The sequence below is a fragment of the Cherax quadricarinatus genome, chromosome 17, assembly GCF_038502225.1.
Source record: "Cherax quadricarinatus isolate ZL_2023a chromosome 17, ASM3850222v1, whole genome shotgun sequence".
NCBI classification, from domain to species: Eukaryota; Metazoa; Arthropoda; class Malacostraca; order Decapoda; family Parastacidae; genus Cherax; species Cherax quadricarinatus.
Window position 1 is genome coordinate 47,460,034 of NC_091308.1, and position 144,179 is coordinate 47,604,212.

Below are 144,179 nucleotides of genomic sequence, written 5' to 3' on the forward strand. Positions count from 1 at the left end.
CACACAGCATCTCTGCTCCCTTTCTAAGGACCCATGGAGAGATGTCTGGTCCCACCGCCTTTGAGGTATCAGGTTCACGTAGCAGCTTCTTCTCCTCCTTGGTTGTGTATTTCATTCCTTGTTGGTGTACCTCCCTATTCTGACTTCCTGGAGTCCTTCTTGTCTCCACTTTGAATACTTCTTTAAATCTCACGTTGAGCTCCTCACTTCTTGGTCGTTTATTGTGAGCTCCCCTCCTTCCTTCCTCAGCCTGATTACCTATTCCTTGGCTGTTGTTTTCCTCCTGATGTGGCTATATAACAGCTTCGGGTCAGACTTGACTTTCGATGCTATGTCGTTTTCGTACATGATTTTTTGTGTTCTGTACATTTTTCATTCCCTAGCACACTTAGTTTTTGCCTCCCTACTCTTGTGAGTGAACCAAGGGCTCGTTCTGATTTTCCCATTATTTCTGTTGCCCTTGGGAACAAACCTCTCTTCTGCTTCCTTGCATTTTGTTGTCACGTAGTTCATCATTTCGTTTACTGATTTTCTTACCAATTCTTTTTCCCACTGAACCTCTTGCAGGAAGTTCCTCATGCCTATATAGAGTCTCCTTCTGTAGTTTGGCTTCTCCCATCCTATTAAGAACATAAAAAAAACACTGCAGCAGGCCTACTGGCCCATGTGAGGCATTACTGTTACCCTTTCCTCTTCTAACTCAACTATGTATTCAAAGTTCAGAACCACGAGATAACTAGCTCTGAGAGGCCTTTCGTTTGTGATGTCCTCCGTGTCTGAGCTACTCAAGGTGAATTCTAGGTTCAGTCTTGCTGGTTCAGCCTCACCTCTCTCTCTCTCTCTCTCTCTCTCTCTCTTTGGTAGTGTCCCTAACATGTTGATGCATGAAGTTTTCCAGTACCACATCCATCATCTTGGCTTTTAATGTTTTGGGACCTACATGTGGCTCCAGGGTTTTCCCAGTCAATCTCCCTGTGACTGAAATCACCCATAACTAGTAACTTTGCTCTACCCGTGTGAGCTCTTCTGGCCACCTCACTGTTGCTCTGTATTCTTCTCTTGGCCTTCTGCAGTTCTGTGGCAGGTTGTACATCACTGCAATTACCACTTTAGGGGCCCCTGACTGAACTGTTCCTACTTTGTAGTCCCTTTTGCCAATTCCATCCATTCCTTCGATTTTTTCAAATATCCACCGGTTTTTAATGAGCAGTGCAACTCCTCCTTCCCCTCTACTTTCTGTCTTTCCTCAGGATCTGATATCCAGGTGGAAATATTGCATCTGTTACCATCCTGGTGTCACTTCTGTGTGTGCTATGATGTCTGGGGATGTCTCCTTGTTTTTTTCATCAACTTCTTTTCTAAAACTGTGATCTGGGGCATACGTTGGGGTTGGGGAAGTAGGAGACCTGATGAGGAATTATGGGTAGGGGGTTTCTGTGAAAGTAGAGTTAGTGATGAGGGGGAAGGGGCGGTGGGTACAGCATGTTGGTTTTGGGTTAGACTGTTTGGTTGCATTGGGGTTCTTGGGGTTGAGGACTTTCTGTAGGTGGCTGTGAGGGAGGTTGTATATGCTCTTCCTACAGATTCTGGGTTCTCCTGCCCATCTCTGTCTTTGCCTGTCTTTCCTCCTTTCGTCTTTGTACCCTCTCTGTTTCTGCCTTCTTGTGTTCTGTCACAGTCGAGGTACACCATCTGGTATGCCAATATGTCCCTTAGTCATGCCTTGAAAATCACATTGACTGGCCGGTTTCTTCCTCTTGCAACCCCCTTCCCTATTCTCAGAAAATTTGCCACCTACTTTCACTTTTTTCTTCCCATCTTCTTGCTTCGTAAGTTTCCATTTCAACTTCCTGGAGCCCATAAATAAAGAATGACCTCTCCCTTTCATTCTCTCACAGCATTTTCCTTTGTATCCCCCAATTCAATTTCGTTGCCTCCATTGCAGCTTTCCCTTTTTCAATCTCTTCCCAAACTGTTGCCCTTGTGCCCAGTGGTCTGTCATTTTTCCCGTCTCAGCTTTTCCTGGGCGTTACTGTGGTCTGTTAGGGCCTCTGCATATTGTTTAGATCTTTCATTTTGTACAGTCCTTTCCATTGTTCCTGGCGTGCTCCTCTTTTTTTTCCAGCCTCCACAGTGGTTTGATAGGGCCTTTGTGTACAGTTTAACTCCTTTGCTCCCTACAGTCCCCTCGTTTATGACTGTTAGATCAGTTTGTGATATGCCCATACTGATCTTTGGTTCTTTAGGCTGTTTCAGATATTTCAGTTCCTCTTATAAGCTTTGTATTTTAGCCTCTGCTGCTGTGACTTGTAGCTCCTATTTCCTGCTCTCTGCAGCTATTCTCTCATCCATTTCCCTGCTAAGCTCTTCTAGCTTCCTTCCCCACTCATGCTCCATTTTCATGAGCTCGGCTACCCAATCTTACTTCCTAGCCTCATCCTTCAGTTCCCTGGTTTTCCTTCCAGTCTTCTGGCAACCCATTTTTTTTTTAGTTAGCACAGAATGAAAAAGTTTAGTATTTCTTTGTGGTTGTGTGGGGGTCGGGGGGACAGAGGAAGGGCGAGAGTGGAAGGGAGGTGGAGAGGGAAGGAGAGAGAATGAGGGGGAGATAGGGAGGGGAAAAGAGGGGGAATAAGGGAAGAGAGAGAGGGAAATAAGGGGAGAGAGGGGGGAGAGAGAGGTAAAAGGGTAGAGAGAATGGGAGAGGGAGAAATAAGGGGAGAGAAAGAGGGAGGGGGAGGGGTGGAGGAGGAGGGAGAGAAGGGGGGAAGCAGGGGAGGGAGAGTATAGGTAGGAGAGGAGAGAGAGTTAGGGGGAGGGTGTTGGGGAGTATGTGTTAGGGTGTATGTGTGTGTATGTGCAGTTTGCGTGCTACACGTAGTCTGCTGTGCTCCTCTGACCTGACCTGACCTAACCTGACCTGACCTGACCACACCCCCCTCCCTACTAGCGTGGGCCTTCTGTGCATTTTCTTCTTCCTAGAGGCTCTATCTAATAGACACCTGTTTGCCAGCCCTAGTTCTGTTTTAAATTACCAACTATTTGTTATTGAGTACTTGTTAGCCTATTCTTGTCCATACTAGGAGACTGGAAACATTCACAAACAGCTTGATTAGGGCAACCGAAAATTTGTGTTTGCAATAATTTCGCATAAATCATTCCGGACCTAACTAAAAAGCAGTTTCATTGTGTCTGTTTATTACCAAATTATTGCAAGCTTGTCTAAAATATATATAGTTGGATTAGGCTAAATTAAATTGCGCTTGTTATAAAAAGGTCAGGTAAGTTTTCTAAGGTTCTTTTGGAACAAAATTATTGATTTTTACATTAACATAAATTAAAAGAAATATATCTTTCGACGTATAAGAGAAAATTTTAGAAAGGACTTAATTTTAAATGAGTTCTTGCTAATTGACCAATTTTACCTATTCGGCACGAGATATATATATTTGTATGTATGGATGGATGCATGTGTGTGTCTAGTTTATATAAAAGCATCACAACCCTTTATACACTATTCAGTCATAGGAAAATGTTTAATTTTATTTGTACCATTTTATTTGTACCTTTTTTGTGGAAGAAACGGGAAAAAAAAATTCCTGCTTTAGTTTTTTGAGCGCCTCATCCGATTGGTTTCGCATTTGCAATGTTGATAACCTCTGAGCGGCTTCAATCTTAAACTAATGGGGTATTTTAGGATGCTGGTCTCCCTGGTGTAACAAGATAGTACCTCTTCAGTTTACCTTCCTTGTTCATGTTTCTCAGTGGGAAGTTTGACTTAAATTTTGATATTGGTTTCCATGTGATAACTAGTGAATACCTCTCATCATTCACTTAAGATCTTTACGTTTTTTCCCGTAGCTCGGTTGGTAGCGCACTCAGCTAAGGTCCGAGGTTCGATCCCCGCTTCGGGTGGAAGCATTTGGGCATGCTTCCTTAAGACACCTGCTGTCCATGTGTACCTAGCAGTAAAATAGGTACATGGGTGTTAACCGACTGGTGTGGGTCGCATCCTGGGAACAAAATTAACCTAATTTGTATAACAAGGAGATTTCAATACAGTTTGTCATTGATATTAGTTATATCTGTATAAGTTGTATCATATACTTGTAGAAATAAAGATTATTATTATTATTATTATTATTATTATTATTATTATTATCGCTAATATTTAACTTCATTACAACTTGTACCGTACTCAGCACTGATGTTACACTGAGACACAGTGGGGTGGTGTACACTGAGACACAGTGGGATGGTGTACACTGAGACACAGTGGGCTGGTGTACACTGAGACACAGTGGGCTGGTGTACACTGAGACACAGTGGGCTGGTGTACACTGAGACACAGTGGGCTGGTGTACACTGAGACACAGTGGGCTGGTGTACACTGAGACACAGTGGGCTGGTGTACACTGAGACACAGTGGGCTGGTGTACACTGAGACACAGTGGGCTGGTGTACACTGAGACACAGTGGGCTGGTGTACACTGAGACACAGTGGGCTGGTGTACACTGAGACACAGTGGGCTGGTGTACACTGAGACACAGTGGGCTGGTGTACACTGAGACACAGTGGGCTGGTGTACACTGAGACACAGTGGGCTGGTGTACACTGAGACACAGTGGGCTGGTGTACACTGAGACACAGTGGGCTGGTGTACACTGAGACACAGTGGGCTGGTGTACACTGAGACAGAGTGGGCTGGTGTACACTGAGACAGAGTGGGCTGGTGTACACTGAGACAGAGTGGGCTGGTGTACACTGAGACAGAGTGGGCTGGTGTACACTGAGACAGAGTGGGCTGGTGTACACTGAGACAGAGTGGGCTGGTGTACACTGAGACAGAGTGGGCTGGTGTACACTGAGACAGAGTGGGCTGGTGTACACTGAGACACAGTGGGCTGGTGTACACTGAGACACAGTGGGCTGGTGCACACTGAGACACAGTGGGCTGGTGCACACTGAGACACAGTGGGCTGGTGCACACTGAGACACAGTGGGCTGGTGCACACTGAGACACAGTGGGCTGGTGTACACTGAGACACAGTGGGCTGGTGCACACTGAGACACAGTGGGCTGGTGTACACTGAGACACAGTGGGCTGGTGTACACTGAGACACAGTGGGCTGGTGCACACTGAGACAGAGTGGGCTGGTGTACACTGAGACACAGTGGGCTGGTGCACACTGAGACACAGCGGGCTGGTGCACACTGAGACACAGCGGGCTGGTGCACACTGAGACACAGCGTGCTGGTGCACACTGAGACACAGCATGCTGGTGCACACTGAGACACAGCATGCTGGTGCACACTGAGACACAGCGGGCTGGTGCACACTGAGACACAGCATGCTGGTGCACACTGAGACACAGCGTGCTGGTGCACACTGAGACACAGCATGCTGGTGCACACTGAGACACAGCGGGCTGGTGCACACTGAGACACAGCGTGCTGGTGCACACTGAGACACAGCATGCTGGTGCACACTGAGACACAGCATGCTGGTGCACACTGAGACACAGCGGGCTGGTGCACACTGAGACACAGCATGCTGGTGCACACTGAGACACAGCGTGCTGGTGCACACTGAGACACAGCATGCTGGTGCACACTGAGACACAGCATGCTGGTGCACACTGAGACACAGCGGGCTGGTGCACACTGAGACACAGCATGCTGGTGCACACTGAGACACAGCGTGCTGGTGCACACTGAGACACAGCGGGCTGGTGCACACTGAGACACAGCGTGCTGGTGCACACTGAGACACAGCATGCTGGTGCACACTGAGACACAGCATGCTGGTGCACACTGAGACACAGCGGGCTGGTGCACACTGAGACACAGCATGCTGGTGCACACTGAGACACAGCGTGCTGGTGCACACTGAGACACAGCATGCTGGTGCACACTGAGACACAGCATGCTGGTGCACACTGAGACACAGCGGGCTGGTGCACACTGAGACACAGCGTGCTGGTGCACACTGAGACACAGCATGCTGGTGCACACTGAGACACAGCTTGCTGGTGCACACTGAGACACAGTGGGCTGGTGTACACTGAGACACAGCGTGCTGGTGCACACTGAGACACAGCATGCTGGTGCACACTGAGACACAGCATGCTGGTGCACACTGAGACACAGCGGGCTGGTGCACACTGAGACACAGCATGCTGGTGCACACTGAGACACAGCGTGCTGGTGCACACTGAGACACAGCATGCTGGTGCACACTGAGACACAGCATGCTGGTGCACACTGAGACACAGCGGGCTGGTGCACACTGAGACACAGCATGCTGGTGCACACTGAGACACAGCGTGCTGGTGCACACTGAGACACAGCATGCTGGTGCACACTGAGACACAGCATGCTGGTGCACACTGAGACACAGCGGGCTGGTGCACACTGAGACACAGCGTGCTGGTGCACACTGAGACACAGCATGCTGGTGCACACTGAGACACAGCATGCTGGTGCACACTGAGACACAGCATGCTGGTGCACACTGAGACACAGCGTGCTGGTGCACACTGAGACACAGCGTGCTGGTGCACACTGAGACACAGCATGCTGGTGCACACTGAGACACAGCATGCTGGTGCACACTGAGACACAGCATGCTGGTGCACACTGAGACACAGCATGCTGGTGCACACTGAGACACAGCGGGCTGGTGCACACTGAGACACAGCGTGCTGGTGCACACTGAGACACAGCATGCTGGTGCACACTGAGACACAGCATGCTGGTGCACACTGAGACACAGCATGCTGGTGCACACTGAGACACAGCGTGCTGGTGCACACTGAGACACAGCGGGCTGGTGCACACTGAGACACAGCGTGCTGGTGCACACTGAGACACAGCATGCTGGTGCACACTGAGACACAGCGGGCTGGTGCACACTGAGACAGAGTGGGCTGGTGTACACTGAGACACAGTGGGCTGGTGCACACTGAGACAGAGTGGGCTGGTGTACACTGAGACACAGTGGGCTGGTGCACACTGAGACACAGCGGGCTGGTGCACACTGAGACACAGCATGCTGGTGCACACTGAGACACAGCGTGCTGGTGCACACTGAGACACAGCATGCTGGTGCACACTGAGACACAGCATGCTGGTGCACACTGAGACACAGCGGGCTGGTGCACACTGAGACACAGTCGGCTGGGGTTTACAAAACGATTATATAATGCCTATAACCTTATGGAATATTATCATTTATTTTTTGTCTAGTCTGGTATATCTTGTTTATGAATCAAATTTTCTGTGTGATGTTACTCTCAACTTGAGAATTAATTTGATATTCAGAGATACACAGGTAAAGTGATCTGCGTTATATTCGGATTTCCCAAATCTGTAAATGTTGTGGCGTGTTGAGCATCTCTCACCATGTTCAAGCATTGTGTGTGGTTTGTTAAAACGCGGTTTTTTTGTGATTTTTTCAAATATCATGGAAACGGGCATGTGGGTTTCTAAATTAGACGGACGACTATGTTCTCTTTAATGTATAGTATATGGAATATTATGAGAGTCGTCCACTCCACCATCAATTCTCCCGAACCCCAGCCTAACTCACCTTGGTAAAAATATTGGATAAATCAGAAAACTATTTATTAATATAGTATAAACATTTAGAAATCGTAATTTTTAGAGATAAACTAGAGTTGATTTAGAGATAATTTTAGAGAACATGAAGACGCCTCTATTTCAGTAAACAAAGTAACTATACCTGGAGTTTACCTGGAGAGAGTTTCGGGGGTCAACGCCCCCGCGGCCCGGTCTGTGACCAGGCCTCCTGGTGGATCAGCCCCTGATCAACCAGGCTGTTGCTGCTGGCTGCACGCAAACCAATGTACGAGCCACAGCCCGGCTGATCAGGAACTGACTTTAGGTGCTTGTCCAGTGCCAGCTTGAAGACTGCCAGGGGTCTGTTGGTAATCCCCCTTATGTGTGCTGGGAGGCAGTTGAACAGTCTCGGGCCCCTGACACTTATTGTATGGTCTCTATGTTGAATTTATTGACGTGCTAAGCAAATTTAATGGAAAAATTAATTTTTTTTTGACTAAGCTTCAACTTTCAGCCGATTTTCTAATTTAATACTAAACGACCTCATAGATTCTGTGTCATGTGTTGTGGTTTATATATTAGAAAAGCTCTAACAAGCAAAATGACAGTAATGCTGCATGAACCCACTGACTTTAATAATTGTCGTTTGTGTTTCGTTATATATTGAAAAACAGTACATGAATGGCTCTCAGGATCTGAAGACATCTCATGTGGCATGCAATAAGCATGTTACAATTTATTCGGCGTATGTCACACTTCCATATAGGCTGCCTCCCACCAGCAAACCAGGTGCTAAGGGTTTAACGATCGATGGGGGTACCCGTCGTTAAATCAGTACCTTGGTTCACTGACCAATCACAGGCAAGCCCGCCATAGCTTGTTGTACCCACAACGGCAAAGAAAAATAAGTGAATGCTGAGTATTTTTCATGATCTCGAATGGAATTTCATCCATTTTCAGCACTACGAAACTAGCACGAGCTCTTAATCAAGAAATGACAAGAATAAACGTCCACAAATATCAGTCACCTGATGGAATAAGACTTGTAGACTTGTTGAAGCGATGTTTGAGTGTAAAGAATCTCTTATTGTTGAGTTCTGATAAAATGAGGATTCCTGGATCTGAGTGGGATCAAGAGTCGTATAACTGTTCAGGTACATTTTTATCATTAATAACTAAATTAAATTTTCCCTTCACTTAAATCATATTTTACACATTGTGCCCCATTGTCAGATTCAGTATTAGATACACTGTAAGAATTCATGTCGCTGGATTGTGCAAAAGATAGTGAGCAATCTTCGTCCAACTTTAATAATAATAATAATAATAATAGTAATAATAATAATGATACCTTTATTTGCTACCAGTACATGTACAAGGTATACAGACCATAACTGTCATCAGTAACATACTACTATATAGAAAGCCGCTTGTTATGGTGAGCATTTCCCGCAAATTAGGTTCAGTTTTGTCCCAGGATGCGACCCACACCAGTCCCAGTCGACTAACACCCAGGTACCCATTTTACTGATGGGTGAACATAGACAACCGGTGTAAAGAAACACGCCCAATGTTTCTACCCGCGATGGGAATCGAACCCGGAACCTCGTCGTGTGAAGCGAGAGCATTACTCACCAGAATAATTTGAGAACATTTTGGGAACAAAGAAAGTGTAATTATATGAAAACGAACAGATTTAAGCGAAAAACAAAAAATCCTGATGTGAAAATTTCCTCCTCGGGACAAAAATACAGATATAAATGACACAGTATTTTCTAACGTAATACAAAATTTATATTTTTGGATTCATTAAAATTCAAAGGTTTTTTACAGTCTCCATTATTCTTTGTGCTTAAAAAATTTCCAGATCATGTTTTAAAGTTAATGAAATTTAATTATAAGATTCTCTTTTATTTTTTTTATATATAAAATACCAACAGGAGATTAACACTTCAAGAGAAATTTTTTGTTTTACGAAGCTGAAAGATTTAGTAAAGCTTATTTGAGTTAATTTTAAAGCTTGAAGCAGCGACTGTATCTCCAGAGCAGCAGCAACAGCTTCCTCGCTCTGACGTGAATTAAAACTCCAGAAATTCCTAAGGTAAAGATTTCAAAACTTCGACTTATGCAATGAAAAAAGAATTATTGCTAAATCTTCAGAAGTGACACAGTGTTTTGTAGCGATGTAATATATTGAGAGCTAAAAAGATCTCCTTGGAAGTGTATTTAAGTGGTTCTTACAATGTTATATTGTTTCTATCAAAAAAATCAATTAAATATTTTTAATAGTCATAACTCAGTTTTCTCTGAAGGCTTAATAGTATTATTTGCTTACTGTAGTATTTTTATCAAGAGATGCCACTGGTAGACATTGTAACCCAAATATCACGTTGTGATATGGACGTTTGAGTCAAGGTTAAAGTTCTTCCAGTCTGTGTTCTCGTGACTATATGGGTGTGACTATGTGCTAGTGACTGTGGGCGTGACTATGTGCTAGTGACTGTGGGCGTGACTGTGCTAGTGACTGTGGGCGTGACTATGTGCTCGTAACTATGTGAGTGTGCATGTTAAGTCAGGTAGCGAGGCTGACTGCTCGTTAGCAGGTAGGGTGGATAATGATGGAAACGAATTGTTTGATGGGGAGGGTGAGCTCGACGTCTGTAGAAGCTAAACTTTTTGCCAGAGTGAAAAGTTGAAAAAATTGAGGCAGGAAGTAATGAACGGCAACAGCTCCTTCACGTCCAAAGGTTTTCTAATTAGATTTCCCCGTCAACACTGAGCTAATGGGTAAGTTCAAGCAGTTAGCTGAAGCTACAGTGGTAACCCCGAGAAGGCTATCATGGTCGGCAATGATGAGGAAAACTGCCTGTTTCTCAATATCACTACTGAATATGGTAACATTTAAGTTGTAAAGTAAAAGGACACAAGTGCAACTAATGTGACATTTATTGTGGCCACAATAAATGTCACATTAGTTGCACTTGTGTCCATTTACTTTACATATTGTCGGTAATTCTACCAACTTTATTACAACATTTAAGTTCATACTGCCCCGCCCAGGGCACTTTCTATGGCTCATATTGTCCTCTGTAATGTCAATAAGTGTTGGAACATTGTATTCCGATCTCTGCTCATATCAGCTGTCGTCAGCTCCCCACCAAATTGATAGCTGATTGGACTAGTCAGGGGCCTCTTCCTCCCTTCAATCACTACGTGGTAATGAATGTATCAACTACTTCCCTGCAGATGCTACCAATGTCAGCGCTTCGATCACATTGTTAGGAAATGCTCTATCTAGGCGCACTGGGGCCAAGTGTGTTTAAAGTCTCACCCAATCCAGCAGTGTTTTGAGATGATTAAAAGACACCAAAGGCCGTCTCTGTGAAGTGTGTCAATTATCACACATCGTGAGTTGAAGTATTGCATGTAGAGTGCAACAAGAAGCTCAGTCACGATACTGCAACCCACTCTTGGTCCCTCCGTCAGCCTCACACCTCCAGGATGGAAGTGTCCATCCTCGAGTTGTTGGGACTGCTATTTTTATCAAAATTGGAAGCATCAGCTATTACCCTGGGTGTTGAAATCTGTCTGGTTAAGCTGAGAGACTCAGACACACAATGAGAATATCAAGAATTTCAGCAAAGGTTCATCAGCTACGGCAGCTTCAAAGGAGTTGCTATGACTTGGAATTTTCATCTCTCAGGACAACCTATCTCACACACGAAAGAAAATAAATTTTTATGAAGATCTCCATCCCAGAGCGAGAGCAAAAAAATTATACAGGTGGAGGAAAAAAAATATAGTTGTCGTGTGTGTGTATGTATATATATATATATATATATATATATATATATATATATACATATATATATATATATACATATATATATATAATTGATAATGTGAGTAGTCACGAAAGCGCTTGGAATTTCTCTATTCTTTCAGAGTGGTTGTTTTGCATATTTTGAAATCACCTGTTTACTGTGATCTTATTGCATATATATATATATATATATATATATATATATATATATATATATATATATATATATATATATATATATATATATATATATATATATATATATAATGTCTATATGTCGTGCCGAATATGTAAAACTGGTCAATTAGCAAGAACTTATTTAAAATTAAATCCTTTCTAAAATTTTCTCTTATACGTTTAAAGATATATTTTTTTCATTAATGTTGATGTAAAAATTTATAATTTTGCACCAAAAGGAACTTAGAAAACTTACCTAACCTTATTATAACAAGCGTAATTTATTTTAGCCTAACCCAACTAAATATATTTTAGATTTGCTTACAGTAATTTAATACTAAACAAACACAGTGAAATATATTTTTTTTGTTAGGTTGAGAATGATTCTGGCAAAATTATTGCATACACAAATTTTCACTTGTCCTATATGGCAAGATGAACGTTGCTATTTAAGCCAAGATCGCAAGTTCTGCCTATTCGGCACGACATATATATATATATATATATATATATATATATATATATATATATATATATATATATATATATATAATATATATATATATATATATATATGAGAGCAAATGAGAGAGTGGGTGAGATGTTATCAACAAATTTTGTTGAAAATAAGAAAAAGTTTTGGAGTGAGATTAACAAGTTAAGGAAGCCTAGAGAACAAATGGATTTGTCAGTTAAAAATAGGAGAGGAGAGTTATTAAATGGAGAGTTAGAGGTATTGGGAAGATGGAGGGAATATTTTGAGGAATTGTTAAATGTTGATGAAGATAGGGAAGCTGTGATTTCGTGTATAGGGCAAGGAGGAATAACATCTTGTAGGGGTGAAGAAGAGCCAGTTGTGAATGTGGGGGAAGTTCGTGAGGCAGTAGGTAAAATGAAAGGGGGTAAGGCAGCCGGGATTGATGGGATAAAGATAGAAATGTTAAAAGCATGTTGGGATATAGTTTTGGAGTGGTTGGTGGTATTATTTAATAAATGTATGGAAGAGGGTAAGGTACCTAGGGATTGGCAGAGAGCATGCATAGTTCCTTTGTATAAAGGCAAAGGGGACAAAAGAGAGTGCAAAAATTATAGGGGGATAAGTCTATTGAGTATACCTGGTAAAGTGTATGGTAGAGTTATTATTGAAAGAATTAAGAGTAAGACGGAGAATAGGATAGCAGATGAACAAGGAGGCTTTAGGAAAGGTAGGTGTGTGGACCAGGTGTTTACAGTGAAACATATAAGTGAACAGTATTTAGATAAGGCTAAAGAGGTTTTTGTGGCATGTATGGATTTGGAAAAGGCGTATGACAGGGTGGATAGGGGGGCAATGTGGCAGATGTTGAGGCTCAAGTTAGAGTATGTAGGAAAGAGGGAGATTATTTCCCAGTAAAAGTAGGCCTTAGACAAGGATGTGTGATATCACCGTGGTTGTTCAATATATTTATAGATGGGGTTGTAAGAGAAATAAATGCGAGTCTTGGCAAGAGGTGTGGAGTTAAAAGATAAAGAATCGCACATAAAGTGGGAGTTGTCACAGTTGCTCTTTGCTGATGACACTGTGCTCTTTGGTGATTCTGAAGAGAAGTTGCAGAGGTTGGTGGATGAATTTGGTAGGGCATGTAAAAGAAGAAAATTGAAAGTGAATACAGGAAAGAGTAAGGTTATGAGGATAAAAAGATTAGGTGATGAAAGATTGGATATCAGATTGGAGGGAGAGAGTATGGAGGAGGTGAATGTATTCAGATATTTGGGAGTGGACGTGTCAGCGGATGGGTCTATGAAAGATGAGGTGAATCATAGAATTGATGAGGGGAAAAGGGTGAGCGGTGCACTTAGGAGTCTGTGGAGACAAAGAACTGTGTCCTTGGAAGCAAAGAGGGGAATGTATGAGAGTATAGTTTTACCAACGCTCCTGTATGGGTGTGAAGCATGGGTGATGAATGTTGCAGCGAGGAGAAGACTGGAGGCAGTGGAGATGTCATGTCTGAGGGCAATGTGTGGTGTGAATGTAATGCAGAGAATTCGTAGTTTGGAAGTTAGGAGGTGCGGGATTGCCAAGACTGTTGTCCAGAGGGCCGAGGAAGGGTTGTTGAGGTGGTTCAGACATATAGAGAGAATGGAGCGAAACAGAATGACTTCAAGAGTGTATCAGTCTGTAGTGGAAGGAAGGCGGGGTAGGGGTCGGCCTAGGAAAGGTTGGAGGGAGGGGGTAAAGGAGGTTTTGTGTGCGAGGGGCTTGGACTTCCAGCGGGCATGCGTGAGCGTGTTTGATAGGAGTGAATGGAGACAAATGGTTTTTAATACTTGACGTGCTGTTGGAGTGTGAGCAAAGTAACATTTATGAAGGGATTCAGGGAAACCGGCAGGCCGGACTCGAGTCCTGGAGATGGGAAGTACAGTGCCTGCACTCTGAAGGAGGAGTGTTAATGTTGCAGTTTAAAATCTGTAGTGTAAAGCACCCTTCTGGCAAGACAGTGATGGAGTGAATGATGGTGAAAGTTTTTCTTTTTCAGGCCACCCTGCCTTGGTGGGAATCGGCCAGTGTGTTATTAATTAAAAAAAATAATATATATAATATGGATGTACCACCTCTGGAACTGTCCTGGGAACCCTCATCCTCAGAGAAAAGAATAAACTTGCTTCAGGGCAAACTCGACGTTCTCCCTGAAGCTGTTTGAGTATGGGAAGTAGGTGTCTGCCAATGTGGCGGCACAGGTGTAATTCCAGCAATCTGCTTTCCATCTTTCCAGGGTAGCATAGTGGCTCCATCTGGACGCTTTTCACTTCAGTCAGACCTCCGTACTTGGGGTGCAGAGTTAAGAGTCCACCAAATACAGCTGAGAGTCCACCGCATATAGCTGGCAGCTCTCCATAAACAGTTGACAATTTTACACAGTTAACAATCCTCACAGCTGACAGATCTCGATAAATGTAACGACGGATAGTCTTTCCTCCATGTAGTTGACTTTATTCCAAAATAAAGACGGTTCCTCACACAGCTGACAGCCTTTCCTTCACACAGCAGTCTTCCAAACTGCTGACATCCCTCCACACAGCTGACAACCCTTCCTTCACAGAGCGGACAGCTCCTTGTACAGGAGCTATGACTCAGGGCCAGGAGCTATGACTCGACCCCTGCAACCACAACCAGGTGAGTACAGCTGACAGTCATTCCTCTATAGCTGAAAACGTTCTCTGCACAGCAATCATTCGTCAAAACTGACAGCTCTTCACACGGCTGACAGCTCTTCGCTCAACTGACAGTTCTCTACGAAGCTGACAGCCCTTCCTTTTCACAACGGATAGCCCTTAATTTTAACAGCTTGATTCTTTCTTTTCAGCTGATAGCTCTTCCTCTTAGCCTTTCCTCTTTGCATCTGAGCTTCTATCTTCAAACCTGACAGCGCTTTATCTTCACAAATGACAGCCCTTCCTCTTCATTGTTGACAGCCCTTCATCTTCACAGATGACAGATCTTCCTGAGAACATTTCTCAGCTGGCAGACCTTCCTTTCACAAGTCAGCTCTTCCACGTCACAGCTGACAGCTCTTCCTCGTCACAGCTGACAGCTCTTCCTCGTCACAACTGACAGCTCTTCCTCGTCACAACTGACAGCTCTTCCTCGTCACAGCTGACAGCTCTTCCTCGTCACAACTGACAGCTCTTCCTCGTCACAGCTGACAGCTCTTCCTCCTAATAAGTAGTAATCCTTTTTCCTAGCAGCTAACAAGCTTTCATCCCCCCTGACAACACTCGATTCATCTGACAGTTCTTCAAACAGCTGACGGCTTCCTCACATCTGAGAGCCACCACACAGCTGATAGGGCCTCCGGGTGGACTGTAAATAAATGAAGCAACAGCTGTTGAATTTGGCGCGCAGTAACAGCTGCTAAATTTGGCGCGCAGTATCAGTATCAGTATCCAGCATTTTTTTTTTTTATTTATGCGACAATGAAGGCAATAATTTTCTGGCCAGTTTATAGAATTACGTGACAGTGGCTTCTTACAGGTGGTGTCCAGCCATGGTAAATAGCATAATTTTTACATTAGATTGTTATATAAGATGTCTCCCTAATTGGGGGCGATGATGTTCTCAGTATACATAGAAGGGTTCTGGTGGTACCCAATCTTCTTCATCAGGGAGGTTGCTCAATATCATTGGTCGATGGTAATCATCTTTATGTATAAAACGACGGACCCTCTGTGGGAGAGTCATTCTTTGAGTCCTGTGAGGAGGAGTATTGATGATATAATCCGTGGTGTTTACCACTTGTATAGGATGTTCTCTATCTGGCATGTATAGTTCTTGCATTGTATAGAGTTGTTTTTTAGGGTGTCAAGGCGTACATTTATGGCAGTAATATCTTGTTGTATGTGTAAATCTGCCATTTTAACTCTGTCTCTCCTCCTGGTATCGGTAATGAAGCGAAGAGCTCTATTCTGGACCCTTTGTAACCGTAGAATATTTGTCTTTGTTGTTAATGACATTGGGACACAAGGGTATTCGAGTATAGGTCTTATTAACATTTTATACAGATTTTTTTGACATGTTGAGGGGCTTGATTGAATCGAAAGAGACTGCTAAGACCGGCTTTGGCTATGTTGATCTTTTTAGTTACATGAGATGTTGAGTGGAGCAGCCTGTCTATTTCGTATCCCAAAATCTTGTTAGGGTTTCTAATGGCTACAGGTGTACCTCTGATGAAGATACCTCCTTTATCTTCAATTGTTGATGCAAAACATCCTATCGTGCTAACAAGGACCTTGTCAGGATTAGTCGTAATTCTCCACTTCTTTTCCCAATTAGATGTTCGACGAAGTTCAATATTCATTTTTTCTATGACTCTCTCATACTTGTATTTTCCTGTTACCGGAGTTGATGAGACGACATGAATAACATCATCTGCAAACTGTGTCACAATTGTATCACTAAACTCTGGTTGAGGAAGGTCATTCACATAAATGTTTAACAGAAGTGGACTGAGACAAAAACCTTGTGGGACACCAGCTGTCGGTATAAAAGGCTCTGTCGACCTGCCATGAAAGGTGGGAATGATTTTTCTTTGAGTTAAATTATATATTACTCTGAGGAAAGTCCAGTTATGGTCTGGTAGGTCAATGAGTTTGTATATAAGGCCATCATGCCATAAGCTATCAAAAGCTTTATGAACATCTCTTGTGGCAATTAAGGCAAGATTGCCCTGATGTTTTAGACTTGCTACAGTATCGAAAATAACATTTATTGCATGATTGGTACCTCTATGTGTTCTAAAGCCAAATTGTTTTTCAGTAAAAAAGTGATTAAACTCCATATAGTAGTTCAATCTGTTGGAAATGATCTTCTCAAGAACTTTTCCAGTGACTTCAAGTAAAGATATAGGTCTATAGTTCCCAGGTTGGTGGATGTCTTTATTGGGCTTACCAAGAAAGATCATCCTAGCAGTCTTAAAAACCACTGGAAAATGTCCTGAGGCCAAGATGGCATTAAAGATATTTACTAAAGACTGTTTACAATTTCTGGGGAGGAACTTCATTTGTTTCATTGTTATTCCAGAGAGGCCAGGGCATTCTTCCAATAACCTGACTCATCTCTAGTAATGTAATAGGTCTAGTAAGCGGGTGGGTATCTTCAAGAGTTGAAGTATCGATGGAAGGTAGTGGTTGTAGATCATCCAAGTTCTCATCTCTCCATTCATTTACCAACTGATAATGATTATTGTTAAATTGACGACTGTTATTGTGGGAGAGAATTTTCTCCCATACATCACCCATCAAATTAGCCTGGTCCTGTGGATCGTCAAGTTTAATTTCAACATCTTCATCATCCTCATCAGTGAAGGTATGAACTAGGTAGTTAGGAGCCTTGTGCTTTGCCCCTAAAAGTTGTCGGATCTTACTCCAAAATTTTGCTGGTTCACGTTTATACTGATTAGCTTGAAGAACTAGCAATTTCCATAAGTCCCGTTTGTGATGACTAATCATGTTAATTAATTCTTGTCTTAATCGGTGCAGTGTAGCTGCTGGTGGTTGTCGCGTTTGAAGATGCCTTCGACATTCTGCTTGATAATTTCTTAAATTGTGTCTAATTTCCCTAGTAGGTTTATATTGTTGGTAAATCTTTGTGGAAGCTAATTGACAAGTTGCATTAGTAGCTTCAATAATTCGATTATGCAGGGACCTGACTGCATCATCAATTGCAGTGGAAGGTAGATTTTCCAATGACACAATTTCATCGTCACCCAGAAATGCCCTGAAGGGGTCAAATCCTACGGTGTTAAGATTGGGTTTAGGAGGTACAGGTATTCTAAATGGAGAAGTTTGTAGTTGTATTATAACAGGGATATGGTCAGATCCTACATTTCCACCAGGAGATATAAGACAGTGAAAGATGTCACAGTCTCTGTTTGTCAGTACTATATCTGGTGTCCCTGGATGAGGTCCAATGTACGATTTAAAGAATGGGCCTTGAAATGACAAGTTTCTAGCTGTCATGATATTAAAGAGTTGTTTTCCTTTTTAAGTCACCCAGTGGAATACCAGCTCCACAGTTGAAGAGGGCAGGGTGATGAGCATTAAAATCTCCCGCTAGAATTGTTGGAATATTTCTGCTTAATATCCTATGTAGAGGAATTGACTCATATATTGTTGTCTCGGGGGAAAATATCCAGTTCCTATCACTAGTTGGCCATGAGACGTTGTCATTTCTATTGCAAGAATGTTATCTTCATCAACATGAATATTTTTAAATGTGTAGCCTAATTTAACTAAGATGGCTACACCACTAAAGGGTCCTCTCGATTTCTCCACAGTACAGTAACCACGTAATTTAATATGTTGATCAACTCTTGCAGCTGTCTCGTTCAAAAGTATAACATCGGGATTGTAATTATGTAGTTCAACCTCAAGAAGGTAACGGTTATTAAAGAAATGTTGAACATTAAGTTGGAAAATTGTAATCCCCATTATTTCTTGCACTTCGCTCGTGTACTGCGGTCTGAACGCCTGCAAGTAGTGTCATGTGTGGTATCCACACTATTCCTGCTGGACTCGTCAAGGGGAGGAGGGAACTTCTGCGTAGGTGCTTGTGTATTAAAAATGCCATCATCTTCACTAGAGGTAGTAATATTAACAGATTCATTAGAATCGTTAGTCATCATCAGAAAACGGAGGTATGATATTCCCAGTTACAGGAAGCAGAGGCTCGTGAGAGTTAATGGGAGACTGTGGAGGCTCCAAGGGAAAATTAGGCAGGCAAGGTGAGTTACCCTGGGAAAGTTCCTGTTCGACAGGATCAGCTTCAATAGCGGGAGAGTAGGCACCAATTTCTGGGGCACTGTTATGTTCAGGTGTTGACTTATCGGGTTGAGGGGAGTTGACAACCTGGGTATGCGAGGTGAGCGATCCCTGGGCCAGGGATGACTTAGGCTTATTTTTAGATGTAGAGTAGGGTACATCTTGTTATGAGAAGGCTGGGTCATAATAGCCTTCACATTTTCTGGGATAGTGATGGGAGTGATCCCATTAGCCATTAACAGATCATTTAAAACCTGAGAGCAGAGTTGAATGTCACCACCTGCTATGTCTTTGGTCATCATATACATTAGTTGTGCTCTCGTCATATCCCCGGCTGTGGATACCTGAGACATAGATGAGACTGAACCTTGTTGTTGCGTTTGTGTATGTTGTAGGTGAGGGTTAGATTGGGGCGCTCCAAGAGGGGCAGAATTTCAAACATTGGAACCATTGGTAGAGATCTGAGGAGTCCCACTTGATCCAGGCAAAGCTGGGAAGGAAGTCTGGGACATCGTTGGCGGTGCCTGGGGAGTGGTCTTCTTTGAAGTGGACAGTTTCTTGGCTTCTATAATTTTCTGCATTTCCTTTTTCCTTTCAGGACAAATAGCAGAAACAGCAGGATGTTTTCCGTTGCAGAGGACACATTTGGGTGTATTTTTATTATTACAATCTCGATAAGAATGTTGGCCAGAGCAAATGCTACAAATTTGCCCTTGAGTACTGCATTTGTTGGTGTTATGACCAAAGGCATAACATTTAAAACATTGTGTCACACTGACAAATCGTTCAAGAGAGATTTGGTCAGGTGTACATCTGGTGCCAAAACATTTGAAGCCATTTTGACACACAAGTTTGGCCTCCTCAGGTGTCTCAAGTATTAATTTTAAGGTTACCTTGTTGTTGTTAGGATTAGAGAATTTATGTGCTTCTACAGCCCTAAATTCAGAATTCTCTGTATTAATGTCCTCAACAATTTCATTCACAGTGCTATGTTTCATAAAACTGTTGATTCTGGCCACAAACACAGTCCTCTGAGCTTGATAGCTCTCAGGTGCAACTGGGGTAACACCAGAAGTCTTCAGTTTGTCAAGGACATCATGCTTCAGCAGTTGAAGTAACTCTTCTTCCGAAGAGAGGAGAAGTACTGCTCCAGCGTGGGTTTGAAAAACATCCACTGGAGCAACAGTTGAGTTCGAGCAAATACATGTTAGAATTTCCTTCATCGACATTTGATTTCCATCAATACGTAATCTTACACATATCCTCGCCATGATGTCTAGGAAGGAACATCTGGCAGAGGAGTTCTTAACAAAAAAGGATCTTTCCTTAATATTAATCTGACATCCTATTTCAGCTGACTTATACAGGTCAGCCCCTAAGATAGCCTACCCTCGAGTAGTGAGGGGAAAGGGCCCAAGGCAAAGATCGGCCGGATTTTAAAAAACCACACGGGCTACCGGATGGTCAAAATGCCTTGTGTTAACTCGCCAAAGCGAAGTTGCCGAAAAAGAAGATAGGAAAGTCAGAAGGATAGCAATGTATGTAGTATGTTAAGTGTGTGGACCAGTGTTGATGTTTGGGTGAGGGGAGGATGGGGATGAGCAAGCAAGTCACCGCCTTACCCTCTTGATGGGATGGTGCTCGAAGTGACTGCAAGCAAGTTTCCTCTCAGCTCTGGTGAACTACTCAGGATAACCCAAGAAAAATCTCGAGCAACAGTGTTCAGAGTTGCTCAGCTGAAGAGCAGGAACGACGACGTCTTCTCTCCACGGTGGCTGGGCTCCTTCTCCGTATTTGTTCTTCTTATATTGTCGGGGCGCAGTAACAGCTGTTGAATTTGGCGCGCAGTAACAGCTGCTAAATTTGGCGCGCAGTAACGGCTATTTAAGTTTGATTTCGTGCACACATCAGATATTTATTTTGACGTCAACATTTGTCGCCCCGAAAAAGTGACTTAGACTGTACTAATGTACGGAGCTGCAATTCTTTTCTCATCTTTCTTGTGTTGACTGAATTTTCTGAATTGATTGATTTTAGGTGTTTTGTAGGTTTTAATATATACGGAAGTAAATTAGAGCCTAATAGGTAAAATTGGTCAATTTAAAATTAAATACTTTCTAAAATTTTCTCTTAAATGAAAAAAAAAATATATCTTTAAATATATATGTTAATGTAAAAATTAATAATTTTGTACCAAAAGAACCTTAGAAAACTTACCTGACTTTATTATAACAAGCGCAATTTAATTTAACCTAATCCAAATTTACAGTAATTTAATAATAAACAGAGTGAAATATATTTTTCTTGTTAGGTTCGGAATGATTTTTCCGAAATTATTGCATACACAAATTTTCGCCTGCCTTATTCGGCAAGAAGAGCGTTTCTATTTAAGCCCAAATCGCAAGCTTTACATATTCGGCACATTATATATATATATATATATATATATATATATATATATATATATATATATATATATATATATATATATAATCATGTTTTAGAAAATATAAAATTTGAAAGTTTTAATTCCCTCTTATATTAGTTGTGGTTCAGAGTTTTTAGGAATCACGAAAGTTTTTCGAAATTTCTGTAAATATTTGTGTGGAAAATAGGTTTTTTATGATTTTTTTTAAAGAAATCTTAATCACGGCTGCGTTGTAACATTGACAAATAAAATTGTTTACCACAGTGTACAATTCGAGTATTCAAATTTAAATTAAATATGAAACGAAAAAAAATGGAAGCAATATAGAGTGTGGATTATTGAGAGAGAGAGAGAGAGAGAGAGAGAGAGAGAGAGCGGGAAGTTGGCACCGGGCGAGCGGTCGCTGCCATACTGTGTGGTTGTTAACTGTGTGGTTGTTAACTGTGTGGCTGTTAAGTGTGTGGCTGTTAACTGTGTGGCTGTTAACTGTGTGGCTGTTAACTGTGTGACTGTTAACTGTGTGGTTGTTAACTGTGTGGCTGTTAAGTGTGTGGCTGTTAACTGTGTGGCTGTTAACTGTGGTTGTTAACTGTGTGGTTGTTAACTGTGTGGTTGTTAACTGTGTGGCTGTTAACTGTGTGGCTGTTAACTGTGTGGTTAAGTGTGTGGTTGTTAACTGTGTGGCTGTTAACTGTGTGGCTGTTAACTGTGTGGTTGTTAACTGTGTGGCTGTTAACTGTGTGACTGTTAAGTGTGTGGTTGTTAAGTGTGTGGCTGTTAAGTGTGTGGCTGTTAAGTGTGTGGTTGTTAACTGTGTGGTTGTTAACTGTGTGGTTGTTAACTGTGTGGCTGTTAACTGTGTGGCTGTTAACTGTGTGGCTGTTAACTGTGTGACTGTTAACTGTGTGGTTGTTAACTGTGTGGCTGTTAAGTGTGTGGCTGTTAACTGTGTGGCTGTTAACTGTGGTTGTTAACTGTGTGGTTGTTAACTGTGTGGTTGTTAACTGTGTGGCTGTTAACTGTGTGGCTGTTAACTGTGTGGTTAAGTGTGTGGTTGTTAACTGTGTGGCTGTTAACTGTGTGGCTGTTAACTGTGTGGTTGTTAACTGTGTGGCTGTTAACTGTGTGACTGTTAAGTGTGTGGTTGTTAAGTGTGTGGCTGTTAAGTGTGTGGCTGTTAAGTGTGTGGTTGTTAACTGTGTGGTTGTTAACTGTGTGGTTGTTAACTGTGTGGCTGTTAACTGTGTGGTTGTTAACTGTGTGGTTGTTAACTGTGTGGCTGTTAAGTGTGCGGCTGTTAAGTGTGTGGCTGTTAAGTGTGTGGCTGTTAAGTGTGTGGCTGTTAACTGTGTGGTTATTAACTGTGTGGTTGTTAACTGTGTGGTTGTTAACTGTGTGGCTGTTAACTGTGTGGCTGTTAACTGTGTGGTTAACTGTGTGGCTGTTAACTGTGTGGTTAACTGTGTTGCTGTTAACTGTGTGGTTAACTGTGTGGTTGTTAACTGTGTGGCTGTTAACTGTGTGGTTAACTGTGTGGTTGTTAACTGTGTGGCTGTTAACTGTGTGGTTGTTAACTGTGTGGTTAACTGTGTGGTTAACTGTGTGGCTGTTAAGTGTGTGGTTAACTGTGTGGCTGTTAACTGTGTGGCTGTTAACTGTGTGGCTGTTAACTGTGTGGTTGTTAACTGTGTGGTTGTTAACTGTGTGGTTGTTAACTGTGTGGCTGTTAAGTGTGTGGTTGTTAACTGTGTGGCTGTTAACTGTGTGGCTGTTAACTGTGTGGCTGTTAACTGTGTGGTTGTTAACTGTGTGGTTGTTAACTGTGTGGCTGTTAAGTGTGTGGTTGTTAACTGTGTGGTTGTTAACTGTGTGGTTGTTAACTGTGTGGCTGTTAACTGTGTGGTTAACTGTGTGGTTGTTAAGTGTGTGGTTGTTAACTGTGTGTCTGTTAACTGTGTGGCTGTTAAGTGTGTGGTTGTTAACTGTGTGGCTGTTAACTGTGTGGTTGTTAACTGTGTGGTTGTTAACTGTGTGGTTGTTAACTGTGTGGATGTTAAGTGTGTGGTTGTTAACTGTGTGGCTGTTAACTGTGTGGCTGTTAACTGTGTGGTTAACTGTGTGGCTGTTAACTGTGTGGTTAACTGTGTGGTTGTTAGCTGTGTGGTTGTTAGCTGTGTGGTTGTTAACTGTGTGGTTGTTAACTGTGTGGCTGTTAAGTGTGTGGTTGTTAACTGTGTGGTTAACTGTGTGGCTGTTAACTGTGTGGCTGTTAACTGTGTGGTTGTTAACTGTGTGGTTAACTGTGTGGTTAGCTGTGTGGCTGTTAAGTGTGTGGTTAACTGTGTGGCTGTTAACTGTGTGGCTGTTAACTGTGTGGTTGTTAACTGTGTGGCTGTTAAGTGTGTGGTTGTTAACTGTGTGGTTGTTAACTGTGTGGCTGTTACCTGTGTGGCTGTTAACTGTGTGGTTGTTAACTGTGTGGTTGTTAACTGTGTGGTTGTTAACTGTGTGGTTAACTGTGTGGCTGTTAAGTGTGTGGTTAACTGTGTGGCTGTTAACTGTGTGGTTGTTAACTGTGTGTTTGTTAACTGTGTGGTTGTTAACTGTGTGGCTGTTAAGTATGTGGTTGTTAACTGTGTGGTTGTTAACTGTTTGGTTGTTAACTGTGTGGCTGTTAAGTGTGTGGTTGTTAACTGTGTGGCTGTTAACTGTGTGGCTGTTAATTGTGTGGCTGTTAACTGTGTGGCTGTTAACTGTGTGGTTGTTAACTGTGTGGTTAACTGTGTGGTTGTTAACTGTGTGGCTGTTAAGTGTGTGGTTGTTAACTGTGTGGCTGTTAACTGTGTGGTTAACTGTGTGGTTGTTAAGTGTGTGGTTGTTAACTGTGTGGTTAACTGTGTGGCTGTTAACTGTGTGGCTGTTAAGTGTGTGGTTGTTAACTGTTTGGTTGTTAACTGTGTGGTTGTTAACTGTGTGGTTGTTAACTGTGTGGCTGTTAAGTGTGTGGTTGTTAACTGTGTGGCTGTTAACTGTGTGGCTGTTAACTGTGTGGTTGTTAACTGTGTGGCTGTTAACTGTGTGGTTAACTGTGTGGTTGTTAGCTGTGTGGTTGTTAGCTGTGTGGTTGTTAACTGTGTGGCTGTTAAGTGTGTGGTTGTTAACTGTGTGGTTAACTGTGTGGCTGTTAACTGTGTGGTTGTTAACTGTGTGGTTGTTAACTGTGTGGCTGTTAACTGTGTGGCTGTTAACTGTGTGGCTGTTAACTATGTGGTTGTTAACTGTGTGGCTGTTAACTATGTGGTTGTTAACTGTGTGGCTGTTACCTGGAGTTTACCTGGAGAGAGTTTCGGGGGTCAACGCCCCCGCGGCCCGGTCTGTGACCAGGCCTCCTAAGTGTTAAGTGTGTGGTTGTTAACTGTGTGGCTGTTAACTGTGTGGTTGTTAACTGTGTGGTTGTTAACTGTGTGGTTAACTGTGTGGTTGTTAACTGTGTGGCTGTTAACTGTGTGGTGGTTAACTGTGTGGCTGTTAACTGTGTGGTTGTTAGCTGTGTGGTTAACTGTGTGGCTGTTAACTGTGTGGTTAACTGTGTGGTTGTTAGCCATACACTGTGTGGTTGTTAGCCATACACTGTGTGGTTGTTAACCATACACTGTGTGGTGGTTAACCATACACTGTGTGGTTAACCATACACTGTGGGGTTAACCATACACTGTGGTTAACCATACACTGTGTGGTTGTCAACCATACACTGTGTGGTTGTCAACCATACACTGTGTGGTTGTCAACCATACACTGTGTGGTTGTCAACCATACACTGTGTGGTTGTCAACCATACACTGTGTGGTTGTCAACCATACACTGTGTGGTTGTCAACCATACACTGTGTGGTTGTCAACCATACACTGTGTGGTTGTCAACCATACACTGTGTGGTTGTCAACCATACACTGTGTGGTTGTCAACCATACACTGTGGTTGTCAACCATACACTGTGTGGTTGTCAACCATACACTGTGTGGTTGTCAACCATACACTGTGTGGTTGTCAACCATACACTGTGTGGTTGTCAACCATACACTGTGGTTGTCAACTATACACTGTGTGGTTGTCAACCATACACTGTGTGGTTGTCAACCATACACTGTGTGGTTGTCAACCATACACTGTGTGGTTGTCAACCATACACTGTGTGGTTGTCAACCATACACTGTGTGGTTGTCAACCATACACTGTGTGGTTGTCAACCATACACTGTGTGGTTGTCAACCATACACTGTGTGGTTGTCAACCATACACTGTGTGGTTGTCAACCATACACTGTGTGGTTGTCAACCATACAGACACAGGATAAAGCATTACGGAAAATAAACACAAAATTCCTCATACATTGATTTTTTCAAATTTTCGATTAAATTACTTCGAAAAAATACGATTGTGTGTCTATTGTAAAAGACAAAGGACGCAAATGGCACGATAAACGAGAGATGGAAATATAAGTTGAAATAACGACTGTGTCTAATATTGGTTTTGTACTTTCAACTGATATTTTTGATCTGGTTATTACATATGATCAGTACCTCCTACACTTCCTTCTACACTTTACGCTCTACATAACGTACGTTTGTAACTGTCACGTACATCGTACGTTCATTTGTATATTCTTGTATGAATGTATATTTTACGTTTAGTAATTGAATAATATTGCAAACTTTGTTATCCGCAGCTGAGGAAGACAGTCTTGCAACAAGTATGTTGAGATCACAGTTCGGATGCAACTAGAAACTGCAATATCCCCCCCCCCCCATCGTTCAGAGTGCAGGTACTGTACTACTCGCCTCCAGGACTTAAATCCGGCTAACCAGTTTCCCTGAATACCTTCATGAATGTTACTTTGCTCACACTCCAACAGTACTTCAAATCATAAAATCCACTTGCCTCCACTCCTTTCTAACGCGCTCACACAAGCACTAAAATCCTCACTTAGGCCTTTCCAAAACCTCCTTCCCTCCACCCCAGATTTATATGCTCTTCTTGACATAAACGATCTTTGGTCATCTGCGAGCCTGCTCTGTCTTGCCCATAATTCTTTCAATACTAACTCTACACTTTGCCCAGTATACTCTTTTATCTCTCTTGCCTTCATACAAAGGAACTATACATGTTCTCTGACAATCCCTAAGTATGTACCGTATTTCGCGGCTCAGACGCATTTTTTCCATAAAATGTCTCCAAAACCCAGCCTGCGTCCTATAAACTGAAGGTCAGTGACGGGAGATATAAATTTGGGGTGTGGGGTGGGCTATAGGTCTCCCAGTTATGTCCAATTCCGAGCCATTGAAACTTAAACAAGTCTTATAAGCCGCGAAAAACGGTATATACACATTCCAGTATGTACGTGTAATCTTGAACACTTTCGTAACCAATCTCACTCAACCTGTTAGTAGCCGCATCATTAGTGTGGCTCCTTCAACGATTGACAGAAGTTAGAGAATAAGACTATAGCGAAATGTCGAGGTTTGACGATACACAGCATAACAAGTTCCTCGATGGTATTAATTCTCGATAATATGATCCGATTATAAGTGATAATGAGATATTCAGTGTACAGTGAAGTACTCGGTCGACAAACACTGAAGTACTTGGTCGACAAACACTGCGAGTATAGGATTTCAACTTGATGCACCGCGCTTAGTGGCAGGAGTTTCTATATCCTTCAGGACTTGCATGTTCAGTAAAAATCTATCAGTCACGAATGCTAGGTTAGCTAAAATTATTTTAAATATCAGAAATTTATAATGAATTTTAGTGACTATTAAGGACTCGGGTATGTTGATGGAGAACAGGAGCTAGATGTTGGGTAGTACCGCTGGTACCTCAACGTCACACAAATCATCAAATACATTCAATAGATGAATAAACTAAATTCAAGAGATTCCTGATGTTTGTTCAGTGATTGTATCAGACCTTTCAGCTGACAACGAGGCAGCCGCGTCAGCAACAGTAATACTGGATGGTTGTGATAGTCATAACAGAACAGGTGGTGACCAGAAGTAGAATAACCTGTACACATAAACGCCTCTGTGAGTGCCAGTGGAGTAACATTAGTAGTTTGTTATAAACGGCACTAATTTAGAAGTAGCGTTTGTTTCACGAGGCCTGGTCTCAGACCGAGAGGGTTTCGGGGTTACCCCCGAAACCCTCTCCAGGTTTCAAGGGAAGGTTTCAAGAACTTATACTTGAGGAGGCTCCATCAGAGGGTCTAACTTAGTAAATAAATTATAAGCTTTCACTACAAAACAGTGGAAACCCCAGAAAGAGGATGTAATTAAAAACATACGAAAATGTAATTTAAGTACAATGAACATTAATTACCACTGGCTTTACCTCACAAATATTGAAAGGTTATAGTGGAAAAAGAAGGGCATCTTTGTTTCCACACAAGGAACACTGGCAGAACAGCCATTGTCTGCCGTCATGTTGAGGAAAAGTCTTTCCATAAAAAGTTAGCCGTGTCAATAAAGATACGAGCAAGCTCCAGGGATTGAACTTTTTAGAGATTTATTGAAAAGTTGAGTCTAGCAGGTTTATAGAGTGAAAAGTGGTTTTTGTAGTTTGTGGTAGCGGGATTCACGTTCTAAAAGACGTGTTTTGGCTGGAAGATCTTCCTGGAAGATATACGCAACTTCTTCCTGGAAGATATACGCAACTTCTGGAAGATATACGCAACATCTTCCTGGAAGATATACGCAACATCTTCCTGGAAGATACACGCAACATCTTCCTGGAAGATACACGCAACATCTTCCTGGAAGATACATGCAACATCTTCCTGGAAGATACACGCAACATCTTCCTGGAAGATACACGCAACATCTTCCTGGAAGATACACGCAACATCTTCCTGGAAGATACACGCAACATCTTCCTGGAAGATACACGCAACATCTTCCTGGAAGATGTACGCAACATCTTCCTGGAAGATATACGTAACTAAAATATACATTTCGAAGAATTTTGTAGGTGTAAATGCTTATTAACCAATACTGTAGTTACTGACAGGTTTCTCTTAAATTTGGTGCTAATTACAAAAAACAAGTTCAAGAATGTTTAAGATTACAAAACGTCTTTTTTGGGATGGACTGTTGTGGTTACAATGATTTTCGGAAAAATGAGTAGAAGTTGTGTAATTCCTAGATGATTCTTGTGCCTGGAGTAATTTTTCAGCATTATATGTGATAACCGGAAGACATTTTTCAAAATATGTTGATACAGAAGTATTTTGTAAGCAGAAAGTCCCTCTGAATGTACCTGTAACAGGTACCTACAAAATTTTATTAAACTTTAAATTTCGTTGAAAGATCTGTATCTAAGAATTTCTGAAAATGTTTGATCTGGAGATGGTGGTGGTGCTGCTGGAAGGTTATTTTAGTACGAGTTGTTAAGACTGGAAGGTTGTTGTAATACGTGTAGAGGCTGTGAGGCTGCTTCGTGGGTGCAGTGATAGTAGTACCTCTGAACTATACATCTGTAATTAATTTAGCAAGGTAAGATTGTATTATGAGTGTAGTGACTGGAAGGTTTTGTGTCATGAGTGTAGTGACTGGAAGGTTTTGTGTCATGAGTGTAGTGACTGGAAGGTTTTGTGTCATGAGTGTAGTGACTGGAAGGTTTTGTGTCATGAGTATAGTGACTGGAAGGTTTTGTGTCATGAGTGTAGTGACTGGAAGGTTTTGTGTCATGAGTGTAGTGACTGGAAGGTTTTGTGTCATGAGTGTAGTGACTGGAAGGTTTTGTGTCATGAGTGTAGTGACTGGAAGGTTTTGTGTCATGAGTGTAGTGACTGGAAGGTTTTGTGTCATGAGTGTAGTGACTGGAAGGTTTTGTGTCATGAGTGTAGTGACTGGAGTTTTGTCATGAGTGTAACGGCTGGAATTTTTTTTAATCGGTTACAGAGCCTGGAAGAATTCTAACGTCCTAAGAATTCCTGTGAGTTATGTTTTGGTAGAGAGAAATAGTTGTGTTTATACGCTGGTGAGTACACTCGTGTGATTATGATTAACTTCACTCAGTGTCGTGTCAACATGCGAGGGGATTACACATATAGGATTAATGAGGCTGATGTGAGTACATGAGTTATGATCCTTTCTCTCAGCTTCTCGCAAGTGAGTCTGGAAAGCTCTTTGGACTTAATCATACCCTTCAGGACCGTAACATCTGGGAGAGCAAGGAATGGCTGGCATCTCTAGAATTTTGAAAAGATAAAAGCATTTTGTGTAAGTAAATTTTTAGAAAATGTTGACATGTTATTTTAATAAATTAAATCCAGTCTACGGCATCGTTGAATAGTGACAATTAGCTAATTATTATTATTATAATCAAAGGGGAAGCGTTAAACCCGGAGGATTATACAGCGCCTGGGGGAGGGGGATGTGGAAGGCATTCAGGCTTAATTTAGGGAACTGGAGCACAGATCCAATTCCCTAAATCAAGAGCCCTTCACCAACATCAAGGAACCTTCCTTGAGGGGAACAATTAGCTAAATATTTAATATAAATTAAGTCTTAATTATTAAGTCGTAAACTGGTAACTACTAGTCTTAGGACATGTTTCCGTAAGACACCTGTTGTCCCTGTTTGTCCATCAGTAAAAAATGGGTACCTGGGTGTTAGTGGACTTGCGTGGGTCGCATCCTGGGACAAAACTGACCTAATTTGCCAGAATGTTTTGCATAACAAGCGGCGTTCTATATAGTGGTATGTCATTGATGTCAGCTATGGTCTGTATACCTTGCACATGTACTTGTAGAATTAAAGATTTTATTATCATGTTAGTGACATCCTTGCCTCTGAGGATTTGCTCTAGCTAATACCTGCTTCCTCTCCCTCTCCTTCCGTCCATCACTTTCCAGCAGGCTACGTAAATGCATATGCTTGGCGTGGTGGTGTGCGTGGAATGTTTTTGTGTAACACAGGTGTTCAGTCCCTGGAACTGCCAGGCTGAAGTGGCCACCTTCAGGGCCGGGGGATCCTCAGACTTATGATAAAACGTAAAGATATGTATACTTGAGATTACTTTTGAATAGATTTCAGTAAATCAAAGTTAAAACAAATTATTCAGTATTTTATTATGTGAAAATGCATATTGAACAACAAATATTGTTCGTTAATAAGATAAAAAAAAAAATACAGAGAGAGAGACGAAAATTCATTGTTACTCTCAAGTTTCATTTTCTGAGTTGGTTCAGTAGTCCTCAGCTGATGTAATACTCTGAGCCAAAACAACATTTGTTATTGTCTTGATCACAACCAGGCAAGAAAATTCTGCCTCAGTAAGGAGTTGGAAACAGATACTGAGCTTCTCTGGTTTACCTGCAGGTGTGTCCAGAAATGACAAAGAAACCTCCCCAGTGAGTAGCCAAGTTTGACTTTCCTCGAGGCGAAGTTATTCCAGGAATTCATCAACAACCTTCCCAGTTTTGTGGATGTCTAAATCAAAAGCTTTCCTGCTCATATGTGTTTGTGAAGATTAAATTGTTTTGATAACTAACGATTCTTCTTGATAAATTAGACACATGTGCAACATTTGGATATCTTTAAGATACCCAAATGTTGCACGTGTCTAATTTATCAACTTGTCGGTTCTGAACCATTCATCTTCGATTCCTCTTACTTTTCATATGTATTAAGAGTTTCTGGAAAATTTCTGTCAGGTCCTGGTTTAATAACTGTGAACGATTTCCAGAAATTCACTCAGCTTACAGGATGATGTAGTTACTCCCTTGAACTTACCCTCCAGATGAAGAAATCTCTTCATTAGTATCACTTATGGTCTGAGTTCTCTGCTCATCAGTGTTTAACTGGCTTAAATTTATGCTAGGAAATGTCTGCCCGGCATGTCAGCCAGGCATGTCAGCCAGGCTTGCCAGCCAGGCTTGTCAGCCAGGCTTGTCAGCCAGGCTTGTCAGCCAGGCTTGTCAGCCAGGCTTGTCAGCCAGGCTTGCCAGCCAGGCTTGTCAGCCAGGGATCATCCTTGCTAAACCTCCTAATGCTAACGTTCTTGCGGATTTTGTTTATTACTCGAGATTAAATCGATTTTCTCTCCCGCTATATTAGGTTACGTTAACACTCATTATCACCAATTATAAAATACAAACAATAATGAATGAAGGTGAGAATATATATTTTAAGCAGTAACAGAAACCTGCAAAACATCAAGGTTTCTGGACTAGGCCACCATTTAAACCCCATAAACCAACCTTCACACTTGAAACCCACAAACCAACCTTAAAATTTCAGTGTCTGTCGTTTATAAAGGAGTCTGGGTTGACCTCTGAAGTGGTCAGTCACAGAATTATTTATCCTTTCAGTGGAAAATATAGTTTCATTCTCGGTAACATAACTCGTGAAAATATTTCGTCCCCGAGAGAGCCATTGGACTTGTGAATGGTAGAGTAAATACTGTTGATATTTTCGTTCCGTTTCCTGGCAGGTGACTTGGAACGACTGAGAATTCGGTGTCTTCCACTAGATGGAGTTCAGTGTGAGCTCCATCTAGTGGAGTGAGTCAGTGTGAGGCTGAATTTCTGCTGTCGCCAAGTTCTTTCGATTGAAGTAGAGGTGGATGATGGCAGTATCAGTAACGACCTCTAGCGTGGAACTCCGCTCCTCCTTTCATAAAACCATCCAGCACCGTAAGCCATCCAGTCATGGTTTTGCTGCTGGAAATAAGAAAAACTGACCATTTTGAAAATGACGCTTGCAAAAAAAGTTCTGTCATGAAGTCATCATCTGCTATATCGAGCAAACATCTCTGGAGGTTCACCATCGATTTCCAGATTCATTTTTTAAATGAATCGAAAATTTTCTTGACTGACCCACGATTGCAAACCATACCATGGTGGGGTTAGAACCCGCGATCTGAGTCATAAAACTCCAGACCGACGCGCTAGCCACTGGACCAGTGGGTAGCGCATAGGTCTGGAGTTTTTTTATCTGATTGCGGGTTCTAACCCCACCGGTGGTATGGTTTATTTTCTTGATTGTTTCAACCTATGAAAAACTTACTTGAAAGCTTCTCCTGACATGCTGTCTATTAGTCTTTTTTATGGTGTTGTCAGAAGGCTGGACTAATTCACGCTTTTCAATCTTATATGCACAAAGTCCCGACCGTAGCCAGGGTCGCTGTTCAACAACTCCTTTACGACTCGTATGAGGTTTCTCACAACCTGCAGTTATTCACAAGACTTCGAGAAATGTTTTAGTAATACTTTCATTAGAAACAGCCAATAAAGTTGTCGCCCTTTAACTCAACCAAACACTTGGCACTTTATCTCTGAGACTTGAGTGAACAGACGATGCTTGAGCTGGTTTTCTGTCACTGATTCATTCACCAACACTTTCTAATATTTATAAACAGTGTGGGTGACAGGCTAGAACGATCGCTCATCTTAGTAAACCCAGTCTTAAAAATTCCGACTTGTGCAGAATACAGAAGACCCTAACTGAAGATATAAAAATCCAGATGTATTCCTGTAAACCCATTTGGGACCTAGTTCCTAGACCATTTGCGTATCCATATGCTCTTGAGCTACCGTCTACGGGATGGATATAGGGTGTACAATACACTAGCCACTTCGTCGGCAGAATCTAATCTACATCAGAAGACCTTACACAGCAGTCCTCAACAGCCTGAGGAAGGACAGGATCAGGGTAGTCTCGTATTATCGAACACACATACTTCTCAAAACAAATCATTCAAAGCAAACTGTACCTCTAACTTAGCCTAGTTAAACTAAATTACATCCTGGTAAACTTTGCGGTAGACTGGACTAGCAGAGGCTGTTGTGAATGAAGATTATTAACCTGTAACATGCTCACGTGTGAGTTAATGTGTCTCCTTGAGAATACCAAGTTAAGTCTAGGTTATTGCTTCTTGACGGTAGCAGCAGCAGCAGCACGAACGGCGTTCAGGTCTGGGGCTGGGTCTCCCCTGGGTCCTGGGGGTCCGGGAAGGCCCCTATGTCCCGGGATCTGTGAACCGGGCTCGCCCTTCTTGCCTCTCGTGCCCTTGTTGCCCTTGATACAGTCGCCGGTTTCGCCTATGGGTCCTTGAGGGCCCGGGGGTCCTGGGTGCCCTGGGGGCCCCGGTACACCCTGGCGGGTCCTGCTGGTAATGCTGCCCTTGTGGCCAATCTCGCCAGGAAGTCCTGCAGGACCTGGAGATCCTGGAGGGCCGTCAGGGCCCTGAGGGCCCCTCACACCTGCAAATACATTACTGATTACCTGTCAAACCCGCAGTTATCAGTCGCTACAAACTTGATTTTGCATTTCTAGTAATTTATTTTCTTACCTAATTATTATAGTTTATTTTTTTATATATATTTTTTTAATTATTTTATTATTATAATGATTATGTCCGTGGGGAAGCCTTGAGAATCAGAGATAAACAAGTATTCTTCAAGGAAGGTAAGAGCACCACGACTTCCTTAACTCCAGAGACCTTCATCAGGATCAACACACCTCCCTTTTCCCCTCGATGGATCGTCTTGCCCTTTAGTGTGTGTGTGTGTGTGTGTGAAGAGCTTTGTCAAGTAATAAGCTGACAACGCTCTCTCTATACTCACACTAAAAAAAAAAAAAATTTGTCTTATATTTACAAATGTTGACAGCCTGCCATATGTATCCCGTGTTGACATTGCGGGTTACGACAGAGACTAAACTTTCCACTGCTTCAACATAATTTGACCTTATGACGTCTGAAGTTGCAAATTCCACTTCTGGTGATTCTCTCTGTTTTATAATATAGCTGAAGTGTTTCTTGTTATACTTATGGCACACTTGTCCTCCTGTTGTGTATCGTATCTACCCTGTACAGCATAATTTGTCTACCCTGTCCAGCATAACCTGTCTATCCTGTCCAGCATAATCTGTCTACCCTCTCCAGCATAATCTGTCTACCCTGTCCAGCATAATCTGTCTACCCTGTCCAGCATAATCTGTCTATAGACCCTGTCCAATATAATCTACCTTCCTGGAGTTTACCTGGAGAGGGTTTCGAGGGGTCAACGCCCCCGCGGCCCGGTCTGAGACCAGGCCTCATGGTGGATTAGGGTCTAATCAATCAGGCTGTTATTGCTGACCGCACGCAAGCTGACGTACGAACCACAGCCCGGTTGGTCAGATACTGACTTTAGGTGCCTGTCCAGTGCCTTCTTGAAGACAGCAAGGGGTCTATTGGTAATCCCCCTTATGTATGCTGGGAGGCAATTGAACAGTCTTGGGCCCCGGACACTTATTGTGTTGTCTGTGTACTCGTGGCCCCCCTGCTTTTCATCGGGGGGAATGTTGCATCTCCTGCCGAGTCTTTTGCTTTCATACGGAGTAATTTTCGTGTGCAGGTTTGGTACCAATCCCTCCACGACCTTCCAAGTGTATATTATCATGTATCTCTCTCGCTTGCGTTCGAGGGAATACAGATCAAGGACCTTCAACTGTTCCCAGTAATTTAGGTGCCATTTCGTACTTACGTGTGCAGTGAAAGTTCTTTGTACACTCTCCAGGTCTGCAATGTCGCCAGCCTTGAAGGGGGCCGTTAGTGTACAGCAGTATTCCAGCCTAGAGAGCAGAAGCGATTTGAAGAGAATCATCAAGGGCTTGGCGTCCCTAGTTTTGAAGGTTCTCATTATCCATCCTATCATTTTTCTAGCAGATGAGGTAGATACATTGTTGTGATCTTTGAAGGTGAGATCCTCTGACATTATCACTCCCAGGTCCTTCACATCACTTTTCCGCTCTATTGTATGGTTAGAATTTGTCGTATACCCTGATACATTTTTAAATTTCCTCAAGTTTCCCATATCTGAGTAGTTGAAAGTTCTCCTCGTTGAACTTCATATTGTTTTGAGTGGCCCATTCGAAGATTTGGTTGATGTCCGCTTGGAGTCTCGCGGTGCCTTCGATGGAAGTCACTGCCATGGTGATTCGGGTGTCATCCGCAAAGGAAGACACGGAGCTATGGCTTACATCTTTGTCTATGTCAGAAATGAGGATGAGGAATAGAATGGGAGCGAGTACTGTGCCTTGTGGAGCAGAGCTTTTTACCGTGGCTGCCTGGGACTTTTCCTATTATTCCTTTATCACGCATTTTGTGTGCTATTACACCATGATCACACATGTCGAAATCTTTTACAAAGTCTGTGTATTCTACATCTGTATTTTGTTTATCCTCTACAGCATCCAGGACCTTGTCATAGTAGTCCAGTAGCTGGGACAGGCAGGAGCGACCTGCTCTAAACCCGTGTTGCCCTGGGTTGTGTAACTGATGGGTATCTAGGTGGTTGGCGATCTTGCTTCTTAGAACCCTCTCAAAGATTTTTATAATATGGGATGTTAGTGCTATCGGTCTGTAGTTCTTTGCAACTGCTTTACTGCCACCTTTGTGGAGTGGGGCTATGTCTGTTGTTTTTAGTGTGTGTGTGTGTGTGTGTGTGTGTGTGTGTGATGACCCCTGTGTCCATGCTCCCTCTACATAAAACGCTGAAGGCACGCGATAGGGGCTTCTTGCAATTCTTGATGAACACGGAGTTCCATGAGTCTGGGCCTGGGGCAGAGTGAATGGGCATGTCATTTATTGCCTTTTCAAAGTCTTGCGGAGTTAGGATAATATCCGAGATTTTTGAGGTGACCAAATTATGGATTTCGTTCATAAAGAATTCATTTGGATTGTCGACCCTTAGTCTGGGCAGTGGCTCACTGAACACTGAGTCATATTGGGACTTTAATATCTCACTCATTTCTTGGCTGTCATCTGTGTATGTCCCATCCTGCCTAAGCAGGGGCCCAATACTGGATGTTGTTTTACCCTTAGATTTGGCATAAGAGAAGAAGTATTTTGTTTTTATTTTCAATTTCCTTTTTGTATGTTATTGAAATTGAATTTCGTGAAGAGACCATGACTGCTCACATTTTGCTGGTCCGGAGCCCTGTGCATACATGTCTGTACCTCTGTTATGTTGTGATCTGAGTGTATTGTCTTTGATACAGTTATATTACGTATCAGATCGTCATTGTTAGTGAAGATGTCCAGGGTGTTTTCTAGTCTTGTTAGCTCTACTATTTGCTGACTTAAGGTGAATTTGGTGCAGAGATTTATTAGTTCGTGTGTGTGTGAATTTTCGTCTGAGCTGCCTCCTGGGGTGATCTCTTCTGATACATTGTTTGCTATACTCCTCCATTTTAGGTGTCTCAAGTTGAATCTTCTAGTAGTGGGATGTTTGGGGCAGGAGTTGGCAGATTTTCCAGACACTGGTCAATTTTCTCAAGCTGCTGCTGGAACTGCCGGGAAGTTGCATCTGGAGGCTTGTATACTACCACAATGACAAGGTTTTGGTTTTCAGTCTTTACCGCCAAAACTCCAACTACATCATTTGAGGTGTTTAGTTCTATGCAAATGAGCGACTCGGTGACATACAGGCCAACCCCACCCTTGTTGCCATTGTTGCCTTGTTGCCATAAACACAACGTCTTCCTCAAGTCAATCTTTATTGTAGTTCCATTCTCGTCTACTGAAGACCTCCACCGCTGAAGACCTCCACCGCTGAAGACCTCCACCTACTGAAGATTTCCACCACTGAAGACTTCCACCAATGAAGACTTCCACCAATGAAGACTTCTACCACTGCTTAAGACCACCACTGCTTAAGACCACCACTGCTTAAGACCACCACTGCTGAAGATCGCCGCTGAGCACCACCGCTGAAGACCTCCACCGCTGAAGACCTCCACCACTGAAAACTTCCACTGCTGAAGACCTCCACCGCTTCCACCACTGAAGACCTCTACCACAGAAGACTTCCACCACTGAAGATCACAGAAGATCTCCACCGCTGAAGATTTCCACTGCTGAAGACCTCCACTGCTGAAGACTTCCACTGCTGAAGATCCCCACCGTTGAAGATCTCTACCGCTGAAGACCACCACTGAAGATCTACCACCGAAGATCTCCAACGCTGAAAATCACCATTGAATACCACCACCACCACTGAAGATCACCACTGAAAATCACTGAAGGCCTCCACCACTGAAGATCTGTGGAGAAAAATTTTCTCTAACACCCAGCGGGATGGACGCCCCTTGGGGATAGTGACGCCCACTGGGGCAGTGACCCCCCCATACTGTGAGGATGAAACGGGTCATGACCTGCATCCTCTGGACTAGCAGAGCTCAAAAAGGTCTTATGCGCTACTACACAACCTCAATTAGTACATTCCAGAATGTCTCTTAATCTTAACATGTGTCTCTGATCCAGCATAATCAGATACCCTCTAATGGGATTAGTTTCATAGCTGATAAAATGTGACACACGAGACGCACATGTACCGCAGAATTTACCCTCTGTAGGAGTGTTCATAGGATTTGTCTGCAAGTTTTATGAACAGAAGTTTGAGAAAATGGCGATTTCTCAAGACCGGGGAGAAATCCGACAATATATGCATGGGAACTGACACCTGGGGGAATTATTTTCATAAATCCGCATCTCAGTCTGAAGGAATCAGCCTATTTTGAATGTGTTAAGTTGAGAGAGCTGGCAGTAATGTCTATCGACACTGTCAGCAACAGTGAAAATGTGACGAGGTGGCCGGGTGCTGCCCTACCCCGGCCACCGGACGTAGAAAACATTCGTGGCCAATTTCGTGTCCGTGTTTCCCGTGCCGTTGATTGACGATCTCCAGGAAAATGTCATTCGTCCTGCCGTAAATAGATACGGACATTTCAACGAGTGTAGCAAGTACCTCACGGGAGCACTATTTCCGTGTAGCTCATTAGCGTTAGCCGTCAGGCGACGTGTGCCAAGCAGACTACGAAGTGGAGGCGTCCAGCGTCATCTCTTCAATCAAATCGACGATTTCGGTCTAAGTGACATCAAGACATCACAGACTCCCGTTATAATGAGCCAGGCAAGTCTCTATTGTACTTGCATGCACCTATTTAGTTTAGATGTTGAGTGAATTGAACTAACCATTACGAGGTTGTGAGGCGCTATACCAGCCCAAAACTGCAGGCAAGGGCCGCCCACGATTACCAAGTGCTATACTTGCAATATCTAAACAATATATATCATGATGAGCATTATCCCTGTTATTTAATCTTCCAGACAACCCTGGTGGGCAGGTAAGACACATGTGCAACAGAAACGTTTCGCTGTAGCAGGTTTCTTCAGTCGAGTAAGTTGGCAGAAGCAGTAGAGATGTGAAGACGATGTAATCAGTCCATCACCCTTAAGTGGGCGAAACGTTTTGAAATAGATACATGTACTTAACTGTTCCTCATGTGTCTTACCAACTTGTCAGTATTGTATGCAATTTTAATTAGCCCTAGTGAATCTGTAGGCAGCGAATTACAGTGTGGAAACACTTGAGGGAGACTGTAAGTGGTGAAACACTTGAGGGAGAGTGCAAGTGGTGAAACATTTGAGGGAGACTGAAGACCACCACCACCACTGAAGATCTCCACCACAGAAGACCACCACAGAAGACCACCACAGAAGATTACTAAAGACCCCTGAAGATTACTAAAGACCACTGAAGATTACTAAAGACCCATGAAGATTACTAAAGACCCCTGAAGATTACTAAAGACTCCTGAAGATTACTAAAGACCCCTGAAGATTACTAAAGACCCCTGAAGATTACTAAAGACCCCTGAAGATTACTAAAGACCCCTGAAGATTACTAAAGACCCCTGAAGATTACTAAAGACCCCTGAAGATTACTAAAGACCCCTGAAGATTACTAAAGACCCCTGAAGATTACTAAAGACCCCTGAAGATCACTAAAGACCCCTGAAGATTACTAAAGACCCCTGAAGATTAATAAAGACCCCTGAAGATTACTAAAGACCCCTGAAGATTACTAAAGACCCCTGAAGATTACTAAAGACCACTGAAGATTACTAAAGACCACTGAAGATCACTAAAGACCACTGAAGATCACTAAAGACCCCTGAAGATTACTAAAGACCACTGAAGATTACTAAAGACCACTGAAGATTACTAAAGACCACTGAAGATTACTAAAGACCACTGAAGATTACTAAAGACCACTGAAGATCACTAAAGACCCCTGAAGATTACTAAAGACCACTGAAGATTACTAAAGACCCCTGAAGATTACTAAAGACCCCTGAAGATTACTAAAGACCCCTGAAGATTACTAAAGACCCCTGAAGATTACTAAAGACCCCTGAAGATTACTAAAGACCACTGAAGATTACTAAAGACCCCTGAAGATTACTAAAGACCCCTGAAGATTACTAAAGACCCCTGAAGATTACTAAACACCACTGAAGATCACTAACCACCACTGAAGATTACTAAAGACCCCTGAAGATTACTAAAGACCCCTGAAGATTACTAAAGACCCCTGAAGATTACTAAAGACCACTGAAGATTACTAAAGACCCCTGAAGATTACTAAAGACCCCTGAAGATTACTAAAGACCACTGAAGATTACTAAAGACCCCTGAAGATTACTAAAGACCCCTGAAGATTACTAAAGACCCCTGAAGATTACTAAAGACCCCTGAAGATTACTAAAGACCCCTGAAGATTACTAAAGACCCCTGAAGATTACTAAAGACCCCTGAAGATTACTAAAGACCCCTGAAGATTACTAAAGACCCCTGAAGATTACTAAAGACCCCTGAAGATTACTAAAGACCCCTGAAGATTACTAAAGACCCCTGAAGATTACTAAAGACCACTGAAGATTACTAAAGACCACTGAAGATTTCTAAAGACCACTGAAGATTACTAAAGACCCATGAAGATTACTAAAGACCCCTGAAGATTAGTAATCTTCAGGGGTCTTTAGTAATCTTCAGGGGTCTTTAGTAATCTTCAGGGGTCTTTAGTAATCTTCAGTGGTCTTTAGAAATCTTCAGGGGTCTTTAGTAATCTTCAGGGGTCTTTAGTAATCTTCAGGGGTCTTTAGTAATCTTCAGGGGTCTTTAGTAATCTTCAGGGGTCTTTAGTAATCTTCAGGGGTCTTTAGTAATCTTCAGGGGTCTTTAGTAATCTTCAGGGGTCTTTAGTAATCTTCAGGGGTCTTTAGTAATCTTCAGGGGTCTTTAGTAATCTTCAGTGGTCTTTAGTAATCTTCAGGGGTCTTTAGTAATCTTCAGGGGTCTTTAGTAATCTTCAGTGGTCTTTAGTAATCTTCAGGGGTCTTTAGTAATCTTCAGGGGTCTTTAGTAATCTTCAGTGGTCTTTAGTAATCTTCAGGGGTCTTTAGTAATCTTCAGGGGTCTTTAGTAATCTTCAGGGGTCTTTAGTAATCTTCAGTGGTGGTTAGTGATCTTCAGTGGTGTTTAGTAATCTTCAGGGGTCTTTAGTAATCTTCAGGGGTCTTTAGTAATCTTCAGTGGTCTTTAGTAATCTTCAGGGGTCTTTAGTAATCTTCAGGGGTCTTTAGTAATCTTCAGGGGTCTTTAGTAATCTTCAGGGGTCTTTAGTAATCTTCAGTGGTGTTTAGTGATCTTCAGTGGTGGTATTCAGTGGTCTTTAGTAATCTTCAGTGGTCTTTAGTAATCTTCAGTGGTCTTTAGTAATCTTCAGTGGTCTTTAGTAATCTTCAGTGGTCTTTAGTAATCTTCAGTGGTCTTTAGTAATCTTCAGTGGTCTTTAGTAATCTTCAGTGGTGGTCTTCAGTGGTCTTTAGTAATCTTCAGGGGTCTTTAGTGATCTTCAGTGGTCTTTAGTAATCTTCAGTGGTCTTTAGTAATCTTCAGTGGTCTTTAGTAATCTTCAGGAGTCTTTAGTAATCTTCAGGGGTCTTTATTAATCTTCAGGGGTCTTTAGTAATCTTCAGTGGTCTTTAGTGATCTTCAGGGGTCTTTAGTGATCTTCAGGGGTCTTTAGTAATCTTCAGGGGTCTTTAGTAATCTTCAGGGGTCTTTAGTAATCTTCAGGGGTCTTTAGTAATCTTCAGGGGTCTTTAGTAATCTTCAGTGGTCTTTAGTAATCTTCAGGGGTCTTTAGTAGTCTTCAGGGGTCTTTAGTAATCTTCAGGGGTCTTTAGTAATCTTCAGGGGTCTTTAGTAATCTTCAGGGGTCTTTAGTAATCTTCAGGGGTCTTTAGTAATCTTCAGGGGTCTTTAGTAATCTTCAGTGGTGTTTAGTGATCTTCAGTGGTCTTTAGTGATCTTCAGGGGTCTTTAGTAATCTTCAGGGGTCTTTAGTAATCTTCCGGGGTCTTTAGTAATCGTCAGGTCTTTAGTAATCTTCAGGGGTCTTTAGTACTCGTCAGGGGTCTTTAGTAATCTTCCGGGGTCTTTAGTAATCTTCAGGGGTCTTTAATCTTCAGGGGTCTTTAATCTTCAGGGGTCTTTAGTAATCTTCAGGGGTCTTTAGTAAAGACCCCTGAAGATTAAAGACCCCTGAAGATTAAAGACCCCTGAAGATTACTAAAGACCCCTGAAGATTACTAAAGACCACTGAAGATTACTAAAGACCCCTGAAGATTACTAAAGACCCCTGAAGATTACTAAAGACCCCTGAAGATTACTAAAGACCCCTGAAGATTACTAAAGACCCCTGAAGATTACTAAAGACCCCTGAAGATTACTAAAGACCCCTGAAGATTACTAAAGACCCCTGAAGATTACTAAAGACCCCTGAAGATTACTAAAGACCCCTGAAGATTACTAAAGACCCCTGAAGATTACTAAAGACCCCTGAAGATTACTAAAGACCCCTGAAGATTACTAAAGACCCCTGAAGATTACTAAAGACCCCTGAAGATTACTAAAGACCACTGAAGATTACTAAAGACCACTGAAGATTTCTAAAGACCACTGAAGATTACTAAAGACCCCTGAAGATTACTAAAGACCCCTGAAGATTACTAAAGACCCCTGAAGATTAAAGACCCCTGAAGATTAAAGACCCCTGAAGATTAAAGACCCCTGAAGATTACTAAAGACCCCTGAAGATTACTAAAGACCCCTGAAGATTACTAAAGACCCCTGAAGATTACTAAAGACCCCTGAAGATTACTAAAGACCCCTGAAGATCACTAAAGACCACTGAAGATCACTAAACACCACTGAAGATTACTAAAGACCCCTGAAGATTACTAAAGACCCCTGAAGATTACTAAAGACCCCTGAAGATTACTAAAGACCCCTGAAGATTACTAAAGACCACTGAAGATTACTAAAGACCCCTGAAGATTACTAAAGACCACTGAAGATTACTAAAGACCACTGAAGATCACTAAAGACCACTGAAGATCACTAAAGACCACTGAAGATTACTAAAGACCACTGAAGATCACTAAAGACCACTGAAGATCACTATAGACCACTGAAGATCACTATAGACCACTGAAGATCACTAAAGACCACTGAAGATCACTATAGACCGCTGAAGATCACTAAAGACCACTGAAGATTACTAAAGACCACTGAAGATTACTAAACACCACTGAAGACCACCACTGAAGATCACTAAACACCACTGAAGACCACCACTGAAGATCACTAAACACCACTGAAGACCACCACTGAAGATCACTAAACACCACTGAAGACCACCACTGAAGATCACTAAACACCACTGAAGACCACCACTGAAGATCACTAAACACCACTGAAGATCACTAAACACCACTGAAGACCACCACTGAAGATCACTAAACACCACTGAAGACCACCACTGAAGATCACTAAACACCACTGAAGACCACCACTGAAGATCACTAAACACCACTGAAGACCACCACTGAAGATCACTAAACACCACTGAAGACCACCACTGAAGATCACTAAGCACCACTGAAGACCACCACTGAAGATCACTAAACACCACTGAAGATCACTAAACACCACTGAAGACCACCACTGAAGATCACTAAACACCACTGAAGACCACCACTGAAGATCACTAAACACCACTGAAGACCACCACTGAAGATCACTAAACACCACTGAAGACCACCACTGAAGATCACTAAACACCACTGAAGACCACCACTGAAGATCACTAAACACCACTGCACCACTGAAGATCACTAAACACCACTGAAGATCACTAAACACCACTGAAGACCACCACTGAAGATCACTAAACACCACTGAAGACCACCACTGAAGATCACTAAACACCACTGAAGACCACCACTGAAGATCACTAAACACCACTGAAGACCACCACTGAAGATCACTAAACACCACTGAAGATCACTAAACACCACTGAAGACCACCACTGAAGATCACTAAACACCACTGAAGACCACCACTGAAGATCACTAAGCACCACTGAAGACCACCACTGAAGATCACTAAGCACCACTGAAGATCACCACTGAAGATCACTAAGCATCACTGAAGACCACCACTGAAGATCACTAAACACCACTGAAGACCACCACTGAAGATCACTAAGCACCACTGAAGACCACCACTGAAGATCACTAAACACCACTGAAGATCACTAAACACCACTGAAGACCACCACTGAAGATCACTAAGCACCACTGAAGACCACCACTGAAGATCACTAAACACCACTGAAGATCACTAAGCACCACTGAAGACCACCACTGAAGATCACTAAGCACCACTGAAGACCACCACTGAAGATCACTAAACACCACTGAAGACCACTGAAGATCACTAAACACCACTGAAGACCACCACTGAAGATCACTAAACACCACTGAAGACCACCACTGAAGATCACTAAACACCACTGAAGACCACCACTGAAGATCACTAAACACCACTGAAGACCACCACTGAAGATCACTAAACACCACTGAAGACCACCACTGAAGATCACTAAACACCACTGAAGACCACCACTGAAGATCACTAAACACCACTGAAGATCACTAAACACCACTACTAAACACCACCACTGAAGATCACTAAACACCACTGAAGATCACTAAACACCACTACTAAACACCACCACTGAAGATCACTAAACACCACTACTAAACACCACCACTGCATCATAAACTTTACTAAAGTGTCTTCCAGGATGTTTTAAAGTTTTCACAACTTTAGCACCGTTAATGTCAGTGTTCTTCCATCACTTGTTGGCGCTTGGCACTTGTTGGTGCTTGTTGGGCACTTCTTGGCACTTGTTGGTGCTTGTTGGGCACTTCTTGGCACTTGTTGGTGCTTGTTGGGCACTTCTTGGCACTTGTTGGTGCTTGTTGGGCACTTCTTGGCACTTGTTGGTGCTTGTTGGGCACTTCTTGGCACTTGTTGGTGCTTGTTGGGCACTTCTTGGCACTTGTTGGTGCTTGTTGGGCACTTCTTGGCACTTGTTGGTGCTTGTTGGGCACTTCTTGGCACTTGTTGGTGCTTGTTGGGCACTTCTTGGCACTTGCTGGTGCTTGTTGGGCACTTCTTATGCACTTCTTGGCACTTGTTGGGCACTTCTTGGCACTTGTTGGAACTTCTTGGCACTTGCTGGTGCTTGTTGGGACTTGACGTTTTTTGGGACTTGGCGCTTATTGACCCTTCGTGGCGCTTGTTGGCACTCGGCGCTTTTTGGCACTTGGTTCTTGTTAGCACGTTTAGGCACTTGTTGGCGCTTTTTGGCACTTACCGCTGGTTAGCCCTTCTTGGAAATTGGCGCTTGTTGGCACTTGTTTCCGTCTGTAGTGCTTGTTGGCACCTTTTGGCACTTGCTAGGGAAAATATTCGCAAAAAAATATATCCAGTTTTGGACATAAAACTAACAAACTCTAGAGACGTCAAGAAAATTCTGAAAGTGTCGCTAAGTCACTAAACTAGTTGTCAGATATTAGCAAAGATTAGCAAAGAGTGAACTAGAAAATCTAGATTCTAAGTTCTGTTAGATTTCAACAGATTCATAGAAGACTTTGTAATGGCTAAAAATCTGAGCAAAGTGGACAATGTTTTCCTAACTTGACGAATATTGATAAACTTGACGCCCGTTGAGAACTTGGCGCGACTCTGGAGCATAGGAAGAGAAGTGAGGGAGACAGGAGGGTAGAGAAGTGGGGGAGACAGGAGGGAAGAGAAGTGGGGGAGACAGGAGGGTCGAGAAGTGGGGGAGACAGGAGGGTCGAGAAGTGGGGGAGACAGGAGGGTCGAGAAGTGGGGGAGACAGGAGGGTCGAGAAGTCGGGGAGACAGGAGGGTCGAGAAGTGGGGGAGACAGGAGGGAAGAGAAGTGAAGGAGACAGGAGGGTCAAGAAGTCGGGGAGACAGGAGGGTCGAGAAGTGAAGGAGACAGGAGGGTCGAGAAGTGGGGGAGACAGGAGGGTCGAGAAGTGGGGGAGACAGGAGGGTCGAGAAGTGGGGGAGACAGGAGGGTAGAGAAGTGGGGGAGACAGGAGGGTCGAGAACTGAGGGAGACAGGAGGGTCGAGAAGTGAGGGAGACAGGAGGGTAGAGAAGTGGGGGAGACAGGAGAGAAGAGAAGTGGGGGAGACAGGAAGGTAGAGAAGTGAAGGAGACAGGAGGGAAGAGAAGTGGGGGAGACAGGAGGGTAGAGAAGTGGGGGAGACAGGAGGGTAGAGAAGTGGGGGAGACAGGAGGGTAGAGAAGTGGGGGAGACAGGAGGGTCGAGAAGTGAGGGAGACAGGAGGGTAGAGACGTGGGGGAGACAGGAGGGTCGAGAAGTGGGGGAGACAGGAGGGTCGAGAAGTGAGGGAGACAGGAGGGTCGAGAAGTGAAGGAGGCAGGAGGGTCGAGAAGTGAGGGAGACAGGAGGGAAGAGAAGTGGGGGAGACAGGAGGGAAGAGAAGTGGGGGGACAGGAGGGAAGAGAAGTGAGTGAGACAGGAGGGAAGAGAAGTGAGGGAGACAGGAGGGAAGAGAAGTGAAGGAGACAGGAGGGAAGAGAAGTGAAGGACACAGGAGGGAAGAGAAGTAGGGGAGACAGGAGGGAAGAGAATTGGGGAGACAGGAAGGTAGAGAAGTGAAGGAGACAGGAGGGTAGAGAAGTGAAGGAGACAGGAGGGAAGAGAAGTGAAGGAGACAGGAGGGAAGAGAAGTGAAGGAGACAGGAGGGAAGAGAAGTGGGGGGACAGGAGGGTAGAGAAGTGAAGGAGACAGGGGGGAAGAGAAGTGAAGGAGACAGGAGGGAAGAGAAGTGGGGGGACAGGAGGGTAGAGAAGTGGAGACAGGAGGGAAGAGAAGTGGGGGAGACAGGAAGGAAGAGAAGTGGGGGAGACAGGAGGGTCGAGAAGTGAGGGAGACAGGAGGGTAGAGAAGTGGGGGAGACAGGAGGGTCGAGAAGTGGGGGAGACAGGAGGGTCGAGAAGTGGGGGAGACAGGAGGGTCGAGAAGTGAGAGAGACAGGAGGGTAGAGAAGTGGGGGAGACAGGAGGGTCGAGAAGTGGGGGAGACAGGAGGGTCGAGAAGTGGGGGAGACAGGAGGGTAGAGAAGTGGGGGAGACAGGAGGGTAGAGAAGTGGGGGAGACAGGAGGGTCGAGAAGTGAAGGAGACAGGAGGGAAGAGAAGTGAGGGAGACAGGAGGGAAGAGAAGTGAAGGAGACAGGAGGGTCGAGAAGTGGGGGAGACAGGAGGGTCGAGAAGTGAGAGAGACAGGAGGGTAGAGAAGTGGGGGAGACAGGAGGGTCGAGAAGTGGGGGAGACAGGAGGGTCGAGAAGTGGGGGAGACAGGAGGGTCGAGAAGTGGGGGAGACAGGAGGGTCGAGAAGTGGGGGAGACAGGAGGGTCGAGAATTGGGGGAGACAGGAGGGTCGAGAAGTGGGGGAGACAGGAGGGTAGAGAAGTGAGGGAGACAGGAGGGAAGAGAAGTGAAGGAGACAGGAGGGTAGAGAAGTGGGGGAGACAGGAGGGTCGAGAAGTGGGGGAGACAGGAGGGTCGAGAAGTCGGGGAGACAGGAGGGTCGAGAAGTGGGGGAGACAGGAGGGAAGAGAAGTGAAGGAGACAGGAGGGTCAAGAAGTCGGGGAGACAGGAGGGTCGAGAAATGGGGGAGACAGGAGGGTCGAGAAGTGGGGAAGACAGAAGGGTAGGGTGGGGGAGACGAGAAGTGGGGGAGACAGAAGGGTAGAGAAGTGGGGGAGACAGGAGGGTCGAGAAGTGGGGGAGACAGGAGGGTCGAGAAGTGGGGGAGACATGAGGGCCGAGAAGTGGGGGAGACAGGAGGGTAGAGAAGTGGGGGAGACAGGAGGGTCGAGAAGTGAGGGAGACAGGAGGGTAGAGAAGTGGGGGAGACTGGAGGGTAGAGAAGTGGGAGAGGCAGGAGGGTAGAGAAGTGGGGGAGACAGGAGGGTAGAGAAGTGAGGGAGACATGAGGGTAGAGAAGTGGGAGAGGCAGTAGGGTAGAGAAGTGGGGAAGGCAGTAGGGTAGAGAAGTGGGGGAGACAGGAGGGTAGAGAAGTGGGGGAGACAGGAGGGTAGAGAAGTGGGGGAGACAGGAGGGTAGAGAAGTGAGGGATAGAAGGGAAGGAGAAAAAAGCTAGGGAGCAAGAGAGGGAAGGAAGAAAAAAAAGCAGGGGAATAAAGACGGGAAGGAAGGGAAGAACGAAGGATGAAAACCCACGAAGAAGGTAGGAGGGGAAGGTAGGAGGGATGGCAGGAGGGGAAGGTAGGAGGGATGGTAGGAGGGAAGGCAGAGCAGGAAGGCCGGGTAGGCAGGCAGATAGGATGGAAGGCAGGGTAGGAAGGCAGATAGGATGGAAGGCAGGGTAGGGATGTAGATAGGATTGAAGGCAGGGTAGGAAGGCAGATAGGATGGAAGGCAGGGTAGGCAGGCAGATAGGATGGAAGGCAGGTTAGGAAGGCAGGGTAGGCAGGCAGATAGGATGGAAGGCAGGGTAGGAAGGCAGATAGGATGGAAGGCAGGGTAGGGATGCAGATAGGATGGAAGGCCGGATAGGAAGGCAGATAGGGTGGAAGGCAGGGTAGGAAGACAGGATGGAAGGCAGGGAAGGAAGGCAGATAGGATGGAAGGCAGGGTAGGAAGGCAGATAGGATGGAAGGCAGGGTAGGAAGGCAGATAGGATGGAAGGCAGAGTAGGAATGCAGATAGGATGGAAGGCAGGATAGGCAGGCAGATAGGATGGAAGGCATGGTAGGAAGGCAGATAGGATGGAAGGCAGGGTAGGAAGGCAGATAGGATGGAAGGCAGGGTAGAAAGGAAGACAGATAGGAAGGAAGGCAGATAGGATGGAAGGCAGATAGGATGGAAGGCAGATAGGATGGAAGGCAGGGTAGGAAGGCAGGGTAGGAAGGCAGATAGGAGGAAAGGCAGATAGGATGGAAGGCAAGGCAGATAGGATTCAGTTCAATTCAATTCAAAGTTTATTCTCTATAAGGATTACAATGTTGAATTTACAGAATTTGGTTATTGTGTGGTTTACATGTAGTTAAATAATTACCGTGTGTACCACTAGAATGCCTAGCATGGCTAGGCATTTCGGGCAGACTTAGTTTAATTCTTTATTTTAAAATATTACAAATTATGAGGTAAGTTGGTATTATGGCTAAGTGACTAAATACTTGTTTGTGAGTTTAGCAATGTGAATGCTTTTGTTTTGGCACAATACATAGTTTCAGTATTGGAGTATCATAGGATTCATTATTTTAAGATTGAGATTAATATTTCTGTTTATGGTCAAATGGGTGAGTGAGTGTAAGTGTGAACCACCAGGTGGTATTCGTATAATTAGTTGACAGGGTGTATCAGGGAGATAAGATGTTTTCTAATGGTAGTTTTGAAGGTGATGAATGTGTCTGCAGTTCTAGAGTTCTCAGGTAGGGTGTTCCAGATTTTAGGGCCTTTGACATACATTGAATTTTTGTAAAGGTTTAGTCGGACACGCGGAATGTCGTAGAGATGTTTGTGTCTGGTGTTATGCCTGTGGGTTCTGTCAAAACTATCAAGAAAGCATTTTAGGTCAAGGTTGATATTGGAGTTTAAGGTCCTGTAGATGTAGATTGCACAGTAGTAAGTGTGGATGTACTGAACAGGGAGTAAGTTTAGATCTATGAAGAGTGGGGGGGGGGGTTGCCAGGGATGGGATTTAGTGATTATTCTTACTGCAGCTTTTTGTTGGGTTGTTATTGGTTTTAGGTGTGTTGCTGCAGTTGATCCCCAAGCACAAATAGCATAGGTGAGGTATGGATAAATAAGTGAGTGGTATAGTGTGAGAAGGGCATTTTGCGGCACGTAATATCGTATCTTGGAGAGGATCCCAACCGTTTTGGATACTTTTTTGGTTATGTGTTGGATATGGGTGCTGAAATTCAGGTTGTTGTCAAGGTATAGGCCTAGGAATTTGCCCTCATTATGTCTGGTAATTAGAGTGTTGTCGATCTTAATGTTAATTTGTGCATCTCCTGCTCTGCTACCAAACATAATATAGTAGGTTTTGTCAGTGTTAAGCGTAAGTTTATTGGCTGTCATCCAAGTCGATATTTTGATCAGCTCCTCGTTAACAATGGTGTTGAGGGTGGCAAGATTAGGGTGAGAGATGACATATGTCGTGTCGTCAGCAAAGAGAATGGGTTTCAGGTGTTGGGATACGTTTGGAAGATCATTGATGTGTATGAGGAAGAGCAGGGGACCAAGGACACTTCCCTGCGGAACTCCAGTATCAAGTGGCCGTGTTGTTGATGCTGTGTCGTTAATGGTGACATACTGATACCTATTAGTAAGGTAAGATTTGAAATAAGCAAGCGCATGGCCTCTTATACCGTAATGGTCAAGTTTGTGGAGTAGGATGTCGTGGTCTACTGTGTCAAAAGCTTTTCTTAGGTCAATAAAAATTCCTAGTGGATATTCCTTATTTTCCAATGCTGTGTAAAGCAGATCTAGCATTTTTATGATTGCATCATTAGTGCTTTTATTTTTCCTGAATCCAAATTGGCAGGGGTTGAGTATGTTTTGTGCTGTTATAAATGAATATAGTCTCCTGTGCACGAGTTTCTCAAAGATTTTGGATAGCAATGGTAAGTTTGATATTGGCCTATAGTTGTTTAAGTCTGTAGGGTCACCACCTCTATGTATTGGTGTAACCCTTGCCATCTTGAGTAGTTTCGGGAAGGTGCTAGTTTCTAGTGACTTGTTAAAAAGTAATGAAATAGCATGAGAAAGGATATGGGCCGCTCGCTTGTACAGTAATGGTGGGACATGAGACAGATTCCCTGAGTTATTTTTAAATGACTTTATAATCTCGGTGACTTCTGAGGGCTCAGTTGGTGCAAGATAGAAGGAATTTGGGAAATTCCCATCTAGGTAGTTACCGGCATGGGCATTGGTATGTGGGATTTTATTGGCGAGATTAGATCCTATGGTTGAGAAGTCGTCGTTTATCTTGTTAGCTGTGTCAGTGGGATGTAGTGGTGTTTCATTAGGTTTAGTTAGGACAATATTCTTGTTTTTTTTCAGTTTGTGGGTCCCTAGAATCTGAGAGAGTGTTTTCCAGGTCTTTTTTATATCTCCTCTAGTGTCTGTGAATCTACTGGAGTAGTATAGCTGTTTGGCTTTCTTTATTACTTTGGTGAGAACTGATGAATAGTGTTTAAGAATATCTTTGTGTATTAAGCCCTGTCTATATTGCTTTTCATATTGGTGTTTCTTGTCAATGGATTTCAGAATGCTGCTGGTTAGCCATGGGCAACCAAGCCGTTTGTTTGTGATCTGTTTCGTTTTTATAGGACAATGTTTGTTGTATAGTCTAAGTAATTTGTTAAGAAAAATGTCTGTCCAGTCATCAATACCATTGGCCTTGGAGAATTCTGTAGGCCAGTCAAGTCTCTAGGTCAGTTGTGAACTTCCTTATTGAGGCCTCGTCATGGAGTCTAAATGAGACTGTTGTATTCAAGTGGTGGTTTACTAATGTTTGTCAGGAGGAAGGTAGGGTAGTGGTCTGTAGTGCTATCTGTGATTATCCCTGATTTAAGGGGGGCTAGTATATTGGTCCATATGTGGTCTATTATGGTTGCACTTGTCTCAGTGAGCCTGGTTGGTTTAGTTATTGTTGGTATGGGAAGTGTGTTGTTCATATTGTTGATGAAATCAGTTACAGGCTGATCATCTAGTAAGGCAAGGTTGATGTTGAAGTCTCCAGCTAAGAGAAGGTGGTGCTTATTCATTTGTCTGTTTGTTATTAGTGACTTTAATTTCCCACTGAAATTTGGGATGTTTGTGTGAGGTATCTGGTAAATGGCACCGATTGTTATAGGTGTCTTAAGGTTTTTTACAGTAAAATTAGCAAAAATGTATTCCCCATATTCATCACTAAAGCAAGTGGTGCTAATACAAGATAATTGGTTAGAGTAATAGATTGCAATACCACCCCCAACTTGGTTTGGTCTGCAGTTGTGAATTGCTGTGTATCCTGGTAGAGGGTAGATATCTATTGTGTCCTGCTTAAGCCAGGTCTCAGTAAGAATAATGCAGGAGAAGGGTGTCTTTAGTGATTCAAGGAGTGCCAGGAGGTCATCATAGTGTTTGCTTAAGGACCTGATGTTGTAGTTAAGTACTGATAGACTTTTAGCATTGTTTAGGATAGTGCTGGCTTGTGATGCTGTGTAATAAAGGCAGTTACTTTCCAATAGGTTTTGATTGGGTGTCAGATTATGGAGGTTTAGATCAGGGTCAACGTGATCAATCATCTTCTAGGTTTAAATTATGGTTATTTATATCCTGAGTTGTGTGATGAGTTCTAGTACTGATATCTGTAGTGGTGGGAAGTTTGGACAAGTATATAGCTAGAGTATTTTGGTCATATAGAGTACAGTCACTACTACACATAATGAAGTTGATGTTGTCTATGTGTTGTGCTGGAATGAACTAAAGTACAACTAGGTATAAACTAGTAATATAAAAATACAAATTAAAAATAGAACAAGACTCTCACTTGTAATTGCACTAAGGTATAATAATGACTTTTGTGGAGTCTATGTTTTGACCTAGAAAGAGCTATAGTACAATAGGTTTAATCTAATAATATAAAAATACAAATTAAAAATAGCACCAGTCTCTCACTAGTAATTGCACTATGGTCTAATATAGTGAATTTGGTGTTGACTATAGTACAACTGTGTTTAATCCAATAATATAAAAAAGGCACAAGACTCTCAATTGTAATTGCACTAAGGTGTTATATAAGTTGTTTACAAGAATTAGAGTATAACTAGATTTAAATTGACAAGATAAAATATACAAGTTAAGGTAGCAAAAGAATAATAATAAAAAAAATATGATAAAAATAAAAATGGCAATGACTTGGTTATAATATGCTAGTAAGATGGTAGACAGGATAATATAAAAGTTGTAGTTGAAAATACTAGTTTAAAAAAGTATAGAATAAAAATGGTCAATAAAAGAAGTTTACAATAAGTTTGATCAATATAGTTTAAAGTAAAATTGGGCAGGGATGGAAGGCAGGGTAGGAAGGAAGGTAGATAGGATGGAAGGCAGATAGGATGGAAGGCAGGGTAGGAAGGCAGATAGGATGGAAGGCAGATAGGATGGAAGGCAGATAGGATGGAAGGCAGATAGGATGGAAGGCAGATAGGATGGAAGGCAGATAGGATGGAAGGCAGATAGGATGGAAGGCAGATAGAATGGAAGGCAGATAGGATGGAAGGCAGATAGAATGGAAGGCAGATAGAATGGAAGGCAGATAGAATGGAAGGCAGATAGGATGGAAGGCAGATAGGATGGAAGGCAGATAGAATGGAAGGCAGATAGAATGGAAGGCAGATAGGATGGAAGGCAGATAGGATGGAAGGCAGATAGAATGGAAGGCAGATAGGATGGAAGGCAGATAGGATGGAAGGCACGGTAGGAAGGCAGATAGGATGGAAGGCAGGGTAGGAAGGCAGATAGGATGGAAGGCAGGGTAGGCAGGCAGATAGGATGGAAGGCAGGGTAGGAAGGCAGATAGGATGGAAGGCAGGGTAGGAAGGCAGATAGGATGGAAGGCAGGGTAGGAAGGAAGGTAGATAGGATGGAAGGCAGATAGGATGGAAGGCAGGGTAGGAAGGCAGATAGGATGGAAGGCAGGGTAGGAAGGCAGATAGGATGGAAGGCAGGGTAGGAAGGCAGATAGGATGGAAGGCAGGGTAGGGATGTAGATAGGATGGAAGACAGGGTAGGAAGGCAGATAGGATGGAAGGCAGGGTAGGCAGGCAGATAGGATGGAAGGCAGGGTAGGAAGGCAGATAGGATGGAAGGCAGGGTAGGCAGGCAGATAGGATGGAAGGCAGGGTAGGCATGCAGATAGGATGGAAGGCAGGGTAGGCAGGCAGATAGGATGGAAGGCAGGGTAGGCATGCAGATAGGATGGAAGGCAGGGTAGGCATGCAGATAGGATGGAAGGCAGGGTATGCAGGCAGATAGGATGGAAGGCAGGGTAGGCAGGCAGATAGGATGGAAGGCAGGGTAGGAAGGCAGATAGGATGGATGGCAGGGTAGGCAGGCAGATAGGATGGAAGGCAGGGTAGGAAGGCAGATAGGATGGAAGGCAGGGTAGGAAGGCAGATAGGATGGAAGGCAGGGTAGGAAGGCAGGCTAACCTGAGTCCACCCAGATGCCGAGTTGCTTGATGGCCGTAGCGATAAGTGTAAGTTTGTTCTCCATCTCAACGATGGTTTTCACATCATCCTCGAAGATAGTGATCTGAGCAGCCAGGGCGGCCAGGTCCGCACACGAGCACCCGCTGTAACCCACCTGAACCAAGCCACAACACAACGTCAGGGACACGCACACGGCGGCCCAGGAACCAGAGGTCGACATGCAGGTAAGCCAGGCGTACACACAGCCAGATGTCGACACGTAGGTAAGCCAGGTGTACACAGAGCCAGAGGTCGCCACGTAGGTAAGCCAGGTGTAAACACAGCCAGAGGTCGACACGTAGGTAAGCCAGGGAGATAAAATATACATTTTTGGTCGTCATAAGTATTGAATAATTCTAATTTCTAAGTGTTGCATTTCTACATAATCATTCTGAATATGAAGTCTTTGAAGTTTACTGAACAAAAGTACACCAGATCTTTGTACATGCCTATAATGTACATCCCATCCCATCCTCCTAATCAGCTTTCGGTACATTACTTTTGCTAAGAACATCAAGTACATGGCAGACAGTGGCATGCAAACGTGACTGTTTTAAATGTGCTCAGTGGTTCTTCTGTTTCAAAAACCTATTAAGTACCACGTAATTATGGACATTGTTCTGTGTTATCCTTGGTGAACTTTTGATAAGAAACGACAGTCTAACTTAACCAAACCTAAACAAAGTGGAGAAATTTGCTTAAAATCTGGAAAATGTACGTTTCTTGTAGGCTGTGATTGCCACTACACACCAGCGGCCAAATTACACTCAGATTAATATTATTAGTAATGAGCCAGATAAACTGAAAGAAAATGTGATACACAGCGACCTGGATATTTTTGATTAGAGGAAACAAAAGTAAGTCTATTTAAAAAGTCTTAAATTATTAAGACATATTTTGCATAGGTTTTGCAGATTAAATATATCACTGAAAATTTCAATATTAATTGATTAGTATTTGCTTGCCCTCTATGTATATATTCTGTGAAGTATACATACTTTTATGTGTATACATTGAGAGGTAGCAGCAGCGTGTATACACTTGATGTATATATATCTCTTCTTTATACACTTAAGAGTTCACCTTAGGTTTACGATTTGGAAATCCAGTATCTTGACTACCCGTGTACAGGAGACATGTAGCCATCATGACTCTTGTGGTATATTAATTACCTGTATGAGCCTCAGTAAATACATACCAGTAATTTGTAATAAAGATAATTATTTCTTGCCAATTGCTACCGAGGCATGTAGGAATTTTGAGACACCTTAGGACGCCTAGAGAATGTCTCCCTTCGATGCCCACTAACCTCGTACACCCCATAAGTTACTCTGGACCTCTATTAACTTCAAATTTAATAAAAATAATCAATAATTTTGGTAGTAATATTTACATAAATTATGTGGACTGTATGTTAAATTGACGTGAATAATAAATATATGTATGTATTTATACATCATAGGAGAAAATTTTATGTTGCCAACATTCACCAAATTTGTCTGGAGATCACTTGGTGCAGCTATGTCACCCACAAATCCTGCCTAGATATGAGGAAACTACTGGCCAGAATTTCAACATATAATGCAGTACTTAACTGTGGGTATTGATGGTTCCTTATTATCCCTTTTAACATCTAACTTCTAAATCCTGCCAAGTCGTTGGTCTCTCACATTCGACAGGATTGTAACTCTGATTATTCTTGCTCCTATTTGAGAGGTTTATACCACATTTAACCTCCAGAGCTACGAAATAATTTCTCCTGAGTTCACTATCGTCTCGTCCCTCCTATTTCAATATGGCGTCACCCCCCCCCCCCCGGCGACGCTACAAATTCGCTGGTTCCATTTTAATTTCCAAATTAATTTTAACCAACAACAATGTATTTTATTAATTTACATGCAAAAATACGCTGTATTTCGGAAAATATACAATATTTTCCACAACTCTTGTGTAGTAGATAGGCTTTCAATCTTATATACAAATAAATACACAAGGACACACTGTCGCATAACACTGGTCCGTGATCTGGTCCGTGATCTTGGCTTAAATAACGTCGGTTATTTGACCGAATAAGGCCAGTGAAAAAAAAACTTATTTAATCCACGAAAATCCGTCAAACCTCAAGGAACATCAACCACTGAAATTAATGACATTATATTTCGTTCAGGAAGGTCAGGTGAGGTATTAAAGTTAGTTTGCTTCACCGTTTTAAGTGAAATATATATCAATAAACGCCTAAGACATTATTTTAGAAACAATATATATTTATGGCAGCTCAGCCTTATTGACCGATATATTTTATTCGACACGACATTTGCACCGAGAGATTTATATTTCTCGTTTTATATATTCGTACACAGTTTAATTCCTATTAGGTTGGCGTACAAGTGAAATACATTCCCAATAACTCTGGTATATTCAATATATTTTAAATATAGTAAAACCAATGGACAAAAACTCTCAATACAACTAAAAGTGTGGAAAAAATCCTAACTATCCGATTTGTTTTTTCAGGCATCACCCAGAACGAGGCTTTAAATCACTGTGAGTCCCCATAAGGAGGCTGAAGCCACTTAATTTAATCCATACATTCAGATTTGTGATTTAGTTACGACTGAAGGATGAGAGACGTGTCACAGGAAGCTAACAGAAGTCACACAAGAGGAAAGTACTATGATTTTATGGAGTCAATAACCCAGATACTGTCAAACACGGAGCCTAATGAAGACTGACTCACGTGATCATGAAAAACTGTAATGTACAGAAGCATGCCAGTAGCGAGCCATGCATGTCTTCCAGTATATAATGTTGAGCGATGAAAGTTAAAAAATACTGCTGTTGGCTACACAAATAAGACAGAGAAGAAAAATCCACGAACGAAGAGGCAACAGAGTATGAAAGAGTAACAGAGGGAAATAGAGAACTGAGTTGAAGTGCCCATAATGAATGCATTAAAATCGGAAGAAAAATAAGTGGAGAATTATATGAACAAGACTGAGCCCAGAGTGAATCCAAAGCTTAAACCAAAATAGAACCAAACGAAAGAAAAACAAACAAACATCAGTGTAGTAGCAGTGACAGGAAATGATCCGAAGAACTTAGCAGAGACTTCCAGGAGGTTTTACGAGCGAACCTGTCCACCTGTCCTAAATGAAAGAAACTCGACTCTCCAGGCTACACACACCATCACAACATCAGCTACACCATCACAACATCAGCTACACCATCACAACATCAGCTACACCATCACAACATCAGCTACACCATCACAACATCAGCTACACCATCACAACATCAGCTACACCATCACAACATCAGCTACACTGGATCTTGTTAGTTACTCGGTAATGGCACAACTAACCGAGACTCTCGATGCAGTTTCTTCTTTAAATTTTGGGTAATTTGAGTATTATTTCAGTCACGGTATATTGTCTTGTACTGTAGCAGTCACGGTATTTTGTCTTGTACTGTAGCAGTCACGGTATTTTGTCTTGTACTGTAGCAGTCACGGTATTTTGTCTTGTACTGTAGCAGTCACGGTATATTGTCTTGTACTGTAGCGTAGCAGTCACGGTATATTGTCTGTAGTCACTGTACTGTAGCAGTCACGGTATTTTGTCTTGTACTGTAGCAGTCACGGTATATTGTCTTGTACTGTAGCAATCACGGTAGTCTTGTACTGTAGCAGTCGGTATATTGTCTTGTACTGTAGCAGTCACGGTATTTTGTCTTGTACTGTAGCAGTCACGGTATATTGTCTTGTACCGTAGCAGTCACGGTATATTGTCTTGTACTGTAGCAGTCACGGTATTTTGTCTTGTACTGTAGCAGTCACGGTATATTGTCTTGTACCGTAGCAGTCACGGTATATTGTCTTGTACCGTAGCAGTCACGGTATATTGTCTTGTACCGTAGCAGTCACGGTATATTGTCTTGTACTGTAGCAGTCACGGTATATTGTCTTGTACCGTAGCAGTCACGGTATATTGTCTTGTACTGTAGCAGTCACGGTATATTGTCTTGTACTGTAGCAGTCACGGTATATTGTCTTGTACTGTAGCAGTCACGGTATATTGTACTGTAGCAGTCACGGTATATTGTCTTGTACTGTAGCAGTCACGGTATATTGTCTTGTACCGTAGCAGTCACGGTATATTGTCTTGTACCGTAGCAGTCACGGTATATTGTCTTGTACCGTAGCATTCACGGTATATTGCCTTGTACTGTAGCAGTCACGGTATATTGTCTTGGACTGTAGCAGTCACGGTATATTGTCTTGTACCGTAGCAGTCACGGTATATTGTCTTGTACCGTAGCAGTCACGGTATGTCTTGTACTGTAGCAATGACGGTATATTGTCTTGTACTGTAGCAGTCACGGTATATTGTCTTGTACTGTAGCAGTCACGGTATATTGTCTTTTACTGCATCAGTCACGGTATATTGTCTTGTACTGTAGCAGTCACAGTATATTGTCTTGTACTGTAGCAGTCACGGTATATTGTCTTGTACTGTAGCAGTCACGGTATATTGTCTTGTACTGTAGCAGTCACGGTATATTGTCTTGTACCGTAGCAGTCACGGTATATTGTCTTGTACCGTAGCAGTCACGGTATATTGTCTTGTACCGTAGCAGTCACGGTATATTGTCTTGTACCGTAGCAGTCACGGTATATTGTCTTGTACCGTAGCAGTCACGGTATATTGCCTTGTACTGTAGCAGTCACGGTATATTGTCTTGTACCGTAGCAGTCACGGTATGTCTTGTACTGTAGCAATGACGGTATATTGTCTTGTACTGTAGCAGTCACGGTATATTGTCTTGTACTGTAGCAGTCACGGTATATTGTCTTTTACTGCATCAGTCACGATATATTGTCTTGTACTGTAGCAGTCACAGTATATTGTCTTGAACTGTAGCAGTCATGGTATGTCTTGTACTGTAGCAGTCACGGTATGTTGTCTTGTACCGTAGCAGTCACGGTGTATCGTCTTGTACCGTAGCAGTCACTGTATATTGTCTTGTACCGTAGCAGTTACGGTATATTGTCTTGTACTGTAGCAGTTACGGTATATTGTCTTGTACTGTAGCAGTCACGGTATGTTGTCTTGTACCGTAACAGTCACGGTATGTTGTCTTGTACAGTAGCAGTCACGGTATGTCTTGTACCGTAGCAGTCACGGTATATTGTCTTGTACCGTAGCAGTCACGGTATATTGTCTTGTACCGTAGCAGTTACGGTATATTGTCTTGTACTGTAGCAGTCACGGTATATTGTCTTGTACTGTAGCAGTCACGGTATATTGTCTTGCACCGTAGCAGTCACGGTATATTGTCTTGTACTGTAGCAGTCACGGTATATTGTCTTGTACTGTAGCAGTCACGGTATATTGTCTTGTACTGTAGCAGTCACGGTATATTGTCTTGTACTGTAGCAGTCACGGTATATTGTCTTGTACTGTAGCAGTCATGGTATATTGTCTTGTACTGTAGCAGTCACGGTATATTGTCTTGTACTGTAGCAGTCACGGTATATTGTCTTGTACTGTAGCAGTCACGGTATATTGTCTTGTACTGTAGCAGTCACGGTATATTGTCTTGTACTGTAGCAGTCACGGTATATTGTCTTGTACCGTAGCAGTCACGGTATATTGTCTTGTACCGTAGCAGTCACGGTATATTGTCTTGTACTGTAGCAGTCACGGTATATTGTCTTGTACTGTAGCAGTCACGGTATATTGTCTTGTACTGTAGCAGTCACGGTATATTGTCTTGTACCGTAGCAGTCACGGTATATTGTCTTGTACTGTAGCAGTCGGGTAGATGCCATTTAAAGAGCCCGGTAGATGCCATTTAAAAAGCCGGGTAGATGCCATTTAAACACTAACATATAGATTAGCGGCTCGGTCTACGGCTGTGTTGACATGAAACTGGTTTACCGCCGGATGAATAATTAACCGGAGGCAAGGGGATATTATGGTTCGTTTAGATTGAAAGGTAATGTTTTGATTTTCGAGAGGGTGTTTGGGCAATATTTACGGTTTATTGAGCATGTCTGTTCTTCTGTGTGTGTGTGTGTGTGTGTGTGTGTGTGTGTGTGTGTGTGTGTGTGTACTTACAGGGCTGTACTGACAGAGTTGTGATTGTGGGGGGGTTGAGTCTCACCTTACAACCTCGCACAGGAGAAAATGACTCAAACCGTCGTCCGTAGGTTAAGGGAAACGGACTCTGTCACTTCTTTGTTCTCTAGATCATCTCTTGTCATGTCAGTCAACTACTGATTCTCTTCTCAACTTGTTGGTCAAGATGTGTTGACAAGAATGGTTAATACCAGGTGACGTCGGTTGAGTTATTCTGACACTGAAGGCTGTTAAGGTTCTGTAATCATGTAGTCTCAGTGATTTACAAAACCAACAGATTGAACAAATAAAATACTTTTACCTTATCTGGAAATCTTTATTGTCTAAATGTTGCACGAAAAAATGGCTTTCTCAGTCCGGTACACAGATAAATGGAGGAGGGTGAGGGGCTTGAAGGAATCGGTCCCTCAACCTGGAGTCAGTATTCTTAGTCTGTCAATCTCAAGAACACATCGATTCCAGGTTGAGGGACTGATTACCTCAAACTCACATTTTCCACCATTCATCTCTGTACTGGACTGAGAAAGCCACTTTTTCTTGCAACATTTACACAAAGATTCCCAGATATTGCAAATGTATTTTAATTCTTCGATTAATTATCTACCAGAATTATCGCGCTACCAGTTTCACTTTTTTTTTACGACTGTTGTGCAAGTCATGGGAGGACGAGAGTAGCTCAGCTGTCATGTATGCTCGGCAGTAATCTAATACTTAACACAATAATTAACCTCCAGGAAGTCCATAGCGCACTTGTTATTAACACAAGTTGTATCGAGTCACAGGATAGTCATGAGCGCGTCCTTGAAGTTGAGTCCTCAAACTGAACCTCCTTAGGACATCAATATCTGTCCGACTGTAAGTAAGAAACCGGAAAACAGCGTCCTCACGGGTGAAATGGCGCTTGTCAAATTTTAAATTCAGGAGTTCGATAGTCTTGGCTGGCAATTTCCACTGAACGTGTGGACCGAACACCCAGTCACTGCCTGCACTGTTCTGATAAACGGGCAAGGAATGAACGCCGTTGTCCAAAGCGATTCTGAACGTTTGCTAACTCAGTCTCAAATGCCTTGGCAATCATCCTGGAGGTGGTAGGTAAACAAACCCATATGTTCGGGCCAGGCTACAGGATTGATCTAGCGTTCGCCTAAAGCCTTGCTTTCGCTGAATTCAGCAGTGGGTTACTATAAGCTTAGGTTGTAAACAACTTGTGATTACCTGTGTATAGTCAAAGACGTATGTTGTGTTTATTGTCTTAATCTATATTATATTGGACTACAGGTCGAGTGCTAGTCATGTTACCCTTGTCGACAGCCTGGTAAGCACCCCATTTGAGTCTAGTGGCTAACGCGACGGGCTGGAGTTTTGAGACTCTATGGCCGCGGGTTCAATCCCGGCCGGGGGTATGGTTTGAGTACAATCGCCAGAAAGCGTCTTACTGACAGGAGCTTTATTGGAAGGTACTTTATGGTGAGCTTTATGAGGTAGGTTTTTAGCTCTCCAGGTCAGTCAGTGGAGATACCTAGCTTGTGTTAGGAGATCACGCGATTCCTATTTCGCACAGAAATTTTTAACGTCTTACGCTGTGTGTCAAAGTGTGGTTCTGGTGTCTACATGCAGGCCGCGTCGGTATCTCAGTGCAGTATACATCATTCTATACACACTGGCGTGTGTGATGAAGTGATATTAAGTGTGAACCCATGTATAGTTTTACACAGCCCTGTCGGAAGGTCTTTTCGCTATTATAAGCCAGGCGCGAGATGACTGGCGTTTAGAGTGAGTTTTGACTGACATGATAGTTAATTAGTTGTGTGTCAGTCAAGTAAGACCTTTTCCGACAGGAATGATTGCTCTCTCCTCAGTAAATATAGACACAGGACTAGATATTGGCCCAGACAAATGGAGAAAATGTAAAGGAAATTTGTAAGGGTTTCTGTTGCACGTTACTAATGAATGTTGCAACAATGGCGGTCGCGAAGAAGTAAATTAATGTAGGGAAATGTAAGGTCTAAGATACGAAGCTTATTTACTAAAAAAAAGTGAGGAGTCTACAAGAAAGTTCAAAATACGTAGGTAATGAACAAAGGTTGTCGTGTGAGGTACCACCTGCGTCCAGGGCTCTCATCAGCGACTCTTGACACAGAGAGGCAGATATCAGAATTAAGACTCTTGGTGGAGAGAGCAGATGTCAGAGTCAAGACTCTTGGGAGAGAGAGAGAGAGCAGATATCAGTCAAAATTCATCCTAAAATAATCAGACAATTGCTGAATAGTTCCAGACATAGTTCACAAGAAACACTAATATAAATGATTTAGAAAACTGACAAGATGAAGACTGAGACAGTGTAACACTTGGGTACCTTGATCTCCAGGCTGAGAGACTGACTGCCTCAAACAAGTCATCCACCGTTCTTCCCTGTATTGGACTAGTGTAATGTTTCCACAATAAAGATACCCCAGATGTTGCACGTGTCTCTCATCCTTCAAGAGACCTCATACACAGCGGTAGACGCCAGTGTTCCTTTGGAGATTCCTCTCTAGCCATGTTTCAGATCAACGAAACAGCCTTCAGTATCGGGCTTTACGAACAAACAGAGTCTGAAGTTTCGTGTAATTTTAGAAAATTTTACCTTCACCGTAACTGTACATATCATTTGTTGATATCTACATGTACAAGGTATATAGGCCTAGTTGACATCAATGATATACTACTATATAGGAAGCAAATTAGGTCAGTTTTGTCCCAGGATGCGACCCACAACAGTCGACTAACACCCAGGTACCTGTTTTACTGATGGGTGAACAGGGACAACACGTCCTAATGATTTCCAGCCGAACCATGGAACCGATCCCCGGTCCTCAGTGTCTGAGCTAAGTGCGTTAGCGACCGAGCAAAATCTTCAGCAGGATACAGATTTACACCAGAAGAATGTAAAGAAATATAAGCTACTTATAACAGGACAAGACGAAACTCAGTGAAAATAACCTGGTACAAAAAAGTCAGTTAATTTAGCCTAGAAATTTTAATTTTCAAAAAAAAGAAAGTTTTAATGACTATTGCATTTTAACGACTACTGTATTTTAATGACTTGTATTTTATTCAGAATATCTCAAAATGTTTAATACTGATGCACCCAGTATAGGTATATTTCAACGTAATCTTCCGGAGAACCCAACACACGATGGCAGAAACTACTGCAGGACTACCTGTCTGGTGTCTGCAGGACTACCTGTCTGGTGTCTGCAGGACTTTGTCTGGTGTTTGCAGGACTTCCTGTCTGGTGTTTGCAGGACTTTGTCTGGTGTTTGCAGGACTACCTGTCTGGTGTTTGCAGGACTACCTGTCTGGTGTTTGCAGGACTACCTGTCTGGTGTTTGCAGGACTACCTGTCTGGTGTTTGCAGGACTACCTGTCTGGTGTTTGCAGGACTACCTGTCTGGTGTCTGCAGGACTACCTGTCTGGTGTCTGCAGGACTACCTGTCTAGAGTCTGCAGAACTAGTCTAGTATTTCCGTCTATAAGTGAAGTCAGGCTCCAGCACCTCGGTCTCTCACTCGGCCTACAAGACAGGAGAGACGCACTGCTGGTGCTGGCAAGAGCATATCAGGATTACTCTATGCTGGTTCACTGTCAAATCAAAAAGACAAAAAGGCACAATATGACGACGCTTCGGTCCGACTTGGACCATTTACAAGTTACTGAGAGAAGAGAGTGAGCCGGTATATATAGCCGAGGAAGACAAGGACGGGAGAGGAGGACAAGAGGTAGTGGTAGAAGTTGTAGCGGTAGTAGAAAGTAAGGAGAGCAGTTTTTACCACAAGAAAGGGGAGAGAAGGGAGGCATTAGTAGTGATAGAAAAATTAGATGATAGAAGCAGTCAAGGAGTTGAAGTAGATGTGAAGTCTGAAGACAATAAAAGGGAGCAATTGAGGTTCTGCTTCACCATCAACATTACTCTGTCAGTTTTGTGGAAAATCAGGCAATAATTAACTGATTTCCCGAAACTGTTACCCTTCATAAGTACTGATGTGAGGTGAGGGGAAGGGGTTGAGTGTAGTGGAACAGAAGCCTGTAACCCGATGTGTAGGCCTACAGGTCTGCCGAACTGACGAATCCCTACTGACCTCAATCTTATGAGTCTTTAATAGACTCGCACTCCATCTAATAATAATAATTCTTATTTCTACCAGTACAAGGTATACAGACCATAGCTGACATTAATGACATACTACTATATAGAAAGTTGTTTGTTATGCTGAGCATTTCCCGCAAATTAAGTCAATTTTGTCCCAGGATGCGACCCACACCAGTCCACTAACACCCAGGATGCGACCCACACCAGTCCACTAACACCCAGGATGCGACCCACACCAGTCCACTAACACCCAGGATGCGACCCACACCAGTCCACTAACACCCAGGATGCGACCCACACCAGTCCACTAACACCCAGGATGCGACCCACACCAGTCCACTAACCCCCAGGATGCGACCCACACCAGTCCACTAACACCCAGGATGCGACCCACACCAGTCCACTAACACCCAGGATGCGACCCACACCAGTCCACTAACACCCAGGATGCGACCCACACCAGTCCACTAACACCCAGGATGCGACCCACACCAGTCCACTAACACCCAGGATGCGACCCACACCAGTCCACTAACACCCAGGATGCGACCCACACCAGTCCACTAACACCCAGGATGCGACCCACACCAGTCCACTAACACCCAGGATGCGACCCACACCAGTCCACTAACACCCAGGATGCGACCCACACCAGTCCACTAACACCCAGGATGCGACCCACACCAGTCCACTAACACCCAGGATGCGACCCACACCAGTCCACTAACACCCAGGATGCGACCCACACCAGTCCACTAACACCCAGGATGCGACCCACACCAGTCCACTAACACCCAGGATGCGACCCACACCAGTCCACTAACACCCAGGATGCGACCCACACCAGTCCACTAACACCCAGGATGCGACCCACACCAGTCCACTAACACCCAGGATGCGACCCACACCAGTCCACTAACACCCAGGATGCGACCCACACCAGTCCACTAACACCCAGGATGCGACCCACACCAGTCCACTAACACCCAGGATGCGACCCACACCAGTCCACTAACACCCAGGATGCGACCCACACCAGTCCACTAACACCCAGGATGCGACCCACACCAGTCCACTAACACCCAGGATGCGACCCACACCAGTCCACTAACACCCAGGATGCGACCCACACCAGTCCACTAACACCCAGGATGCGACCCACACCAGTCCACTAACACCCAGGATGCGACCCACACCAGTCCACTAACACCCAGGATGCGACCCACACCAGTCCACTAACACCCAGGTACCCATTTTACTGATGGGTGAACATTTTCCGTAAGGAAACCCGTCCTAATGTTCCCGGGGATCGACCCCCGGACCTCAGTGTATAAGCTGAGTGCGCTACCGACCGAGTACTTAAGTTGGTTAGATGTCGGGTAATTAGCTTAGCATATGCGATTACTTTTATCTCGGCCTGGCTGGCAAAGTGCTCTCTTCACACGCGGAGTGTCCGAGTTCGATTCCCGGACAGGTGGAAACATTTCGACGCGTTTCTTTACACCTCTTGTGTTCACCTAGGAGCAACTGGGTACCTGGGTATTAGTCGACTGGTGTGGGTCGCATCCTGGGGGAAAAGATTGAGGACCCCAATGGAAATAAGACACAGTCCTCGATGGCTCACTGCCTCTCTTGGGTTATCCTGGGTGGATAACTCTCCGGGGTTAAAAATCCGAACGAAATCTTATGTCTTATCTTACATCTGCAACAAGGAGACTTACCTTGTGCACTAAACAGGTTGGACGGTGACTCGGGCGTTATCTCGGGGTGACTCGGGCGTTATCTCGGGGTGACTCGGGCGTTATCTCGGGGTGACTCGGGCGTTATCTCGGGGTGACTCGGGCGTTATCTCGGGGTGACTCGGGCGTTATCTCGGGGTGACTCAGGCATTATCTCGGGGTGACTCAGGCATTATCTCGGGGTGACTCAGGCATTATCTCGGGGTGACTCGGGCATTATCTTGGGGTGACTCAGGCATTATCTCGGGGTGACTCGGGCATTATCTCGGGGTGACTCGGGCATTATCTCGGGGTGACTCGGGCATTATCTTGGGGTGACTCAGGCATTTATCTCGGGGTGACTCGGGCATTATCTCGGGGCGACTCGGGCATTATCTCGGGGTGACTCAGGCATTATCTCGGGGTGACTCAGGCATTTATCTCGGGGTGACTCAAGCATTATCTCGGGGTGACTCGGGCATTATCTCGCGGTGACTCGGGCATTATCTCGCGGTGACTCGGGCATTATCTCGGGGTGACTCGGGCATTATCTCGGGGTGACTCAGGCATTATCTCGGGGTGACTCAGGCATTATCTCGGGGTGACTCAGGCATTATCTCGGGGTGACTCGGGCATTATCTTGGCGTGACTCGGGCATTATCTCTGGGTGACTCGGGCATTATCTCTGGGCGACTCGGGCATTATCTCGGGGCGACTCGGGAATTATCTCGGGGTGACTCGGGCATTATCTCGGGGTGACTCAGGCATTATCTCGGGGTGACTCAGGCATTTATCTCGGGGTGACTCAGGTATTATCTCGCGGTGACTCGGGCATTATCTCGCGGTGACTCGGGCATTATCTCGGGGCGACTCGGGCATTATCTCGGGGTGACTCAGGCATTTATCTCGGGGTGACTCGGGCATTATCTCGCGGTGACTCGGGCATTATCTCGGGGTGACTCAGGCATTATCTCGGGGTGACTCAGGCATTATCTCGGGATGACTCAGGCATTTATCTCGGGGTGACTCAGGCATTATCTCGCGGTGACTCAGGCATTATCTCGCGGTGACTCGGGCATTATCTCGCGGTGACTCGGGCATTATCTCGCGGTGACTCAGGCATTATCTCACGGTGTCCTTAACTGGAGTTGTTAACCTACACCTCACACATCACAACAGTAAATACTATCGAATGCGCATTTGTGTGTGTGTTGATAAGTACTGCTCATGTGTGGAAGGTCCATCCACTATCCTTCAGGTCACCCAGAGATATGGCAACATACACACACTGCCCTGTGTATACCAGAGGTAAGTAATCCAGAATATCCAGGGCTGGGGCGGCAGGTTCTTGGACTGGATTCATCTAATGACCTGATTTGATAATTTACTGGTTACTCGTGCACACACACACCTTGATTCTATACAAGTTCACTGTCAATATTACTCTGTGCTAGTTGACTATCAGCGCTAGTTGACTATCAGGATAGACAACTAGCCTGATGACCTTGACCCAGCGTTCAGTATTGGTGTAGAGACCAACAAGTCAGTGTACAAACACACATGCTACTCACAGTGAAGAGACTCCTGGTCCGTCTGTTGAGAGTATTGAGGTCGTCCTCAGGGGAGCACTTGAGGCCCAGCAACTGATGCTTGAGGTGCTTCCAGCGTGAGACCAAACCCTCCTTTCGCGCCTCCACCACCTCTTCTGCTCCTCCTTCACCTCCTCCTCCTCCTCCTCCTCCTCCTCCTTCTCCTTCTCCTTCACCTCCTCTTAACGCATCACCGTCACCTGTAAAATTTAATTTGTAAGAGTGAAATTTCAATTCCAATTCCTTGCTTCCCTGCTGACTCTTACACCCCCTATGCTGACTGCTGACTCGTGTCCCCTTCCTGCTGACTCTTGTGCCCTTCCTGCTGACTCTTGTACCCTTCCTGCTGACTCGTGTCCCCTTCCTGCTGACTCTTGTGCCCTTCCTGCTGACTCTTGTACCCTTCCTGCTGACTCTTGTGCCCTTCCCGCTGACTCGTGTCCCCTTCCTGCTGACTCTTGTACCCTTCCTGCTGACCCTTGTACCCTTCCTGCTGACTCCTATACCCTCCCTGCTGACTACTATATCTTCCCTGCCTACCCTTCTGTCTTCTGCACCCTACCTGCCTACCCTGCTGACTCCTATACCCTCCCTGCCTACCCTGCTGACTCTTGTACCCTCCCTGCCTACCCTGCTGGCTCTTGTACCCTCCCTGCCTACCCTGCTGACTCTTATACCCCCTCTGCTGACTCCTATACCCTGCCTGCCTACCTCGCTGATTCCTGTACCCTACCTGCTGACTCTATACCCTCCCTGCTGACTACTGTACCCTCCTTGCTGACTCCTGCACCCTCCCTGCTGACTACTGTACCCTCCCTGCTGACTACTGTACCCTCCCTGCTGACTACTGTATCCTCCCAGCTGACTACCCTCCCTGCTGACTACTGTATCCTCCCTGCTGACTGGTTGCATACATAATATTCACAAATAGTTGTTATCAATCTAAGTTAATTTGTGTTTCAAAGTTAATGGTCTGATGCTGTCAACAAGTTAATTACATTCATTAAAGGAAACATTTGCAACGTGTCGCCGTCTTCAGTCCTAAAACAAAGACCAGACTAGCTAACACTCAGGTAAGTAGAGAGTGAGCAGTCAGTCGCAGAAACAGAGCAAAAACCTGACACAGCAGCAGAGCTCTTGACAGCTGGGGACAGCTGGCAGAGCAGATGATAGCTGGCAGAGCAGATGATAGCTGGCAGAGCAGTTGATAGCTGGCAGAGCAGTTGATAGCTGGCAGAGCAGTTGATAGCTGGCAGAGCAGTTGATAGCTGGCAGAGGTACATCAGGCAGAGTTGTTTTTTTTTTTTTTAATTTTCTAAACACTTGTTTTGGATGGCTGGTGAGTATTACATAGTTATTGAAGTCAGAGATGAATTATTTCATAAATCCTGGACTTGTGGTAGTGTGAAGTTGTGTGAGACAACACAGGTGTATTTAGAAGTTCCATTGCAGAGTCGAAGGTGAAGTTCTTTGGCAAACCTTATGTTCATGTTCGCAGGTATAGGGTGGACTTGGCCTGTGGCTGTTGGCTTTAGTTTCTTCGTCAGAGCTGAGGAGTCTTGATCTTATGTCAAGTTGTAGCGGGTATGGAGGTGGTGGCAGGCTGGGCAGGAGTAATTCGGGAAGGTGGTGGGGTCAGGAGTGGATTGGGCAGCTGTGATTGGATAATTTGATGGAATGGTGAAGCCTGCTACGCTAGAGAAAATTTTGAAAGTTCCGGGTGAGGCGGCGGCGTTCACGTGAACATACATGATGCAGTACATGATCTATGTTGCAGCGCAGTCGGGAAGTGTTGTCACAAAGTTGTTTATAGAAGCAAACTGTTGTCACATTGAGAGTTGTCAGAGTCAGCTTAAAGTGTAGTAACTGACTGCAGTTTTAGCCGAGGTGTCACTGCAGTTTTTTTACTTTGGTCCTCGAGTTTATTGTTTCTGGTGATTTCCTTCCTGCAAGGACTTTTGACTGTGTGATCATTTTTCTTGCAGCTGAGAAAATTTGGTTGAGAGGTGGAGATGCAGTCGTTATGAGTGTGACAGTGCCACAACTGGAGAGTATTTCTTTTCCTTCAAATGGCAGTTCTTGGTGAGGTGGGTATGTGCATAGCAGTTCCAACATGGGTGATGTGGTATTCCTGGAATTAATGTGGTAACATGAGATGGGTAAATCTTGACTGAGTGTCTGAGATGCCATGGAGATTTCAGCGAAGGTGACCTTGAATCACAGAGCTGACAGTTGGAATTTTTGCGATAGTCGACGGTGGTCCAGTCATTTTGGTTTTCAATGAATCGTTTCAAGTCGCCTTTTCATTGGCTGATGACGCCGCAATAAAGTTTCTTCACAAACGCCGATTTCTTTGCCCTCAGCGCAGTGGAAGGAGCCACGTCAAAGGCACTGTCCTAGAGAACGTTCGTACCAGAGGCGGTGGTGATTTTCAGCTTCGTCATCTGTAAAGCAGACGGTGATAAGAGTCCTTAGTATTGACGAGGTTTTACGGTCTCATCTGCAGGGTGGTCGTCAGGGGTGTTGCTAGAGTCTGCGTCGTGTTCGAGATGGTCCCACTAAGTGGGCAAACACACACTGTACCAGCTTCCTCAAGTGGTTACTGCTCGGTGGCATGGTTAGTACCTGTGGAAGTCCACTTATGTGTACATCTCTGGAGTAATGTAATGAATGAATTAACTGTGAAATGTGTGTGAATGACTTAATACACAGTTAAGACCGTAGACGAGTATGTAGGGTGGTAGTAGTAGTAAAGGTATTAGTACAGTAGTGGTGAGACGGGTAGGATTTAAGAAGGACCTGGTAACATTGGTCAGAAGACCTGCTGCAGTGATCATCTCTACAAAATTCTCACGTTGGCATCTTTCAACGTCTCCAAATTTGGCAATATCCTGCTGATCAACAATCTGGATATAGTGTAACTTCTGGACTTATGATTGATCGTAGTAATGACAACAATTAGGGCGGCTTCTACACACTTTCGTATTCGTAAATCATCTTCCTGAACGACTAACCTGGCCTCCTTGAACTTCACAAGGTGTCCAACATCGTATCTTGCATGCGCTCTTGTGCTCACGGATCCCACATAGATCTTGTCACACCTCACATGGTGTTATATATACTCCTGCGTTGGTGGTAGAGTCGTTTTTTGTTTTTGTACCAAGTTTTCAAAGGTAGTGAAAGAGTAAGTGCCTATTTTAAGAAGGCTTTTGTCGAATATGTTGGATACGTTATGTGCCACGTCTCAGGCCGTCAAAACGATGCAGCTGGGAGGGTCTCCTTCAACTACATGCAACACATTTCCTGCAATCTCATGTAAAGTACTGGAGAAAATGTAGCGAGCTGGATGAATATGTGTATGTGCACTCTTCCTCGAGGAACTGCAGAATGGAAATCCTGTAAGCCCTTAAGCCTATAACTGCTACTCGTTCAGTTTTAGTGTCACAGTGGGAAAAAGAAATGCAGCATCGCTCTTGTAGGTTGTCTTGCTGTCAGTCTTCAATGAGAAGGAGGGAGTTATCACTTGTAAGTAGAATTATGTCAAGAAACGGCAGTTGGTTGACCTTCTCTAGACTAAATCTAATTGTTGGTTCCAGAGGTGTTGACGGTGTTGTGGATGTTACGCACTTCAAGACTTACGTGTACTATGACTAAAATGGCAGCGAGATATCGCATCCAAGTGATCAAGTACTGGCACTGAGGCTCCGTCTTGATTCCAGGTCTTCCGTTTATTAAATGTCCAGGACTGCACTAAGTGAACCCCTGGCCAACACGAGAACCTGCTTAAATTTAACACCTTCAGAATTATATATGCTCAGAAGAGGCATACAAAATCCATGCTTTTTCGTGGAAATTTGCAGGATTTCCAGTCTGCAGGTCTTTGAGGAAGAGTGCACATACGTCGTACATTCATTCAGCTCGCTACGTTTCCCCCATATTTAATACGTCGTTGCAAGAAACGTGCAACACTGATCCTTAGCAAAACTAACACTAATCAGGTTAAAGGAGAGTTTCCCAGTTACACCCAGCTGAAGGAGAGTTTCCCAGTTACACCCAGCTGAAGGAGAGTTTCCCAGTTACATCCAGATGAAGGAGAGTTTCCCAGTTATATCTTTCTACTGGTCAGGTATATAGAAACAAACGTGTCTACCATACTTAACAAATCTTGCAACTACCGTTGAAACACGAGTGTGTACGGCACAGAGACGATGTTGGACACGTTAATGAGGCCAGGGTAGTCGTCCAGGAAGATGAGTTACGAAAAAAGTGTACAGAGGCTGTACACTGCCGTCACTAAGATAATCCATCGTAAGTCCAGAAGTTACACCATATCCAAATTGTTGATCAACAGGATATTGCCCATTTTGGAGGCTGCTGTACATAGGTGAGTACTTGGTATAGTGAAGCACTGTTGCAGGCCTACTGGCCCATGCTGACACATCTTTCACAATTCCTACCCATCTAAACACAGCTGTAATACTATTCTCTCTACTACTACTGCTACTATTATTACTACTACTACTATTACTACTATTATTTCTATTATTATTTCTATTATTATTTCTATTATTACTATTACTACTACTGTTACCATTAGTATTACTACTACTGTTGCCACTACTATTACTACTACTATTACCACTATTTCTACTACTATTACTACGACTATTACTGCTATTACTACTACCACTACTACTACTGCTACTATACTACTATCTCTGTATTATCACTCAAGACAATACTGGCCTAACGTTCCCTTGAATAAATTTCCTGAAATTCTCACTTAGTCATTTTCACATACATGTTTTTTCTTTACCGGAATAAAAGAAAAACATAGAACACATCGTCAGAATTGAGAGAGAGAGAGTCAAGAGTGAAAAAACTTGTTGAATAAACATTTGTCTGCGGCTCCGTGACAAACAGTGTTTATACTGACTTAGTGTATTACAATAAACAAACGTTGTATCTGAGTGGCACTCATCTCAGTGTTGAGTGTTGGGTATATATTTGTAACGTGATTCTCACAACTCACTCAGGTTCTGTTACAGTCCACTCACAACCTGTTATGCCTCACTCACAACCTGTTACACCTCATTCAGATCCCGTCACAACCCACGCACAACCTGTTACATCCCACTCACCTGTTACAACCCACTCATAACCTGTTACAACCCACTCACAACCTGTTACATCCCACCCACAACCTGTTACAACCCACTCACAACTTGTAACAACCCACTCACCTGTTACAACCCACTCACAACCTGTTACATCCCACTCACAACCTGTTACAACCCACTCACAACCTGTTACAACCCACTCACAACCTGTTACAACCCACTACAACCTGTTACACCTCATTCAGATCCCGTCACAACCCACGCACAACCTGTTACATCCCACCCACAACCTGTTACAACCCACTCACAACCTGTTACAACCCACTCACAACCTGTTACAACCCACTCACAACCTGTTACAACCCACTCACAACCTGTTACAACCCACTCACAACCTGTTACAACCCACTCACAACCTGTTACAACCCACTCACAACCTGTCACAACCTGTTACACCTCACTCAGATCCCGTCACAACCCACTCACAACCTGTTACCACCCTGCGTACGTGGGTGAGGCGTGGGTGAGTGTTGTAACTCACCTGGGTACGTGGGTGAGTGTTGCAACTCACCTGGGTACGTGGGTGAGTGTTGCAACTCACCTGGGTACGTGGGTAAGTGTTGCAACTCACCTGGGTACGTGGGTGAGACGTAGGTGAGCGCTGCAACTCACCTTGGTACGTGGGTGAGGCATGGGTGAGTGTTGCAACTCACCTGAGTACGTAGGTGAGTGTTGCAACTCACCTTGGTACGTGGGTGAGGCGTGGGTGAGTGTTACAACTCTCCTTGGTACGTGGGTGAGTGTTGCAACTCACCTGGGTACGTGGGTGAGTGTTGCAACTCACCTGGGTACGTAGGTGAGTGTTGCAACTCACCTTGGTGCGTAGGTGAGGCGTGGGAGAGTGTTGCAACTCACCTGAGTACGTAGGTGTGTTGCAACTCACCTGGGTACGTGGTTGAGGCGTGGGTGAGTGTTGCAACTCACCTGGGTACGTGGTCGAGGCGTGGGTGATTGTTGCAACCCACCTGGGTACGTGGGTGAGGAGTGGGTGAGTGTTGCAACTCTCCTGGGTACGTGGGCGAGTGTTGCAACTCACCTGGGTGCGTGGGTGAGTGTTGCAACTCATCTGGGTACGTGGTTGATGCGTGGGTGAGTGTTGCAACCCACCTGGGTACGTGGGTGAGGCATGGGTGAGTGTTGCAACCCACGTGGGTACGTGGGTGAGTGTTGCAACCCACCTGGGTACGTGGGTGAGTGTTGCAACTCACCTGGGTACGTGGGTGAGGCGTGGGTGAGTGTTGCAACTCACCTGGGTACGTGGGTGAGTGTTGCAACTCACCTTGTTACGTGGGTGTTTGTTGCAACTCACCTGGGTACGTGGGTGAGTGTTGCAACTCACCTAGGTACGTGTGTGAAGCGTGGGTGAGTGTTGCAACTCACCTGGGTACGTAGGTGAGTGTTGCAACTCACCTTGGTGCGTAGGTGAGGCGTGGGAGAGTGTTGCAACTCACCTGAGTACGTAGGTGTGTTGCAACTCACCTAGGTACGTGGTTGAGGCGTGGGTGAGTGTTGCAACCCACCTGGGTACGTGGGTGAGTGTTGCAACTCACCTGGGTACGTGGTCGAGGCGTGGGTGATTGTTGCAACCCACCTGGGTACGTGGGTGAGGCGTGGGTGAGTGTTGCAACTCTCCTGGGTACGTGGGCGAGTGTTGCAACCCACCTGGGTACGTGGGTGAGTGTTGCAACTCACCTGGGTACGTGGGTGAGTGTTGCAACTCACCTGGGTATGTGGGTGAGGCGTGGGTGAGTGTTGCAACTCGCCTGGGTACGTGGGTGAGTGTTGCAACTCACCTGGGTACGTGGGTGAGGCGTGGGTGAGTGTTGCAACTCACCTGGGTACGTGGGTGAGGCGTGGGTGAGTGTTGCAACTCACCTGGGTACGTGGGTGAGGCGTGGGTGAGTGTTGCAACTCACCTGGGTACGTGGGTGAGGCGTGGGTGAGTGTTGCAACTCCACACACTGCTAACAGAAGGGCCCATGACACCATATCTCCTGGAAATTAAAATCAGAATTAATATATCAAGCGAATCATTGCACAGGAAAAACAATGATCAGTCAGGCTGATCACCAGTGTTTCATTGTAGCTTAAGTGTTGCTGAGGAACTCAGACATCTAATGCGGAGATATTGATTTTTTTTTACTAATAAACCGGTATACCAGAGTAGATACTGTGGCAGTTGGAGCTCAGGACGTTTGGGTGTTGATGAGCACTTAAGTGGTCACAGTACTGTAACTGGAACAGTATGTTGATGATGACACTGTACATAGATGATGACTTGTGATGCTACTACTGGTTCACTCTACCTGCTGATGCTGATGCTGCTGCTGATGATGCTGATGATGCTACTGCTGCTGATGATGCTGATGACGCTGATGCTGATGCTGCTACTGCTGCTGCTGCTGATGCTACTGCTGCTGATGATGCTGCTGATGCTCATGCTGCTGCTGATGCTGCTGATGCTGATGACGCTGATGCTGATGCTGCTGATGCTACTGCTGCTGCTGATGCTCCTGATGCTGATGCTCCTGCTGATGGTGCTGATGCTGCTAGTGCTGCTGCTGCTACTGCTGATGCTGCTGCTACTGCTGATGCTGCTGCTACTACTGCTGATGCTGCTACTGCTGCTGCTGCTGCTGATGTTGCTACTGCTGCTGCTGCTGCTACTGCTGATGCTGCTACTGCTGATGCTGCTGCTACTACTGCTGATGCTGCTACTGCTGCTGCTGCTACTGCTGCTACTGATGCTGCTGATGCTACTGCTGATGCTGTTGCTACTGATGCTGATGTTGATGCTGCTACTGATGCTGATGCTACTGATGCTGCTACTGCTGCTACTGATGCTGCTGATGCTGCTACTGCTGCTGCTGATGCTGCTACTGCTGCTGCTGATGCTGCTACTGATGCTGATGCTGATGCTGCTGCTGATGCTGATGCTGATGCTGATGCTGCTGCTGCTGCTGCTGATGCTACTGCTGCTGATGCTTGCTTAGCTATTGCGATGCTTAACATGCTGCTGCTGCTGCTGCTGCTGATTGCTGCTAACTTTAACGATTAACGCTGCTTGCTCAGCGCTGCGCTATTGCGGTCAAGCTGCTGCTGCTGCTGCTGCTGCTGCTGTAACTGCTGCTGCTGCTGCTAACGCTTGCATGCTGCTGCAACGCTGCTGCTGCTGATGCTGATTGCTGCTTTGATGCTGCTGCTGGTGCTGCTGATTAGCAACAGCATTGCAGCTACTGCTGCTGATGATTAACGCAACGCTGCTGCTGATGCTGCTGATTAACTGCTAACTGTGCATGCTGCTGATGCTGCTGCAACTTGCTGCTGCTGCAACTGCTGCTGCTGCTGCTACTGCTGCTGCAAGCTGCTACTGCTAGCAGCAGCAAGCACTGCTACGATGCTGCGGATGCTGCCAGCACGCTTGCTGCTGCTGATGCTGCTGATGCTGCTGCTGTATAACTGTCTGCTGCTGCAACGCTGCTGCGTGCTTGCTGCTGCTGCTGCTGCTGCAATGCTTAACAGCAGCAACGCTGCTTGAATGCTGGCTGCAACAGCTAAGCTGCTGCTGATGCTGCTGCTGCTGCTGATTAACGCTGCGCTGATGCTGCTGATGCTGCTGCTGCTGCTGCTGCTGCTGAACAACTTGCTGCTGCTGCTGCTGCTGCTGCTGCTTGCTGATTAACGCTGCTGTTAACGCTGCTGCGCTAACGCTGCTGATGCTGCTTGATGCTTGATTAACGCTGCTGATGCTGCTGATCTGACTGATGCTGATGCTGCTGCAACGCTGCAACTGCTGCTGCTGCTTAACGGTGCTTGCTGCTGATGCTGCTAACGAATTAACGCTGCTGGTGCTGCAGCTGATGCTTTGATGCTGCTAACAAGCGCGCAAGCGCTGCTGCTTAACTTGCTGATGCTGAGCGCTTAACGCCTGCTGCTGCAGCTGCTGCTTGCTTAGCAAGCAGCAACGCTGCTGCTGCGCAACGCTTAGCAGCAGCAGCTGCTGCTCGCTGCTGCTGCTGCTGCTGCTGCTACTGCTGATGCTGCTTCGCTGCTGATGCCTGCAACGCTGCTGCGTTAGCAACGCTGCTGCTGCTGCTGCTGCTGATGCTGTTAACTGCTGTCTGCTGCTGCATGCTAACGCTGCTTAGCTGCTGCTGCTGCAAGCTGCGCTGCTGCGCGTACATAGCTGCTTAGCTGCTGCTGTCTGCTGCAACTGCTAGCAACGCTGCGCAATGCTTGCTGCATGCTAACGCATTATAACTGCTACGATGCTGCTGATTGCTGCTGCTGATAAGACTGCTTGCTTGCTGCTGCTGCTGATGATGCCGCTACTGCTGCTGATACTGCTGCTGATGCTGCTACTGCTGCTGATGCTGCTGCTGATGCTGCTGCTGCTGATGCTGCTACTGCTGCTGCTGATGCTGCTGATGCTGATGCTGATGCTGCAACTGCTGCTGATGCTACTGCTGCTGATGCTGCTACTGCTGATGCTGCTACTGCTGATGCTGCTGATGCTGATGTTGCTACTACTGCTGATGCTACTGCTGATGCTACTGCTGCTGATGCTGCTACTGCTGATGCTGCTGATGCTGATGCTGCTGATGCTGATGCTACTGCTGCTGATGCTGCTACTGCTGATGCTGCTGCTACTGCTGATGCTGCTACTGCTGCTGATGCTACTGCTGCTGATGCTGCTACTGCTGATGCTGATGCTGCTGATGCTGCTACTGCTGCTGATGCTGCTACTGCTGCTGATGCTGATGCTGCTACTGCTGATGCTGATGCTGCTACTGCTGATGCTGCTACTGCTGCTGATGCTGATGCTGCTGATGCTGCTACTGCTGATGCTGCTACTGCTGGTCTTAACCGCTTAACGTTAACGCTTAGCACGATGCTGATGCTGCTGATGCCCAACGCTTAACGATGCTGCTGCTGATGATGCTGCTGATGTTGCTGCTGATGCTGAAGTGCCTTAACGCGGTGCCAGCTGCGGTGTGCTGCTGCCAACGATTAACGCTGATGCAGTGCGCTGCTGCCCTGATGCTACTGCTGATGCTGCTACTGCTGATGCTGATGCTGCTGCGCTTGCTTATGCTGCTACTGCTTAACGATTAACGGTACTGCTGATGCTGCTACTGCTGCTGATGCTGATGCTGCTGATGCTGATGCTGCTGCTGCTGCTGATGCTGCTACTGCTGCTGATGCTGCTACTGCTGCTGATGCTGATGCTGATGCTGCTGATGCTGATGCTGCTACTGCTGATGCTGATGCTGCTGCTGCTGATGCTGCTACTGCTGATGCTGCTGATGCTGATGCTGCTACTGCTGCTGATGCTGCTGATGCTGCTGATGCTGCTACTGCTGATGCTGATGCTGATGCTTAACGCTGATGCTGCCTTAACGCTTGCTTGCTGATGCTGATGCTGATGCTGCTGATGCCCGATGCTGCTCTGCTGATGCTGATGCTGCTGCTGCCAGTGCTGCCCAACAACGCGCTGCTGCTGATGCTGCTACTGCTGATGCTGCTGATGCTGATGCTGCTACTGCTGCTGATGCTGCTACTGCTGCTGATGCTGCTGATGTTGATGCTGCTGATGCTGATGCTGCTACTGCTGCTGATGCTGCTACTGCTGCTGATGCTGATGATGCTGCTGATGCTGATGATGCTGCTGATGCTGATGCTGCTACTGCTGCTGATGCTGCTGCTGCTTATGCTGATGCTGCTGATGCTGATGCTGCTACTGCTGCTGATGGTGCTACTGCTGCTGCTGCTGCTACTGCTGATGCTGATGCTGCTGATGCTGATGCTGCTGATGCTGCTACTGCTGCTGATGCTGCTACTGCTGCTGATGCTGCTGCTGCTGATGCTGATGCTGATGCTGCTACTGCTGCTGATGCTGCTACTGCTGATGCTGATGCTGCTGATGCTGATGCTGCTGATGCTGATGCTGCTGATGCTACTGCTGCTACTGCTGATGCTGCTACTGCTGATGATGCTGATGCTGCTACAGCTGATGCTGTTACTGCTGATGCTGCTACTGCTGATGCTGCTACGGCTGATGCTGCTACTGCTGATGCTGCTGATGCTGCTACTGCTGATGCTGCTACTGCGATTAACGCTGATGATGCTGCTGTACGATTAACATTTGCTGCACGATTAACGCCGCTGCAACAATTAGCAGCAGTGCTGCTACTGCTGATACTGCTGATACTGATGCTGTTGATGCTGCTACTGCTGGTGCTGCTGATGCTGCCGCTGCCAACACTGCAGTGCTGCTGCTGCTGCTGGTGCTGCGCAGCTGCTGCTGCTATTGATCACAACTGCTGATGCTGCTGTTACCACACCTCTGCTGCCTGCTGCTGCTAATGAGCCAATGCTACTGCCTACTACTGCTAATGCCACTGCTGCTACTGCTAGTACTACTGCACAGCTAAAATGCTGCCAGGCCTTACTGCTAATGCTGCTGGCCCCACTAGTGCTACTAATGCTAATGCTGCTGCTACTGCTGCTGCCTTTAATGCCTGCTACTGTGCTGCTACTGCTACTGCTAATGCTACTGCTAATGCTGCTGCTGCTAATGCTGCTGCTACTGTTGCTACTGTGCTGCTGCTAGTGCTGCTGCTGTTGCTGCTAGTGCTGCGCTGCTGCTGCTGCACTGCTAATGCTACTGCTGCTAGTGCTAGTACTAGTACTGCTAATGCTAGTGTGCTGCTGCTGCTGCTAGTGCTGCTGCTGCTAGTACTGCTGTAATGCTGCTGCACTGATACTGCTAGTGCTGCTGCTAGTGCTGCTGCTGCTGTAGTACTGCTACTAATGCTGCTGCTAGTGCTGGTACTGCTGTGCTGCTGCTATTGCTACTAGTGCTGCTAATGCTGCTAGTGCAGTAACACTGCTGTTGCTGCTAGTGCTGCTGCTAGTGCTGCTGCTGATATGCTGCTGTGCTGCTAGTGCTGCTAATTGCTGCTGCTAGTGCTGGTACTTTGCTAGTACTGATGCTAGTATGTGTGCTGCTGTAGTGCTGTGTTAGGAGTTGCTGCTGCTGCTGCTGCTGCTGATGCTCTGCTGCTGGTGCTGCTGCTGCTGCTGTGTGCTCAGTGCTGCTATGATGCTGCTGGTGCTGATACTGCTGCTGGTGTGCTGGTGCTGCTAGTGCTGGTGCCTGCTGTGCTGATGCTGCTAGTGCTGCTGCTGCTGCTGCTGCTGTTGCTGCTGTGCTGCTGCTGGTACTGATGCTGCTGCTGATGCTGCTAATTGCTGCTGTGCTGCTGCTAGTGCTGCTGCTGATGCTGCTGCTGGTGCTGCTGGTGCTGCTGCTGGTATGTGCTGCTGCTGCTGCTATTGCTGCAGTGCTGCTGCTAGTGCTGCTGCTTTGTGCTGCTGATGGCACACTGCTGGTGCTGTGCTGCTGCTAGTGCTGCTGCTGTGCTGCTGGTAACTGCTGCTGGTATGTGCTGCTGTGCTGCTGATGCTATTAATTGCTAGTATGCTGCTGTGCTGCTGTGCTAGTAATTGCTGGTAGCTGCTGCTGCTGCTGGTGCTGCTGCTGGTGCTAATTGCTGCTGATGCTGCTGCTGTGCTGCTGATGCTGCTGCTGGTGCTGCTGCTTCAGTGCTGTTCTGCTGCTGGTGCTGCTGATGCTGCTGGTGCTGGTGCCTGGTGCTGCTGCTGGTGCTGCTGCTGGTGCTGGTGCTGCTGCGCTGGTGCTGCTGCTGGTGCTTATGCTGCTGATGCTAGTGCTGCTGCTGTGCTGCTGATGCTGCTGCTGCTGGTACTGCTGCTGGTGCTGCTGTTGGTGCTGCTGCTGATGCTGCTGCTGTGCTGCTGCTGTGCTGCTGTTAACAGTACTGTTGCTGCTGTGCTGCTGCTGGTGCTGCTGTGCTGCTGCTGGTAGCTGTTGGTGCTGCTGCTGGTACTTGCTGTTGCTGCCCGCTGTTGCTGCTGGTGCTAATGCTATAGTACTGCTAGTAATGTGATACTAGTGCTAGTGCTGCTAGTAGTACTGCTACTGCTGCTGTTGCTGCTGATGCTGCTGCTGCTGCTGCTCGTGCTGCTGCTGTTTGCTGTAGTGCTGCTGTAGTACTGCTGGTAACTGTTGCTGCTGATGCTGCTGCTGTGCTGCTAGTGCTGCTACAGTACTAGTGGTGCTGCTGCTGTGCTGCTAGTGCTGCTGCTATTGCTGCTAGTGCTAGTACTGCTAGTGCTGCTAATGTGTGTGCTATTGCTGTTGCTGTGTGTGCTGCTGCTGCTGCTAGTGCTGCTGCTGCTGCTGCTGCTGCTGCTGCTCGTGCTGCTGCTAGTGCTGCTGCTAGTGCTAGTGCTGCTGCTAGTGCTGCTGGTAGCTGCTTTGGTACTGCTGCTGCTGCTGTGTTGCTGCTAAATACTAATGCTACTAATGCTAATGCTACTGCTGTGCTGCTAATGCTGCTGCTAATGCTAGTACTGTCCTGCTGCTAGTGCTAATGCTAATGCTGCTGCTAATGCTGCTAGTACTGCTACTAATGTGATGCTGCTGCTCACCTCAGTACTGCTGCTGGCCATGTGCTCTGCTGCTGCTGCTATTGGCGTGCCCACTTACTGCTGTGCTGCTGCTGCTGGCACTGCTGACCTGCTATTGCTGCTGCTATTGCTGCTGTGCTAGTGCTACTGTGCTGGCTACCAATGCTATGTACTTGCTGTTGCTGCTGCTGGTACTGCTGTGTGCCTGCTAGTACTGCTGCTGTGCTGAAGTGCTGCTGATATGCTGCTGCTGCTAGTGCTGCTATAGTGCTAGTACTGTGCTGCTGCTAGTAGCTGCTTGCTGCTGCTGCTGCTGAATGCTGCTGATGTTGCTGCTGCTGATGCTGCTGCTGCTGCTGGTGCTGCTGCTGCTGCCTGCAACAACTGGTACTGCTGCTGCTGGTGCTGCTGCACAAGTGCTGCTGCTGGTGCTGCTGTGCTGCTGCTGGTAACTGTTGCTTAGCGCTGTGCTGCTGCTGGTAACTGTGCTGCTGTTGCTGCTGCTGCTGCTGCTGGTACTGTGCTGCGACATGTGCTGCTGCTGCTGCTGGTGCTGCTGCTGCTGCTGGTGCTCATGCTGATGCTGCTGCTGCTGTAGTGCTGTGCTGGTGGCTGCTGCTGAGTACCTTGCTGCCACTAGTGCTGCTGCTGGTGGCTGGTGCTGCTGGTGCTGCTGCTGGTAGCAACTGTGCTGCTGTGATGGCTGCTGCTGATGCTGCTGCTTGCTGGTACTGTTGCTGCTGCTAATTGCCAGTGTTGCTGAGTGCTGAGTGCTGGTGCTGCTGGTACTGCTGCTGGTGCTGCTGCTGGTGCTGCTGCTGTTGGCAACCGCTGGTGCTGCTGCTGTGCTGCTGCTGTGCTGTGCACGCTGGTGCTGCTGCTGCTGAGTGAGTGCTGGTGCTGCTGCTGCGTGCTGCTGCTGGTGCTGGTGCTGCTGGTGCTGCTGCTGGTGCTGGTAATTGCTGTTGCTGCTGCTGCTGCTGCTGGTGCTGCTGCTGCTGCTGGTGCTGCTGCTGCTGCTGCCAGTGCTGTGCTGCTGCTGCTGGTACTGCTGGTGCAACTGTGCTGGTGCTGCTGCTGCTGAGTGCTGCTGATGCTGTGCTAATTGCTGTGCTGGTAACAGCGCTGGTAACAACATGCTGAGGTAGCTGCTGCCACTGCCGCTGGTGACTTTCACTGCTAGTGCTGCTATTACTGCTAATGCTGCTGCTAATGCTGCTATTGCTGCTGCTGTTGCTGCTGCTAATGCTGCTGCTAGTGCTGCTGCTGCTGGTGCTGCTAATGCTGCTGCTGCTGCTGCTGGCGCTGCTGTGCTGCTGCTGTGCTGCTGTGCTGCTGCTGCTAATGCTGCTGCTATTGCTGCTAATGCTGCTGCTTTGTGCTGCTAGTGCTATTGATACTAATGCTGCTGCTATTATAAATAGTGCTATTGCTGCTGCTATTACTGCTAGTAGCTAGTGCTGCTGCTGCTGCTGATACTGCACTGCCTAGTGCTAGTGCTGGTATCCTGGTACTGTTGCTGCTGCTGTTGCTGCTCACTGTGCTGCTAGTACTGCTGCTGGTTGCTGTGCTCGTGCTAGTATATGCGCGTTGCTGCTGGTGCCTGCTGCTAGTACTGGCGCTGCGCTGCTGCTAGTGCGCGCTATGCTGATGCGCTGCTACTGCCTGGTGCTGCTACTGATATGCTGCTATTGCTGCCTGAAGTGCTGGTGCTGCTGCTCATTACTGCTGATACTGATCGCTGTTGCTGCTGGTATTTCATACTTCGTGCTGCTAAATGCTAGTGCTGCTGCTGATGCGCTGTTAGCTGGTACTGAAGTGCTGGTACTTTTGCCGTGCTGCTGCTGAGTAGCTGGTATGGTAGCTGGTGTACAGTGTTCAGCCGCTCTTAACACTGGTAGCTGTTGCTGCTGCTGCCTGTGCTGCAACCACTGGTGCTGCGCTTGCTGCTGGTAACAAGCTGCTGCTGCTGCGTACTACCTACTAATTCCACTACCAGCATTACCACTAATACTGTTAATAACTCTTACATGTAATTAACTACATTTAGTTCCAGTTATTCATTATTAATGTTCTTTATTCTTGATATAATATTGTGTATAATATTTCTTTATTTACATTGTTATTCTGTAACCCGTCATGACACTGTCAGTGACCTGACCTGTGTCGGTAGTGAGCTGACCTGTGTCGGTAGTGAGCTGACCTGTGTCGGTAGTGAGCTGACGTGTGTCGGTAGTGAGCTGACCTGTGTCGGTAGTGAGCTGACCTGTGTCGGTAGTGAGCTGACCTGTGTCGGTAGTGAGCTGACCTGTGTCGGTGTGTCGGTAGTGAGCTGACCTGTGTCGGTAGTGAGCTGACATGTGTCGGTAGTGAGCTGACCTGTGTCGGTAGTGAGCTGACCTGTGTCGGTAGTGAGCTGACCTGTGTCGGTAGTGAGCTGACCTGTGTCGGTAGTGAGCTGACATGTGTCGGTAGTGAGCTGACCTGTGTCGGTAGTGAGCTGACCTGTGTCGGTAGTGAGCTGACCTGTGTCGGTAGTGAGCTGACCTGTGTCGGTAGTGAGCTGACCTGTGTCGGTAGTGAGCTGACATGTGTCGGTAGTGAGCTGACATGTGTCGGTAGTGAGCTGACCTGTGTCGGTAGTGAGCTGACCTGTGTCGGTAGTGAGCTGACCTGTGTCGGTAGTGAGCTGACCTGTGTCGGTAGTGAGCTGACGTGTGACCTGTGTCGGTAGTGAGCTGACCTGTGTCGGTAGTGAGCTGACCTGTGTCGGTAGTGAGCTGACCTGTGTCGGTAGTGAGCTGACCTGTGTCGGTAGTGAGCTGACCTGTGTCGGTAGTGAGCTGACCTGTGTCGGTAGTGAGCTGACATGTGTCGGTAGTGAGCTGACCTGTGTCGGTAGTGAGCTGACGTGTGTCGGTAGTGAGCTGACCTGTGTCGGTAGTGAGCTGACATGTGTCGGTAGTGAGCTGACCTGTGTCGGTAGTGAGCTGACATGTGTCGGTAGTGAGCTGACGTGTGTCGGTAGTGAGCTGACGTGTGTCGGTAGTGAGCTGACGTGTGTCGGTAGTGAGCTGACGTGTGTCGGTAGTGAGCTGACGTGTGTCGGTAGTGAGCTGACGTGTGTCGGTAGTGAGCTGACGTGTGTCGGTAGTGAGCTGACGTGTGTCGGTAGTGAGCTGACGTGTGTCGGTAGTGAGCTGACGTGTGTCGGTAGTTAGCTGACGTGTGTCGGTAGTGAGCTGACGTGTGTCGGTAGTGAGCTGACGTGTGTCGGTAGTGAGCTGACGTGTGTCGGTAGTGAGCTGACCTGTGCCGGTAGTGAGCTGACGTGTGTCGGTAGTGAGCTGACGTGTGTCGGTAGTGAGCTGACCTGTGCCGGTAGTGAGCTGACCTGTGTCGGTAGTGAGCTGACGTGTGTCGGTAGTGAGCTGACCTGTGTCGGTAGTGAGGTGCGTGTGTCGGTAGTGAGCTGACGTGTGTCGGTAGTGAGCTGACGTGTGTCGGTAGTGAGCTGACGTGTGTCGGTAGTGAGCTGACCTGTGCCGGTAGTGAGCTGACCTGTGTCGGTAGTGAGCTGACCTGTGTCGGTAGTGAGCTGACCTGTGTCGGTAGTGAGCTGACGTGTGTCGGTAGTGAGCTGACGTGTGTCGGTAGTGAGCTGACGTGTGTCGGTAGTGAGCTGACCTGTGCCGGTAGTGAGCTGACGTGTGTCGGTAGTGAGCTGACGTGTGTCGGTAGTGAGCTGACGTGTGTCGGTAGTGAGCTGACGTGTGTCGGTAGTGAGCTGACGTGTGTCGGTAGTGAGCTGACGTGTGTCGGTAGTGAGCTGACCTGTGTCGGTAGTGAGCTGACGTGTGTCGATAGTGAGCTGACCTGTGTCGGTAGTGAGCTGACCTGTGCCGGTAGTGAGCTGACGTGTGTCGGTAGTAAGATGACGTGTGTCGGTAGTGAGCTGACGTGTGTCGGTAGTGAGCTGACGTGTGTCGGTAGTGAGCTGACGTGTGTCGGTAGTGAGCTGACCTGTGTCGGTAGCGAGCTGACCTGTGTCGGTAGCGAGCTGACCTGTGTCGGTAGCGAGCTGACCTGTGTCGGTAGCGAGCTGACCTGTGTCGGTAGCGAGCTGACCTGTGTCGGTAGCGAGCTGACCTGTGTCGGTAGCGAGCTGACCTGTGTCGGTAGCGAGCTGACCTGTGGATATACACATACCAGGTTCCAGTAATTACTCAAATCCCGCACCCTAGGTTGAACTCCATTTCCTGAAGTGAGTCAGTCGTGCGAGATTGAAAGTTACGTTATACAACTGACCCTTGTAGGTTTAGCGCTTCAATTTTTTATTGAAATATTAATAATACATTATACAACCATCGGCCGTGATCTGGATTTTTACATCACCTTGTGGCTTGTCATACAGACCAAGATATTCGTATTACCTGGTGTATCTAATACTCGTTCTGTTAAAATTACGCTACACTGTGGAATGATGATGTGAGTTTAGAGGATCAGTGCAGCATCCTGCAGGCAGGTCACCATGCTGGGGTTGTCTGCTGCTGCAACTACACCACCACAGCATCAGACATCACCATGCTGGGGTTGTCTGCTGCTGCAACCACAGCAACACAGCATCAGACATCACCATGCTGGGGTTGTCTGCTGCTGCAACCACAGCAACACAGCATCAGACATCACCATGCTGGGGTTGTCTGCTGCTGCAACCACAGCAACACAGCATCAGACATCACCATGCTGGGGTTGTCTGCTGCTGCAACCACAGCAACACAGCATCAGACATCACCATGCTGGGGTTGTCTGCTGCTGCAACCACAGCAACACAGCATCAGACATCACCATGCTGGGGTTGTCTGCTGCTGCAACCACAGCAACACAGCATCAGACATCACCATGCTGGGGTTGTCTGCTGCTGCAACCACAGCAACACAGCATCAGACATCACCATGCTGGGGTTGTCTCCTGCTGCAACCACAGCAACACAGCATCAGACATCACCATGCTGGGGTTGTCTGCTGCTGCAACTACACCACCACAGCATCAGACATCACCATGCTGGGGTTGTCTGCTGCTGCAACCACACCACCACAGCATCAGACATCATGCTGGGGTCTGCTGCTGCAACTACACCACAACAGCATCAAACATCACCATGCTGGGGTTGTCTGCTGCTGCAACTACACCACCACAGCATCAGACATCACCATGCTGGGGTTGTCAGCTGCTGCAACTACACCACCACAGCATCACACATCACCATGCTGGGGTTGTCTACTGCTGCAACTACACCACCACAGCATCAGACATCACCATGCTGGGGTTGTCTGCTGCTGCAACTACACCACCACAGCATCAGACATCACCATGCTGGGGTTGTCTGCTGCTGCAACTACACCACCACAGCATCAGACATCACCATGCTGGGGTTGTCTGCTGCTGCAACTACACCACCACAGCATCAGACATCACCATGCTGGGGTTGTCTGCTGCTGCAACCACACCACCACACCAACACAGCCCTGGGGTTGAGGTTCTTGTTGCCACCCAGACACCAGACGACACTGAACACGTGTCGTGGATGCCAGGATAACGAGGCCAAGAAGAGAACCTTCCTCTGTCCCTCATCACTTCCCTTCCTCTGTCCCTCATCACTTCCCTTCCTCTGTCCCTCATCACTTCCCTACCTCTGTCCCTCATCACTTCCCTTCCTCTGTCCCTCATCACTTCCCTACCTCTGTCCCTCATCACTTCCCTTCCTCTGTCCCTCATCACTTCCCTTCCTCTGTCCCTCATCACTTCCCTTCCTCTGTCCCTCATCACTTCCCTTCCTCTGTCCCTCATCACTTCCCTTCCTCTGTCCCTCATCACTTCCCTTCCTCTGTCCCTCATCACTTCCCTTCCTCTGTCCCTCATCACTTCCCTTCCTCTGTCCCTCATCACTTCCCTTCCTCTGTCCCTCATCACTTCCCTTCCTCTGTCCCTCATCACTTCCCTTCCTCTGTCCCTCATCACTTCCCTTCCTCTGTCCCTCATCACTTCCCTTCCTCTGTCCCTCATCACTTCCCTTCCTCTGTCCTTCATCACTTCTTTTCCTCTGTCCCTCATCACTTCCCTTCCTCTGTCCCTCATCACTTCCCTTCCTCTGTCCCTCATCACTTCCCTTCCTCTGTCCCTCATCACTTCCCTTCCTCTGTCCCTCATCACTTCCCTTCCTCTGTCCCTCATCACTTCCCTTCCTCTGTGTCTCATCACTTCCCTTCCTCTGTGTCTCATCACTTCCCTTCCTCTGTATCTCATCACTTCCCTTCCTCTGTGTCTCATCACTTCCCTTCCTCTGTATCTCATCACTTCCCTTCCTCTGTGTCTCATCACTTCCCTTCCTCTGTATCTCATCACTTCCCTTCCTCTGTCTCATCACTTCCCTTCCTCTGTCCCTCATCACTGCCCTTCCTCTGTCCCTCATCACTTCCCTTGCGCTGTGTCTCATCACTTCCCTTCCTCTGTGTCACATCACTTGCCTTCCTCTGTGTCTCATCACTTGCCTTCCTCTCTGTCTCATCACTTCCCTTCCTCTGTCCCTCATCACTTCCCTTCCTCTGTCCTTCATCACTTCCCTTCCACTGTGTCTCATCACTTCCCTTTTTCTCTCATCACTTCCCTTCCTCTATCTCATCACTTCCCTTCCTCTGTGTCTCATCACTTCCCTTCATCTGTATCTCATCACTTCCCTTCCTCTGTGTCTCATCACTTCCCTTCCTCTGTCCCTCATCACTGCCCTTCCTCTGTCCCTCATCACTTCCCTTGCGCTGTGTCTCATCACTTCCCTTCCTCTGTGTCACATCACTTCCCTTCCTCTGTCCCTCATCACTTCCCTTCCTCTGTCCCTCATCACTTCCCTTCCTCTGTCCCTCATCACTTCCCTTCCTCTGTGTCTCATCACTTCCCTTCGTCTGTCCCTCATCACTTCCCTTCCTCTGTCCCTCATCACTTCCCTTCCTCTGTCCCTCATCACTTCCCTTCATCTGTGTCTCATCAATTCCCTTCCTCTGTCTCATCACTTCTCTTCCTATGTATCTCATCACTTCCCTTCCTCTGTGTCTCCTCACTTCCCTTCCTCTGTCCCTCATCACTTCCCTTGCGCTGTCTCATCACTTCCCTTCCTCTGTCACATCGCTTTCCTTCCTCTGTGTCTCATCACTTCCCTTCCTCTGTCCCTCATCACTTCCCTTCCTCTGTCCCTCATCACTTCCCTTCCTCTGTGTCTCATCACTTCCCTTCCTCTGTGTCTCATCACTTCCCTTCCTCTGTCCCTCATCACTTCCCTTCCTCTGTCCCTCATCACTTCCCTTCCTCTGTCCCTCATCACTTCCCTTCCTCTGTCCCTCATCACTTCCCTTCCTCTGTCCCTCATTACTTCCATTTCTCTGTCCCTCATCACTTCCCTTCCTCTGTCCCTCATCACTTCCCTTCCTCTGTCCCTCATCACTTCCCTTCCTCTGTCACTCATCACTTCCCTTCCTCTTTCCCTCATCACTTCCCTTCATCTGTCACTCATCACTTCCCTTCCTCTGTGTCTCATCACTTCCCTTCCTCTGTGCCTCATCACTTCCCTTCCTCTGTCCCTCATCACTTTCCTTCCTCTGTCCCTCATCACTTCCCTTCATCTGTCCCTGATCACTTCCCTTCCTCTGTCCCTCATCACTTCCCATTCCTCTGTGTCTCATCACTTCCCTTAATCTGTGCCTCATCACTTGCCTTCCTCTGTCCCTCATCACTTCCCTTCCTCTGTCCCTCATCACTTCCCTTCCTCTGTCCCTCATCACTTCCCTTCATCTGTCCCTCATCACTTCCATTCCTCTGTCCCTCATCACTTCCCTTCCTCTGTCCCTCATCACTTCCCTTCCTCTGTCCCTCATCACTTCCCTTCATCTGTCCCTCATCACTTCCCTTCCTCTGTCCCTCATCACTTCCCTTCCTCTGTCCCTCATCACTTCCCTTCCTCTGTCCCTCATCACTTCCCTTCCTCTGTCCCTCATCTCTTCCCTTCATCTGTCCCTCATCACTTCCCTTCCTCTGTCCCTCATCACTTCCCTTCCTCTGTGTCTCATCACTTCCCTTAATCTGTGTCTTATCACTTCCCTTCCTCTGTCCCTCATCACTTCCCTTCCTCTGTCCCTCATCTCTTCCCTTCATCTGTCCCTCATCACTTCCCTTCCTCTGTCCCTCATCACTTCCCTTCCTCTGTGTCTCATCACTTCCCTTAATCTGTGTCTTATCACTTCCCTTTCTCTGTCGCTCATCACTTCTCTTCCTCTGTCACTCATCACTTCCCTTCCTCTGTGTCTCATCACTTCCCTTCCTCTGTCCCTCATCACTTCCCTTCCTCTGTCCCTCATCACTTCCCTTCCTCTGTCCCTCATCACTTCCCTTCCTCTGTCCCTCATCACTTCCCTTCCTCTGTCCCTCACCACTTCCCTTCATTTGTCCCTCATCACTTCCCTTCCTCTGTCCCTCATCACTTCCCTTCCTCTGTCCCTCATCACTTCCCTTCCTCTGTCCCTCATCACTTCCCTTCCTCTGTCCCTCATCACTTCCCTTCCTCTGTCCCTCATCACTTCCCTTTCTCTGTCCCTCATCACTTCCCTTTCTCTGTCCCTCATCACTTCCCTTCCTCTGTCACTCATCACTTCCCTTCCTCTGTCACTCATCACTTCCCTTCCTCTGTCCCTCATCACTTCCCTTCCTCTGTCCCTCATCACTTCCCTTCCTCTGTCCCTCATTACTTCCCTTTCTCTGTCCCTCATCACTTCCCTTCCTCTGTCACTCATCACTTCCCTTCCTCTGTCCCTCATCACTTCCCTTCCTCTGTGTCTCATCACTTCCCTTCCTCTGTCCCTCATCACATCACTTCCCTTCCTCTGTGTCTCATCACTTCCCTTCCTCTGTCCCTCATCACTTCCCTTCCTCTGTGTCTCATCACTTCCCTTCCTCTGTGTCTCATCACTTCCCTTCCTCTGTCCCTCATCACTTCCCTTTCTCTGTCCCTCATCACTTCCCTTCCTCTGTCACTCATCACTTCCCTTCCTCTGTCACTCATCACTTCCCTTCCTCTGTCCCTCATCACTTCCCTTCCTCTGTCCCTCATCACTTCCCTTCCTCTGTCGCTCATCACTTCTCTTCCTCTGTCGCTCATCACTTCCCTTCCTCTGTCCCTCATCACTTCCCTTCCTCTGTCACTCATCACTTCCCTTCCTCTGTCGCTCATCACTTCTCTTCCTCTGTCGCTCATCACTTCTCTTCCTCTGTCACTCATCACTTCCCTTCCTCTGTGTCTCATCACTTCCCTTCCTCTGTCCGTCATCACTTCCCTTCCTCTGTCACTCATCACTTCCCTTTCTCTGTCCCTCATCACTTCCCTTCCTCTGTCACTCATCACTTCCCTTCCTCTATCCCTCATCACTTCCCTTCCTCTGTCACTCATCACTTCCCTTTCTCTGTCCCTCATCACTTCCCTTCCTCTGTCACTCATCACTTCCCTTCCTCTGTGTCTCATCACTTCCCTTCCTCTGTCCCTCATCACTTCCCTTCCTCTGTCCCTCATCACTTCCCTTTCTCTGTCCCTCATCACTTCCCTTCCTCTGTCCCTCATCACTTCCCTTTCTCTGTCCCTCATCACTTCCCTTCCTCTGTCCCTCATCACTTCCCTTCCTCTGTCCCTCATCACTTCCCTTCCTCTGTCCCTCATTACTTCCCTTTCTCTGTCCCTCATCACTTCCCTTCCTCTGTGTCTCATCACTTCCCTTCCTCTGTCCCTCATCACTTCCCTTCCTCTGTCACTCATCACTTCCCTTCCTCTGTCGCTCATCACTTCTCTTCCTCTGTCGCTCATCACTTCTCTTCCTCTGTCACTCATCACTTCCCTTCCTCTGTGTCTCATCACTTCCCTTCCTCTGTCCGTCATCACTTCCCTTCCTCTGTCACTCATCACTTCCCTTTCTCTGTCCCTCATCACTTCCCTTCCTCTGTCACTCATCACTTCCCTTCCTCTATCCCTCATCACTTCCCTTCCTCTGTCACTCATCACTTCCCTTTCTCTGTCCCTCATCACTTCCCTTCCTCTGTCACTCATCACTTCCCTTCCTCTGTGTCTCATCACTTCCCTTCCTCTGTCCCTCATCACTTCCCTTCCTCTGTGTCTCATCACTTCCCTTCCTCTGTCCGTCATCACTTCCCTTCCTCTGTCACTCATCACTTCCCTTTCTCTGTCCCTCATCACTTCCCTTCCTCTGTCACTCATCACTTCCCTTCCTCTATCCCTCATCACTTCCCTTCCTCTGTCACTCATCACTTCCCTTTCTCTGTCCCTCATCACTTCCCTTCCTCTGTCACTCATCACTTCCCTTCCTCTGTGTCTCATCACTTCCCTTCCTCTGTCCCTCATCACTTCCCTTCCTCTGTCCCTCATCACTTCCCTTTCTCTGTCCCTCATCACTTCCCTTCCTCTGTCCCTCATCACTTCCCTTTCTCTGTCCCTCATCACTTCCCTTCCTCTGTCCCTCATCACTTCCCTTCCTCTGTCCCTCATCACTTCCCTTCCTCTGTCCCTCATTACTTCCCTTTCTCTGTCCCTCATCACTTCCCTTCCTCTGTGTCTCATCACTTCCCTTCCTCTGTCCCTCATCACTTCCCTTCCTCTGTCACTCATCACTTCCCTTCCTCTGTCGCTCATCACTTCTCTTCCTCTGTCGCTCATCACTTCTCTTCCTCTGTCACTCATCACTTCCCTTCCTCTGTGTCTCATCACTTCCCTTCCTCTGTCCGTCATCACTTCCCTTCCTCTGTCACTCATCACTTCCCTTTCTCTGTCCCTCATCACTTCCCTTCCTCTGTCACTCATCACTTCCCTTCCTCTATCCCTCATCACTTCCCTTCCTCTGTCACTCATCACTTCCCTTTCTCTGTCCCTCATCACTTCCCTTCCTCTGTCACTCATCACTTCCCTTCCTCTGTGTCTCATCACTTCCCTTCCTCTGTCCCTCATCACTTCCCTTCCTCTGTCCCTCATCACTTCCCTTCCTCTGTCCCTCATCACTTCCCTTCCTCTGTCCCTCATCACTTCCCTTTCTCTGTCCCTCATCACTTCCCTTCCTCTGTCCCTCATCACTTCCCTTCCTCTGTCCCTCATCACTTCCCTTCCTCTGTCCCTCATTACTTCCCTTTCTCTGTCCCTCATCACTTCCCTTCCTCTGTGTCTCATCACTTCCCTTCCTCTGTGTCTCATCACTTCCCTTCCTCTGTCCCTCATCACTTCCCTTTCTCTGTCCCTCATCACTTCCCTTCCTCTGTCACTCATCACTTCCCTTCCTCTGTCCCTCATCACTTCCCTTCCTCTGTCGCTCATCACTTCCCTTCCTCTGTCCCTCATCACTTCCCTTCCTCTGTCGCTCATCACTTCTCTTCCTCTGTCACTCATCACTTCCCTTCCTCTGTGTCTCATCACTTCCCTTCCTCTGTCCGTCATCACTTCCCTTCCTCTGTCACTCATCACTTCCCTTTCTCTGTCCCTCATCACTTCCCTTCCTCTGTCACTCATCACTTCCCTTCCTCTATCCCTCATCACTTCCCTTCCTCTGTCACTCATCACTTCCCTTTCTCTGTCCCTCATCACTTCCCTTCCTCTGTCACTCATCACTTCCCTTCCTCTGTCACTCATCACTTCCCTTCCTCTGTGTCTCATCACTTCCCTTCCTCTGTCCCTCATCACTTCCCTTCCTCTGTCCCTCATCACTTCCCTTTCTCTGTCCCTCATCACTTCCCTTCCTCTGTCCCTCATCACTTCCCTTTCTCTGTCCCTCATCACTTCCCTTCCTCTGTCCCTCATCACTTCCCTTCCTCTGTCCCTCATCACTTCCCTTCCTCTGTCCCTCATTACTTCCCTTTCTCTGTCCCTCATCACTTCCCTTCCTCTGTCACTCATCACTTCCCTTCCTCTGTCCCTCATCACTTCCCTTCCTCTGTCACTCATCACTTCCCTTTCTCTGTCCCTCATCACTTCCCTTCCTCTGTCACTCATCACTTCCCTTCCTCTGTCACTCATCACTTTCCTTCCTCTGTCACTCATCACTTCCCTTCCTCTGTGTCTCATCACTTCCCTTCCTCTGTGTCTCATCACTTCCCTTTCTCTGTCCCTCATCACTTCCCTTCCTCTGTCCCTCATCACTTCCCTTCCTCTGTCACTCATCACTTCCCTTTCTCTGTCCCTCATCACTTCCCTTCCTCTGTCACTCATCACTTCCCTTCCTCTGTCACTCATCACTTCCCTTCCTCTGTCCCTCATCACTTCCCTTCCTCTGTCCCTCATCACTTACCTTCCTCTGTCCCTCATTACTTCCCTTTCTCTGTCCCTCATCACTTCCCTTCCTCTGTCACTCATCACTTCCCTTCCTCTGTCCCTCATCACTTCCCTTCCTCTGTGTCTCATCACTTCCCTTCCTCTGTCCCTCATCACATCACTTCCCTTCCTCTGTGTCTCATCACTTCCCTTCCTCTGTCCCTCATCACTTCCCTTCCTCTGTGTCTCATCACTTCCCTTCCTCTGTGTCTCATCACTTCCCTTCCTCTGTCCCTCATCACTTCCCTTTCTCTGTCCCTCATCACTTCCCTTCCTCTGTCACTCATCACTTCCCTTCCTCTGTCACTCATCACTTCCCTTCCTCTGTCCCTCATCACTTCCCTTCCTCTGTCCCTCATCACTTCCCTTCCTCTGTCGCTCATCACTTCTCTTCCTCTGTCGCTCATCACTTCCCTTCCTCTGTCCCTCATCACTTCCCTTCCTCTGTCGCTCATCACTTCTCTTCCTCTGTCACTCATCACTTCCCTTCCTCTGTGTCTCATCACTTCCCTTCCTCTGTCCGTCATCACTTCCCTTCCTCTGTCACTCATCACTTCCCTTTCTCTGTCCCTCATCACTTCCCTTCCTCTGTCCCTCATCACTTCCCTTTCTCTGTCCCTCATCACTTCCCTTCCTCTGTCCCTCATCACTTCCCTTCCTCTGTCCCTCATCACTTCCCTTCCTCTGTCCCTCATTACTTCCCTTTCTCTGTCCCTCATCACTTCCCTTCCTCTGTGTCTCATCACTTCCCTTCCTCTGTCCCTCATCACTTCCCTTCCTCTGTGTCTCATCACTTCCCTTCCTCTGTGTCTCATCACTTCCCTTCCTCTGTCCCTCATCACTTCCCTTTCTCTGTCCCTCATCACTTCCCTTCCTCTGTCACTCATCACTTCCCTTCCTCTGTCCCTCATCACTTCCCTTCCTCTGTCGCTCATCACTTCTCTTCCTCTGTCGCTCATCACTTCCCTTCCTCTGTCCCTCATCACTTCCCTTCCTCTGTCGCTCATCACTTCTCTTCCTCTGTCACTCATCACTTCCCTTCCTCTGTGTCTCATCACTTCCCTTCCTCTGTCCGTCATCACTTCCCTTCCTCTGTCACTCATCACTTCCCTTTCTCTGTCCCTCATCACTTCCCTTCCTCTGTCACTCATCACTTCCCTTCCTCTATCCCTCATCACTTCCCTTCCTCTGTCACTCATCACTTCCCTTTCTCTGTCCCTCATCACTTCCCTTCCTCTGTCACTCATCACTTCCCTTCCTCTGTCACTCATCACTTCCCTTCCTCTGTGTCTCATCACTTCCCTTCCTCTGTCACTCATCACTTCCCTTCCTCTGTCCCTCATCACTTCCCTTTCTCTGTCCCTCATCACTTCCCTTCCTCTGTCCCTCATCACTTCCCTTTCTCTGTCCCTCATCACTTCCCTTCCTCTGTCCCTCATCACTTCCCTTCCTCTGTCCCTCATCACTTCCCTTCCTCTGTCCCTCATTACTTCCCTTTCTCTGTCCCTCATCACTTCCCTTCCTCTGTCACTCATCACTTCCCTTCCTCTGTCCCTCATCACTTCCCTTCCTCTGTCACTCATCACTTCCCTTTCTCTGTCCCTCATCACTTCCCTTCCTCTGTCCCTCATCACTTCCCTTCCTCTGTCACTCATCACTTTCCTTCCTCTGTCACTCATCACTTCCCTTCCTCTGTCCCTCATCACTTCCCTTCCTCTGTCACTCATCACTTCCCTTTCTCTGTCCCTCATCACTTCCCTTCCTCTGTCACTCATCACTTCCCTTCCTCTGTGTCTCATCACTTCCCTTCCTCTGTGTCTCATCACTTCCCTTTCTCTGTCCCTCATCACTTCCCTTCCTCTGTCACTCATCACTTCCCTTCCTCTGTCACTCATCACTTCCCTTCCTCTGCCTCTCATCACTTCCCTTCCTCTGTCCCTCATCACTTCCCTTCTTCCATCTATCTCCCTTCGCCTAATACCGAAGCGTCCACGTAGCACAGTGGTTCGATCATTCTACTCACAACTGCAATATTCCTTGTTTGATCCCTGGCACAAAGTAAGTTCCTTTACACCCCTGATGTCCCCCAAGTACCTAGTTCTCCAAATAGGTGCCTCACCTGTTAGATAACGCACTCACGCTGATTAATGTACTCCAGTATCCCCTGAAAGTTTTCAAGTATAGGATATACCTGGAGACGGTTTCGGGGGTCAGCGCCCCCGCGGCTCGGTCTGTGATCAGTCCTCGCGGTGGATCAGGGCGTGATCAACCAGGCTGCCGACGTACGAACTACAGCTATCCTTGTACCAAAGAATGATAATTAAGAATGTAATCCGCATCTGCTAACACAAATGCATTATAAGGAAGGTACATCCTGGCAACTTATCTTGGATCAGCATAAATTTGGTTGGTGTTGCTTAATATCCGCGAATTGTTTTAGTTTCGTGATGTTTAGGCTGGTTTTCGCCAAGTTATTGCGACAATAAATTTTCACTATGTATATGCACGCATTTATATGTTTTAATTTTTACGTCGCTCTGTTATGATAATGTGGATATAAATTTAATTTCTCCCCAGTGTGTGGTGCTGACCATCCTGGAAACAAGCAATTTATAAGTAATAGTAATGTCAGCTCTGCTGGAATGAAGCCTTTGAAGCTGACGTGAGCTGTCCGTCAGCACTGCTGGAATGAAGCCTTTGAAGCTGACGTGAGCTGTCCGTCAGCATTGGTAAGCTGACTGATCACCTCAAAGCTAAATTTACTCTCTCGATTGTTTTATTCTTTTTTATTCCAATAAGACTGTCGTGCAGGCCACACATTTCAGTAATAAAGACACATACACACACACGTCTTCAGGTTGTCAGCAGTGTAGATAGTCAGTAGAAGGTGTCATTCTGTGTGGCTGTTGTGGTGAACTTTATGGGTAAAACTTCTCATGAAGTGGGAGGAATCCACTCTGGTTATTATAATGATGAGGAGATTAAATGGTGTCTGGAGTCAGTGTTGATTACCTTGCCCCGTGGCCTGGTGGCTAATGCTCTCGCTTCACACGACGAGGGTCTAGGTTCGATTTCCAGCGAGGGTAGAAACATTGGGCGTGTTACTTTACACCGGTTGTCTTTGTCCCCCGTCAGTAAAATGAGTACCTGGGTGTTAGTCGACTGGGACTGGTGTGGGTCGCATCCTGGGACAAAACTGACCTAATTTGCGGGAAATCCTCAGCATAACAAGCAGCTTTCTATAATATAGTAGTATGTCACTGATGTCAACTGTGGTCTGTATACCTTGTATATGTACTTGTAGCAAATAAAGATAGTATATATTACCAAAGTTGATACCAATGGTACTTTCAGCCTGTGGTGTGTCTTGGCTTGTCAGTCCCTGAATCCTCTCTACAGGTGTCACCATCAGTGTCCTCTGCTCTTGGCTGTTCCACTTATACAGTGCTCTTGACTTTGTTCCACTTATACAGTGCTCTTGACTTTGTTCCACTTATACAGTGCTCTTGACTTTGTTCCACTTATACAGTGCTCTTGACTTTGTTCCACTTATACAGTGCTCTTGACTTTGTTCCACTTATACAGTGCTCTTGACTTTGTTCCACTTATACAGTGCTCTTGACTTTGTTCCACTTATACAACACTCTTGACTTTGTTCCACTTATACAGCACTCTTGACTTTGTTCCACTTATACAGCACTCTTGACATTGTTCCACTTATACAGCGCTCTTGACTTTGTTTCACTTATACAGTGCTCTTGACTTTGTTCCACTTATACAGCGCTCTTGACTTTGTTTCACTTATACAGTGCTCTTGACTTTGTTCCACTTATACAGTGCTCTTGACTTTGTTCCACTTATACAGTGCTCTTGACTTTGTTCCACTTATACAGCGTTCTTGACTTTGTTCCACTTATACAGTGCTCTTGACTTTGTTCCACTTATACAACACTCTTGACATTGTTCCACTTATACAGTGCTCTTGACTTTGTTTCACTTATACAGTGCTCTTGACTTTGTTCCACTTATACAGTGCTCTTGACTTTGTTCCACTTATACAGTGCTCTTGACTTTGTTCCACTTATACAGCACTCTTGACATTGTTCCACTTATACAGCGCTCTTGACTTTGTTTCACTTATACAGTGCTCTTGACTTTGTTCCACTTATACAGTGCTCTTGACTTTGTTCCACTTATACAACACTCTTGACATTGTTCCACTTATACAGTGCTCTTGACTGTTTCACTTATACAGTGCTCTTGACTTTGTTCCACTTATACAGTGCTCTTGACTTTGTTCCACTTATACAGTGCTCTTGACTTTTTTCCACTTATACAGCGTTCTTGACTTTGTTCCACTTATACAGTGCTCTTGACTTTGTTCCACTTATACAACACTCTTGACATTGTTCCACTTATACAGTGCTCTTGACTTTGTTTCACTTATACAGTGCTCTTGACTTTGTTCCACTTATACAGTGCTCTTGACTTTGTTCCACTTATACAGTGCTCTTGACTTTGTTCCACTTATACAGTGCTCTTGACTTTGTTCCACTTATACAGTGCTCTTGACTTTGTTCCACTTATACAGTGCTCTTGACTTTGTTCCACTTATACAGTGCTCTTGACTTTGTTCCACTTATACAGTGCTCTTGACTTTGTTCCACTTATACAGTGCTCTTGACTTTGTTCCACTTGTACAGTGCTCTTGACTTTGTTTCACTTATACAGTGCTCTTGACTTTGTTCCACTTATACAGTGCTCTTGACTTTGTTCCACTTATACAGTGCTCTTGACTTTGTTCCACTTATACAGTGCTCTTGACTTTGTTCCACTTATACAGTGCTCTTGACTTTGTTCCACTTATACAGTGCTCTTGACTTTGTTCCACTTATACAGTGCTCTTGACTTTGTTCCACTTATACAGTGCTCTTGACTTTGTTCCACTTATACAGTGCTCTTGACTTTGTTCCACTTATACAGTGCTCTTGACTTTGTTCCACTTATACAGTGCTCTTGACTTTGTTCCACTTATACAGTGCTCTTGACTTTGTTCCACTTATACAGTGCTCTTGACTTTGTTCCACTTATACAGTGCTCTTGACTTTGTTCCACTTATACAGCACTCTTGACATTGTTCCACTTATACAGCACTCTTGACTTTGTTCCACTTATACAATGCTCTTGACTTTGTTCCACTTATACAACGCTCTTGACTTTGTTCCACTTATACAGTGCTCTTGACTTTGTTCCACTTATACAGCACTCTTGACATTGTTCCACTTATACAGCACTCTTGACTTTGTTCCACTTATACAGTGCTCTTGACTTTGTTCCACTTATACAACACTCTTGACTTTGTTCCACTTATACAGTGCTCTTGACTTTGTTCCACTTATACAGTGCTCTTGACTTTGCTCCACTTATACAGTGCTCTTGACTTTGTTCCACTTATACAGTGCTCTTGACTTTGTTCCACTTATACAGTGCTCTTGACTTTGTTCCACTTATACAACATTAATATCTTAATTCTGCACTTGTCTTATTTACCAGGAGCTACAATTAATTTATGAACAATGAGACATTGATGCAACATATGGGAATCTTCAATGTATTGGCTTAATCAGTTCAATATAAAGATCTACAAGAGGAGGAGTTTGAGGTAATCAGTCCCTCAGCTTTGAGTCGTTGTAGTCAGTCCATCAATCTTGAAAAGAATACAGCATATGTGCCAAGAAGTAGGTTATATACTGTAGACAGGAGAGGTACAGCAGTCGTAGGTGGTGTCACATTTGTCCAGTGTGGTCGTAGGTCGTGACCAAGTGCTAGGCAAGTGAAGAATTCCCTGTATTAAGATCCCAAGATTGACGGACTGATCACATCGACTTAAGGCTGAGAGACTGATTGCTTCAATCTCCTCCTGGTCTTCACCATTCTCCTTTGTATGAACTGATGAGGCCACTGTGTGGCGAAACGTTTCCTCATTTAAGATACCCGAGTGTTGCACATGTGTCTAATTTATCATCTCTTCAACTTGTAGGGTTTCTCAACCACTTGTTACTCACAAATATATATATATATATATATATATATATATATATATATATATATATATATATATATATATATATATATATATATATATAATGAACGCTTATTGGTAGGTGACTGGCTTCACGAATCACTGGTCTTCTGTCTCCAAAAATGCCACTAAGTGTACATCTCAGTGGTCTAAAGAGAGGCATATATAGGCGTATCAAAACAAGGGATGGGCAGTTACGAAATCAATATATTCAATTAAAGAGAGAAATAAAAATAAGGAATAAGAAAAGCAAAAAGGGATTATGAGGCTAAGGTCGCAAGGGATTCAAAGACTAACCCAAAAGGGTTCTTTCAGGTATACAGAAGTAAGATTAGGGACAAGACTAGCCCACTTAAGAGTAACTCTGGTCAGATCACTGACAGTGATAAGGATATGTGTGAAATTCTCAATACCTACTTCCTCTCAGTTTTCACCCAGGAAAATACTAGTGATATTCCTGAAATAATAGATTATGTAGAACAGGACGATAAACTATGCACGATTGCGGTAACTAGTGACATGGTCCTCAGACAAATAGAGAAATTAAAACCTAACAAATCCCCAGGTCCTGATGAACTGTTTGCAAGGGTGTTAAAGGAATGTAAAGAGGAACTTAGCATACCTTTGGCTAATCTTTTTAACATATCACTACAAACTGGCATAGTGCCTGATAAGTGGAAAATGGCTAATGTAATACCTATTTACAAGGCAGGTGACAGGTCCTTAGCTTCGAACTATAGACCAATAAACCTTACCTCCATAGTTGGTAAATTCATGAAATCGATTATTGCCGAGGCAACTCGTAGCCGTCTTGATAGACATAAATTGATTAATGAATCTCAACACGGTTTTACAAAGAGGCGTTCCTGTCTTACGAATTTACTAACTTTTTTCACTAAGGTGTTTGAGGAGGTAGATCATGGTAATGAATATATTGTGTATATGGACTTCAGTAAGACTTTCGATAGAGTTCCACATCAGAGGCTATTGAGGAAACTTAAGGCACACGGAATAGGAGGAGAAATTTTTTCCTGGGTAGAGGTATGGCTGACAAATAGGCAGCAGAGAGTTTGCATAAATGGGGAGAAATCAGAATGGGGGCACGTCACAAGCGGTGTTCCTCAGGGGTCAGTGTTGGGCCCGTTGTTGTTCACAATTTATATAAACTACATATTGAACATTAAAATGGTATAAAATACCGACAGGTTGTTAGGTAAGACACATATGCAACAGTTAGGTATCTTTATTATGAAACGTTTCGCCTACACAGTAGGCTTCTTCAGTCGAGTACAGAAAAGTTGATAGAAGCAGAAGATACTTGAAGACGATGTAATCAGTCCATCACCCTTAAAGTTTTGAGGTGGTCAGTCCCTCAGTCTGGAGAAGAGCATTGTTCCATAGTATGAAACATATTGTTTCATACTATGGAACAATGCTCTTCTCCAGACTGAGGGACTGACCACCTCAAAACTTTAAGGGTGATGGACTGATTACATCGTCTTCAAGTATCTTCTGCTTCTATCAACTTTTCTGTACTCGACTGAAGAAGCCTACTGTGTAGGCGAAACGTTTCATAATAAAGATACCTAACTGTTGCATATGTGTCTTACCTAACAACATAAACTACATAGATGAGGGAATAAATAGCGACATAAGCAAATTTGCTTGGAAGGCCTATTGGCCTTAAAATTCATTCTAATGACGATGATTTGAATAGACTGATGCAATGGTCGGAGAAGTGGCAGATGCAGTTTAATATAGACAAATGCAAAGTTCTAAATGTTGGACAGTTAAATAACCATGACACGTATAAACTAAATGTAGATCTTAATATTACGGATTGTGAAAAGGATTTAGGAATTCTAGTTAGCAGTAATCTAAAACCAAGACAGCAGTGCATAAGTGTTCGCAATAAAGCTAACAGAAACCTTGGCTTTATAGCAAGAAGTATAAATAATAGAAGTCCTCGGGTTGTTCTTCAACTCTGTATATCGTTGGTTAGGCCTCATTTAGATTGTGCTGCACAGTTCTGGTCACAAAATTGATCCCATGTATCAGAAACCTTCCCTATGAGGATAGACTGAGGGCCCTGAATCTGCACTCTCTAGAAAGGCGTAGAATTAGGGGGGATATGATTGAGGTGTATGAATGGAAAACAGGAATTAATAAAGGGGATGTAAATAGCATGCTAAAAATATCTAACATAGACAGGACTCGCAGCAATGGTTTTAAATTGGAAAAATTCAGATTCAGGAAGGATATAGGAAAGCGCTGGTTTGGTAATAGAGTTGTGGATGAGTGGAACAAACTCCCGAGTACCATCATAGAAGCTAAGACGTTGTGTAGTTTTAAAAATAGGTTGGATAAATATATGAGTGGGTGTAGGTGGGTGTGAGTTGGACCTAACTAGCTGGTGCTACTAGGTCTGATGCTGTGCTCCTCCTTTAAGTGACATGTCTGACCTCACTAGGTCAGTGAGGTCGGACGGTCAATGAACTTAAGGTCACTAGGTGAGTGAGCTTAAGCCGGTAGGAGAATTGAACCTGCCTCGCATAGGCCAGTAGGCCTGTCGCTGTGTTCCCTCTTTTTTATGTTCTTAAGTGACCCACCTCTTAGGTAAATATGGGTAAACACTTATTAAAAATATATTACTTATGTAACACCTACTAATTAACCTGTACTTAACACAACGTTAAACTGTCCCACAGTAACAAGCATCACTGTAGCAGGTGTCGCTACGTTAAACTGTCCCACAGTAACAAGCATCACTGTAGCAGGTGTCACTACGTTAAACTGTCCCACAGTAACAAGCATCACTGTAGCAGGTGTCACTACGTTAAAGTGTCCCACAGTAACAAGCATCACTGTAGCCCGCAAGGCTGCCTTAGTTATAAATAAATGATAATGTGTGTGATAATAATCCATACATATATTTATCTGGGTCGGATTAAAACTGGACTTGATGCATTTTGGTCGGAACTAAAACTAATTCAATTAACTCAGTTTAGTTGGGCAAAACAACGTTTTATTACTAAGTTTTCTCTGAAGGCGTCGTTTAACGTTGTGTTGATTTGTGGATGTTGCTTCATATATTATAAGTGTACGTTTATCATTTCATATTTTTTGTGTTGCTTCGACAGAGTTCAAATATATGCAAAACAATCCAATGAAAACATAGTGAAGGGGCACTGCAGGAGGCCTGCTGGCTCTTCCAGTAATCACACGCCTCCAGCAACATGGTAATGACTTGTGTGGTGAACATAGACTACCCGCGCGTGTAAACACTTCCATGATTCTTGCGCAAAAAAAATTTGAGGCCGATCGAATACGACGTTCTCGAGTAAAGAACGATAATTTATGGCCCGTGGCCTGGTAGGCAACGTTCTCGCTTCACACACTGTCTGTGATTTTATTCCCGGCGATGGTGGGAACGTTAGGCGTGTTTCCTTACATCTGTTGTTCTGTTCACCTAGCAAGCAAGTAGGTACCTGGGTGTTAGTAGACTGGTGTGGGTGGCATCCTGGGGGACAAGATTGAGGACCCTGCTGGAAATAAGACACAGTCCCTCGATGATGCACTGACTTTCTTGGGTTATCCTGGGTGGCTAACCCTCCGAGGTTAAAATTCCGAACGAAACTTTGCAACGCTGTGTGATCCTTGTGGGTTTAGCGCTTAGTTATGATAAACAATTAAAATTTCTCTACAGTCCTGTAAGCAATTGTTTTTTGTTTTATAAAAAACCCAGGTTGATAAAACTGTCAAAAAAGTGTAGTTTGGCAGCAGCACAATGTCAATGTAAAAGTTTGAAGCCGATCGGAAGAGGTATTCACGAGATTTTAAATTTTAGGAAAATTTCAAATTTTCACTTCCAGGGAGTGAACTTGTGGGTTCTTACTGTACAATGTACACTGTACACTGTACATTGTACACTGTACATTGTACAGTGTACAGTGTACAATGCTTCATTAATAATTGAATCGAGTCACAAGAATTCGTTGGTTATTGAATAAAAAAATCAATATCAATATCACTGTTTATTCAATAAAACTGGCAGTGTGTGACTTATGGCAGCCAGTGGTAGTGTGAGTCTTGTGTGACTTATGGCAGCCAGTGGTAGTGTGAGTCTTGTGTGACTTATGGCAGCCAGTGGTAGTGTGAGTCTTGTGTGACTTATGGCAGCCAGTGGTAGTGTGAGTCTTGTGTGACTTAGGGCAGCCAGTGGTAGTGTGAGTCTTGTGTGACTTATGGCAGCCAGTGGTAGTGTGAGTCTTGTGTGACTTATGGCAGCCAGTGGTAGTGTGAGTCTTGTGTGACTTAGGGCAGCCAGTGGTAGTGTGAGTCTTGTGTGACTTATGGCAGCCAGTGGTAGTGTGAGTCTTGTGTGACTTATGGCAGCCAGTGGTAGTGTGAGTCTTGTGTGACTTAGGGCAGCCAGTGGTAGTGTGAGTCTTGTGTGACTTATGGCAGCCAGTGGTAGTGTGAGTCTTGTGTGACTTATGGCAGCCAGTGGTAGTGTGAGTCTTGTGTGACTTATGGCAGCCAGTGGTAGTGTGAGTCTTGTGTGACTTAGGGCAGCCAGTGGTAGTGTGAGTCTTGTGTGACTTATGGCAGCCAGTGGTAGTGTGAGTCTTGTGTGACTTAGGGCAGCCAGTGGTAGTGTGAGTCTTGTGTGACTTATGGCAGCCAATCTTGTGTGACTTATGGCAGCCAGTGGTAGTGTGAGTCTTGTGTGACTTATGGCAGCCAGTGGTAGTGTGAGTCTTGTGTGACTTATGGCAGCCAATGGTAGTGTGAGTCTTGTGTGAGTTATTGCAGCCAGTGGTAGTGTGAGTCTTGTGTGACTTATGGCAGCCAGTGGTAGTGTGAGTCTTGTGTGACTTATGGCAGCCAATGGTAGTGTGAGTCTTGTGTGACTTATGGCAGCCAGTGGTAGTGTGAGTCTTGTGTGACTTATGGCAGCCAGTGGTAGTGTGAGTCTTGTGTGACTTATGGCAGCCAATGGTAGTGTGAGTCTTGTGTGACTTATGGCAGCCAGTGGTAGTGTGAGTCTTGTGTGACTTATGGCAGCCAGTGGTAGTGTGAGTCTTGTGTGACTTATGGCAGCCAGTGGTAGTGTGAGTCTTGTGTGACTTATGGCAGCCAGTGGTAGTGTGAGTCTTGTGTGACTTATGGCAGCCAGTGGTAGTGTGAGTCTTGTGTGACTTATGGCAGCCAGTGGTAGTGTGAGTCTTGTGTGACTTAGGGCAGCCAGTGGTAGTGTGAGTCTTGTGTGACTTATGGCAGCCAATGGTAGTGTGAGTCTTGTGTGACTTATGGCAGCCAGTGGTAGTGTGAGTCTTGTGTGACTTATGGCAGCCAGTGGTAGTGTGAGTCTTGTGTGACTTATGGCAGCCAATGGTAGTGTGAGTCTTGTGTGACTTATGGCAGCCAATGGTAGTGTGAGTCTTGTGTGACTTATGGCAGCCAGTGGCAGTGTGAGTCTTGTGTGACTTATGGCAGCCAGTGGTAGTGTGAGTCTTGTGCGACTTATGGCAGCCAGTGGTAGTGTGAGTCTTGTGTGACTTATGGCAGCCAGTGGTAGTGTGAATCTTGTGTGACTTATGGCAGCCAGTGGTAGTGTGAGTCTTGTGTGACTTATGGCAGCCAGTGGTAGTGTGAGTCTTGTGTGACTTATGGCAGCCAGTGGTAGTGTGAGTCTTGTGTGACTTATGGCAGCCAGTGGTAGTGTGAGTCTTGTGTGACTTATGGCACCCAGTGGTAGTGTGAGTCTTGTGTGACTTATGGCAGCCAGTGGTAGTGTGAGTCTTGTGTGACTTATGGCAGCCAATGGTAGTGTGAGTCTTGTGTGACTTATGGCAGCCAGTGGTAGTGTGAGTCTTGTGTGACTTATGGCAGCCAATGGTAGTGTGAGTCTTGTGTGACTTATGGCAGCCAATGGTAGTGTGAGTCTTGTGTGACTTATGGCAGCCAGTGGTAGTGTGAGTCTTGTGTGACTTATGGCAGCCAATGGTAGTGTGAGTCTTGTGTGACTTATGGCAGCCAGTGGTAGTGTGAGTCTTGTGTGACTTATGGCAGCCAATGGTAGTGTGAGTCTTGTGTGACTTATGGCAGCCAGTGGTAGTGCGAGTCTTGTGTGACTTATGGCAGCCAGTGGTAGTGTGAGTCTTGTGTGACTTATGGCAGCCAATGGTAGTGTGAGTCTTGTGTGACTTATGGCAGCCAATGGTAGTGTGAGTCTTGTGTGACTTATGGCAGCCAGTGGTAGTGTGAGTCTTGTGTGACTTATGGCAGCCAGTGGTAGTGAGAGTCTTGTGTGACTTATGGCAGCCAATGGTAGTGTGAGTCTTGTGTGACTTATGGCAGCCAGTGGTAGTGTGAGTCTTGTGTGACTTATGGCAGCCAGTGGTAGTGTGAGTCTTGTGTGACTTATGGCAGCCAATGGTAGTGTGAGTCTTGTGTGACTTATGGCAGCCAGTGGTAGTGTGAGTCTTGTGTGACTTATGGCAGTCAATGGTAGTGTGAGTCTTGTGGGACTTATGGCAGCCAATGGTAGTGTGAGTCTTGTGTGACTTATGGCAGCCAGTGGTAGTGTGAGTCTTGTGTGACTTATGGCAGCCAATGGTAGTGTGAGTCTTGTGAGACTTATGGCAGCCAATGGTAGTGTGAGTCTTGTGTGACTTATGGCAGCCAGTGGTAGTGAGAGTCTTGTGTGACTTATGGCAGCCAGTGGTAGTGTGAGTCTTGTGCGACTTATGGCAGCCAATGGTAGTGTGAGTCTTGTGTGACATATGGCAGCCAATGGTAGTGTGAGTCTTGTGTGACTTATGGCAGCCAGTGGTAGTGTGAGTCTTGTGTGACTTATGGCAGCCAATGGTAGTGTGAGTCTTGTGTGACTTATGGCAGCCAATGGTAGTGTGAGTCTTGTGTGACTTATGGCAGCCAGTGGTAGTGTGAGTCTTGTGTGACTTATGGCAGCCAGTGGTAGTGTGAGTCTTGTGTGACTTATGGCAGCCAGTGGTAGTGTGAGTCTTGTGTGACTTATGGCAGCCAATGGTAGTGTGAGTCTTGTGTGACTTATGGCAGCCAATGGCAGTGTGAGTCTTGTGTGACTTATGGCAGCCAGTGGTAGTGTGAGTCTTGTGTGACTTATGGCAGCCAATGGTAGTGTGAGTCTTGTGTGACTTATGGCAGCCAGTGGTAGAGTCTTGTGTGACTTATGGCAGCCAATGGTAGTGTGAGTCTTGTGTGACTTATGGCAGCCAGTGGTAGTGTGAGTCTTGTGTGACTTATGGCAGCCAGTGGTAGTGTGAGTCTTGTGTGACTTATGGCAGCCAATGGTAGTGTGAGTCTTGTGTGACTTATGGCAGCCAGTGGTAGTGTGAGTCTTGTGTGACTTATGGCAGCCAGTGGTAGTGTGAGTCTTGTGTGACTTATGGCAGCCAATGGTAGTGTGAGTCTTGTGTGACTTATGGCAGCCAGTGGTAGTGTGAGTCTTGTGTGACTTATGGCAGCCAGTGGTAGTGTGAGTCTTGTGTGACTTATGGCAGCCAGTGGTAGTGTGAGTCTTGTGTGACTTATGGCAGCCAGTGGTAGTGTGAGTCTTGTGTGACTTATGGCAGCCAATGGTAGTGTGAGTCTTGTGTGACTTATGGCAGCCAGTGGTAGTGTGAGTCTTGTGTGACCTATGGCAGCCAGTGGTAGTGTGAGTCTTGTGTGACTTATGGCAGCCAGTGGTAGTGTGAGTCTTGTGTGACTTATGGCAGCCAATGGCAGTGTGAGTCTTGTGTGACCTATGGTAGTATGAGTCTTGTGTGACTTATGGTAGTATGAGTCTTGTGTGACTTATGGTAGTGTGAGTCTTGTGTGACTTATGGCAGCCAATGGTAGTGTGAGTCTTGTGTGACTTATGGCAGCCAGTGGTAGTGTGAGTCTTGTGTGACTTATGGCAGCCAGTGGTAGTGTGAGTCTTGTGTGACTTATGGCAGCCAGTGGTAGTGTGAGTCTTGTGTGACTTATGGCAGCCAATGGTAGTGTGAGTCTTGTGTGACTTATGGCAGCCAGTGGTAGTGTGAGTCTTGTGTGACTTATGGCAGCCAGTGGTAGTGTGAGTCTTGTGTGACTTATGGCAGCCAGTGGTAGTGTGAGTCTTGTGTGACTTATGGCAGCCAGTGGTAGTGTGAGTCTTGTGTGACTTATGGCAGCCAATGGTAGTGTGAGTCTTGTGTGACTTATGGCAGCCAGTGGTAGTGTGAGTCTTGTGTGACTTATGGCAGCCAGTGGTAGTGTGAGTCTTGTGTGACTTATGGCAGCCAGTGGTAGTGTGAGTCTTGTGTGACTTATGGCAGCCAATGGCAGTGTGAGTCTTGTGTGACCTATGGTAGTATGAGTCTTGTGTGACTTATGGTAGTATGAGTCTTGTGTGACTTATGGTAGTGTGAGTCTTGTGTGACTTATGGCAGCCAATGGTAGTGTGAGTCTTGTGTGACTTATGGCAGCCAGTGGTAGTGTGAGTCTTGTGTGACTTATGGCAGCCAGTGGTAGTGTGAGTCTTGTGTGACTTATGGCAGCCAGTGGTAGTGTGAGTCTTGTGTGACTTATGGCAGCCAGTGGTAGTGTGAGTCTTGTGTGACTTATGGCAGCCAATGGTAGTGTGAGTCTTGTGTGACTTATGGCAGCCAGTGGTAGTGTGAGTCTTGTGTGACTTATGGCAGCCAGTGGTAGTGTGAGTCTTGTGTGACTTATGGCAGCCAGTGGTAGTGTGAGTCTTGTGTGACTTATGGCAGCCAGTGGTAGTGTGAGTCTTGTGTGACTTATGGCAGCCAGTGGCAGTGTGAGTCCTGTGTGACTTATGGCAGCCAATGGTAGTGTGAGTCTTGTGTGACTTATGGCAGCCAATGGTAGTGTGAGTCTTGTGTGACTTATGGCAGCCAATGGTAGTGTGAGTCTTGTGTGACTTATGGCAGCCAATGGTAGTGTGAGTCTTGTGTGACTTACGGCAGCCAATGGTAGTGTGAGTCTTGTGTGACTTATGGCAGCCAATGGCAGTGTGAGTCTTGTGTGACTTATGGCAGCCAATGGTAGTGTGAGTCTTGTGTGACTTATGGCAGCCAGTGGTAGTGTGAGTCTTGTGTGACTTATGGCAGCCAGTGGTAGTGTGAGTCTTGTGTGACTTATGGCAGCCAATGGTAGTGTGAGTCTTGTGTGACTTATGGCAGCCAATGGTAGTGTGAGTCTTGTGTGACTTATGGCAGCCAATGGCAGTGTGAGTCTTGTGTGACCTATGGTAGTATGAGTCTTGTGTGACTTATGGTAGTATGAGTCTTGTGTGACTTATGGTAGTGTGAGTCTTGTGTGACTTATGGCAGCCAATGGTAGTGTAAATCTTGTGTCGAGAACACCACAACAGTGGTGAAAATTTGAAGCCGATCAGGTGAGTCATTCCGCAGTTATGTCTCAGATTTCAACGATTCCATTTTTATATTTATTATAATATTACGACGTCAGATCATCAGATCTGGCTGCGGACGAGGAAAGTTAATAATTACTCTCCTGGTGCGACGTCCGGAGTTGGAATCTCCGGTACGGCTGGATAACATTAGGACGTGTATCGATAAGACACCTGCTGCCCATGTTCACCCATCAGTAAAATGGGTACCTGGGTGTTAGTGGACTGGTGTGGGTCGCATCCTGGGACAAAACAGACCTAATTTACGAGAAATGCTCAGCATAACAAACAGCTTTCTATATAGTAGTATGTTATTGATGTAAGCTATGGTCTGTATAAGTTGTACATGTACTGGTAGTAAATATATTTTTATTATTATTATTATTATTATTATTATTATTATTATTATTATTAAAATACACCAGTTGTTAATTATTCAAGTCTTTCAGCAGAGGTAAATTGAAATTTTTATAACTTGATTTAACGAGAATAAAACTTTTAATATTTTCAGTATAGAGTTGAGACATGTACACTAACACATTTCAGTTATCATCTCCAGCATCATCTCACATTATGTTATCTTCTGTGAACCCCTGAAGCTCCGTCTCTCAGGTTATGGATGTTATCTCAGCCATTCCAGGATATCTTTATTTACTACCAGTACATGTACAAGGTATACAGACCATAGTTGACATCATTGACATACTACTACATAGAAAGTTGCTTGTTATACAGAGCATGTACCGCAAATTAGGTCAGTTTTGTCCCAGGATGCGACCCACACCAGTCCACTAACACCCACGTACCCATTTTACTGATGGGTGAACATAGACAACCTGTGTAAGGAAACAAGTCCAATGTTTCCACAGCTTCGCCGGGAATCGAACCTGGACCCTCACTGTGTGAAACGAGAGGTTTTTGCCACCAGGCCACGGGGCACCGTAAGGGTTTAACAACTTTAGTCACAGAGCAGTTGAACATGCCAGTTGTTCCTAGAATGTACTCCTGGTTACCGTACACATGTATTGAAAATTTGCAGGTTATTGGATGAAGCGTTCTCCATTTAAGAGTAAAATAAAATCGAAGAGGTGGATGCAGGAAAAGGGAAAAAATCCGGCAACGTCTTATAGGTATCCCGTCGGGGATACCTAATTAAGCTTCCAGAGTATAATTAAGCTCCCTCAGTACAGCCAGAGAAGATTATGCACCTCATGTTATTGTGATACATTTAATAAAACTTGTGGTGTCGTAGCATATTCTTGTAGCACAGAGGAATGTGTGTAGCACAGAGCGATGTGTGTAGCACAGAGCGATGTGTGTAGCACAGAGGAATGTGTGTAGCACAGAGCGATGTGTGTAGCACAGAGCGATGTGTGTAGCACAGAGGGATGTGTGTAGCACAGAGGAATGTGTGTAGCACAGAGGAATGCGTGTAGCACAGAGGAATGTGTGTAGCACAGAGCGATGTGTGTAGCACAGAGCGATGTGTGTAGCACAGAGGGATGTGTGTAGCACAGAGGAATGTGTGTAGCACAGAGGAATGCGTGTAGCACAGAGCGATGTGTGTAGCACAGAGGAATGCGTGTAGCACAGAGGGATGTGTGTAGCACAGAGGGATGTGTGTAGCACAGAGGGATGTGTGTAGCACAGAGGAATGTGTAGCACAGAGGGATGTGTGTAGCACAGAGGAATGTGTGTAGCACAGAGCGATGTGTGTAGCACAGAGCGATGTGTGTAGCACAGAGGAATGTGTGTAGCACAGAGGGATGTGTGTAGCACAGAGGGATGTGTGTAGCACAGAGGGATGTGTGTAGCACAGAGGAATGTGTGTAGCACAGAGGGATGTGTGTAGCACAGAGGGATGTGTGTAGCACAGAGGGATGTGTGTAGCACAGAGGAATGTGTGTAGCACAGAGGAATGTGTGTAGCACAGAGGAATGTGTGTAGCACAGAGGAATGTGTGTAGCACAGAGGAATGTGTGTAGCACAGAGGAATGTGTGTAGCACAGAGGAATGTGTGTAGCACAGAGGAATGTGTGTAGCACAGAGGAATGTGTGTAGCACAGAGGAATGTGTGTAGCACAGAGGAATGTGTGTAGCACAGAGGAATGTGTGTAGCACAGAGGAATGTGTGTAGCACAGAGGAATGTGTGTAACACAGAGGAATGTGTGTAGCACAGAGGAATGTGTGTAGCACAGAGGGATGTGTGTAGCACAGAGGGATGTGTGTAGCACAGAGGGATGTGTGTAGCACAGAGGGATGTGTGTAGCAGAGAGGGATGTGTGTAGCAGAGAGGGATGTGTGTAGCAGAGAGGGATGTGTGTAGCAGAGAGGGATGTGTGTAGCAGAGAGGGATGTGTGTAGCACAGAGGAATGTGTGTAGCACAGAGGGATGTGTGTAGCACAGAGGGATGTGTGTAGCACAGAGGGATGTGTGTAGCACAGAGGGATGCGTGTAACACAGAGGGATGCGTGTAGCACAGAGGGATGCATGTAGCACAGAGGGATGCGTGTAGCACAGAGGGATGCGTGTAGCACAGAGGGATGTGTGTAGCACAGAGGAATGCGTGTAGCACAGAGGAATGCGTGTAGCACAGAGGAATGCGTGTAGCACAGAGGAATGCGTGTAGCACAGAGCGATGTGTGTAGCACAGAGGAATGCGTGTAGCACAGAGCGATGTGTGTAGCACAGAGGAATGCGTGTAGCACAGAGCGATGTGTGTAGCACAGAGGGATGTGTGTAGCACAGAGGGATGTGTGTAGCACAGAGGAATGTGTGTAGCACAGAGGGATGTGTGTAGCACAGAGGAATGTGTGTAGCACAGAGCGATGTGTGTAGCACAGAGGAATGTGTGTAGCACAGAGGGATGCATGTAACACAGAGGGATGTGTGTAGCACAGAGGGATGTGTGTAGCACAGGAATGCGTGTAGCACAGAGCGATGTGCGTAGCACAGAGGAATGCGTGTAGCACAGAGGAATGTGTGTAGCACAGAGGAATGTGTGTAGCACAGAGGAATGTGTGTAGCACAGAGGAATGTGTGTAGCACAGAGGAATGTGTGTAGCACAGAGGAATGTGTGTAGCACAGAGGAATGTGTGTAGCACAGAGGAATGTGTGTAGCACAGAGGAATGTGTGTAGCACAGAGGAATGTGTGTAGCACAGAGGAATGTGTGTAGCACAGAGGAATGTGTGTAGCACAGAGGGATGCGTGTAGCACAGAGGGATGCGTGTAGCACAGAGGAATGCGTGTAGCACAGAGGGATGCGTGTAGCACAGAGGGATGTGTGTAGCACAGAGGGATGTGTGTAGCACAGAGGGATGCGTGTAGCACAGAGGGATGCGTGTAGCACAGAGGGATGCGTGTAGCACAGAGGGTTGCGTGTAGCACAGAGGGTTGCGTGTGGCACAGAGGGTTGCGTGTGGCACAGAGGGTTGCGTGTAGCACAGAGGGTTGCGTGTGGCACAGAGGGTTGCGTGTGGCACAGAGGGATGCGTGTAGCACAGAAGGTTGCTCTCTTAAATAAAAAATATTCAAAATAATATTTGGACATTGGTGGAGGTAAGAAGACAAGTGATTTGTTACCTACAGTCGTATTGTTTAAGAAATTTTTCATATGTTATGGTTTGGTGTCAGTGATTGAGCAGACATAATGACTGACCCAACACATGTTAGTAGTAAGTGGACCCAACACATGTTAGTAGTAAGTGGACCCAGCACATGTTAGTAGTAAGTGGACCCAACACATGTTAGTAGTAAGTGGACCCAACACATGTTAGTAGTAAGTGGACCCAACACATGTTAGTAGTAAGTGGACCCAACACATGTTAGTAGTAAGTGAACCCAACACATGTTAGTAGTAAGTGGACCCAACACATGTTAGTAGTAAGTGGACCCAACACATGTTAGTAGTAAGTGGACCCAACACATGTTAGTAGTAAGTGGACCCAACACATGTTAGTAGTAAGTGGACCCAACACATGTTAGTAGTAAGTGGACCCAACACATGTTAGTAGTAAGTGGACCCAACACATGTTAGTAGTAAGTGGACCCAACACATGTTAGTAGTAAGTGGACCCAACACATGTTAGTAGTAAGTGGACCCAACACATGTTAGTAGTAAGTGGACCCAACACATGTTAGTAGTAAGTGGACCCAACACATGTTAGTAGTAAGTGGACCCAACACATGTTAGTAGTAAGTGGACCCAACACATGTTAGTAGTAAGTGGACCCAACACATGTTAGTAGTAAGTGAACCCAACACATGTTAGTAGTAAGTGGACCCAACACATGTTAGTAGTAAGTGGACCCAACACATGTTAGTAGTAAGTGGACCCAACACATGTTAGTAGTAAGTGGACCCAACACATGTTAGTAGTAAGTGGACCCAGCACATGTTAGTAGTAAGTGGACCCAACACATGTTAGTAGTAAGTGGAACCAACACATGTTAGTAGTAAGTGGAACCAACACATGTTAGTAGTAAGTGGACCCAGCACATGTTAGTAGTAAGTGGACCCAACACATGTTAGTAGTAAGTGGACCCAGCACATGTTAGTAGTAAGTGGACCCAACACATGTTAGTAGTAAGTGGACCCAACACATGTTAGTAGTAAGTGGACCCAGCACATGTTAGTAGTAAGTGGACCCAACACATGTTAGTAGTAAGTGGACCCAACACATGTTAGTAGTAAGTGGACCCAACACATGTTAGTAGTAAGTGGACCCAGCACATGTTAGTAGTAAGTGGACCCAACACATGTTAGTAGTAAGTGGATCCAACACATGTTAGTAGTAAGTGGATCCAACACATGTTAGTAGTAAGTGGACCCAACACATGTTAGTAGTAAGTGGACCCAGCACATGTTAGTAGTAAGTGGACCCAACGCATGTTAGTAGTAAGTGGACCCAACACATGTTAGTACTAAGTGGACCCAGCACATGTTAGTAGTAAGTGGACCCAACACATGTTAGTAGTAAGTGGACCCAACACATGTTAGTAGTAAGTGGACCCAACACATGTTAGTAGTAAGTGGACCCAACACATGTTAGTAGTAAGTGGACCCAACACATGTTAGTAGTAAGTGGACCCAACACTGAAATACCAGCATTAATATTCATAAATAACACTGAAGAAGCCTATCAATATTACAATTATTTACTTTATTATTATATAAAGGTTAAGTACAATCTCACGTCGTCTAACATACTCACGACCAGCACTTACAAATAACTTATCTGATTAAGTATAAATTACATAAGAATAGAGATAAATTTTTAACGAAACCATTTTGATAAAACATTAAATGTAAATTTAATGTTAAAGTATTCTTTTTATATATATATATATATATATATATATATATATATATATATATATATATATATATATATATATATATATATATATATATATATATAATAATCCACTAGCGCAAGTTGTGGGACCCACAGCCTCGGAGAAGTGGGTAAAAAGGCTTCATCGAGTCACCGAGGGTCTGTCTTATTTCCATTGTGGGCCTTCGATCTTGCCCTCCAGGATGCGACCCACACCAGTTGACTAACACCCAGGTACCTACTTGCTAGGTGAACGGGAGAACAGGTGTAAGGAAACACGACCAATGTTTCCGCCCTTTCGGGGATCGAACCCGGACACTGTGTGTGTGGCGAGTGTGTTGTCCAGAAAGCGAATCTGACGTAATGCCAAGTGACACTAATGAAACATTTAAACTTAGTTATTGTTCCTTCATGAAAATCTGCCTCGCCACCAGTTACACTAAGCCAGTTACAAATTACATCTAAGCCAGTTACAAATTACATCTAAGCCAGTTACAAATTACATCTAAGCCAGTTACAAATTACCTCTAAGCCAGTTACAAATTACATCTAAGCCAGTTACAAATTACATCTAAGCCAGTTACAAATTATATCTAAGCCAGTTACAAATTACATCTAAGCCAGTTACAAATTACATCTAAGCCAGTTACAAATTACATCTAAGCCAGTTACAAATTACATCTAAGCCAGTTACAAATTACATCTAAGCCAGTTACAAATTACATCTAAGCCAGTTACAAATTACATCTAAGCCAGTTACAAATTACATCTAAGCCAGTTACAAATTACATCTAAGCCAGTTACAAATTACATCTAAGCCAGTTACAAATTACATCTAAGCCAGTTACAAATTACATCTAAGCCAGTTAAATTACATCTAAGCCAGTTACCTCTAAGCCAGTTACAAATTACATCTAAGCCAGTTACAAATTACATCTAAGCCAGTTGCACAAAGCCAGTTACAAATCTAAGCCAGTTACAAATTACATCTAAGCCAGTTACAAATTACATCTAAGCCAGTTACAAATTACATCTAAGCCAGTTACAAATTACATCTAAGCCAGCTACAAATTACATCTAAGCCAGCTACAAATTACATCTAAGCCAGTTACAAATTACATCTAAGCCAGTTACAAATTATATCTAAGCCAGTTACAAATTACATCTAAGCCAGTTACAAATTATATCTAAGCCAGCTACAAATTACATCTAAGCCAGCTACAAATTACATCTAAGCCAGCTACAAATTACATCTAAGCCAGTTACAAATTACATCTAAGCCAGTTACAAATTACATCTAAGCCAGCTACAAATTACATCTAGGCCAGTTACAAATTATATCTAAGCCAGCTACAAATTACATCTAAGCCAGTTACAAATTACATCTAAGCCATTTACGAATTATATCTAAGCCAGCTACAAATTACATCTAAGCCAGTTACAAATTACATCTAAGCCAGCTACAAATTACATCTAAGCCAGCTACAAATTACATCTAAGCCAGTTACAAATTACACTGAGCCATTTACAAATATGTTAAAAACATCAATCCATTTTAATTGTACCACTGTAATTATCCTTACAGCTGTCCCACTGTAGGTACAAATGTGTTCCACTGTAATTTTGTGAGCCTTTGTAACAGCCACAGTAACTACCATTGAAAGTGAGACTGTAACTGTGGGAATTTTTGATAATTTTCCCGTAAATCGTGTAATAATTGAGCATAAATAATGTTTATATAACATAATGTTTATATAACATAATGTTTATATAACATAATGTTTATATAACATAATTTAGACATGCAATGCTGATGTGACTTTGAAAAGATAAGCCACAGGGGTACGAACATCCCCGGTGATATACTTACATTGACTAGTTAATTAAGTTATTATATATTAAGTTATTATAAGAAACTGTTATTACAAACACACCTGGAAATGTCACTGAATACAATTAAATATATGTGTATAATCGTCTGGAGAGAGCATCAAAAATATGGCGTAACGTGAGGTGCCGACGGGGGAGTTTGTGTTTTTAATCGTGTGACATCGTCGCCGATAGATATGATATCTGTATAAATATGGAACTATAGAATAAGTGAAGATACAAGACATCTGGAGGTGTGTAGATATACAGTTTCTAGTCATAAAACTGATAAAGATGATATTAGACGCGGTGATTTGGCTTGTTTATCATCACGAGTGGACTGAAATAATTTATTTTCGCCACCTTATATAACACAGGTAAGGTAGGTAGTATTGGCTAGTATTTACTATGACTTCCTGTAAATCATATGTTCTTCATTTATGTTCTTCACAATGTAACTGAACCACTGTAATGTATAATCGTCAATGAACAAAAAATTATAGCCAGTCATTTAATTTTCACGAGGTCCACACATTGCCAAATTTACTGGATTAAATTTTCTCTTCTAGGGATTATTCGGGGACCATATGTTCCTAATTTAAAGTCCCGAAGTGGGATTTAGGGAGCTGAGACGGTAGGGATTGAAGGAGGTACAGTAACAGTGACCTGTTAAGTTACTGAGACAGTGAGGATTGAAGGAGGTACAGTAACAGTGACCTGTTAAGTTACTGAGACAGTGAGGATTGAAGGAGGTACAGTAACAGTGACCTGTTAAGTTACTGAGACAGTGAGGATTGAAGGAGGTACAGTAACAGTGACCTGTTAAGTCACTGAGACAGTGGGGATTGAAGGAGGTACAGTAACAGTGACCTGTTAAGTTACTGAGACAGTGAGGATTGAAGGAGGTACAGTAACAGTGACCTGTTAAGTTACTGAGACAGTGAGGATTGAAGGAGGTACAGTAACAGTGACCTGTTAAGTTACTGAGACAGTGAGGATTGAAGGAGGTACAGTAACAGTGACCTGTTAAGTTACTGAGACAGTGAGGATTGAAGGAGGTACAGTAACAGTGACCTGTTAAGTTACTGAGACAGTGAGGATTGAAGGAGGTACAGTAACAGTGACCTGTTAAGTTACTGAGACAGTGAGGATTGAAGGAGGTACAGTAACAGTGACCTGTTAAGTTACTGAGACAGTGAGGATTGAAGGAGGTACAGTAACAGTGACCTGTTAAGTTACTGAGACAGTGAGGATTGAAGGAGGTACAGTAACAGTGACCTGTTAAGTTACTGAGACAGTGAGGATTGAAGGAGGAACAGTAACAGTGACCTGTTAAGTCACTGAGACAGTGGGGATTGAAGGAGGTACAGTAACAGTGACCTGTTAAGTTACTGAGACAGTGAGGATTGAAGGAGGTACAGTAACAGTGACCTGTTAAGTTACTGAGACAGTGAGGATTGAAGGAGGTACAGTAACAGTGACCTGTTAAGTTACTGAGACAGTGAGGATTGAAGGAGGAACAGTAACAGTGACCTGTTAAGTCACTGAGACGGTGAGGATTGAAGGAGGTACAGTAACAGTGACCTGTTAAGTTACTGAGACGGTGAGGATTGAAGGAGGTACAGTAACAGTGACCTGTTAAGTTACTGAGACGGTGAGGATTGAAGGAGGTACAGTAACAGTGACCTGTTAAGTTACTGAGACAGTGGGGATTGAAGGAGGTACAGTAACAGTGACCTGTTAAGTTACTGAGACGGTGAGGATTGAAGGAGGTACAGTAACAGTGACCTGTTAAGTTACTGAGACAGTGAGGATTGAAGGAGGTACAGTAACAGTGACCTGTTAAGTTACTGAGACGGTGAGGATTGAAGGAGGTACAGTAAAAGTGACCTGTTAAGTTACTGAGACGGTGAGGATTGAAGGAGGTACAGTAACAGTGACCTCCTGTTAACTACCCCACATCACCCAGGTATATCAACCCCACTGTTGTTTCACTACATAATACACTGTAAGTGGCCCGGTGCAGCTTCTACTGTAGCTCCCAATGTAATAACTATAATGTAACCCTGTAACTACCACTGTAATTGTAATTATCACTATAACTACCACTGTAACAACTGTAATCCCTATAACTACTTCTGTAACAACTGTAACTACCACTGTAACAACTGTAACTATCACTATACCACTTTAACAACTGTAACTGTCACTATAAATACCACTGTAGCTACCACTGTAACAATTGTAACGGTCACTAACTACCACTGTAACTACCACTACAACAATAACTACCACTGTAACACTTGTAACTACCACTCTTGCAATTGCAATTACCACTGTAACAACTATAGTTACCACTGTAACTACGACTAACTGTAACTGCCACTGTAACTACCACTGCCAGAGTACAAGAGAGGCTGTACTGTACCTTACCGTGCGGGTGAGAGAGCGCGACTGACTCGCCCAACACTGCAATCTCTTGCGCTTGTGTGTACTCAACTGTTTGTACTCTGTTGCAAAAACAGAGTTTGTACTCACTGTTCTCAGTGTATTGTACTCGGTGTTGAACTTAGTGTTGTACACAGTTTGTACTCGTATTATACTAAATTTTGTACTCAATTGTGGTGTACTCGCTGGAGTACTGATGTTCTCTCTAGGCTGGAGTACTGATGTTCTCTCTAGGCTGGAGTACTGATGTTCTCTCTAGGCTGGAGTACTGATGTTCTCTCCAGGCTGGAGTACTGATGTTCTCTCCAGGCTGGAGTACTGATGTTCTCTCCAGGCTGGAGTACTGATGTTCTCTCCAGGCTGGAGTACTGATGTTCTCTCTAGGCTGGAGTACTGATGTTCTCTCCAGGCTGGAGTACTGATGTTCTCTCCAGGCTGGAGTACTGATGTTCTCTCTAGGCTGGAGTACTGATGTTCTCTCTAGGCTGGAGTACTGATGTTCTCTCTAGGCTGGAGTACTGATGTTCTCTCTAGGCTGGAGTACTGATGTTCTCTCTAGGCTGGAGTACTGATGTTCTCTCTAGGCTGGAGTACTGATGTTCTCTCTAGGCTGGAGTACTGATGTTCTCTCTAGGCTGGAGTACTGATGTTCTCTCCAGGCTGGAGTACTGATGTTCTCTCCAGGCTGGAGTACTGATGTTCTCTCCAGGCTGGAGTACTGATGTTCTCTCCAGGCTGGAGTACTGATGTTCTCTCCAGGCTGGAGTACTGATGTTCTCTCCAGGCTGGAGTACTGATGTTCTCTCCAGGCTGGAGTACTGATGTTCTCTCCAGGCTGGAGTACTGATGTTCTCTCCAGGCTGGAGTACTGATGTTCTCTCCAGGCTGGAGTACTGATGTTCTCTCCAGGCTGGAGTACTGATGTTCTCTCCAGGCTGGAGTACTGATGTTCTCTCCAGGCTGGAGTACTGATGTTCTCTCCAGGCTGGAGTACTGATGTTCTCTCCAGGCTGGAGTACTGATGTTCTCTCCAGGCTGGAGTACTGATGTTCTCTCCAGGCTGGAGTACTGAGGTTCTCTCCAGGCTGGAGTACTCTCCATGCTGGAGTACTGATGTTCTCTCCAGGCTGGAGTACTGAGGTTCTCTCCAGGCTGGAGTACTGAGGTTCTCTCCAGGCTGGAGTACTGAGGTTCTCTCCAGGCTGGAGTACTGAGGTTCTCTCCAGGCTGGAGTACTGAGGTTCTCTCCAGGCTGGAGTACTGAGGTTCTCTCCAGGCTGGAGTACTGAGGTTCTCTCCAGGCTGGAGTACTGAGGTTCTCTCCAGGCTGGAGTACTGAGGTTCTCTCCAGGCTGGAGTACTGAGGTTCTCTCCAGGCTGGAGTACTGAGGTTCTCTCCAGGCTGGAGTACTGAGGTTCTCTCCAGGCTGGAGTACTGAGGTTCTCTCCAGGCTGGAGTACTGAGGTTCTCTCCAGGCTGGAGTACTGAGGTTCTCTCCAGGCTGGAGTACTGAGGTTCTCTCCAGGCTGGAGTACTGAGGTTCTCTCCAGGCTGGAGTACTGAGGTTCTCTCCAGGCTGGAGTACTGAGGTTCTCTCCAGGCTGGAGTACTGAGGTTCTCTCCAGGCTGGAGTACTGAGGTTCTCTCCAGGCTGGAGTACTGAGGTTCTCTCCAGGCTGGAGTACTGAGGTTCTCTCCAGGCTGGAGTACTGAGGTTCTCTCCAGGCTGGAGTACTGAGGTTCTCTCCAGGCTGGAGTACTGAGGTTCTCTCCAGGCTGGAGTACTGAGGTTCTCTCCAGGCTGGAGTACTGAGGTTCTCTCCAGGCTGGAGTACTGAGGTTCTCTCCAGGCTGGAGTACTGAGGTTCTCTCCAGGCTGGAGTACTGAGGTTCTCTCCAGGCTGGAGTACTGAGGTTCTCTCCAGGCTGGAGTACTGAGGTTCTCTCCAGGCTGGAGTACTGAGGTTCTCTCCAGGCTGGAGTACTGAGGTTCTCTCCAGGCTGGAGTACTGAGGTTCTCTCCAGGCTGGAGTACTGAGGTTCTCTCCAGGCTGGAGTACTGAGGTTCTCTCCAGGCTGGAGTACTGAGGTTCTCTCCAGGCTGGAGTACTGAGGTTCTCTCCAGGCTGGAGTACTGAGGTTCTCTCCAGGCTGGAGTACTGAGGTTCTCTCCAGGCTGGAGTACTGAGGTTCTCTCCAGGCTGGAGTACTGAGGTTCTCTCCAGGCTGGAGTACTGAGGTTCTCTCCAGGCTGGAGTACTGAGGTTCTCTCCAGGCTGGAGTACTGAGGTTCTCTCCAGGCTGGAGTACTGAGGTTCTCTCCAGGCTGGAGTACTGAGGTTCTCTCCAGGCTGGAGTACTGAGGTTCTCTCCAGGCTGGAGTACTGAGGTTCTCTCCAGGCTGGAGTACTGAGGTTCTCTCCAGGCTGGAGTACTGAGGTTCTCTCCAGGCTGGAGTACTGAGGTTCTCTCCAGGCTGGAGTACTGAGGTTCTCTCCAGGCTGGAGTACTGAGGTTCTCTCCAGGCTGGAGTACTGAGGTTCTCTCCAGGCTGGAGTACTGAGGTTCTCTCCAGGCTGGAGTACTGAGGTTCTCTCCAGGCTGGAGTACTGAGGTTCTCTCCAGGCTGGAGTACTGAGGTTCTCTCCAGGCTGGAGTACTGAGGTTCTCTCCAGGCTGGAGTACTGAGGTTCTCTCCAGGCTGGAGTACTGAGGTTCTCTCCAGGCTGGAGTACTGAGGTTCTCTCCAGGCTGGAGTACTGAGGTTCTCTCCAGGCTGGAGTACTGAGGTTCTCTCCAGGCTGGAGTACTGAGGTTCTGAGTACTGAGGTTCTCTCCAGGCTGGAGTACTGAGGTTCTCTCCAGGCTGGAGTACTGAGGTGTTCTCTCCAGGCTGGAGTACTGAGGTTCTCTCCAGGCTGGAGTACTGAGGTTCTCTCCAGGCTGGAGTACTGAGGTTCTCTCCAGGCTGGAGTACTGAGGTTCTAGGCTGGAGTACTGAGGTTCTAGGCTGGAGTACTGATGTTCTCTCTAGGCTGGAGAACTGATGTTCTCTCCAGGCTGGAGTACTGATGTTCTCTCCAGGCTGGAGTACTGATGTTCTCTCTAGGCTGGAGTACTGATGTTCTCTCCAGGCTGGAGTACTGATGTTCTCTCCAGGCTGGAGAACTGATGTTCTCTCCAGGCTGGAGTACTGATATTCTCTCTAGGCTGGAGTACTGATATTCTCTCCAGGCTGGAGTACTGATATTCTCTCTAGGCTGGAGTACTGATATTCTCTCTAGGCTGGAGTACTGATATTCTCTCTAGGCTGGAGTACTGATGTTCTCTCCAGGCTGGAGTACTGATGTTCTCTCCAGGCTGGAGAACTGATATTCTCTCTAGGCTGGAGTACTGATATTCTCTCTAGGCTGGAGAACTGATGTTCTCTCTAGGCTGGAGTACTGATGTTCTCTCTAGGCTGGAGTACTGATGTTCTCTCTAGGCTGGAGTACTGATGTTCTCTCCAGGCTGGAGAACTGATGTTCTCTCCAGGCTGGAGTACTGATGTTCTCTCTAGGCTGGAGTACTGATGTTCTCTCTAGGCTGGAGTACTGATTTTCTCTCCAGGCTGGAGTACTGATGTTCTCTCCAGGCTGGAGAACTGATATTCTCTCTAGGCTGGAGTACTGATATTCTCTTTAGGATGGAGTACTGATGTTCTCTCTAGGCTGGAGTACTGATGTTCTCTCCAGGCTGGAGTACTGAGGTTCTAGGCTGGAGTACTGAGGCTCTCTCTTGGAAAATTAAATAGCTTAGCCCATTCTATAAACTTTACTGTTGAGTTTGAAGAAAATAACTCATTGCCTTTTCTAGATGTTTTAATTATTAAGGGTAATAATGAATTCAAATTTAAAATTTACAGAAAACCTACAAATAACTGTTCCTATGTCCACTATTATTCCTCGCATCAAGATAGTCAAACTGTCTGTTTTCTCATCAATGTTTTTGAGAGCTTTACGAATTTGTAGTCCTGAGTTCATAGATGAGGAAATATCCAAAATTTATGAAATAGGTAATGATTTAAAATACCCAAGAAATGTAATTGATAAATCTTTTAAAATTGCTAGAAATACTTTTTACAATCCAAAAAGGGACAGCCAGCCTTATTCAACTAAAAATATGTTGGTTCTCCCTTACCATGAAAACTTGGTTGATATGCCTTCTCTTCTTAAGACTTTTAATATTAAAGTTGTATTCAAAAATCTTGATACAGTAAAAAAACTTTTGATAAAGAATTCCCCCCAAAATGCTGATGGATGTGTCTATAAGATTCCTTGTAAAATTTGCGATAAAGTTTATTACGGTCAAACTGGTAAAAATCTCGAACTAAGATTAAAACAACATAAATATAGCATTAGAACTGGACAAGATTCCAATGCTCTATTTATTCATGTAAGAGATTTTAACCATCCAATTGATTTTCAAAAAGTTGAGAAAGTAGTATCAAGCAAGTCCATGGTCGACAGGAATATAATTGAATCTTGTTTCATAAAAAGCAGTTTTGACAATAATATGAATATTTCCTTTGGTTTATATAAATTAGATCCATTTATAATTAATAGAATTTGGGAAGAATTTAATAATACACTGGACAAATAATAATTTTTAAATTTTCTTGGGTAGAATAGTTTGTGGGTGAGTTGTGCAAAGGACCTATCCAAGTTGGCTCGCCGCGCGTCACGTGTTTAACCGTTGTGGGATCTGATAGTGAGGTGCTGGCCAGACCCCTTATATACCTTCCTTGGATGCTTTACTTTCATAGTTCCTTGATAATGTGAGTAGTCACGAAAGCGCTTGAAATTTCTCTATTCTTTCAGAGTGGTTGTCTTGCATATTCTGAAATCACCTGTTTACTGTGATCTTATTGCATATATATATATATATATATATATATATATATATATATATATATATATATATATATATATATATATATATATATATATATATATATATTATATATATATATAATATATATATATATATATATAATGTCGTGCCGAATATGTAAAACTGGTCAATTAGCAAGAACTCATTTAAAATTAAGTAATTTCTGAAATTTTCTCTTATACGTTTAAAGATATATTTTTTTCATTAATGTTAATGTAAAAAAAATAAATTTTGCACCAAAAGAATCTTAGAAAACTTACCTAACCTTATTATAACAAGAGCAATTTATTTTAGCTTAACCCAACTAAATATATTTTAAATACGTTTACAATAATTTAATACTAAACAAACACAATCATTAGGTTCAGAATGATTTTGGCGAAATTATTGCATACACAAATTTTCACTTGTCCTATATGGCAAGATGAGCGTTGCTATTTAAGCCAAGATCGCAAGTTCTGCCTATTCGGCACGACATATATATATATATTCATTATAACTGTAATTTTCAAAGGAGTGGATCGGTAAACCAGCGGAAGGCCTCGGTCAGATGATGAAAAGCTCCAGCTGCGGGTCGTCATATGACTTAAGACCCGCGTCAGGAGAAGCTCTGCTTCCTGACAAACCTTACCTACCTACCAAAATGTTTTCATTGTCATAAGAGAGTTTTAAAGGTGGCAGGGTCATGTTAAAGATGGTTCTCACTCATATTTACACCAGTGGAACACAAAGTGTTTCGTTAGATTCCGATACATGACAGAGAAAGCAAATGTCGTTAATGTTTTGTTTACGTGTCTGTAGCGAGTCCTAAGTGTAGTGTAGCCATTGATGGGTCTAGGGCTACATGTAGTTTTCCATCGTGTTTACTAATGTTTTATAACATGTTAACGATATTATTTGCACAAATAACCCGCACATAGACTGTCGGTCCCAGTCGGACCGACATCTCGGTCCGACTCGGACCAATAACTAGTCGGACCGAAAGTTGCAGTCTCGTACGTGCGGGTTATTAGTTTATTGTTCCAGACACTGTATTGTGACTCTTTTATTCTTTACATTATTTGTACCACATGAAGGAATAAACATTGTAATATATTCTGTATGTTTCTGCACATTCGAACTCTTCTGAGTAGTTCCTCAGTAGTTCCATTGTCTGGAACAATACTCTTCTCCAGACTGAGGGACTGACCACCTCAAAACTTTAAGGGTGATGGACTGATTACATCGTCTTCAAGTATCTTCTGCTTCTATCACCTTTTCTATACTCGACTGAAGAAGCCTACTGTGTAGGCGAAACGTTTCGAAATAAAGATACCTAACTGTTGCATATGTGTCTTACCTAAACAACCTGTCGGTATTTTATACCATTTTATTGTTCATTCCTGGAGTATACCTGGAGAGAGATCCGGGGGTCAGCGCCCCCCTTGGCCCGGTCTGTGCTCCATCTTACTGTATGTGGGACTGGAAGGTGTGTAGTGAGCACTGTAGTCTGCGTTGTCTTGTCAAGTTCATTAAGTTCATCCTCGTACAGCATCAACCAGTGTATGGGTGTCCTGTCATTTGGAATGGTGGTCATAAAGGAGTGTGATATATGGAAATACAAGTTCCTTGCTAGTTTTGGAGTCGTGGCAAACTGTATAATTGCCAACTGGTAGTGTTAGGGCTTAATAAATCCCACACTGCTTAGTTGCAAATACTGAAAGTTCTTTAGGAAGTTTCTGTGCCAATTTTGAGGATGCGTCATCCATCTTAAGAGATTTCTGTTGTATTGAGGTACTGTGGGTGTGAAAATTTTATGCGAGTTGGGGAATTTCTTTAAGGCGTGGATGTATTATTGAGGTAATATAGCACGTTAGGGAGAGTGACGGAACTGTTGGCTGGTTATTATAGTTTTGGAAGATGCTAAGGAGTGAGACGACGTTATAAAAGACCTATTTTATGAAGAATCTAGGGAGTGTTAGTTTGATTAGTAATAGCAGAGGTTACTGTGCAGTGGTAAGGTGGTGCAGAAATGTTAAGAAAAAGGTAGCCTGTATACATTGTCTCCGTGTGGCGAGGCATATAAGTGATGAACATTTGGCCCGGCAAATGATTCTCATGGCAGTTTTGTAATGTAGGTTTGATGGAGCCACTATTGCGTATACTTGGCAGCAATAATCAGTTTGGCAGCAACTATATGTAGCGTAGAACTGGGGAAGCATTTCATGATGTGCTTCCTAAGATGTGTTAGATAAAGCTTTGAGGATGACAAGACTGGATGGGGTATTAAAGGTGTGTGAGGTGGTCATTCCTGGTGAGGCGTGACGAGTCATGTTTGTGCATTTAGCGGAGTTAAAATCAGCTATTTATCTGACTAATCATGCAGTGTGTGCAGATACATTCGGAGCCTCTGGATGGAAATAAATGGTATAAAATACCGACACATTCTGAACTATAAATACTCCCGTACCTTCCAACCCCAGGTAGATCCGTGTGTGACTTGAAAAAGCCCACTGTATGGGTGAAACGTTGTCAATAAAGGATCACATTATACTGCATTTGTGTTTATATTTCCATTCGGAGCCTCTCCTGGTAATCATGAGTTTTGCATCATCAACAAACGGGGATATATCAAACTCAGTCCCATTTGGTATATCATTCACATGTATCAGAAACAGTACTGGTCCTAATTCCGATCCCTCCGGAACCCCTCATGTTACTCCTCTCTATTTTGACATCTCCCGGGCAATCATTCTTTTTTTTTTCTTTGCGCTGAGGGGTACTCTTTGTACTCATAAGTACTCACATATACCTGGTTTCCGGAGTAGAATCTCAGCTCCTGGCATCGTGCTTCTGTGGTCGCTATTAACCTCATTCCTGGCTTTGTGTGTGTGTGTGTGAGAGAGAGAGAGAGAGAGAGATTTCTGCCTCTGTGACTTGTGCTTAATGTGAGTTGCTTGTGTGGTTTGTGTGCGTGTGAGAGAGTTTTTGCTGGTGTTGATGAAGTGTGTGTGAGGGGTATGTGTGACTTCCTGCAGTGACAGATCTGATTCTAGTTTCCCTCTGTACTGCATATCAATAATATTGTGACAAACAGTTTAACGAATAAGACACAGTGCAGCACTTAGGTATCTTTATTACCGAAAAGTTTCGCCAACATAAGAGACGTCTTCAGTCGAACGCAGAATATAAAACTGGAGACAATAAAAATGGAGAGACAGAATTTTGAGGTGATCAGTCCCTCAGCCTTGATAAAAGGTTTCCTGTCACTTATTCTAGAGGCAAAGAGGCAGATCTTATACATATATCTGACCATTGTTGAAGTCTTTGTAGATCTTCTTACAGCCTTCTTTTATCCTCTTACCTCATAGTAGCATCATCTGCAGCATCCGTAGCATCATCAAGAATAATACAGGTTCAAGCGCTGATCCCTGTGGTTGCCTGGTGGTTAACGCTCTCGCTTCACACGGCGAGGGCCTGGGTTCGATTCCCAGCCAGAGTAGAAACATTGGACGTGTTTCTTTCAACCTGTTGTCTATGTTCCCCATCAGTAAAATGGGTACCTGGGTGTTAGTCGACTGGTGTGGGTCGCATCCTGGGACACTGACCTAAGAAGGCCTGGTCACAGACCGGGCCGCGGGGGCGTTGACCCCCGGAACTCTCTCCAGATCTCCAGATAAACTCCACCTAGCTACGTTCGCCTTAACTGAGATTCAGTATATTATAGTGACTATTTTCTAGTTTAGTTTCCTTTCATGCAAGCTACCACCTCTCCTATTACCTAGACACGTTTTTCCTGTTTGTCAGTTAGCCGCCTGTGTGACAACGAATCAAATTCCTAATTTTTGCAATAAAATAAGTATGCAATCCTCTCATCCCTCTCTTTCCTGTCTGACCTTTGTTAATTTAAAGCTTTGTAGGACATGACCTTCTGTTTCTGAATCCAAGCTTATGTTTTGTCGGGGAATTAGTACTTTCAAGATGATCAACAAATCGTCTTGTGACTTGTTGCGTGTATGTTCGTGCACCACGAGCAACTGTGTGTGTGTGTGTGTGTGTGTGTGTGTGTGTGTGTGTGTGTGTGTGTGTGTGTGTGTGTGTGTGTGTGTGTGTGTGTGTGTGTGTATTTACTGGCTGGCAACAAGGGTGCCTCTCATGTTGTGTCCTCGTCTCTGAGGTCAGTTCTTTATCTGAAAATTAAGAATACCACACAGAAGGTTATTATTAAACACAGTTTGCTTATAACATTCGTGATAATGTTAGTCTGATAAATAACGTAGCTGTTTAATTATTTCCCTTAAATTTTCTGAAAATAACGTGACAGTTACTTCAACTTTAGGTTCTGAAAGTACAGGTAAAACTCCTAAAATTATGTAAATAATTAAAACATTAACGTAAAGAAAACGTTGAAAAAAAAAAATATTTTCTCGCCGTGCCAAAATGATCGTCATTAATATAACGGATATAAAGCGAACATTTGCACAGACTTGTTGAAGAAAAGTTAATATGGCTCATTTAAAAGGTCTATTTTAAGAAACAATGATTAAAAAGTAAGAATTTTATAATGTTTAAATAATGACTGTCACATCAATGATGTTAGAAGTCTTAGTTGAGCAATAACTACCGATAATAAACATGACCGTAGATAAGCACGCTAGTATGTCAACAGTGACTACTGTGGCAGCCAGACTCTGGCTCCGTTAACAGTACGTCTCTCAGCCAGACTCTGGTCCTGTTAACAGTACGTCTCTCAGCCAGACTCTGGTCCTGTTAACAGTACGTCTCTCAGCCAGACTCTGGCTCCGTTAACAGTACGTCTCTCAGCCAGACTCTGGCCCCGTTAACAGTACGTCTCTCAGCCAGACTCTGGCCCGTTAACGGTACGACTCTCAGCCTCTCAAAAATTAACAGTACGACTCTCAGCCTCTGACATAACAGTACGACTCTCAGCCTCTGACATAACAGTACGACTCTCAGCCTCTGACATAACAGTACGACTCTTAGCCTCTGACACAACAGTACGACTCTCAGCCTCTGACATAACAGTACGACTCTCAGCCTCTGACATAACAGTACGACTCAGCCTCTGACATAACAGTACGACTCTTAGCCTCTGACATAACAGTACGACTCTCAGCCTCTGACATAACAGTACGACTCTCAGCCTCTGACATAGCAGTACGACTCTCAGCCTCTGACATAACAGTACGACTCTCAGCCTCTGACATAACAGTACGACTCTCAGCCTCTGACATAACAGTACGACTCTCAGCCTCTGACACAACAGTACGACTCTCAGCCTCTGACACAACAGTACGACTCTCAGCCTCTGACATAACAGTACGACTCTCAGCCTCTGACATAACAGTACGACTCTCAGCCTCTGACATAACAGTACGACTCTCAGCCTCTGACATAACAGTACGACTCTCAGCCTCTGACATAGCAGTACGACTCTCAGCCTCTGACATAACAGTACGACTCTCAGCCTCTGACATAGCAGTACGACTCTCAGCCTCTGACATAACAGTACGACTCTCAGCCTCTGACATAGCAGTACGACTCTCAGCCTCTGACATAACAGTACGACTCTCAGCCTCTGACATAGCAGTACGACTCTCAGCCTCTGACATAGCAGTACGACTCTCAGCCTCTGACATAACAGTACGACTCTCAGCCTCTGACATAACAGTACGACTCTCAGCCTCTGACATAACAGTACGACTCTCAGCCTCTGACATAGCAGTACGACTCTCAGCCTCTGACATAGCAGTACGACTCTCAGCCTCTGACATAACAGTACGACTCTCAGCCTCTGACATAGCAGTACGACTCTCAGCCTCTGACATAACAGTACGACTCTCAGCCTCTGACATAGCAGTACGACTCTCAGCCTCTGACATAACAGTACGACTCTCAGCCTCTGACATAACAGTACGACTCTCAGCCTCTGACATAACAGTACGACTCTCAGCCTCTGACATAGCAGTACGACTCTCAGCCTCTGACATAGCAGTACGACTCTCAGCCTCTGACATAACAGTACGACTCTCAGCCTCTGACATAGCAGTACGACTCTCAGCCTCTGACATAACAGTACGACTCTCAGCCTCTGACATAGCAGTACGACTCTCAGCCTCTGACATAACAGTACGACTCTCAGCCTCTGACATAGCAGTACGACTCTCAGCCTGACATAACAGTACGACTCTCAGCCTCTGACATAACAGTACGACTCTCAGCCTCTGACATAACAGTACGACTCTCAGCCTCTGACATAACAGTATGACTCTCAGCCTCTGACAGAGACAATGGTCACAGTAACGCTGGTAGTCACCTTCGCACAATATGGCTGCCACTCTCAACATTTTTGCTACACCTGGAAGCATCTGCTACATAATTCGTTTCAGAAGAGTCCGGGATATTTTTTTTAATTGTACAGATTAATCATCCACTGGATTCCAGTCCGTCACACAACACAACCACTACCACAACACAACCACTACCACAACACAACCACTACCACAACACAACCACTACCACAACACAACCACTACCACAACACAACCACTACCACAACACAACCACTACCACAACACAACCACTACCACAACACAACCACTACCACAACACAACCACTACCACAACACAACCACTACCACAACACAACCACTACCACAACACAACCACTACCACAACACAACCACTACCACACCACAACCACTACCACACCACAACCACTACCACAACACAACCACTACCACAACACAACCACTACCACACCACAACCACTACCACAACACAACCACTACCACAACACAACCACTACCACAACACAACCACTACCACACCACAACCACTACCACAACACAACCACTACCACACCACAACCACTACCACAACACAACCACTACCACAACACAACCACTACCACAACACAACCACTACCACAACACAACCACTACCACAACACAACCACTACCACACCACAACACAACCACTACCACACCACAACACAACCACTACCACAACACAACCACTACCACAACACAACCACTACCACACCACAACACGACCACTACCACAACACAACCACTACCACAACACAACCACTACCACAACACAACCACTACCACACCACAACACAACCACAACCACAACACAACACACAGCCACTACCACAACACAACACACAACCACAACACAACACACAGCCACTACCACAACACAACACACAACCACAAAACACACAGCCACTACCACAACACAACACACAACCACAACCACAACACAGCCACTACCACAACACAACACACAACCACAAAACACACAGCCACTACCACAACACACACAACCACAACACAGCCACTACCACAACACAACACACAACCACAAAACACACAGCCACTACCACAACACAACACACAACCACAACACAACCACTACCACAACACCACACAACCACAACACAACCACTACCACAACACACAACCACAACACAACCACTACCACAACACCACACAACCACAACACAACCACTACCACAACACCACACAACCACAACACAACCACTACCACAACACCACACAACCACAACACAACCACTACCACAACACCACACAACCACAACACAACCACAACACAACCACTACCACAACACACAACCACTACCACAACACCACACAACCACAACACAACCACTACCACAACACCACACAACCACTACCACAACACCACACAACCACAACACCACACAACCACAACACAACCACTACCACAACACCACACAACCACAACACACAACCACAACACAACCACTACCACAACACCACACAACCACAACACAACCACTACCACAACACAACCACAACACAACCACTACCACAACACCACACAACCACAACACAACCACTACCACAACACCACACAACCACTACCACAACACACAACCACAACACAACCACTACCACAACACCACACAACCACAACACAACCACTACCACAACACACAACCACAACACAACCACTACCACAACACCACACAACCACAACACAACCACAACACAACCACTACCACAACACACAACCACAACACAACCACTACCACAACACCACACAACCACAACACAACCACTACCACAACACCACACAACCACAACACAACCACTACCACAACACCACACAACCACAACACAACCACTACCACAACACCACACAACCACAACACAACCACTACCACAACACCACACAACCACAACACCACTACCACAACACCACACAACCACAACACAACCACTACCACAACACCACACAACCACAACACAACCACTACCACAGCACCACACAACCACAACACAACCACTACCACAACACACAACCACAACACAACCACTACCACACCACACAACCACAACACAACAACTACTACAACCACAACACAACCACTACCACAACACCACACAACCACAACACAACCACTACCACAACACCACACAACCACAACACAACCACTACCACAACACCACACAACCACAACACAACCACTACCACAACACCACACAACCACAACACAACCACTACCACAACACCATACAACCACAACACAACCACTACCACAACACAACCATTACCACAACACAACACAACCACTACCACAACACAACCACTACCACAACACAACCACTACCACAACACAACCACCACACAACCACTACCACAACACACAACCACTATCACAACACACAAAACACACAGCCACTACCACAACACCACACACAACCACTACCACAACACAACCACTACCACAACACAACCACTACCACAACACAACCACTACCACAAAACACACAACCACTACCACAACACCACACACAACCACTACCACACACAACCACTACCACAACACAACCACTACCACAACACACAACCACTACAACAACACAACCAATACCACAACACAACCAATACCACAACACACAACCACTACCACAACACAACCAATACCACAACACACAACCACTACCACAACACACAACCACTACCACAACACAACCAATACCACAACACATCCACTACCACAACACATCCACTACCACAACACAACCACTACCACAACACACAACCACAACACAACCACTACCACAACACAACCACTACTACAACGCCACACAACCACATAACACAACCACTACCAGAACACAACCCCTACCACAACACAACACACAACCACTACCACAACACAGCACACAAACACTACCACAGCACTACCACAACACAACCACTACCCCAACACAACCACTACCACAACACAGCACACAAACACTACCACAGCACTACCACAACACAACCACTACCCCAACACAACCACTACCCCAACACAACTACCACACCACAACCACTACCACAACACAACACACAACCACTTCCATAACACAACACACAACCACTACCACAACACAACCACTACCACAACACAACACACAACCACTACCACAACACAACCACTACCACAACACACAACCACTACCACAAACACAACACACAACCACTACCACAAACACTACCACAACACTACCACTACCACAACACAAGCACTACCACAACCACTACCACAACACTACCACTACCACAAAACTTCCATAACACCACACAACCACTTCTATAACACTACCATAACACAACTATTACCACAACACAGCCGCTCCCGCAACATAACCACTACCACAACACAAACACTACCACAACCACTACCACAACACAAGCACTACCACAACCACTACCACAACGCTACCACTACCACAACACTTCCATAACACCACACAACCACTTCTATAACACTACCATAACAACTATTACCACAACAGCCGCTCCCGCAACATAACCACTACCACAATATAACTACTACCATAATACAACCGCTACTACAACACAACCACAGCACAACCATTACGATACAACCACTACTATAACACAACCACTGCCACAACACACTACCACAACACAACCACTATCACAACACAACCACTATCACAACACAACCACTACCACAACACAACCACTACCACAAAACAACCACTACCACTACTACAGCACCACAACCACTACCCAACACAACCACTACCACAACACAACCACTACCACAACACAACCACTACCACTACTACAGCACCACAACCACTACCCAACACAACCACTACCACTACTTCAGCACCACAACCACTACCCAACACAACCACTACCACAACACAACCACTACTACAACACAACCACAACACAACCGCTACCACAACACATCCACAACCACTACCACAACACAACCACTACCACAACACAACCACAACCACCACTACCACAACACAACCACTACCACACCACAACCACTACCCCAACACCACTACCACACCACAACCACTACCCCAACACCACTACCACAACACCACACAACCACAACACCACACAACCACAACACAACCACTACCACAACACCACACAACCACAACACAACCACTACCACAACACACAACCACAACACAACCACTACCACAACACACAACCACAACACAACCACTACCACAACACCACACAACCACAACACAACCACTACCACAACACCACACAACCACAACACAACCACTACCACAACACCACACAACCACAACACAACCACTACCACAACACCACACAACAACACAACCACTACCACAACACACAACCACAACACAACCACTACCACAACACCACACAACCACAACACAACCACAACACAACCACTACCACACCACACAACCACAACACAACCACTACCACAACACACAACCACAACACAACCACTACCACAACACCACACAACCACAACACAACCACTACCACAACACCACACAACCACAACACATCCACTACCACAACACCACACAACCACAACACAACCACTACCACAACACCACACAACCACAACACAACCACTACCACAACACCACACAACCACAACACAACCACTACCACAGCACCACACAACCACAACACAACCACTACCACAACACCACACAACCACAACACAACCACTACCACACCACCACACAACCACAACACAACCACTACCACAACCACAACACAACCACTACCACAACACACAACCACAACACAACCACTACCACAACACCACACAACCACAACACAACCACTACCACAACACCACACAACCACAACACAACCACTACCACAACACCATACAACCACAACACAACCACTACCACAACACAACCATTACCACAACACAACCACTACCACAACACAACCACTACCACAACCACTACCACAACACACAACCACTATCACAACACACAAAACACACAGCCACTACCACAACACACACAACCACTACCACAACACAACCACTACCACAACACAACCACTACCACAAAACACACAACCACTACCACAACACCACACACAACCACTACCACAACACCACACACAACCACTACCACAACACAACCACTACCACAACACACAACCACTACAACAACACAACCAATACCACAACACAACCAATACCACAACACACAACCACTACCACAACATAACCAATACCACAACACACAACCACTACCACAACACACAACCACTGCCACAACACAACCAATACCACAACACAACCACTACCACAACACACAACCACTACCACAACACAACCAATACCACAACACACAACCACTACCACAACACAACCAATACCACAACACATCCACTACCACAACACAACCACTACCACAACACACAACCACATAACACAACCACTACCAGAACACAACCCCTACCACAACACAACACACAACCACTACCACAACACAGCACACAAACACTACCACAGCACTACCACAACACAGCACACAAACACTACCACAGCACTACCAGAACACAACCCCTACCACAACACAACACACAACCACTACCACAACACAGCACACACACTACCACAGCACTACCACAACACAGCACACAAACACTACCACAGCACTACCACAACACAACCACTACCCCAACACAATCACTACCCCAACACAACTACCACACCACAACCACTACCACAACACAACACACAACCACTACCAACACACAACCAACAACACAACACAACCACTACACAACACTACCACACCACTACCACACAACCACTACCTACCATAACAACTATTACCACAACAGCCGCTCCCGCAACATAACCACTACCACAATATAACTACTACCATAATACAACCGCTACTACACAACAGCACACGATACAACCACTACTATAACACAACCACTGCCACAACACACTACCACAACACAACCGCTACCACAACACTACAACACAACCACTATCACAACACAACCACTACCACAACACAACCACTACCACAACACAACCACTACCACTACTACAGCACCACAACCACTACCCAACACAACCACTACCACAACACAACCACTACCACAACACAACCACTACCACTACTACAGCACCACAACCACTACCCAACACAACCACTACCACTACTTCAGCACCACAACCACTACCCAACACAACCACTACCACAACACAACCACTACCACAACACAACCACAACACAACCGCTACCACAACACATCCACAACCACTACCACAACACAACCACTACCACAACACAACCACTACCACAACACAACCACAACCACCACTACCACAACACAACCACTACCACACCACAACCACTACCCCAACACCACTACCACACCACAACCACTACCCCAACACAACTACCACACCACAACCACTACCCCAACACCCCTACCACACGACAACCACTACCCCAACACCACTACCACACCACAACCACTACCCCAACACCACTACCACACCACAACCACTACCCCAACACCACTACCACACCACAACCACTACCCCAACACAACTACCACACCACAACCACTACCCCAACACCCCTACCACACGACAAACACTACCCCAACACCACTACCACACCACAACCACTACCACACCACTACCACACCACAACCACTACCCCAACACCACTACCACACCACAACCACTACCCCAACACCCTTACCACACGACAACCACTACCACACCACAACCACTACCCCAACACCACTACCACACCACAACCACTACCCCAACACCACTACCACACCACAACCACTACCCCAACACCACTACCACACGACAACCACTACCCCAACACCACTACCACACCACAACCACTACCACACCACTACCACACCACAACCACTACCCCAACACCACTACCACACCACAACCACTACCCCAACACCACTACCACACCACAACCACTACCCCAACACCACTACCACACCACAACCACTACCCCAACACCACTACCACACCACAACCACTACCCCAACACCACTACCACACCACAACCACTACCCCAACACCACTACCACACCACAACCACTACCCCAACACCACTACCACACCACAACCACTACCCCAACACCACTACCACACCACAACCACTACCCCAACACCAATACCACACAACCACTACACTACCACCCCACAACCACTACCACAACAACACTACCACACCACAACCACTACCCCAACACCACTACCACACAACCACTACAACTACCCACACAACACCCCCAACACCACTACCACACGACAACCACTACTCCAACACCACTACCACACCACAACCACTACCCCAACACCACTACCACACAACCACTACCCCAACACCACTACCACACCACAACCACTACCCCAACACCACTACCACACCACAACCACTACCCCAACACCACTACCACACAACCACTACCCCAACACCACTACCACACCACAACCACTACCCCAACACCACTACCACACCACAACCACTACCCCAACACCACTACCACACCACAACCACTACCCCAACACCACTACCACACCACAACCACTACCCCAACACCACTACCACACGACAACCACTACCCCAACACCACTACCACACGACAACCACTACCCCAACACCACTACCACACCACAACCACTACCCCAACACCACTACCACACAACCACTACCCCAACACCACTACCACACAACCACTACCCCAACACCACTACCACACCACAACCACTACCCCAACACCACTACCACACCACAACCACTACCCCAACACCACTACCACACCACAAACACACACAACCACTACCCCAACACCACTACCACACCACAACCTACCCCACACCACTACCACACCATAACACCACCACACCACAACCACTACCCCAACACCACTACCACACCACAACCACTACCCCAACACCACTACCACACCACAACCACTACTCCAACACCACTACCACACCACTACCACACAACCACTACCCCAACACCACTATCACACGACAACCACTACCCCAACACCACTACCACACCACAACCACTACTCCAACACCACTACCACACCACTACCACACAACCACTACCCCAACACCACTACCACACCACAACCACTACTCCAACACCACTACCACACCACAACCACTACTCCAACACCACTACCACACCACTACCACACAACCACTACCCCAACACCACTACCACACCACAACCACTACTCCAACACCACTACCACACCAACACCACAACCACTACCCCAACACCACTACCACACCACAACCACTACCCCAACACCACTACCACACCACAACCACTACTCCAACACCACTACCACACCACAACCACTACCCCAACACCACTACCACACGACAACCACTACCCCAACACCACTACCACACCACAACCACTACTCCAACACCACTACCACACCACTACCACACAACCACTACCCCAACACCACTACCACACCACAACCACTACCCCAACACCACAACCACTACAACACCACTACCACACCACTACCACACAACCACTACCCCAACACCACTACCACACCACAACCACTACTCCAACACCACAACCACACCACAACCACTACCCCAACACCACTACCACACCACAACCACTACCCCAACACCACTACCACACAACCACTACCCCAACACCACTACCACACCACAACCACTACCCCATCACCACTACCACACAACCACTACCACACCACAACCACTACTCCAACACCACAACCACACCACAACCACTACCCCAACACCACTACCACACAACCACTACCCCAACACCACTACCACACCACAACCACTACCCCAACACCACTACCACACCACAACCACTACCCCAACACCACTACCACACCACAACCACTACCCCAACACCACTACCACACCACAACCACTACCCCAACACCACTACCACACAACCACTACCCCAACACCACTACCACACCACAACCACTACTCCAACACCACTACCACACCACAACCACTACCCCAACACCACTACCACACCACAACCACTACCCCAACACCACTACCACACCACAACCACTACCCCAACACCACTACCACACCACAACCACTACCCCAACACCACTACCACACCACAACCACTACCCCAACACCACTACCACACCACAACCACTACCCCAACACCACTACCACACCACAACCACTACCCCAACACCACTACCACACCACAACCACTACCCCAACACCACTACCACACGACAACCACTACCCCAACACCACTACCACACCACAACCACTACTACAACACCACTACCACACCACTACCACACAACCACTACCCCAACACCACTACCACACCACAACCACTACCCCAACACCACTACCACACCACAACCACTACCCCAACACCACTACCACACCACAACCACTACCCCAACACCACTACCACACCACAACCACTACCCCAACACCACTACCACACCACAACCACTACTACAACACCACTACCACTACCCCACACCACCACCACAACCACTACCCCAACACCACTACCACTACCCCAACACCACTACCACACCACAACCACTACCCCAACACCACTACCACACCACAACCACTACCCCAACACCACTACCACACCACAACCACTACCCCAACACCACTACCACACCACAACCACTACCCCAACACCACTACCACACCACAACCACTACCCCAACACCACTACCACACCACAACCACTACCCCAACACCACTACCACACACAACCACTACCCCAACACCACTACCACACCACTACCACACACTACCACACCACAACCACTACCACACCACTACCACACCACAACCACTACCCCAACACCACTACCACACCACAACCACTACCCCAACACCACTACCACACCACAACCACTACCCCAACACCACTACCACACCACAACCACTACCCCAACACCACTACCACACCACAACCACTACCCCAACACCACTACCACACCACAACCACTACCCCAACACCACTACCACACCACAACCACTACCCCAACACCACTACCACACCACAACCACTACCCCAACACCACTACCACACCACAACCACTACCCCAACACCACTACCACACCACAACCACTACCCCAACACCACTACCACACCACAACCACTACCCCAACACCACTACCACACCACAACCACTACCCCAACACCACTACCACACCACAACCACTACCCCAACACCACTACCACACCACAACCACTACTACAACACCACTACCACACCACAACCACTACCCCAACACCACTACCACACCACTACTACAACACCACCACCACCACCACTACCCCAACACCACTACCACACCACAACCACTACCCCAACACCACTACCACACCACAACCACTACCCCAACACCACTACCACACCACAACCACTACCCCAACACCACTACCACACCACAACCACTACCCCAACACCACTACCACACCACAACCACTACCCCAACACCACTACCACACCACAACCACTACCCCAACACCACTACCACACCACAACCACTACCCCAACACCACTACCACACCACAACCACTACCCCAACACCACTACCACACCACAACCACTACCCCAACACCACTACCACACCACAACCACTACCCCAACACCACTACCACACCACAACCACTACCCCAACACCACTACCACACCACAACCACTACCCCAACACCACTACCACACCACAACCACTACCCCAACACCACTACCACACCACAACCACTACCCCAACACCACTACCACACCACAACCACTACCCCAACACCACTACCACACCACAACCACTACCCCAACACCACTACCACACCACAACCACTACCCCAACACCACTACCACACCACAACCACTACCCCAACACCACTACCACACCACAACCACTACCCCAACACCACTACCACACCACAACCACTACCCCAACACCACTACCACACCACAACCACTACCCCAACACCACTACCACACCACAACCACTACCCCAACACCACTACCACACCACAACCACTACCCCAACACCACTACCACACCACTACCACTACCCCAACACCACTACCACACCACAACCACTACCCCAACACCACTACCACACCACAACCACTACCCCAACACCACTACCACACCACAACCACTACCCCAACACCACTACCACACCACAACCACTACCCCAACACCACTACCACACCACAACCACTACCCCAACACCACTACCACACCACAACCACTACCCCAACACCACTACCACACCACTACCACACCACAACCACTACCCCAACACCACTACCACACCACAACCACTACCCCAACACCACTACCACACCACAACCACTACCCCAACACCACTACCACACCACAACCACTACCCCAACACCACTACCACACCACAACCACTACCCCAACACCACTACCACACCACAACCACTACCCCAACACCACTACCACACCACAACCACTACCCCAACACCACTACCACACCACAACCACTACCCCAACACCACTACCACACCACAACCACTACCCCAACACCACTACCACACCACAACCACTACCCCAACACCACACACACCACAACACTACCCCAACACCACTACCACACCACAACCACTACCCCAACACCACTACCACACCACAACCACTACCCCAACACCACTACCACACCACAACCACTACCCCAACACCACTACCACACCACAACCACTACCCCAACACCACTACCACCCACACCACCACCACCACCACCCCAACACCACTACCACACCACAACCACTACCCCAACACCACTACCACACCACTACCCCACACCACTACCCCAACACCACTACCACACCACAACCACTACCCCAACACCACTACCACACCACAACCACTACCCCAACACCACTACCACACCACAACCACTACCCCAACACCACTACCACAACCACTACCACACCACAACCACTACCCCAACACCACTACCACACCACAACCACTACCCCAACACCACTACCACACCACAACCACTACCCCAACACCACTACCACACCACTACCACACCACAACCACTACCCCAACACCACTACCACACCACAACCACTACTCCAACACCACTACCACACCACAACCACTACCCCAACACCACTACCACACCACAACCACTACCCCAACACCACTACCACACCACTAACCCACTACCACACAACAACACTACCACACCACAACCACTACCCCAACACCACTACCACACCACAACCACTACCCCAACACCACTACCACACCACAACACACTACCCACCACAACACCACTACCACACCACAACCAATACCCCAACACCACTACCACACCACAACCACTACCACCAACACCACTACCACACCACAACCACTACCACAACACCACTACCACACCACAACCACTACCCCAACACCACCACACCACAACCACTACCACACCACAACCACTACCCCAACACCACTACACCACAACCACTACCCCAACACCACTACCACACCACAACCACTACCAACACCACAACCACTACCCACTACCCCAACACCACTACCACACCACAACCACTACCCCACCACACCACTACCCCAACACCACTACCACACCACTACCCCAACACCACTACCACACCACAACCACTACCCCAACACCACTACCACACCACAACCACTACCCCAACACCACTACCACACCACAACCACTACACCAACACCACTACCACACCACAACAACAAATACAACACCACTACCACACCACAACACTACCACAGCCACACCACACCACTACCCCAACACCACTACCACACCACAACCACTACCCCAACACCACTACCACACCACAACCACTACCCCAACACCACTACCACACCACAACCACTACCCCAACACCACTACCACACCACAACCACTACCCCAACACCACTACCACACCACAACCACTACCCCAACACCACTACCACACCACCACCACTCCCACACCACAACCACTACCCCAACACCACTACCACTACCACAACCACTACCACACCACAACCACTACCCCACACCACTACCACACCACAACCACTACCCCACACCACTACCACACCACAACCACTACACCCACACAACTACCTCACCACAACCACTACCCCAACACCACTACCACACCACAACCACTACCCCAACACCACTACCACACCACAACCACTACCCCAACACCACTACCACACCACAACCACTACCCCAACACCACTACCACACCACAACCACTACCCCAACACCACTACCACACCACAACCACTACCACACCACAACCACTACCACAACACAACCACTACCCCAACACCACTACCACACCACAACCACTACCCCAACACCACTACCACACCACAACCACTACCCCAACACCACTACCACACCACAACCACTACCCCAACACCACTACCACACCACAACCACTACCCCAACACCACTACCACACCACAACCACTACCCCAACACCACTACCACACCACAACCACTACCCCAACACCACTACCACACCACAACCACTACCCCAACACCACTACCACACCACAACCACTACCCCAACACCACTACCACACCACAACCACTACCCCAACACCACTACCACACCACAACCACTACCCCAACACCACTACCACACCACAACCACTACCCCAACACCACTACCACACCAACCACTACCCCAACACCACTACCACACCAACACTACCCCACACCACTACCACACCACAAACCACTACCCACCACAACCCCTACCACACCACTACCACACCACAACCACTACCCCAACACCACTACCACACCACAACCACTACCCCAACACCACTACCACACCACAACCACTACCCCAACACCACTACCACACCACAACCACTACCCCAACACCACTACCACACCACAACCACTACCCCAACACCACTACCACACCACAACCACTACCCCAACACCACTACCACACCACAACCACTACCCCAACACCACTACCACACCACAACCACTACCCCAACACCACTACCACACCACAACCACTACCCCAACACCACTACCACACCACAACCACTACCCCAACACCACTACCACACCACAACCACTACCCCAACACCACTACCACACCACAACCAC

At 45.8% G+C, this 144,179-nt stretch overlaps 1 protein-coding gene across 1 annotated transcript; it reads right to left on the reverse strand.

Annotated features, from left to right (window-relative positions):
* Positions 1 to 30,415: 30,415 nt before the first annotated feature.
* On the reverse strand, positions 30,416 to 118,722 carry LOC128686479 (collagen alpha-1(XVII) chain). Its single transcript, XM_053773427.2, has 5 exons — positions 118,711 to 118,722; positions 74,562 to 74,639; positions 67,448 to 67,665; positions 53,848 to 54,001; positions 30,416 to 33,567 (listed from the first exon to the last, which is right to left on the reverse strand). The coding sequence occupies exons 2-5, from the start codon at positions 74,632 to 74,634 to the stop codon at positions 33,230 to 33,232; spliced, it is 783 nt and encodes a 260-aa protein (XP_053629402.1). The 5' UTR covers positions 74,635 to 74,639; positions 118,711 to 118,722; the 3' UTR covers positions 30,416 to 33,229.
* Between the last annotated feature and the right edge of the window lie 25,457 nt (positions 118,723 to 144,179).

Excerpts from the sequence above, each read along its gene's own strand:
- LOC128686479 (XM_053773427.2), bottom strand. The coding sequence starts at position 74,634 with ATGGTGTCATGGGCCCTTCTGTTAGCAGTGTGTGGAGTTGCAACACTC. Across the intron at positions 54,002-67,447 it reads GGACCAGGAGTCTCTTCACT|GTGGGTTACAGCGGGTGCTC; the intron begins GTGAGTAGCATG and ends GGCTTGGTTCAG. Across the intron at positions 33,568-53,847 it reads CGGCATCTGGGTGGACTCAG|GTGTGAGGGGCCCTCAGGGC; the intron begins GTTAGCCTGCCT and ends ATGTATTTGCAG.